The sequence below is a fragment of the Hyaena hyaena genome, unplaced genomic scaffold (assembly GCF_003009895.1).
Source record: "Hyaena hyaena isolate Hyena2069 unplaced genomic scaffold, ASM300989v1 scaffold_426, whole genome shotgun sequence".
NCBI classification, from domain to species: domain Eukaryota; kingdom Metazoa; phylum Chordata; class Mammalia; order Carnivora; family Hyaenidae; genus Hyaena; species Hyaena hyaena.
Genome location: NW_024081061.1, coordinates 459,982 through 604,160, shown reverse-complemented (window position 1 = coordinate 604,160; position 144,179 = coordinate 459,982). Strand labels below are relative to the sequence as shown.

General features: G+C 46.5%; 2 protein-coding genes across 7 annotated transcripts; both read right to left on the bottom strand.

The window, feature by feature from the left end:
• Positions 1 to 8,367: 8,367 nt before the first annotated feature.
• CXXC5 (CXXC finger protein 5) lies at positions 8,368 to 43,061 on the bottom strand. 5 transcript variants are annotated; one of them, XM_039252749.1, is made up of 3 exons: positions 43,008 to 43,061; positions 10,887 to 11,968; positions 8,368 to 9,398 (listed from the first exon to the last, which is right to left on the bottom strand). In XM_039252749.1, the coding sequence occupies exons 2-3, from the start codon at positions 11,802 to 11,804 to the stop codon at positions 9,354 to 9,356; spliced, it is 963 nt and encodes a 320-aa protein (XP_039108680.1). In that variant the 5' UTR covers positions 11,805 to 11,968; positions 43,008 to 43,061; the 3' UTR covers positions 8,368 to 9,353. The 5 variants fall into 5 exon arrangements, with proteins under 5 accessions (XP_039108680.1, XP_039108678.1, XP_039108677.1 ...); XM_039252747.1 differs by lacking the exon at positions 43,008 to 43,061 and adding an exon at positions 42,133 to 42,647; XM_039252746.1 differs by lacking the exon at positions 43,008 to 43,061 and adding an exon at positions 41,970 to 42,070.
• A 19,062-nt stretch (positions 43,062 to 62,123) lies between these two features.
• Positions 62,124 to 119,185, bottom strand: UBE2D2 (ubiquitin conjugating enzyme E2 D2). Of its 2 annotated transcripts, none has more exons than XM_039252739.1 (7): positions 118,707 to 119,185; positions 79,395 to 79,458; positions 71,314 to 71,345; positions 71,158 to 71,235; positions 70,964 to 71,069; positions 66,383 to 66,476; positions 62,124 to 63,808 (listed from the first exon to the last, which is right to left on the bottom strand). In XM_039252739.1, the coding sequence occupies exons 1-7, from the start codon at positions 118,728 to 118,730 to the stop codon at positions 63,763 to 63,765; spliced, it is 444 nt and encodes a 147-aa protein (XP_039108670.1). In that variant the 5' UTR covers positions 118,731 to 119,185; the 3' UTR covers positions 62,124 to 63,762. The 2 variants fall into 2 exon arrangements, with proteins under 2 accessions (XP_039108670.1, XP_039108671.1); XM_039252740.1 differs by lacking the exon at positions 118,707 to 119,185 and adding an exon at positions 72,057 to 72,109.
• Positions 119,186 to 144,179: the final 24,994 nt, after the last annotated feature.

Sequence of the window (144,179 nt, the reverse complement as noted above, 5' to 3'; positions counted from 1 at the left end):
TCATCGGCTTCCACTATCCCCAGGACAAAATATATATGCTCATCCCGGAGCTTAGGCTCGACTTCTTCCAGTACAGTCTCCTCAGTGCCACAGAAGTTCCAGTCTCCCAATCTCCTAGGTAAGCAGCATGGTTCTGTGAGGCTCAACTCCTCTCACACTCTTCCGAGAAGCCTTCATGGTTCTTCCCATCCATGTACATCTTGTGCTCATCAAGGGGTACAAGGCTTGCAAGTTCACAAGTTCCTTGTACACAGGACATCACAGTCCACCCCTCTAGCATCTCTGGGAAGAAATGTTACTTGCTGAAGAGCAAACTAAAGCCTGGAGAAGAGGCTTCTTAGAGAAGGTCATAGAGCCTGTGAGTATCAACTCGGTACCTGGCTTCACACCCTTTTTTCTCTCGGGGTCCTCTCTTGGCAGCCCCCAGCCTGTGGCACTACACTTGAGAACCTCAAGCTCAGACTCCATAGTTTCTTCCTTCAGCTCCTTAGACAGAGAGGGCCAACCCATGTCTTCTGCCTCCAACTCATCCATTTATTCAGCATTACTGAGCACTTAACAGGTGCTGGCAAGGCAAGCCCTTCCTCCCTGGAGCCCACCTTCTAGCTGGGAAGACCAACAAGTGAACAAGACTGTTCACCCGGTATGGTCCCAGCAGGGCTGTGATGGGGGCACGTGGGGCAGGGGGTGCACAGAAGAGGGTTCTCCAGCCAGACTTGCAGAGTCAAGGCAGATTCCAACCACAGCTCTGACTCCCTTAGGTCCCACCTGCCTGGGGAACTTTACTCCCAGGTCTAACCTCAGTCGCACTAGCTGCAGTCCCTAGAAGATATTTAAGTGGGTGATTAGCTGAGAAAGGCCAATACCCAGGTCCCCAGCCCCCATGCTGTATCAACCAGCAATCTTTCTCTGGTATCTGCCCAGGATGCTCTCCCTCCACCATCTCCACGGCTCCCCCAGGACAGCGGGCCCATCAGGCTGGAGCTGGCAGTTCCCCTGCACTCCTCTGTGACCCCCCCAACCCACACCTCGGCTCTCAGAACCCACAGGCCAGGTGGGCCAGCAGAATCAGCAGGAGATAGGCGAGGGTTAAAGCCTCCCCTCCCTCCCCAGGCTGCTGAGCCAAGCTGGGAACAGGAGAGAAAGAGGCCACAGGATTGCTACTCGGTCCTCAGGGTTCCCCAATGGCCACCAGGAAAGTAAGAGAAAATAAGGGAACTCAGTGTCAGCAACCAAAATCCTTCCACCAGTTGGACTGGGGGCTGTGGTGGCTGCAGGAGGCAGGGCAGGCTCCTGACAGAGCCCAGTGCTCCTGTTGGGGTGGGGGGTCAGAGCAGTGGGCACCCTCGTGATGAAGCCGGCTGCAGGGCGATTAATCTCGTGAGGACTGTGCATCAGGCCCCCACTCCTCAGCCTCCCATGGTCAACCCCGCCTGCACTGCCCCAGGAGTTAATCTCCGCTCGGGGGACTTCTCAGCCGCTGTCACGGCTGCATTAATTCTGAGGCAGAAGGAGGCAGGAAGGAGGGGGACACAGATTGGGGGGTGGATAGCCTCCTTGGGAAGGTTTCATGGTCAGCAGCTGGTGAGGAGGGGTCCCAAAGGATGGGGTCTGGGGCTCCTTCAAGGCCCTTCCCTGGATGAGGAGTTGGGTGTGCACCCCTATTATCCCCCTCAGACCATCAGAACCCTTGCACCCCCAGCCTCTATCCCTCGGCCACCAGCTGAGCCCCAAATGCAGTTTGCAGTTTTGACAGCAGATGTCTCTGCTATTATGATTTATCAAAATGCTTAAGGTAAATAATGCACACATATTTATAGGAAAGGGACCTGGCGGAAGAAAGTGGGAGGGATTATTGAATGGGGTCAGGGGACTTTGGGGCAGAGGACTCAGAGTACCCTCACCTCTGTCCTCGGTTCTCCCCACTCAGACCCGATGCTTCATTCCAGCCTGGCCTTGGGGAAAGTGGGCAGGGGTGACATCAAGCATGCCCAGCTGCCGGCCCGAACCTCGTCCTCAGGAGGTCAGGGAGCGGATAGGCCTGTCTTGCTGGGCGCCCGCCAGGCCTGGGAGGCAGCCACCTGAGGGAAGCGCTGAGCCAACCTCACACCTCAGCCACGTTCCCATGGCTTCACTGTGTCCTGGCTCCCATGGGCTCTGTCGCCTTATCAACAGCAGGCACTGCCCTGGCCCTCACCCTCGCAGTCACTCCCCCTGGACCCCAGCAGCTGCCTGTGATCCTCCTGCAGCAGAGCCAAAACTCAGCCACATGCGGTGCCCCTCCCTGGACAGGCCTCAGAGCGGGGTGAGGGGCTGGGGACGTGGTGGGAGGTCACCATGGAAGCAGAGGCCCTCCTAGATTCAGGCTGCACCCCCTTTGGGCCCCCCCAAATACCCAAACCCTGTGATTCCTGGGGAGGGGGCAGTGCTCCTGGGCTACCCTCTCATCCCTCACCCTCCCTCCACAGAGTGCTCTCTTTGTTTCCAAACCTTTCTGGGCTTAAGAACGTTTGGTTAAAGAACTTGTGTTTTCTTTTTTTTTTATATATATTTTTTCATTTATTTCTAGGAGAGAGAGAGAGACAGACAGACAGACAGACACAGCGTGAGCAGGGGAGGGTCAGAGAGAGAGGGAGACACAGAATCTGAAACAGGCTCCAGGCTCTGAGCTAGCTGTCAGCACAGAGCCGGACACGGGGCTCGAACCCACGAACCGCAAGATCACGACCTAAGGGAAAGTCGGACGCTTAACCGACTAAGCCACCCAGGCGCCCCTGTATTGTGTTTTCTGATTTGAAAAGCAATACATATCTACTGCAACAGAAAAGAGTGAAAAAAACACAAGAGTCAGAAAGTGCAGAAAAGTTTAAGGAAGTAATGGTTGACCCTAATTCCACACCTGAGCACAGATCACAGGCAGCATGTGGGGTGGGGGGTTCCTTCCAGCCAACGCCTGAAGCATAGCCAGGTGCTTAAAGGACAGCTTCTGAAACTAGAGGAACCCAGCTGTGTGACCTCGTGTTTTTCCACTTCTACCTCTCTGAACCTCAACTTTCTCATCCATGAAATGGATTGACTGTTAAATGCCCTCCGCTCAAGTTATTGTGAGGATTCAGTGAGCTAGTAAGTGCAATGGACTGGCCCCATGCCTGGCCACAAGCTCTATGCATAGCGAGGAGGTTCGGGGGGGGGGGCTAGGGAAAGGGGGCTCTTTCTAGTAAGTCTCCTTCACCTGTGAACAGCACTCCAATTAGGGATGGAAATGCACAAGAGGAAAAAATGCCCGGAAAGAGGAGATAATGTATGTATTCAGCCCATATTAGTTTTTCTGGTGCCAATGCCACCCTGCCTGAACTGCAGACCACGGCCTGGAAGCCAGATGATGTCACCTACAGTGGTCAGTACAGTGATGGGGGAGGTGCGGGGACACTAAACTTGGCCTGCTGGGGTGAAAAGGGCCCTGGAGGACGTAGCACCTGAAGAGGAAGGCATCCATCAGAAGGGAGAGTGCGACAGGAAACAAACCTGCATCCGACTGATCATCGATCATCAGGAGGCTCAGAGTGGCTGGCCCCCCAGGGTCCCCAGATTCAGCTGCCCCCCTCCCAGCCCGGGCACTTTGCACCCAGGCCTGGAGCCCTGGAGGACCCCACTCTCCTCCCCCGGGGCCCGCCCCATCTTCACGCCCTGCTGCCTGGAATCTGAAGCAGCCCTTGTTCTCTGGCAGGAGGGGAATTTAATGCCGCTGAGGGATGGCAGGTCGACAGGCGAAGAGAGATGAAAGGGTCCGCTTTGGCAGCCGGGTCGGTGGCCTCGGGGGGGACCCTCCTGCAGCCCCTCCATCCTCCCCAGCCATTCTCTGCTCTGTGTGGCAGGAAGAGCCCTCAAGGGGCCCTCAGGGAAGATGTGGACCTCTGGGGATGCGACTTCCTGCAGGGCTGTGTGACCTTGGGGGGCAACTGAGCCTCTCTGTGCCCATTACCTGCAGGCAGGGTGTTTGGGCCAAGGTCTGTATTATTAACATGCTGGTGGCTGCCCATCCTCCCCCACCTTAGTTGTTGTCAGCATTGCCTGTCAGCATAGGGCCACGGGTGGGCAGTGGGGGGCCCAGGCAGGCTGCACAATGACCTCCATCCATCCATCTCTGGCACCTGAGAGGGAGTGGGAGTTGGTGCTGCAATCAGGTCAGGCCTAAGCAGCCTTGACTGCAGCTGAGCCAAGTGGCCATCACTACACCCTTTGTGACTGCAGAGAGCTAAGTTGAACCTGAGAACAGAGGCTACGGCCCCAAGTCAAAATCTATCCCTGGGGCCAACAGCCCCATGAGGTGAACTTGTTGCTTAGCAAAGCACCCTGCCAAGTGCCCTACCACACCCCACAATCCCTGGTTATGTTGCCCTTCTTTCCTAGAAACAAAGAAGCAAGGGTGTTTGGACAAGGTCATGTAGCAAGGGCAACCATGTGCACACGCACACACGCACACACACTGATACGTGGGGACCAAGAAGTGAAGAGGACCCATGTATCCCAGACTCCTAAGTCCCCTTTCCCTTCCATGAAGACAGCTGGTCCTCCCAAAGCATCCTGGTACAAGGGGCTGGAGGCCAGAAGAAACCTGAGTTCTAATAAGACCCTTGCTACCATCGTGCTCTGTGACTTGGACACGTCATGCACTCTCATTGGGCTTCAGTTTCTTATCGGTAAAACACGTAATAATCCTTATCCTGATGATTTTCTGAAGCCAAAGAAGCAAACTAACTCAACAATTTGAAACCAATCCAGACTGAAGACAGCCTCCAACTAGCCTTGGACCAAAGGGCAATAACCGTACAGAGAAGCTAGCTCCTGGCCCACCATCACCTAGTACATTACCAGAGCTCTGCTGCTTCCTTCTTCCTGCACAACATGACCACAGCAAGCTCACAGCAGAGGGCCAAAGGTCCGGTCTGGAGTGCTGACAGGGCATGAGATAGGGGCCTCAGTGAGGGTGGGGGTATAAGGGCACCAAGGGACTAGGTCAGGCCAAACTCTGCTGCCATGGAGGGGAGGGGGCGCCTGGCAGGCGCTGGGCAAGCTGGGGTGAGGAGAGGCCTTTGGCGGCCACAGAGAACAAAGGGGCTGGGGTTGCCAGGATATTTTGTGGAGCTGAAACTGGTGGTAGGGCAGGGAGAGGGGCCGTGGCTGGCATGGGAACTGCGCCTGCTGCCCCCATGCCAGCTCCCCCACTCAGACTGAGCCTCAGGGTCCGGCTGCGGGTAAGAGGGGCTGCCAGGGACACCACTCTGTCCTCAGAGTTGCACGCTATCAAGGCAGAGACCCAGGAAATGCTGTACACAAAGCCACACATGGCATATAGTGTCAGCATCACTGAGAGGATCACAGGTGCACGCTGACACACGTCACCAGCACACCCCCAGGGCTAGGCAAGTGTCACAGGGTCACAGCACGGTCACAAGCCAGAATCATACACTCACATAGAATCCCTGGTGTCAGTCTCGGGGCCACGCCCATGTGACAGACATCATATCACAAACCATATAGATTCACCCAGTGTCCTGTCACAAGGTCATGCATGCCACACAGTATCAGTGTTGCATATGCAATGTCACACACAAAATTGCCCAATGTCACGCATTCAGTTGTACAAACTGATATCACACTTGGGTCTGCTACAGGATTGTATAATGTCACAGGATCACACATGCAATGTCACAGAATACCCCAAAGTGTGGCTGCTGACGTCATACATTAACTCATGGTCATATGAGGTCTCATAGCCTACCACACATTGTCACAGATCTATTTCTGTGTCACATGTATCCACACTGTTGCACAAGGCCTCACATGGTTGTCAGGGCCTTGAAGTCTATTTCTCTCTCTTTCTCTCTCTCTCTCTCTCTCTCACACACACACACACACACACACACACACACGACTACATGGAGACTGGGTTTGTCTCTAGCCTCAGGTGTACCCCCAGTTACCCTTGCCATCCAGGTGAAGGAAATGAGAGCATGGGCTGAAGGCTCCCAGTCACCAGGAAGTCAGGCTCCCAACTGTAGTGGTGGGGGGGCGGAGAGCACCCCTAGGAAGGGGAATTGGACATACAGCTCCACAGGGAGCCTGTCTCTAAGTACTTCTCCGAGAGCGTCAGCAGGAGAGCAGCAGGGGTGAGCTCTCGGCAGAAGACACAGAGGTGCAGGATACAGAGAGAGACACATAGAGATGGGAGAGACACAAGGAGACTCAAGAGATGTGGAAAGATGACAAGACACAGAGACAGAGAAGAGGAGTCAGAGACCAAGAGACACCGTCAAGATGGAGATTCAGAGACAGTGAGCCAGACAGAAACGGGCAGAGATGGACATGCTGGAGCAGGGCTGGGCCAGGGCTGGGGCCCGTGGGCAGGGGCGGCAGCTAGCCCACGGCAGGGAGAAGTGGGAGGCAGGAGGTGAGGCGGCTAGGGCTTTAGGGAGGACCCACACCCTGGGCAGAAGGTGGGGGGCATCTTGGTGAGATTTAGGTGAACAGCTTTAAAATAGCAACACCAGCTACCATTTGGCCGTGTGCTTGTGATGAGCCAGGCCCTTCTCTAGAGTGATCTCATTTCATCCTCAGGCAACTTTATGCAGGAGAGACGATTATTGTCCCCGTTTCCCAGATGAGGTAACTGAGGTCTCATCATGTGTTCAGCCCACAGCCACCCTCACTCCTGCCTGCATCTCCTCTAGACAGAGGGGCTGGCCTACCACTTCTGCAAGCAGAGCACACGGGCCCAAGTTGGAAGAGGTGAGGGGCTTCAAGCTGAGGGCTTCTCTGTGTTGAGGGGTAGGCCCAGGAGCCATGGCTGGGCCTTGGGTTGGCACACTAAAAGGTACAGGCTGGCTGAGTCACAGCACCCCCCTTGGGGCTGGCACTGGAGCCGTCCACCCCACACCTGTAGGCATGCCAATGAGGGCTGGCCGAGGCCATCTGTGGCCTGTGTACTGCCAGCAGCAGGGCGGGGGCAGGCGGGGGCGTCCTGCCTGGGTGCCCCCTGCTGGCCAGGCTTCCCACCCTGACGCCCCCGAGGAGGACCCTCCCGACCTACTCGAGGATCCAGAGGTGCTGCAGTTTGCCTCGTGCAGGGGATGAGGGTGCCCCTGGCTACAACACCTCCCCCTGCTCCCCACTGGACGCCCCCCTTCGGCAGAGCCGCCTGGAGAGATCACAGGCAGCCACATGAAAGGGAATTTTTCCCAGGCAGAGCTGGAGTTGAAAGCTGCCTCCTACCACCCCCGCCTGCCCCCGCTGTGCCAGGCCAGGCTGCTGAGCTCCTGGTGCTCTAAGGGAGCTTGTGACACTGGGAAGGGGTTGGGGGTCAGAGCCCCCCCCCCCAACATGGGCTGCTTTTTCTCCTCCCAGGAACAATGGCAGAGGCAGCTCATCTCACCCAGCTCACGGCCCACTCTGCTTCAGAAGTTGCCCCTTGCCTCATCCTGAAAGCCCTCACCCACCTGAAGTGAGGCCTCAACACTGTCAGGAAGTCCTTCCTCAAGTCTAGCCTCCATCTCAGCCAGGCTCAAAGCAGCTGGGTGGGAAGAAGGCCTCCCTGTCAAGTGGATGATAGGCCTCATCCTGCAGGCCGGCCTCTGTGATATGCAGGGGTGGGGGCCATGCAGCTGTCACTCCTTCCTGTTCAGGCTGCCTAGGCGTAGACCATGTGGCTCTGTGGTGATTTCCCCAGACATCTGGCCTCTGAGGTCGCAGACAACCTTGCGCCAACACATTTTCTGGGGGTGGAGAAAGTCGTACAAGAACCAAAGCCAAGGATACCCCCAAGCCCCAGTCCAGCAGCCCTCGGGCCTGAAGAGGGGTATGTGGGGGTAGGAAGATTTCTGTGTGCATTCTGGGCACAGCCAGGTCCCCACAAACCTGGGCTAAAACTGCTCCCTGGGGTGTCACCGCAGTGGTTGGGGAGCAGTAGACCCCTGAAAGAAAGAAAGTGAACAGGCAGCTTGGGCCCTGCCTCCAGTACTGCAGGGTGCTCCGCGCCGATCAGGCCCCGACGACAACTTTATGTAAAAAGAGAAGGTGGCCCCAGGTGAGTGAAGGTCTCTGGAGGTCCAGGTTCTGGGGTGATGGGTACAACCGGGCAGACGAGACCTTCCAGTACCACTTTAACAACACTTTCACCTCGTCAGCCAGAGGCCAGCTGCTCCTGCTTCACCCCCTTCAGGTACCGCAGGATCTCGGTCCCCAAGAGATCCCCACTCTAAACATCCCTGAGCCATCCTTCTTCCTTCTCAAGGTGGCTCCAGTCAACCCCTGCCCAGCAACAGCCCCTGAGCCAGCCCCCCAAACCCGAGAGCAAGAAGCCAGCGGTGCTTCGTGACACAAACATGCATTCGTTTTATTCACAAAACAGCCTGGTTTCCTAAAACAATACAAACAGCATGTTCATCAGCAGGAAGCTGGCCGTGGGCAAGGGGGCCCCCCAGGCACCCACACCCACCAGCAGGGGGCCACGCAAAGAAGCCCTTTCTTCTGTTGCCATCAGCAAGGCCAGAAAAAAAGGACTTATTTTCTCTAAGGGAAGTAGCCAGGATCAGAAATATCGAGACATGGGCTCCCCAGATCTCAATGGATAAAGGAACAGAACTTTCATTTTTGCAAAATCATCATTGTCGGGGTCGGGGTCGGGGGGGATCCCATTCTGGGTACCACGAGGGCAGCACGGCCGGACTGGGCCCAGGGGTGGGTGGGCCGCTCCCTCCCCCTCTGCGAGCTCCTCGCCGCAGCTCTGCACGCGTGGATGGATAGAGGGGTTTCGACGCGGCGCCATCCACATTCTCTTTATAAACGTGAGTGGATTCTCCAGGCAAACTATGCACTATTTCATGGTCGGAAAGAATCAAAGGAAGTTTAAATGAGGGTGGAGTTAAACTGTGCTAAATTACAGTAGTGCTTATTAGTAACTAGATTTCAAAAGGTTACAGAAAATTTACATTCTCTACACAAAAACTGCATCTCCTGCACAGACAACATCGACATCGACACAGGAAGGAAACTGATTGTCCATTCTTTGCCCAGGAAGTCTCGGTACTTCATAGATTTCGTCTCTACCTCTTTTTTGTTGTTGTTCTTCCGAAAAAGCAGTTAAAATTTTTTTTCTTTTTCTTTTTATACTAGGGACGTGGAGATGTTAAAACGACAACAAAAAATATATATATAAAAACAGGAATGAAATCTGTGAGAGAATATTTTTGGTTCTAAAGACGGGTGCATCCGTTTGTCTTCGCCCGAATCCCTTGCCGGAGACCACACGAGCAGTGACATTGCACGGAGAGGGCAGCTTTGGGTTCCCGCCGCCGTCACTGAAACCACCGGAAGGCGGCTCCCGTCGGAAGCATCACCTTCTGGCGGGGGCGGGAGACAAAAACAAGGAGAAGAGTTCAGTCAGGGTCCGGTGGGGCCTGATGCAAAGACGCTCCCCCGTGGACGGCCTCATGGCGGAGGGACGGGCATGGAGTAAAGGCAGCCACCCCGTGGAGTTCCTGCCATCCTGACCAGGCCAGAGAAGAAGCCTTGACCCGCTGGAGAGCCCGGAGCACCCTGAGGCCCCCCGAGCCACTGTGTCCAGGAACCCTCCTTCCAAACAGGAAGACCCATTCCCCTGGGTCCAGAGGCCACAAGCGCCAAGTGGCTGTGGGGCATCGGGGGCCGTGTGCATGTTTCTGTCGAGGGAGCATGTAAGCATATGTATGTGTGCCTCGAGCCATGCCACGGTGTGTACTGTGTCCGGAGCTGTGGTGGGGAGGAAGGGTGTTTGCTGTACACCTACAGTAAGACTGCGTACTGGGCAGGGGTGTGTACGCGCCTGTGCGCGCATGTGTGTGTCTACGCTAGATGAGAGGGAGTGCCTCTGTGTGCATAGAGGTGTATTCTCTGGGCAGGAGAGCAGATATATGAGGTTTGGGGCTTGGGGGTGGGGAGTAGCCACGGCTGGGATGCCATTATTGTTTTCCAACCATTCTGAACATTTGCGTCCAGCCCACTCATAGAGGGGCGGGGCCGGGGCCGGGACAGCAGGCTGAAAAGATGCTTTTGTACCCAGGCCTGGCACCGCAGCTAGGCTGCCACGGCTGGGGGCACAGGGACAAGCTCTGCCACGAGGGTGGATAGAAAGAAAGCAGCTTGGGAACCCTTCTGCCTGCTCTGAGCTGATCATCCCATAGTGGACAGGCCTTGCCTACATCCCAAGATCATAGCAACCCCCTCACTCCAGGCCCATGGGACCCCTGGCCACTACCTGTGTTGCCAGATTGACCTTGGGGCCCTAAGAAACCCCAAATCTGTCAACTGGGGGTCTAGATGCAGGGTTCTTCCAGGCCTCAGAGCAGGGCAGTGGGCACTGGGGCCGCTCTACCCTTGGGTGGCCTTAGGGGAAAGGCCAGGCTCTGAAGGGGCTAGTGAAGGGCTTACCCCTCAAAGCCACATGGTCCACAGGACAGAAGCCCTCCAGTGGCACAAGAGAGGGCCCCTAGAATCCTAGGTTATGGACTGGAAACTTGAGGATATGTCTGAAAGTCAGCAACTTAGGACTATACGGGAACATCAATAACAGGAAGGGGTTCAGGATCCCCGGGGCTGGCTAGGAAGTGCTAGGCCCCCTCCTGGAAGTCTACGCTGCAAACTACAACCTAATGAGATCTCAGGATGTGGCTCTGACTTTTTTGGGCAGTGAACTGGTGTCTGGGAGGCTGCTCTAGAACCCCAGAGCCCAGGGACTGGCTGAACAGCCCCGACTCGCCCCAGTAGGAAAAGTGGGTTGGGGAGGTAGGGGGTGGGTTTGGACTGCCAGACAGACACAAGAGCCCACACACCTCCCTCTAAGGCGCCGTTACCTCCAGAGCAGCGGAAGGCTTCTTTTTGAGTTCCTCACATTTTCTGAATTTGCAAATCTGATGGCCAGTCTTTCGGTTCCTACAACTGCTGCACTGCTCGCAGTTGATGCGCCGCCGGCAGGGCGCACACATGCCGCAGCGTTTCCGCTTCTTCTTGCCCGAGCTGATGGCCGAGGCCAGCTCTCCCTGCATGGGGTACTCGGCCAGGCCGGCCATGTGCAGCGCACTCTCGGCCAGGAACACGCCCGCTGGGGTCATGATGAAGAGGCCCGGGTTGATGGGGAAGGCGCCCAGGTAGGGGAAGTCGGACTGGCCGTTGAGGGCTTCCGCGCCCGCCACGGCCTCCATGTCGGGCAGGCCAGCACCCGCCTCGCTCATCAGCGGAAGGTGCTCCTGCACCACGCGCTTCAGCATCTCCGTGGACTGCGCGAACTGCTGCAGCGTCAGCTGTCCCTCGGCTGCCAGCTCCGTGGCCCGCTCTGCCTTGCTCAGCAGGCTGGCCACAGCACCACTTTTGTGCTTTGAGGTAGGGTTGCTTTTGTCCACAGCCATGGCCGCCGCCAGGTCATGCCCATTGGCCAACAGGGAGGCGGCAGCCGCGGCAGCAGCAGCCTTTTCAGCAGACTCGCTGCCCATCATGCTGCCACCACCACCGCTGCCACCACTGCCCCCGAAGGAAGAGTAGTGGGAGAGAGGGCGGGAGCGGCGCAGGCTCTTATTGAGGGGTTCGCTGATGATGCCGCTCTTGTTCCGACGTTCGGGGGGGGGTGCATCATCCGCCACCGAGGCTGGTGCGGCAGCGGCCACCGCCGCACTCTTGTCGGCCCCTCCTGCCTTGGGGCCGCTGCTACCGCTGCCATTGCCGTTGCTGCTGCTACTGCCACCGCTGTCCTGGGGGCTACTGCCGAGGCTCGACATGGTGGGGCCGAGGCCCAGAGCCCGCTGCTGGGGGGGGGGGCCTGCCAACTGCGGGGAGTCCACAGACGAGCACCGGGCCCTGCTGCCCACAACAGAGATGCCTGGTGGGCCCTGCTGCTCAGGGCAGGCGCATGGTCAGGTGTCCACGTGGAAGGATCTTCACTCTATTGGGACAAAAGGGTACAGGGTCAGGGCAGCAGTAACCACCTCCTTCCCCAACATCACCACCGCTACCAACAACTGTACCACCATTGTAACAACCACAAGCCCCACTGGACATTTATTTAAGTGCCAGACGCAACATGGTTAGGTAGTTTTAATTTGTACTATTTCAGTTCAGACTCACAGACCCCCTTTGAAGTAGTGGCTAGTAATATTCCACTTTATAGATGAGGAACACAAGGTTTAGAATTGAGCAGGGATCCACAGCGACTGAGTGTCATGGTAGAAGCCCAGCCTGAGTCTGTACAGCCTAGATCTGCAGCCACTTCTTCCCGGGCTGGGGGTAGGAAAGAGCTAGCGATGTTTATTAATCTCAGAGGGTTATAGAGTCACCTTCCGCTTTCTAGTCTTCCTTCCCTGACCCATCCACAAAGAGGGGTTGGAACAGCCTCTGCAAAGCTTGAAAGTATAGATCAGAAGTCTGGGAAGCTGCTCCTAGACCCTCATTTGGCAACTCCTAATATATACTGATTATCTCAAAGCTCTGACAAGTCCTGCAGGGAAAGGAAAGGGACTCTAACAGGGGTTACAAAATAGACCACGGAATCCTTATTTCAAGGAGCATGTATCCCCTTGCTAGAGGTCAGGCAGCACTGTGCCTGAGGATAATCCTTCTCCTGGAAGAGTGGGGGGACACACTGTGTACTATTGACACAGGATTCCTCCTCTCTCAAACCACAGTCATCATTACCTCAGACCCCACTCTTGTCTCTACTCAGGCCTCCCTGCTGTGCTCCAGCCTGGCTCCAAGATGGGTCTGGGATGAGGTCCCAGTGAGAGCCCAGAGCTGGGGTAGGCTGTGGGCAGGAGGGGCCTCTGGCCGGTGCAGGCTGGAATGAGTGGGTGTGACCCTCCAAGGAGCACAGCCTGTGCTTCGGCCACATCCATGTTTCAGAGGTGCCCCTTTCCAGGATAGAGCCGGCTCTGCTCAGGCCCCAGGGCTAAGCCTTACAAGCAGCTAGGCTCCTTGGCTCTGGAAGGAACTGTCCAGAAGGAATGGAGCAGCCGTTTCCTCATCAGCCCTAACTCTCTAGTGTCCCTTCCCTGCCTGCCTGCCTGCCATGGCCCAGCAACCCCTGGGAGAAGGGCGGGAGGAGCAGGCCCAGCCTGAGCAGCTGGCGGCTCAAGGGGGAGGCGCACATCTGGCCGGGCCTGTCCCGCCCTAGGATTGGGGGCGGCACACATACATCTTTGTCCCCAGGCAACCCCACCATCCCCCAGTCACAGGACTCGGCCGGTCCTGGTCCCGGGAGGTCATCCAGTCCAACCCTCTGCACTTACACAGGGGGAAATTGAGGCCCTGAGCAGACAGGGCCCCCTGCTCCAGGACTGCTAACGAGTGGCCACAAGGAGGAGTGAGTGTAGGAAAGGGAAAAAAGCTCCATCTCCTAAATGAGGCAAAAATGGCAGGCATCAGCAGACAACCAGACCGCTCCCTGCCTCTCCCCAGGGGGCACTAGCCCACGAATGCTCCTTCCAAGTGAAGGTAGATGGGTGGTAAGGGAGAACTGGACAAGCTGGCACATTCTACTGGGACAAACCCAGGAGGGCCTGGCAAGGCTTCCCGGCTGGGCTGGGAGTAGCACAGAGATCAGAGTCGTCGTAAGAGGAAGGGGATGATATACACCCAAGGATAGCTGTGCTCTGTCCCACCTCCTGAGGGCTAAGCCCAGGCTGGCTCTTCAGGCCTTCCCTCAGAAATCAGTACCCCTCTGGGCATCAGTGACACCTGGCTAGGTGTTGGGAGACTAGGGCCAGTGAGGTCAAGGCTAGAGACTGTCACCCCAAGTTAATTGCCCCTGCCCATCTGAGCTCAACTATCCTACTCTGGAGCACAGCTCCAGCAGCCCCAGACATGGTGAGGGGAGAAGACAGGAGAAGGTAGGAGCCTCTGGGCTGGAGAGGTGGGGAGGGGAGCAGTCTGCGCCCTAGCCCCCCTGTGTGTCCCCGCCTCTGCGGCCTGCTGGCTGGTGGCAGAAATCGATAGCTGCATTAACGCTGCTCTTGCTCTACTCCCTCCTCCCTCCTCCCAGCTTCAGGATCTGGCTCTGCGTGCAGGGCGGGCAGGTCAATTAGAAGTCAGCTCCCTCCAGCACGGGCCTGCGTTCAGGGCTGGTGCTCTGCCTGAGTCTCTCTGCTTTTGTCTCCATCCCGAGTCTCGTGGTAGGGACAAAACCTCATGTTCTGTTCATCTCTGGCCCTTTCTTTGAATCTCTCTGAGCTTTTATTTTTCTGTCCTTCCTCAGGGATTGTCCTCTCCCGGCCCCCCATGTCCTGGGACATGCTGAGCTGTGGAGCAGAGGACGTGATATGTCATCAAACAGGTGCTGCAGGCAGAGCCCTGATGTGTCAGTCACAGAAACCGAAGGTGGGGCGAATACAATGGGGACTGGCACATGGGTAACACTGTCCCCAAAGCCCAGAGTGGGCAGAAACCAACATCTACTTAGTCCCCAAGGCCTGGCCCCTAAGCTTGTTCCAAATCTGCCCCTATACCTGGCTCATCTTCTCCTTTAGACCCTTGGGAAAGCTGATGCCCTGGTCCCAGTGGACCACTGACCACAGGGCTTGTTTGCCCTACTCATGGAAGGGGAGGACTAAGGATCTCCTCCCAGGCCCTAGCCCTCTACTGCAAGGCACACAGCAACCCACTCCCAGGATACGAAGGGCCTGGCAGTGCCCAGGCAGCAGGGGAGGAGCTGGGGCTGCGTTGAAGCGGAGCGGGAATGAGCGGGAGGGAAAGCTGGCGGGCAGGCGGGCGGCGGCGGGCGCATCCATCATCGGCCCTGCCAGGAACGCATCCAGCCCCCAAAAAGAAATACTGCGCCTGAGGAGGGACAACAAAGGGCTCCGTTTCATCAGCAATGCGGAGCCAGCGCCCCGCCGCCCCGCCAGCCGCGGTCAGCCCACAAAGGACCCCTTTGTCCATGCAGGAGCCGGGCCGGCCGGGAGCTGGGACCAGGGGCTGACGGGTGGGGACAGAGCCCAGAGGGAGGGGGGGCGAGGGTGGTGAGGAGGGAACGAGTCATGGAGAGCTGGGGGGCAGAGGGGGACATGGGGACAGAAGAACAGAGACAGGTGGTGCGGGAGGATCATGAGACAGAGAACTTGAGGGGCGGGTCAGAGAAAGGGGGCCTTGGAGAGAACAGGGCACAGGGTCAAGGTCAGAAAACAGAGCTTCATGGGAAGCAGAAAATGGACAGATTCAGGCTCAGAGAGATTCAAGGCTCTTAGCCCAGCTTTGGAGACTGGAGTGTCTGACAAACATGGAAACAGCCCTGAGGAGAGAATCCTAGACTCTGGGACTTGAGGACCAAGAGAAAGCAGTTGGATATGCCCACAGCTCTGAGAGGGAGGCAAGGGGTGGGTGGGCCCCAGCCACTCCGGCCCAGGGCCCGGGGAAGTGGAGATAGATAGGGAGGAGGGCTGAGGGTCAATGAGTTCTTGGCCTCAGAGCCTGGCCTTGCGGCCCAACTTCCTATGGTCTCTAGCTTACTGGCTAAGCTGGAAAGACAGGAAGTCAAAGCTAGGACCACTCTCCTGACACTGGGACCATCCCCTGCCTCTACTCTCAGGCCCTAGTCAGTCCCAGAAGACAAAGACCCACCCCTCTCCAATCAGCTCCCAGCATCAAGTGATACCCAGGGTCTTTAACTAACTCTATCTGCTAGCATTTATTGAGCACCTACTGTGTCCCAGTTCCTGCTTTCCCTCCTTGACTCCTTCCAGAAGCCAGCAAAATAGAAACCAGTAACTGAGAGATGAAGAAACTGAGGCTCAAAGAGGTATCAGGCCAAGGTCAAGCCGCTGGTGCCCAGGATAGCTAGAATTTGAACCCAGAACCCAAGTGTTAGTCACCTTGTTCTGGGACTACCTTCGCTCTCTACCTGTGCAAGTGACAAAGTAGCCCAGGGCAAGGTGACCCAGCTACCCCAAGGCTGCCCCCACCCTCCAGGGTTGTTACCTTGGCTGTCACCTTTACCTGGTTGTGGGGGTGGGGCGAGTTGTCACAGACCCCAGGGGAATGTCTTCACCTGGGGGGTTGGAGATGCCCAGGCAGGAACCCGGAATCCTGGGCTACTGACCTCATAATGCCAGCCAGCAATGAGGTCACCGGAGGTGATGGTAATGCCCTCACTCCACCCTGAGCCCCAGAGGAGCAGGGATTCATCCCCAGCAGGGCTCTGTCCTGAGCCCTTTGGGCCAGACAGCAATGGGGGAAGGGGCGCTGGGGGAGGGATGGTGCTGTCTGCACAGAGATATTCACACCTCCCGCTACCTTTTACTGAACAGCAGCCCCATGCCCTGTGGTATTGGGGAGACAGTGCAGGATACAGAGCCAGCACTGCCCTGGAGGAGAGCACAGGAGCTTGGCCAGTGGTCACATGAACCAATAGGGAATGAGAGCGACCAAGTGGAGCACTGAGAGCCTTTCTGGAGGAAGAGACTGGTAGCCTGTGAGCTAAAGATGAGGAGAGGTTACCAAAGGGGACATGAGCCTGAAAATGGTTCTCAAGAAAAGGGGACGAGGGGTCCCTGGCTCAGTCGGTAGAGCATGCAGTACAGCATGTGACTCTCAATCTCAGGGTCTTGAGTTTGATCCCCATGGCGGGGGATAGAGTTTACTTCAAAAAAAGAAATGGAGAAGAGGGTGCGAGGTATGGTCGAGGTTGGCAGAGTCCCAACTGGGCAGGGCGCTGAGGACAAAGGTGGGATTTTTTTAAACAGCTTTACCGAAGCATAGTTTCTTTTCTTTTTTTTAAGTTTGCTTATTTATTTTGAGAAGGAGAGACAGAGACAGAGAGAGGGAGAGAATCCCAAGAAGCCTCCTGACTTGGGGCTTGAACCCATGAACTGTGAGATCATGACCAGAGCTGAAATTAAAATTCGGATGTTCAACGGACTGAACCACCCAGGTGTCCCGCAGTTTACAAGTGATAAAATTCACCCATTTATTAGTGTACAACTCAATGATTTTTAATAAATTTACAGAGTTGTGCCGCATCCACCACTGCCAAGGTCAAAGTCTGAGAGCAAAGTGCCAACTCTCTTGTTCCTTTGCTGGCTAGAACAGACTCCCAGCCATCCTACCTGCTGACAGACGGCTTCCTGGAGGAGGCTGCATTCCAGAGGGGCCTTTAGGACCTGGAGGCACCAGCCCAGTAGGGCCCACCATTCCGCCATCGTCTGGGCAGCCAGCTTTGCAGACTTGCACGCTCTGGCTCTTCACATTCTTCCCCACACCTCCATGTGTACTCCTGATGTCCCTGCTATGCCCTCTTCATGCCCCCTCCACTCACTTTGGAGCTGGTCTTCTTAGGGAGGTGAGATGGACCGACAGACTGATGGTGGGCAAGCCAGTGGTGGTGAAGAGAACAGACCACAGGCTATGATGGTTGAACTGAGCTGAGCTGAGCAAGCCAAGGCGGGGGAGGGGAGTGTTAGGGGTTAGGGGTGGCGTCTCTGATTTCCATGATTCAGCCTAGGGAGTTTCCAGAGGGGAAAAAAGCTCCACTCAGGCCCAAGGAGATGCACATGGAGACACTGGTCTTGGAGGCTGGGAGAAATGCAGCCCCCGCCAGAGAGCACAGGGCACACATCCAGCTACATACAGATGAACACACATTCAAGCACATAGTGACCACTGCTAACACCCAGCAGATGGCCTGGGGTAGGACATGCCCTCAGTACTACTAGACTTTCCTCAGGACTAATACCCCAAGACCAACTACCAAAGACAAAGCAGGGGGGAGACAGTCCTGTTTCCCTGGCTCCACACCCTTGACCGTCTTAGGAGGGGTCAGCCCATTTCATGGACAGGAACACTGAGGCCCCAGGCAGGAGGTGTGCCCTGACCTGTAGCTCTAGGGAGTCATCTAGGACACCTCAGATAAAGACAGCGTCTTCCTCACTAGGTACCTCCGTCAGGCCAGGTTCCCTCCCTAGAAGAGTGAAAGAAAGGATCAGGTGAGTCCTTCCTCTCTGTGTGACCTTGGCATTGGCCTCTGAGTGTGTTTCTCTGTCTGTAACATGGAACCAGGAAGATAATAGTTAATATGTTAAGGAGGGATGATTTCCTGTGTGCCAGACACTATATCCCTCGTCTCACTGAATCTTCCTACACAACTTACACCTTCTGAAGGAAGATGATTATTGCCCCATTTAGAGCGGGCAGTTCGAGAAACAGTTGTGATACAGGAAAGCAATGCTCTCTCCATTTGGGACCCTCTGGAGCTAGACTAATGTTTCCCAAAGTGATGTCCACGCTGACACTAGCCTGGGATCAGAGCTCACACACTCACTGACTCAGGATCTCCCTCCCGGTGGTCAAGCCAAGGAATAAGTGGAGGGGGATCTATCCTTCTGGGGCTTGTGTGTGGGAAGCAAGGGTGTTAACAGGACCATGTAGGGGACTGAGTCCTAAACTTAAAGTTTGTGGCTCCATCCTGTCTCTTCCTGTTGACTTGACTGAACCTCTCCCCCATACTGAGCCTCAGTTTCCCATCTGTAAAATGGAGAATGGTTCTTACTCCTCACCCCAAACTGTAAAAGTCATTATCCCTGAGGGGCCCATGAGGAAAAAAGTAGAGAGACACAGAGAAAAGACTCTAGTGACCCCTCCCATCCTCCAAATCCCCGAGGACCTGAATCTGCCTGTGATGTGATTTGCAGATGGGGAAATTGAAGACTGGAGAGAGGGGTTTTGAATAGGTCACAGTGTTGAGACCAAGCCCCACATATAAGGCCTATTTGGGAGAGGAGCATCTAGCTCCTTCCCAATCCTGTCTCCCCAGAAGACATAATAGCAGACCCTCACAACGCACACTCATTCTACCAGGTACTGTTCTAAGCATTTTACACACATTTTCTCACTGAATTCTTTCTGTAACTCTTTAACTAGTATTGTCGCCCATTTACAGGGTGAGACTCAGGGAAGTAAAGTCACCTGCCACAGGTTACAAGGTCAATGAGGCAAAACCAGGTCTGTGTGATTCCAAGGCCTGGCTCTCCAACGCTGGCCAAGGGCTCTGAGGGACATGGAAGGAGGGATTATGGCTGGAGGATGAGGTCCCGTTCAGCCCAGCCGAGGGGAACCCCCTAGGTTTCCCATGGGTTCTGGAGGATGGCTCTCAGGCTCTGGGCGAACATGTGAAGGCACTGTTGCAGAGAACTCTGCAGCTGTACCCTAAGGCCCAGGAAAAGACAGGGGAAGGGGCTGCGGGTGGGCCGGACGGGCCAAGCTAGGCCAGAGAGCTCCGGGCATTCCGGCGGCCTCCGCAGGAAGCAGAATGGGACGGAAACCGGCTCCTGCCTCCTCCCCCAGAATCCTGTGGGCAGCCCAGCCGGGCCGCACAGAGGCCCTCTTTGTGCCTGCCCCAACCCGCCACCCGCGGCTGGCCCAGGGTTTTGAGTTTCCTGGGGGGTGGGGGCCCTGTCACTGCTAAACCTCCAGCTACCTCCCCCTCTCAAGGGTGGTCACAGCAGCCCACAGCTGGCGGAGGAAGTGAGTGGACGGCCAGGACTACCCCAGAGACTCCGGGGGGCCTGGAGTCTCCCCACGTCTCATTCCCCCAACACTTACACACCCTAAATGGGGGGCTGGTGGTGGCCAGGGACCCAGGACAGAACCTGAGAGGCCATCCCACCTGGGCCTGCCTTCTCTGCCAGAAGCCACCAAGTCCACCATATGAACCTGGAACCCCACCCCCATCTCACTCCATCTTGGTGTTCTTAGGCCCAGGTTGGCATACATAGAGAGGCTGACCGGGCTGGTAGGATAGTCCCCTCTGTCAACCCCATTTCCCACTCTCCAGAGGCTCCCTGGACACACAGAGCACATCACAGGGGGAGGCCTCAAGCTCACTTCAGCATTTCAGGGACAAATACCTGGATGGTATAAATGTGCTCAAGGAACACTGAGTCCCAGTGAGTGAGCCCTGGCTGGAGTGCATATCATGAAGAACAGCACTACAGACCAGTATATCTGCATCTGTATCCTCCTAGGAGGTGTATCAGATACTGTGCATGTTGTGTGCATGAGTGTGCGTCTGGGGACTGTGGGTGTGCCTAGGTGTGAGTGCACAGACTCTAGATGTTGCTCTGTGGGTCTGAATACTGATGTAGACAGGAGGCTTATAAACCAGTGCAGATAGAATGTCTGACTGTGTGACCTCCTTGTGTGTACAAGTGGAGTGTGTGTTATCTACATCTGTGGATGTAAGCACATGCCTGAGTGTGCATGTGTGTACAAGATAGTGGTTTACATGGTGGCTAGATGTTTGTGGGTTCTTCCAGCCCATGAATGTCAACACACTGTTGCCATGTGTATACGTGTGTGTGTGTGTGTGTGTGTGTACGTACGTGTGCACACACACTGAGTTGTATCAGGGCCTCTAGGGGTTCTGAGATGTGAATGTGGGGCCTAACTGGGATGGGGATGGTGCAGACAGGAACTGGTGCCAGGTGCTGGGGCCCCTATGGAAACAGGAAGCTACCCACAGGTGTGCTTGGGCTGTGGTGGGGGTTGGGTTCCACCCACGTTCAGTTTGTCCCCCTGAGAAACCAACCCAGGGTTCCACTAGCCAAAAGCCTGTCCCAGTCCCGAGAGAGGCACCTTCCTTGCCTGACATTCAAGTCTTAACAGCTCTGACCAGCATCTTACCCAGCCTGCCTGGCCTGAGCGTGGAAAAAACTGGAAAACAAAAGCCCCCAGACCGCAGGCCCTCCCTGCAGAGGCGTGGGGGAGGCAGGCATGAGGCAGGAGGCTGAGGAGGAAGGAGGGAGGTGTCGCCGCAGCCCCGGAACACAAAAATAATGAGGCGAGAGGGGCCATGGGGCAGAGCCGGCTGGTTCCGGAGTCGCTATCTGACCTTGACAGATGCCACAGCTGGGCGCCTGGAGAGGAGCCGCCGCCACGGTACTGCAGAACGGCCCCCACCCCCTGCTACCTCCCCCAGGCCAGGTCGATGGATGTCCAGGCAGGCCCCAGCCACAACAGGCAGCCACCACACCCGGTGGGAGAAGGGAGGCCTCAGAGTGCAGCCCAGTTAGGAGGTGGGGGTGGGAGGTATGAAGGCAAGGGAGTGGGGGCAGGGCACTGCAGGCCATGGGAGGCAGCACTGTGGTCTCCTGAGGGCACCCCGGCCCTCAGGTGTGGCTATGTGTGTGACAAACAAAGAGCGTGCTATTGTGCTTGTGTAGCTGTGAGTCTGAGTGCAAGGGAAGCAGAGTGTGACTGTGTGTGTGACAGAGACAAAGATCATACTTGTGTGTGTCCTTGGGGTCACACAAGGCTGGAGAGTGGGGCTAATGTCCCTGAAATGGGTGTGGCCAAGTCACTCGGGGTGGGCACTGATCACTCCTCTGCCCCTGTCCAGAGCCACAGCTATCCTGGAGGGTTCAAGCCATGCTGGGGCCAAAGGAGGGAAGGAGGACAAAGAGAGCCACAGGCCCCACCACCACCAAGTTCTGTCACATGCTCATGGAGCAGAGATACCCCTGAGGCCCTTCCTGGCCTACCCTTTCTCCCACTGTGATGGGGGTCTTAAGCATCGGTGATGGACACCCGACTGGGCACCACCACTCTGGGGACACCATGAGGGGATGGGGCGTGAGCTGCAGGAGGGGATGCTGGGCTGGAGGCGGATTAACAATTCCGAGCACTGGCTGCATAATTAAAAAATCATTACAGGCGGGCGGGCAGAGCTGAGTGTGAGCTCACGCTCAGAGCAGGCGGGGACACTGCCATGGCGCTCCCCCTCCCACTGCCTCCCCGAGGAAAAATCCCACCTGCTAATATAATTATGGAAAAACACAAGCACAGAAATTTGGTTTCAGCAAACAACGTGCCTGAGTGCCCAGGGTCTGCCTGGCCCTCAGCACAGCGAGCAGGCTGGTCACTCATGCCCAGAGCTCAGGGCAGTGAGGCAGGCCCTGCTGGGTCCATACTCCAGACCCCAACCTCCACCCTCCCAGAGCTCACAAGAGAGGGAAGGAAGTAGGCGATATAACGCCCAGGCCCTCAAATCTCAAATCAGAAGACTGGTCAGTCCTGATAATTTACAAATAGGGAAATTAAGGCTAAGGAATCTGCATGAGGTCGCCGTGTTCCTGACAAAGCTGAGAGGATGAGGTGGATTCCGCTGCAACACTTCAGGAGCTCCATACTCCCTCCCTACCCCTCGCCCTGCATCTCCCCGCTTCCCTCTCAGCAGCCAACCCCCCCACCAAACAAACACACCCCCCACACCTCCTGCTCCTTCCACTCTCACTGGGCTCCTTCCACTCTCACTGCGCTGAGCAGAGCGCCTCTCTCCCCGAAACTGAATGGGACTGTCCAGCCATGTGCCCTGGCACCCACGGGAGCTTACCCTGGCCTGTACCCCACAAGTGGGGGCGTGGGGAGTCCCAGCCTCCCAGTTCAGGGACAGGGCGTCCTGGGCTTGTCTGGGTTAAGCCAGGCGAGCCGCGCTGGCTCCCGCCCCGAGAAACGCGGCCAGCTCTGGGGCACAGGCCCCAGAACGGCAGGAACAGCCGCCATCACCTCGGGCCTGGAGCGGGCGGTGCGGGGAGGGGAGCCGGGCCTAATTAGTCGGCCTGGGACCCGGGCGGGCGCCGGGGCGGCAGACGCAGCAGCCAGAGCAGCGCAGGCACGTCCGCGACCGGCCGGGAGGCGGCGGGAGGACGCGGCGCCCTGAGACGCTGTGGGACACGCAGCCTGGGAAGGACCGGGCCAAGGAGATTCCGCAACGAGCAGGCCTGCCTCCCCTCATTCCTCGGTGCCACCAGGCGCAGCAATTAGAGGCTTTCAAAGTTTGTCCTTAATTGGTTTCATTTTTGCCTCATAAATGATTCATGGCCCCTGAGGTCTGCGAGGCGGCGGGGGGGGGGGGGGGGGGGGGGGGGGGGGGGGGGGGGGGGGGGGGGGGGGGGAGTGGCAGAGGAAATTTGGGGAGGCTTTTGCCTGGAGCCAGGCCCCCTACCTAAGGCTGGGGAGGGGATGACAGGGGCTGGAGAAGCCTTGGGCAGGTGGGATCCTCCAGCAAAAATAAAAACCCAGGCCCTCTCCTTGGGGCACTAATTAGAAACTGTAACTCCTTCTCTGCAGACCAGAGCTCTGTGATCAGGCCCAGAGCCGTTGCAGCAGCTAGGGCCCTGGGAGCATGAATAATAATGTAACGATAACACAATAATAGCGTCAACAATAATAATAACCATGGCAGAACTCTTAAGGAGTCCTTACTAAGTTCCAGGCATGGAGCTAAGAACACATGCATTATTTCTTGTAACCACTTTCCCATCCCCAAGCTCTACCAGGGAGAAAGTACCATGATCCCCATTTCACAGATGAACAAATTGAGGCTTAGAGAGATTAAGATCTGCCTTCTGACACTCTGATGCCAGAACTCTCACTCCTCACTCTCAGAAGCACAGGGCTTAAGCCTGGATATGGGGAACACTGCCTACCAAGGGGATCAGGAATTGCAGGCCCCAGGCAAGTCAGGGAAGGTGCTGAGACCCACAAAGTCCCCAGGGGGCACCAGCAGCCCCACATCCAGCTGGGCCAGGTTAGCTCTGCCCCTCAAAAGGCTGTGTTCACCTTGGCTGAGCAATGTCCTCACAGAGCCTTAACTTGTTTGCCTATAAAATAGCAAAACAGAAGCCCTATGCCCCTATTTAGAGCTAACTCTGTGCTAGGCATGGGGTACAGAGAGATGCCATGGACCCCACCTTCAAGGAGCTCCCAGTCTAGGGGGCTCTATGTGGCACCTACGGACAGACATACACACAGAAGTTTTTAACATTCTGTGCAGAGAGCCCTGAACACTCAGCCAATGGCCAAAGGCAGTACCACAGAGCTTCGAGGAGGTAAGGTGGGTAAAGGAAGCTTCTCCCTTCTGGCCCTATACCCAGCTTACACAGGATGCTCAGGGAATGAGGATGGCCTGCTTAAACCCAAGCCTACAAGTCAGACCTTGAAGAAATCCAGTACAGACCACATCAGAGTGCCATGGGATGCAAAGTGCCCAGCTCAGCCTGCCCGTGGTGGGAACTTTTATTCTGAGCAACTATTAGATGAGGCCCACACAATTAACTGCAGGGCCCATTTGGGTTGTGGGGAGGTCCTGAGGGAATAAGCTAACAAGTGAATGTGGTTCGGAATGACCCCCCCCCCCCCCAGAGGGCCCCAGGGCTCTGGGCTGCTAGCTTGTTGGCCCCTGGATGCCTCACAAGTATCACCTCTTCTTGTGTCCTCCAGCTCCTCTGTCCAACCACACGCACCAGATTCCCTTCCAAAACCTGCTGACTTTCTCAGGCCCTGGCAGCAGCACAGTCCCATTGGCTCCCTGCTCTCCCACCCAGCCTGGTGCCACGGCCAGACACTTCAAGAGATTGAATCAAGAGATTGAATCAAGAGATTCTACTGCCTTGTGCCTCACCACAGCACTCAGAGTGGCTTATGTGATCATCCCATTTAACAGATGAGGAAAGTATCTCAGAAAAGCTAAGGAACCTGCCCAAGCCACACAACTTGGAAGAACAAGTCCAAACCTCTTGAGAGCCCATGTTCCTCACCTTGCTGGCCTCCTGCGGGTCAGTATCCCTGATCTGTCCTAACAGCCCATTTGGCTCCCATTCTCCTATTCTATAGATGGCTACCTCTTGCCCCAGCCCTGACCTTTCTTCCTGTCTGCACAAAGACTTTGCTCCTCTAGACACTAGAACTTAGTCAGGAGCCCTTGCGGGGAGGTACTAGAAATAGAGTCTCTAGGTACCAAAGGCAGCCTTGGGGCACGAGGCCTCCTGCCTCAACCAGCCGGGTCATCTTGAGGATTAGGTGAGGTGGTGGAAGAAGCCCCTACATGCCCCTACAGGGCAACACACATGTCTGATAGCGGGGTTAGGGAACAGAGTCAACTTTAAGGCCCCTATCACTTGGAAGGGGGCTGCCTGTGGAAGTATTCCTCCCCTGGGAAGAAGCCTAAGCTTTATACACCCCCTACACCATCCTGCTGGAGGATAGAGCTTAAAAGATGGGCAAGTCACAGCCTCTCTGGGCCTCAGTTACTCCATCTGCACAATGGATCTGTAATGTCCCTTGAACCCTTTAGAAAAGGCTTTGGGTACAGCTTTAAAGGTTTTGAGAAAAGGGGTTTATAAGAAGTGGACTAAACATTCAGCTGTCTATGCTGGCTATGGGCACTTGAGACACTGGAATTGGCATACAAAAGCTTGACAATGGCTTGTTGAACATGCTAACAAGTGGCTGAGTTCTCAGGATGCCCAAGTTCACCTACCACGTCCAGTCAACAAACACTTCCCAGGAGCCGACACTGGGTCAGGATACTAGTCTGCCTCTTCCTCCTCACTGTCCCCAACCAGGTCACTGGAGTCCCTCTCCCCAGCCTGCCCAGGAAGCTGCACGTCTCAGGCGGGTCAGCACTGACGTCAGTAGGACTGACTGGGCGTGGAGCCTGCCACCTCCGGAACCACCAATTAATTAACTTTTTCAAATTAATTTCCCAAGCAAAATTCCATAATTACATCTATCTCCATCAGCCCAAACTGGGCAGGCAGGAGGACCCCTCAGTGATACTGAACGTGGGGTGAGGGATGACCATACCAGCCCTAGGACCAGGGCAAGGAGGTGCTGGGGATTGAGTTTCACCCCAGCAAAGCAATTGCCTAATGTTCTTATGGATGCTGTCTGGAAGGGAGGAAGCTGAAAAGCCAGAGCTCCCTAGTCAGGAGGTGGGGGTGCTCAGGTGACTCATGCCTGCCCAGCTCATCCTGCTGCCCCCATCCCCCACCCCGTGCCCCCAAACCACAGTGGGTCTTGGCAGAGCCCAGTAGCAGCACAGGCACTGCGAGGCTGAGGTGGCCACGGCTGCAGCGTTCTAATTTCCCAAAGGGGCTGAGATTAATTAGCTCACACACAGGCGCAGAGAGGGAGAGGAGAGTGGGAGCAGGGGCGGGTAGCATCAGTCGAAGAGCTGGCTGGCGCCCCTCCCTGCCCGCCCGGCAGGCAGGCGGGCGGCCTTGACAGCCTGGGTGCTCTGAAGGTCAGTGGCCAAGCCGGCTGAGCCAGCAGACTGGCACTGTCTCCTTCCCAGAATCCCTGAGACCAAGGTTGGGGGGTGGGGACAGCAACCAGGAGGACAGCTCCAGGTATTCGTGAGGGTTCCACTGTCACCACCATCAACAGAGTCTGTGCCAGGTGCTCTGTCCACATTTTCTTGTTTTATCCTTGCTGTAATAACCCAAAGGTAAGCACCACGGTTCACCCATTTCACAGATGAGGACACTGAGGCTCAGACTTGAGTGGGGCAATAACTATGGATGGTAGAGGTGAGACTAAAATCCAGGCGTGCCTAACTCTAGAGCCTTCCTTGCTCCTCTTGGATCCCGTGGCCAATGTGAGGGCTGCAGGAACACTGGGCCTGGCCAACCTGGGAACACCAGTAGAAGGCATGTGGGTGTGTGTCTGACTTACCTCTCCCCCAGAGAATTTGTTCAGCAGACTGTCATTTCACAGATGCAGAAACTGAGACCAGATAGGGGAAGTGATTGCCACACATCCCAGGACCCTAAACCCAGAGAATCTACCCCTACATATGAAGCAGTACCAACTTCCAGAACAGAAATCTGACTCCATGACCTCTAGTGAGTCCTGACCTAGGGCCATACTGTGCCTGGTGCTCTCTTTGGCTAACTGGCACACTGACTGGAGGGTGGGGGTCACTGTTCTGGCTGCCCCCGTCTACAGAAGATATCTCCACCTCAAGGGCACTTTCTGCGGGGCTTCCTGGAAGGGAAAGGAGCCCCCAGGAAGGTGGGAGGTTGGGGGGTGTGGGAGGTGTGTGACCCTGACCAGGCCCCCAGGCGGCTTCGGCAAGAGCAGCAATTGAGTTTCCCAGAACTTGTCTACAGAGATATCCCTGAAACCATAAGGGGCATCAATCTGCTCCCCGGTGCATCCCCTGGTCCTCTACCCCGGTCCCAGTGAATCACAACCCTTGCAGAAGCCAAAGCCAACAGGGTTCACCCTTCCCAGGCCTAAGGAGTGAGCAGTCCCAAGGCCCTTGTGTCCAAACCTAGGGAGTGCCCTGAGATAGCAGAGGTCCCTAGGACAGTCATGGGGCTGGGTATACGTGGGGAAGAGGCTGGCCCAACCAGGAACATTACTTATCATATGATTATGGGGATGGGTAGGACCCCCCTGCTCTGAAGCACAGTTTCAGACCATGGAAGTGTCCAAATGGGCTTTGGGATCGGAGTTCCTCTCCCAATCTGCAGCCCACATTCTAGGTGGCCTCAGAGAAGCTGCTTGACCTTGCTCATCCCATTCTATGGTCTGTGTGTGAAGTGCAAACGATGACAGCCCCCGCCCCCCCTGAGTCAGGGTCCTAGAGAGGATAGACGTTCTCAGTGCAGGGCCAACATACAGAAGGTGCTCAACAAATGACAGCTGTATTGTTATTTTTACTGCCATCATCAGCCAGCACAAGAGTGTCAAGAACAGCTCGAGCCAGGAGTGCTGGGTAACCTAGGTTGTGGCCCCAGGTCTATCACTGCCTTTGAGTCTGAGCCAATCCCTCGTGCTTCAGTCCTCCAGCCCCATGGAGATCATTCCTCCCCTGCCCTTTTACCTGTGGGGACAAAGAGAGATGAGCATTGGTAGAGGTCTGAAGTCTACTGGAGGTGGGGGGGGGAGGGGGGGGGCAGCACTCAGCTGTCCAGGCCTGCATTGCCCTTTCTGGCCACAGGAAGAACTCACCTATACTTCCTGCCGATCTATCTTCCGCCTTCCCTGGGCCCCCAGCCTGGCCTGCTCTGTGTCAGCGCTTCTTCTGTCTCCAAAGGTCCCCAAAGTGCTTTCACATAGGTGTGTGCCAAGCCCCTCACCACACTGCAAAGAACCTTTTTGCCACCTGTAAGTCCCTGCTGAGTCTAACTTGTGGCATTGCTGTGTACTGGTGGGTTGGGGAACCGAGAATGCCTCAGATCTATTGTTGGCTCTGTTTCCTCCCATATGGTAAAGTCCCCAGGAATGTCCAGACATCCAAGGACCCCACATTCCTCTCCCTGGATCCAACCCATTCCCATGCCTCCCCTGCTCTGTGGCCCCAAGGTCAGCCTCTTCACTTCCACACCTCAGCGTTCCCATCTGAGAACAGCCGTAAAGAAGGCTGAATCCAAGACAGTCTAATTAAGGAGTCCTGTGGTGGGGTACCACTCCCAGGGAAATGCCTGCTTTGGCGGAGCTGTCAATTCGGGAGGAGGTCTGGACTCTCCTGGAGATCCAGGTGAGACATGGTGAGAACCACACCCCACCACCTCCTTCAGGTCTTACAGCTTTCAGACCCAGAGATAAGGCTCATACTCATTTCACAGGTGGCAAAAGTGAGGTCAGAGTGGCCCACGGTTGCAAAGCAGGCCAAGTTTGGAGGTCAGGCCTGTCCAACTCCAGAGTCCATGGCTCAGGGGACATCCAATCCTCCTGAATGACCATTGCTGTTTGTTTACTTCAGAACGCCTGGGCCCCTCTTCCCTCCCTGACCACTGTCTAGGCCTTTATGAGGGGGATCTTTGTGGTCAGGAGGTGGGAGCTAGCTTGGGCCCAAGTCCTTATAGTCACCTGCCCCTTGGCCCATCCTGGGGTCTCTCAATCTTGTAGAGAAAGAATGATCTGCAGTCTGAGTGTTGGGTTGACTGTATCTAAAGTCCTTCATGACCATGAAGTCAGACCCATCAGACTCAATTCTCTCATCTGAAAACTGTTTTTCAGTATATTAATAAAAAGATACGCCCCCCCCCCCTTTCTGCCCAGTCTAGGGAAGGCAAGCCCTAGACCTAGTGCACAGCAGAAGCTTACAGGCTCCCTGAGGCCATCCCTCTAATCCAGCAACCCAGCCGCTCCTTGTATTAAAAGTCAGCTCTGTACCCATTTTGTAGGCCAGTAGACTAAAAACCAGGAAATCTGTCTGGATTCTAAATCTCAGTGTACTAGCTGCAAGGTGGGGGAGATAATGAGACTTGGGAGCCAAAAGAACTGAGGAAAGCGGATGCCAGAGTAAGCAGGCAGGCTCCTGGTGCACAGCCCACTAGATTAAGGGGGTCTCTTCCCCCAATTTCTGGCACCCCCAATCTCTAAGGACCCTGCCCCAAGCGGGAACAGCAGCTGGCCACTTGGCACTTGCAGGAAAAATGATTTTCCACAGCTTTTCTTTTCCTGGACTTTCCTTTTCCTAGCTACCTCTGTATCTCTCCCCCATTTACGCCCAACATGCTCTACCTGGGTCACACCTCCCCATCCTGGAGGGCAGGGTGGGTTTAACACTTCCAAGCCTGATACTTGGGCCTCTTTCCCTAGAGAAAGCCAACCCAATCTGGGGAATGGGGGAAAACACCTCCCTTCTGACACCCACATTACAGAACTCAGGTGACTCTACATGTCCAACTGTGTCATGTGTGTGCGTGTTTGCCTATGTGTGAGCACACATACCAGGCTGTGTTCTGTCAGTGCTCCTGGCCCAATTCTGTGGAACCATGCGGTTTTGGGCTGTGGCCTGAAGGTGGAGCAGACATACAACTACTTTATTGGAGCAGTGTCTGAGGTCCTCCCAGGGGTACAGCACGCCCACGTGTGACTACGTATGTCCATCTGCCTATGTATGTGCCAGCATGTGTACATGCCAGAGGCTGGGGCTGTGACTGTAAGAGCGTCTACAGATTAGCTGACCAGGACCGCACTGTGTGTGTCGCTTGTGTGTGGCTGGGTCGTGAGGAACTACGTGTGCTGAGCGAATATGTCTGTCCCAAGTGTATGCCCCTGGGTGTGCCGTGTGAGGAGTGCGTGAGTGCGCTCTGCCTGCAAGGCCGCAGGGCCTCGTGGGGCTGCTAGGGATGGGGTGACTCACGTCTCCTGAGCTCATCCTGCCGCCTGCCCGCCCAGCTCACCCTGCTCTGCTGGGCTCATGGCCGCCAGCGCAAGAGTGGGGGGGGAGGTAAGGTGGGGGGAGGCGCAGGCAGACACGGCAGGGAGGCTGGCTTGATAAATAACCTGCCGTTTCCCTAGGCCTCAGAGAATGGGAGGCTGCACCATGGGGAGAAAGGGGGAATAGGGGGAGGCAGCCCTGGCCCCCTAGGCTCTGGCTGCCCTGGCCCCCACAGCCCAGGCTGCGGCTCCGGTTCCTGTTTCATCGAAACCTGAGCTGGGAAAAGCCTATCGGGTCATCTTGCCTGTCCCGCCGGCCGCCAGGCCCAGGCAAGCTGCCCCTCAGGGGACAAGCCCGCAGCCTGGCCGCCCAGCCAGTGGGTGGGTGGGTGGGGGGAGGATATTTCTGTCCAGACTAAATGCAGCTCCAGGCCTCTGTCTGCCCCCCCACTGACAGCTGCTCCCAGGGGCCCCCTGGCTCGGCAGGACTGACTAAATATAGTCCCCCCACCCCAGCAAACCCCCAGTGTTCACCTCTTCCCGCTGGCTCCACCCACATGAGGGTAGAGAAAAGCCTGGGGAGCCCACCGTGTGATCTTGGGCCAGTGTATCCCCTTCTCTGGGCTCTCAGACATGAAACATCGAGTATTACTCAGGCTCTAGGCTCTAACATGCTTAACAGGCACTACTGAAGAGCAGACCCCAAAGGTGACTAAATTGGGGTCTCTGTGCAGGGAAATAAGGGCCAAGTTCCCCTTGTCCAAGTGACTCCAACCTGCTTTAGCAAAACAATGGCTAGGGGAGCCCCTCCCCAGCACCCCAAGTACCTGTAGGCTTATAAACATGGCCCCTTCCACCCAGCCTGTTCCTTGCCCAGACTGGGCAATACCAGGCTCCTCCAATCTGCCCCAGCCGGACCCTGGCCAGGAAACAAGTTGTGCCAGGCTTGGGGGGGGAAGGGTGCAGGGGGACGCGGGAGCATGACAGCTGCTATTTCCTGGAGGCCATAGTCGGGCACAACCCGGATTCCTGCCTGGCTCCACACTTCACCAGACAGCTTCTCCCAGGCTCCAACCCTCGACATGGCACCCCCTTCCCCGGTGTCAGCACCATATCAGACTCTAGCAAGGGTCACAGTCTCACTGTCCTGGTAGCGGCAGGAAGACACTGCTTGACATACGTTCTGGTGTGGGGCTGGGGAAAATGGTGGTCTCTGCAGGGTTCAACAGGCGGGGGAGGCACCCCCACCTTCCCTCCTCCTGCCTGCCTGCCCACCCGGCTGCTTCCCCCAACCCCACACGCACCAAATTCCCCACATGCCTGTCTGTCTCTGACAGCTCGCACAAATACTTGGCTGCACGGGCACCCGCTGTTCTGAGCCCGCTGCGCCTCCTCCCCTGCCTTCCCCGGGGGGCTCTGCAGACACAGCCAGGGATGGGAGGGGGCCAGAGCCAAGAAGCTTGGTGGGCAGTGTGTGTGCGTGTGTGTGCGCGCGTGTGCGCGCGCGTGTGTGTGTGTTGGGGGGATGAAGCAAAGGCGGGGGGGGGGGACCAGTCTCAATTCCAAAGCACCACCCCCGGGCCCCAAGCCTGGGGTATGGAGGGACCTGGGAGGCCACTGTGAGCCAGCTCTGGCTGGGCGGCAGCTGCCGACGCCCCCACTGCCCCCCGGAACCTCCCAGGAGGACCTTCCGGAGGCCTCCCACTCGCCTCAGCCGATGAAACAGCATCTGCCACCCCCGCGGCGGCAGCTCAGGACAGGGCGGAGGGCACCACGAGGCCCCTGGGGAAGGCTTTGAAATCTGGACTATGGCCCGGCCCCTCCTGGCAGTCCTGGCCCTCCCACCACAGGCCCAGCCTCAGAGCATGGTGGAGGGTGTGTTCCAGCCCTCCCGCAGAGCAAGGGGCACACCCGCCCAGCTGCCAGGCCAGGGACATCTCCACTAGGACTGGCTGGGGGACTGTTTGCCCCCAGCTACTCGCTTTCCTGTCTTGCCTCTCTCCCAGAGCCCGGTGGAGGAAACGCTTCCTGAGAGTGGCTGGGATTTTCCGCTGGACAGTGCCTTGCTGGCAGGCTCCTTATCTCACTCTACCTCATTCCTTCTTCCAGAGCCACCCCTTCAGCCAAACCATACTCCCACCCCATGTCTGCAGCCAAAGAGACCCCGTCTCTGTCCTAGCACTCTGCTACCTGCCTCAGCATCCCCAGTATGCCCATCATCCAGCACATACCCAGGCAGAGTTGACACTGAATGAGATCTCATGGAATAACAACCTCCATTTTGCAGATGAGTATACTGAGGTCAAAAGAGAACCCAGTGATCTAAGCCTCCCATCCAGTGTTCTTCCTTTTACCACCCACCACACTTTTTGGGAGAATCAATTCGGCACCCCCAGACTACGGGAGACATTAGGGAGACTGACTCCAGGCAGAACTTCTCAATGCTCTGGGTCCAAATGCCCAGCTGGCTATTCCAAGCTAGTCTCCCAACACTCTCTAAGCATCAATGTGCTGTTGAAAAGAGCCCCAAATGTATTGTCTTTGTGACGCTAGACTCTGGGGTAGAGCCTCCTCTCCCCATTGCACAGATGGGGCTGCTGAGGCCCCCAGGGGAGGGGGGAGCTGCAGGCGGCCATGAATCAGAGGGGGAGCTGGGAAGCCGCCCGGCCCTGCCGGCTGTCGCTGGAAGCAACAGCCGGCATTTCCTCCTCACACTGGTGCCTCGGGAAGCGTGGGCAGCAGGCGGGTGGGCAGCGGGTGGGTGGGCACCGCCGTCAGGACCCCTCCTGTGCCTACAGGCTATCCGCACCCCTTTGCTGCCTGACTGGGCCCACACAGCCCACTCCCCATGCCAGCCAGATCTCCAACGAGGGGTAGACCAGAGGCAGACCTGGGTTTCTGTCTCAGGTACATACTCATGTCACTTGAGGGCACCACAGGGAAGCCCCTCCTCTCAGATCCTCACTGTCTCCTAGCGTCAAACAAGATTGAAACATGACCATTCACGCTTCCTTTGCAGTAAAACTCATGGTTCTGTGATTCTAGAATCCCAACACGACAAGAATCCTGAAAAGAATCCCTCCGCTCCAAGCATTCTGATTCTAAATTCCTGTGACTAAAAATTCTAGGCCACCAAGATCTTATACTCGCAAGAAGAAAGGGGGCCAGCCAAGCCCACTCTCAACTGGAGTTAGGGGCCCAGCTAAAAGCTGATTCCTCATCTAGCTTTGGAGAAGGTGGGTCAGGCAGGAGAGGGGATGGGTCTCTTCCATCAGGGTCAACAGGAACTGGAAATGAGATGGGGGAGGTGGGGGTTATGCCAGGAGATAGAGCCACTCTAGTCCTGGAGGACAGGCCACCCTCTCATGGCACACACAGTCACTGATGCTGCAAGATGTCAGGAAGCCCAGCCCTTGTCAGAACAAGAGTGAGGAGCTAGGGGTTTGTGAGCCTGCACCTCCACCCCGCAGCTCAGAGGGAGGACAGGCGTCAGGTCAGGGCTGGTCCCCCTGCTTCTCAGGTTCCAAGCCAAGCTCCACGCTTCATCTTCCTGTCTTCACCATCCACTGCGTCCTCCCTTCCACCAATGTCCCTCACCTCTCAGGCTCCCCAGGCCGGTCCCAGACCAGGCCGACTGAATGCCAGCCAGGACAAAGCCTCCCAAGCCCATTTGACAGATGAAAAAACTGGGATCCTGGCAGAAGACATGACCTACCCCAAGGGCTAGGCCCCAGCAGCCTACTGGTCTCTAGGCACATTTCTCAGCCCTACCCCTCATCTCACTTCCCAGAATCCTCTACAGGGACAGTTGATCTCCACATAGCAGTCCAAACACCAGCACAAGCCCATCTCCCACCCACTGTCCCTTGAGAGCACTAATTCCCACTGAATCATCTGGTCATTCATTCATTCAATTGTCCAACTGGTCAATCAGTCCATCTCCCAACATGTCAGGTCCCCTGCCAAGAGTATGAGGGCCCCAAGAAGGAGAGAGCAAGGCCTCTAGTCAGCAAACATAGGAAGTGCCTGCTGTGTGCCAGGCAGTGTAGACGGTGCAGTAAACATGCAGACCAACTATGGCTGTTCTCCTGGTGTTCACAGCCAGTCAAGGACTGTGTCAGGACCCAATCCCACGTGGCAAGTCCTGGGGCAAGTAACAAACTCTCCAGCCTCGGTTTCCTCATCTGTATACAGGGATGCTAACAGCATCCAACCACTGGGCTACTGTGAGGATTAAAGAAAGCCATTAACACAGTGCCTGCCCCAGTAAGGGTTTAGGATGTTAGCCCTTGCCATTATCGTTGTGGCAACTTATTATTATTATTATTATTATTATTATTACAGTAATAATTGGGGGATAGCAATTGATTATAGCAACAGCTAAAGCTCTTCTAGTACTTAGCTGGTGCCAGACACTGGGGGCATGAGAAGGAATCACTGCCATATCCCATTGCATGGCTGGCAGGGAGCGGGCTCACAAACCCCTGTGCGCATCTGATGAATGAGGGACTCAATGACAGGAGGCATGGCCCTGCCTCCAAGGAAGGTACAATCCAGCATGTGTTCGTATGTGTTGCACACGTATGTCCAAGCACTCAGGTGTGCACACAGATGTCTACCTGAGGACTCCAGGAGGTCCGGCAGAGGGCATGTTGCATGGGAGGGGGAGAGCAGTGCCCAGAACACAGCTGCTCAAAGCTGTCCAGGCCCCCACCCCCTTACCCCTGCCAGCAGAGCTGAGGGGACTGTGGCAAGAGCAGGGACCAGGCCTGCTGGGGAGAGCCCCAGAAAGATACTTTGCATAGTTCTGGCCACCAGATTACAGGCCTAGGCGAGGCCCCTCGGTGGGGGCGGGGGGCTGCCAGGTGCTGCCCCACAGGAATCAGGCCCTGGCGCCCGCAGTTTATGCCTGTGCTGGCATGGCACACGGGTGTTCCTGCTGGCAGGCCAGGCAAGTCCAAGGAGGTCAGGAGAGGTCACAGGCAAGGGAGGGAGCGGTAGGCCCAAGGGCTACGTGGGGTCTGCTGGACGGGGGAGGGGGGGCACAGGGCTCCCCCAAGGCCACCGGGCAGGCCTGGCTCTGCCCTGCTGGGGCCGGCAGCTGGAGGGGAGTAAATATAGCGCGGGGCGTCCCGGCCACATTCCTGGGAGGCCAGCAAGGCCCGCCTGCCCGCCGCTCTAGGCAGAGCGCAGCAGCCAGGGCCCAGAACTGCCACTGCCCTCTTCCCAAACAAACAGAAAAATAAATAAAACCAGCTCTCACGCCCAGCGCAGCCAGGGGGAGGGGGCAGGAAGGGGTGGACAGGGGAGCAGGCAGACGGACCAGTTGCCACGGTTTCTGTTCCGCTGAGGAGGAGGCCAACAAAAGAGGAAAATGGAGGAAAAGGGCAGGGAGATGGTCAACGATGTCAGAGAAGGGGAGAGAATGTGTATGAGGCGGAAGGTGTGACAAGTAGAGGGTGGGGGACACAGGTCAGGAGGAGCACAGAAGGTGTTAGGGCCAGTTGAGAGAAGGCGGGAGGCAGCCCCTTGGAGTAATTCAGTGACAGGGATGCCCCAAGGGGGGCAGCAGACAGACAAAGGGGGCTAGGGCAGGGGGCTGGCTCCACAGGCCATGAAATATTAAAGAACCTAGGCCAGTGAGTGACAGAGGTCATAGAAATAAGACTAGCCAGAGAGATACTGGGACCCTGCAGCAGAGGGCTCCTCACGCCCTATCCTCACCCCATGCCTCTCTACCACCTCCAGCAGAACCAGTCCCCCCAACTCTCCTGCTGTGGCTCCTTTCTGTCTTTCCATCCAAAGGGAACAGGCTGAAGGTGGGAGGGGCGATGGGGATTAGTGATGGCAGGGGACCTTAGCGGTTCCCTCTTCCCTCTGGCTGATGTGTGTGCAGCCGACCTTCCAGAGCTGCCAGCTACCCTAGCAAGCAGGCCAGGAGGCCTGTCAGCACAGCCGCTGCCATGGGTGCCTCCTGGGGAAGGAGAGTGTAGACATCCAGCTTCCCCTTTACAGAAAAAAATCAGCCAAGCCACCACTTTCCACAGAGACCAGCGGGGAGGGAAGTCCATGCCTCACAGCTCAGCTGAGCCAGCGAGTAAACGAGTGAGCAAGCCAGCAGGTCATCCCCTAACCCTCCCACTCCACCCAGGCCCCATTACCAGCCTCATGACCTTGGCCAGTCCCCTTGTCCCTGAGCCCATGCCTTCGCCAGTCCCACACCACCCTAGGCTTGGTGTGATAGAAGAAAAATGAGGGGAACCAATAGGCTGAAAACCTGCTGGGGCGGGCAGCTGGGGCCAAGCATCTGCATGCAGATAACCCTCCCATGTGTTCTAGGCGGTCAGGCCTATTATCAGTCCCATTTTACAGATGGGGAAGAGAAACCCAGAGAGGCAAAGTGATGTGCACACACCAGGTAACGAGTAGAATGGACACGGAAACGTTACGTGTGAGCCACACACTCTTTTCTTCCTTTTCACTGGGAGTATGGTATGAAGTCCTTGTCACCAGAAAAGCCAACTGTTACTGCATATTGTGGATTAGGTGCTGGTGCTGGGCACTGACCAACTATCCTTGGGTCCACCTGAAAATGGTCTTGTGAGGCAGGCACACTTATTATCCCATTTCAGGGATAAGGCAACTGAGGATCACAGAAAACACAACTCACCCAAAGGTCATATATCCAGCTAGACAGTGGCGTGGCCAAGATTTGGAATGAGGTGTGACTCCAGAGCCAGTGCTTAAACACACTTGTCTGGGTGAGGTCAAGGGAGGAAGTCAAGAGGACCTAGTAGAGAAGAGCTCAGTGGTCCTACTGACTTCCAAAACAGACGCCATGGAAAGATCAAAAACAAGGTCACAACTACTGTGCCCGGGGGTGACCAGCAACTGGTCTGGGAACAGAACATGAGCAGAGCCTGTGGGGATCCGGGGTGACAGCAGTGTGTAGGCGCCTGGCCCAGAGTGATCTGCTTGGTCTACCTAGAGCCCCCGTACCAGATAGCACAAGCCCCTCCCCCAGCGACGGGGCTATTGAGGCTAGTCCAAAGAGGGCCAGCAGGGCCCTGCCCTGTCGGCTTCCAGGGTTCCAACCTGCACCCCAGGGCCAGTGTGCCAGCAACTAATCATACCCTCTAAGAGCCCCTAGTGCTGGCAGGAGCCGGGCAGGATCCCCTCCCTCTCTCCCAGGCCCTGTGAGCCCAGAGGGAGGCCAGCATCAGAGGCAGGAAATGAAGAAGAATTTGCGATCTAATTGAGCTGGCGGGGGATTAGGCGGCAGAATGCAATTACAGGGACTGGAGCAGGGCCAGGGGCACTGACACCCCAAGATGTGGCCTGGCCCAGGTGACCGGGCCTAGCCAGTCTCTGGCAAAAGACACCCTACTGTGGAGGGAAGGTCAGGCAGGCAAGGATCAGGCCAGACGGCTCTTAAGGATATAGAGGACTGCAGGGTTCCAGCTCCATGTCATACCCAGAAGCAAAAAGTTTTCCTGGGAATTCTCCCCCAGGGAACAGCCCTGTGGACTCTCACACAGGGAGCAGGCAGCTAGAACACACGTAGAACACATACTTTCACAGGCTCTTCTCATGCATGTACACACATGTGTTCATGCTTCCAGGAAAGCACCACATATCCATGTTCATTTGCATGGGGACAGACTCCCAACCTGCAGACACACAGCTCTGGCCCTTTGCTGCCACCGGCTCCACCAAAGGGGGGAAAAAACAAAACAGAACAAAAAAAAAAAAAAAAAATACACCCATGACCTTAAAATCCTTTTATTCCCATAATCACAGGCTGCCATCGCCGTGGATACGCGCTGTCACCCCGGCCCCAGCCTGTCTCCCTCCACAGCTTCCAAAACTCCCAGCAGGCAGGCAGACGGGGAGGCTGCCCAGTTACTGCCAGGGAGGGCAGAGGAGGGGAAGGACGGGGTGGGAGAGGTTCAATGCCACACACATACACACATACACACACACACACACTCAGGACCTCAACCAGAAAGGAAGGAGGGAGGGAGAGACTCAGAAAGACAGACACAGAAAGGGAAAGGAACACAGCCACCAGCCACCAAAGACAGACACAGACCACTACCCGCACAGCTCAGATATGCCCACTCCCAGATTCACACACCACTTTACCGATTTACATACACTACTTGGGGAGTCAGACACCCTCAGATTTACAAGAATATACAAAACACAGATCTACACAAATTACAAGTATAACTCCAAAATTCTAAGCACACACAACTCAGAATATGCACATTCCCAGATTTACAAGGACAAATTCAACTTTCAGATATATACTCAGATTCACAAACACAGGTACAGATGCAAGGCAGACACACACAACCCCTAGATCCACAGATACATATGCCCTGATGCACAAATATACACATGCTCAAACTCCCACCCCCCAAGGCAGGCAGACGGACACACGTTCAACACAGATTTACAGATACCACATGCCCTGAGTCATAGGCACACACACCACCCAGCTTCCCACATCCCAGACCAACAGACTAGACCCACACAGCTTCATCTAGCAGCTGACACTGCCTTGGGCTTTAGGGGGCAGGTGGAATGGTTGGGAGATTCCTGGGTCTTTGAGGGGGCCAGTCCTTTCTCATTGCCTGTAGCCTGGGAGGTGGGCTCAGAGTTGGGGGGAATGAAGGGGGAAGTAAGAGAAAGAAAAAAAAAACTTGAGTGGGATATTCTTGTTGGGCAGTAGCGCGTGAGTAACTGGGGAGGCTTTTTGTGGTCTGGTGAGTTCCAGCTATGAGTGGTGAGAGTTTAACTATTAATACACTTAATCAAGGGCACTTCACACACACACACACACACACACACACACACACACACACACACACACACACAGGGGCTAGAACAGCACCAGGTGGTAGGAATAAGGGAGGGAGAGTACCGGAAAAAAGGGTGGGAAGCCCCAATTCAGGCCCCAGGGGGTGGGGAAGAGGGAGGTGCTTCTACCCTGGGCCTGCCTCCAAAGCAGGGGCAGAGTTAGAAAGGTGGGGCTTGACACATAGTAGGTGCTCAAAAAATACACGTTGGGGCAATGAATGAATAAGTGATTTGCATATAGAGAATAGACAATAATAGTAACAGTAATAACAGCAAATGAGCCCTGCCTCATCCTTGGCCAATAAGGCCTTGCTCCAGAGCACCATGACTGGGGGATTAGTTTTGCCTTACTGGTCACCCCACCAGACTGGGGGCTCTAGGAAAGCAGGCCTGGGTCTGGCTCATCAGTATACCCCTCATTCCTCCACCCTATCCAGAATCCTAAAAATTTGGCTGACCTCAGCTCAGCCCACACCCCTACCCCCCAGAGAGACCCCCATTTTCATTCCACTCTCCCATAAATAGCTAGGTAGGGCCCTAAAGAAGGTGGGGTATTTAATTCTCTAAGACTTGGTTCTTTATCCAGATACAACCCTGCTTGCCACACTCCTACAAGCCTCAGTTTCATACTTGCCAAATGGGTAGAAGGCAGGCAAAAAGGTAGGAAGAGGCATCAAGAGTTGGGACTCACAGTGGGAGCCCATGGAACAGAAGCCTATGCTGGTCTGGGCCCTGGATGCAGAATTCTCCCCTCCTTCTCCCTTCCCCCACCCGGCCCGGCCCAGCCCAGCCCAGCCGGGTGGACATTCCAGGCCTCACGTGATAAAGACGAGGCCGCTGGCCCACGGATAAGTCAACAGGCTCTGTCGGGGGAGAGATAGGAGGCCCAGGCCAGGGTCACCTGCTGAGCGGGGAAAACAGCCGGACCCAAATACACACATAAATAAGGCGCCAACCGACAGCCAGCCAGCTGATGGTCTGTCTTCTGCAGAGGAACCTCTGCCCCCACCTTGGAAAGGGAGGTGGCTTCAGAGAGGGAGCCACTAGGCTGGCTTACGGGCTTCCCTGGGAGAGCCCCAGCTCATGCCAAGATGAAGTGGGGGTGCTTCTACCAAGCTCCCGAGGGCTGACTGAGAACTCAGAGGCCAACCTTCCTCAGCTGTTCCCACCCCATCGCAGGACAAAAATCACCCCCTCTCCCTCCTCCCCAAGGAGAGAACGATTTCCGTTCTGGGAGGGGGGTGACAGCTGCAGAGCGGGCCACAATCCCCCCACTCCCCCCCCCCTTCCCCCCCCCCCGTCCCAGCTTCTGCTTGAGTCTCATCCAGGGAAACTGCTAAATCAACACTAGGCAGTAGTAGGTAGCACCGACCTCAGTCTCCCCTCATCGCTCTCAAAAAGGGGGTTAGGAGGAGGCCTCAGGTACCAGTTCCTGGGGTTTCTGCGGCAGTTAGGACCCAGGATACGGGATCTTTCAGGAAGGGGGCTCACGTGAAGCTTAGGCCAGGGCGACCAGTAAAAACGTCTAATTGAAATGCTCTCAGTTGCACGGAAGGACACCCCCGCCCCCGCGAGCCAGGGCAGCTGAGGTGGCGCCGGGCGTTCAAATAGCGCTCCAAACAAGTCCGCAGCGACCGCGCACGCAGCCCCCGCCAGGCGGCCCCAGCGGAAAACTTGAAAGGGACTCTGTTTGCCAGCCGCCCGGGGCGGCTCCGGCGGGGGCGAGGGCCGAACGATCACACAAGCCCCCCTCCCCACCGCTTCCTGAGCAAACGCGGGGGGGGGGGGGGGGCTGGGCCCACGACAAAACCGAGGGCTCCGAACAGCGCCCTCCGCTCAGGGAAAGGCGGAGGTCAGGAGGCTGGCTCGCCGGATCCCCGTTCAGCTCTCCCCCCAACATCAAGACGCGACTCGCAGACCACCCAGGATCCAGGGGGCAAAGTAGGGCGCGGCGGCCAACCCTTCAGACCCCTGTCTCAGGAATAAAAGGAAGGTGTGGGTCTTGATGGAGGAGTTCCTACAGAACCCCCCAAATCTTGCAGCCCATGGCACCAGCCCAACTCCGCGCACCCCTTCCGAGCGACGAAAAAAAAAAAAGCTATCTTGCTCCCTTATTGGGCGCTTCAGCTCTTCTGACAGGTCCCAGAAGCAGCCCCCCATTTAAAAACTGGGGTCACTCACTTTCTGTCGATTCTACAAATAAACAAAGCCAGGCGCACCCCGCCGGAAAGCAGCCCATTCCGGGAGAGGACAACTTCCCCCAGTAAGAAAATTAACACATTCTTCTCGGGGCGGTTCAGCCCCTCGCTCTAGGGAAGCAAAGGGGAGGGGGCTTGGGGCCGAACTTCATGGGTAAATTTGGGGCTAAAGCAGCGAGGCAGGCGCCTGGGACACCCCCGCAGCTACAGGAACACCCCCGATCTCCCTCCCTGGCTTTTCACGCTGCTTGGCCACGCGGGGCTCGGGAGACAAGCTGAAAGACTCCCCAAGGCAGGGGAGGACGGGAAAGAGGCCGCGGGGAACTGAGGTGGGGGGGGGGTGATACTTAGACGGAAAAAAAGGGGGGAAAAAAAAAGGTCAAACTTGATCAGCCCGCCAGGCACCCCGCGGGTAGCGGGGGCGAGGAACCGGAGGGGAAATGTAGAAGTGGCCGCCGCCCCCTCCAAGTGGAGGGGTGAGACTCAGCCACGCGTGGTCCAGGGCAGCAGTTACTGTAGCCCCCAAAACACAAGGCTGCGAGGGGTCTGACGGGGGGAGTGAGCGCCGCAGATCTCCAATCAGCCGCCCCCGCAGGCGGAGCGCCCGCCCAACACCAAGAGGTGAGGACCCGGGCTCCCGCCGCCCCAGCGCCCTGAAGCTCGAGTACTTGAAGAGGGGACGGTACCCCGCAGGAAGAGCCCTGGTCCCAACCCACGGCGCCCAAACCGCAGTCCCCGACCCTAAAACCCCTCTTTTTGTCTGTACCCAGTGATCTGCGACCGAGCCGACTGCGGCTTGGGGAGGCTTGGGTACAGCAGCGGCCACCGAGCGATCACCGGCGCTAGGGCTCCAAGGCTACAGGGGTCCGCGGCTCAGGCTGCGGGCGCCCCCCGCCCCTCCCAAACACGGACCCCTCCTTTCCCGTCCCTGGCTCTCCGCACCTGAACTTCGGGGGAGCTCGCGCCGCCAAACTTTCCGCCGACTTGCAGCGAACTCCGGCCCCGGCCGCGCACCGGGCCCCGAGGGAGGAGAGGGAGGTAGGCGGGGAAGGGGAGGGGGCCGGCCTCCGGGGGGGTCGGGGGAGGGCCGTGGCCCGACACCTACCGGCTCTCAGAGTCGTCCAAGCCGCCACGGCCGCCGCAGCCGCGAGGCCGAGGGGGAGGGGTGGGGCGGGGAGCTGCGCTCCGCTCTGGGCACCACCGCCGCGGTGCGCTCCGCTCCAGCCGCGCCGCCCGCCGTGCCCGGGTCCGGAGCCGGAGTCACGCCGCCGCGGCTGGCCCCAGGCGGGGAGGGGGGGGAGCCTGCAGCACCTGCCCCTCCTCCCCCTCCCCGCGGCCCAAATTAAAAAACAACAAAAAGCAACTAATCACCCCCGAGCGAAGCTCGGCGTGGCGGGCGGAGGGCTCAGCGTGAGGCGTCCGGACTCAGCAGGCGGCGCGCATGGCTGGGCGCGGGCTGGGCAGGGCAGGGACGCGGGGCCCGGCTTCGGGGGCAAGGTTCGGCCGCTCTTCTCGCTCGGCTCGGGCGCCTGCTCTTGCCGCCGCCGCCGTCTCTGCTGCCGCCAGTGCCGCCGCCTCTACATCCCCGCTCAGGCTCCGCCGCCTCTGCCGCCGCCGCCGCCGCCGCCGCGCGCCCGCCCGGGCAGGAGCTCTGAACGCTGCCCGGGGGCTGCCGGCAAAACCCGGACCGGACTCGACGCTCCCTCCTCCCCCCCCCCCCCCCCCCCCCCCCCCGCCTCCACCTCAGCTCCCCTCCCTCCTCCCTCCGCCTCCCTCCCAGCGCAGCTCTGGCCACTTGGACGCCGCAGGCTCTGAGGCCGGAGCCGCAGCCACTGCGCCTCGAGCTCCCCGCGCTCTGACGTGGTCGGCCCAGGCTCAGCTCCCCAGTGCGCCCCGTCTTCATCTCTTTTTTCCGCAACTTTACAAAAAATAAGAGGACCTTCCCTATTTTGTGACGGATGCCTGGGCTCGACGACCTACCTTACGGGGAAAACCGCGGTCCCTCTGCCTCCTCTCCTAAGCGGGCCGGAAGCTACCTGGACCTGTAGGGAGGGCTTAGCCGCGCCCCTTAGCTCAGGTACGCGTAGGGCCTGGATCTCCTAGCCTAGGGCACTTGGAACTAGACGCTAGTTCAAAGACCCCACCCTTCCCCAGCGCTTTCCGGGACTCAGTAAGCTCTAGTTCCCAGGAAGACTCGGAGAGGAGATTCCCGTCCCCATTTTACAGATGAAGAAAGCGATCTGAGAAAGGACATTTTCTCTCCTACGCCAGCGCCAGTCCAAGCCTCTGACTCCTGAAGCTAAGGCAACTACGTTGTGGTTCCCTTAGACTGTGGCCTACAAACAGAGCCTGAAACAGTGCCTGGCACAGAGCAGCACTCAGTAGAAACTGGTTGAAAAGAGAACAAAAGCCCAGGGTACAGATTTGCGCCCGAATATCCTTCCCCTCACTCAGTGCCCCCTCCATCTGCCCAGCTTGGGCTAATCCTAAAGCTGCAGATGTCTTCTCTTCAGTTCAAGGACCCACAGAGCAAGCCCCAGGCTCCGATAATCCCAAACTGCAGATAATCCCAAAGTGGGAAGTTTCTCTGATTTTGTGGAATCTGTAGGGTGGGTTTATGTTTCCTCCAGGCCAAAAAAAAAACAAAAAACAAAAAAATACAAAAAAAACCAAAAAAACCCCACCCAGACTGGAGACCCTAATAAGGGAGGGGTAGGGTGGCCAGGAAGTCTGCCTAGGGTTATAGGTATAGCCCCAAATCTATTACGGCCCAGATAAGAGAGAGTTAACAGCCTCTAACCCGGTGCCTCCAACCACAGGCACAGCCTTGGTGGGAGAACTGAAACCAGCTCCCACCTCACTGCTTCCTCTCTGTGTGGCCAGCCTGTCTCCAAGGCTAGAGAGGGCCTTGGGACCTGGGTCTTCTGGGAGCAGCTCCTGGTGCCCGTTGTCCAAGCCTTCTAAATTTGGCCTTGAGACCTTGACCCAGCCAGGCATAGGGGAGTTAGGGAGATGTCAAAGCGCAGAGTTCATCTGAAATGTGTTGCTTCTTAACCCATTTTGACCTTCCAAACCACAGACAGTGACCCCCTCCCCAGACATTGTGGACACTCCGTCCTTTCCACAAATGCTGAGAAGTGTCCTCCCTTGACTAAGTGCCAAGAATGGCTCCTAAGGGAGGTGGTTAGCCCCTCCTCTTTTCTCTCCTTTCTTCTCTCCAGTACCCTTCCTCAAAGCCACGTCAAACAAATGAACCATGTGAGTAAAAGCAAGGTACCTACTATGGGAACACAGTTTTAAGACAATTGAACACCTCCAGATTATCACCCCTAATTGCTTAAAGAGAGACATTCCAGGCCCCACCCTGAGTGTCAGGTACTGTATTGGGCACTAACCATATAAAGAAAAAGGAGGCAGAGTCCCAGGTCTAGATGCTCCAGAATCTCCAAGTACTTAGACCACCTCTACTTACCTTTCTGGGGATGCTGAGCACTGACTGTGAGGGGGAACCCATTCCCCAGGAGTTAGCAGCAGGCCTCAGAAAACTAGGAGCAAAGAAATGAAACTCAATCCTGAAGGGCTCCTACAGTCTAGGGTCAGTGCAGAATCAGGTTCTGCACACCTCAAAAAAGCTTCATGGAGAGTGGGTAGTAGCTCCCCCTAAGGGAATTACTGCTAGTTATCCACTTTGTGTGTGTGTGAGACCTCTGCCCACCCCACCGCTCCTACTCCGCCCCACGAAGTCAGGAGGGCAAAGGCCAAGGGGCCGCAGACTGCAATGGAGATGAGCCAGGTGATCCCAATGATGCCTTTCGCAGGCAAGGGGTATTGGGACGTGCCTGGCCCAGTTTAGAGGCTAGATCTTGGAGCCTTGCCCTTCCTTCTCCTGGAAATTAAGAACCGGAGAGAGACTCAGACCCTCACCTGTTCAACCAAGGTGGGGACCAAAGAGGAGAGAGGCAGAAGTGTCCTTAGGAAGAATATATGAACAGGAAACATCACGTGCAAGCCGTCCACGGAGAACTCTGCCTATAACACATGAGACAAGTGGGGGCACCCAGGAAGGACTGCTGGGAGGTCTCTGGCCTTGGGGGAAACCATCCCCACCCAGACTCCTTCCACAAGGAGTCTCCTTCCACCCTGGTTCACTGTTCTCGCCTCATTCCTTGCCTCTAAAAAGGAATATTTGGGTTTCACATTGTTATGCAACCAATCAGCTTATTCAGCTATCAAATTTCTGAAGTCTCCAGTACCTTGCAGAGAAAGAGGAGCCCTGCACCCACATTCACTATATTCTGGGTAGGAGTGTGACAGTCCAGGACCCTGTCCTGGTTATGATATCTACACTTGGCATTTAGGAAGCCTTTACCCTGAGTAGGGCATCGGGCTAAACAGCTAAGGTCCATAAGCTCATTTAATCCTTTATTCAGCCTCAGCAGTTGTATCGTCCCCATTTGTCAGATGGGGAAACTCAAGTGAGACTGGCACCAAAGTTATTCTCCTAACTCCTGAGGTGATTTGCTGTCCTAGTCAGTCTTCTCACAGATGGATCTGCCCTGGGGTTCACCTCCATCACTTCCTGTAGTGATTCCTCAGAACCCATAAGGCTCCGTCTAGCCAAGCCCCTTCCCCAGCTCAGCCTGGCTTCCCTAATCAGCCCTATGCCTGCCTGCAATCCCTGGGCCCTGCTGACCAACACTACCCAACACTTGTGCTTCCCTCAGACACCCCAAAACCCCCGATCAAGTTTCCATGGCTGCAGGTACTGTTCTCTCTGGCCGGGAGGGCCTTCATCAAGCTTGTCTCGTGAACTCCTCACTGAAGACCAACAGCATGTGGCACCCCCCACTACTCTGACTTCCATTCCCAGCCTCAGTTTGGCCCGAACCTGTTACAGGGCTACGGCTAGCCTTTGTACAAAGTAGAAAAAGTACTCTCTTTTGGCAGATGTAGGTCCAGCCTTTTGTTGTTGTTGTTGTTGTTTAAGTTTATTTATTTTCGTAATCTTTACACCCACCATGGGGCTCAAATTCATAACCTGCCAATCAAGAGTCCTATGCTCTTCCGTCTGAGCCAGCCATGCACCCTATACAGGTACACTCATTTTTTAAAAATATTTATTTATAATAAGTTTAAAAAATTTTTAAATGTTTATTTTTGAGAGAGAGAGAGAGAGGACAGAGCACGAGCAAAAGGGCAGAGAGAGAGGGAGACACAGAATCCAAAGCAGGCTACAAGCTCTGAGCTGTAAGCACAGAGCCTGACGTGGGGCTTGAACCCACATACTGTGTGTGAGATCGTGACCTGAGCCAAAGTTGGATGTTCAACCGACTGAGCCACCTAGGTGCCACAATGTTTATTTACTTTTGAGAGAGAGAGAGAGAGAGAGCTCAGGAGAAACAGTGAGAGGGGGTAACAGAGGAGGATCCCAAGCAGGCTCTGTGCTGAAATCATAGAGCCCAGGGCGGAGCTTGAACTCACAAACTGTGAGATCATGACTTGAGACAAAGTCAAAAACTTAACCAACTAAGCCACCCAGGTGCCCCACACTCTCGATAGCAGATCATGACTGTCTTTCAGTGTCCCTAGCTCTCTTACCAGGTCCCTTTTTGCAGTGCACAGGCAGAAAAACTGTACTCTGTTGCCTGGCTTTGGGGCCCCTCACCTGTCCCCTCATATGGTCACAGTGACCACACTGCACAGAAATACTTTTTATTTGCTCATTTGTCTCTCTGTCCCCTCACTACTGCTGCCAATGAAGTGAAAGAGAGCATCTCCTGTCTGCCCTGTGCCTGAAGACTGGCACTAAGTAGGTACCACTACTAACAATTGTAACCTACATCTTTCTGTGCACTTCCTATGTGTCTGGCACCACACTTAACTCCTTTCTGGGCATATGCTTATTTAATCCTCAGGCTCAGACACCTGCTTAAGGTTACAAAGTAGCAAAACTCAGATTTAAATCCATGCCTTGTCTGAGGGATCTGCCTTTTCCAGGACTGTCATTTATCAACTAATGTTGGTCATTGATTAAACATCCCATGACTGGGAAGTGGCTGCACGGGGAGGGGTGGAGGAGTTAGGTCTTCAGTGAGATGGGCAAACCGGAGCCTGGTCTAGTGTCTATCCCTCTTTGGGCCCTGCTTCCCTCACTTGTGTCAAAGAAGATGGAAACAGGGGATTTGGAGCCCTATCTCAGGGCAGCGTACAGGATAATCTTCAGTGGGGTCACACTGGACTATGACCTCAACCAAAATCCCAACGCAGGACTAGGGGTGCAAACATGGGCAGGGGAAGAGAGGAGCTTAACTGCCCAGACATAGGCCTGGGCCTTTGGGTTTTCAGCCCTCATATACTGATTATTAGCCCTTAGGTCTCGCCATGCCTGTCACCATGACCTTTGAAAAAAAAAATTTTTTTTTAATGTTTATTTATTTTTGAGACAAAGAAAGACCGAGTACAAGCTGGGGAGGGGCAGAGAGAGAGGGAGACACAGAATCTGAAACAGGCTCCAGGCTCTGAGCTGCCAGCACAGAGCCCGATGCGGGGCTCAAACCCACGGACCACGAGATCATGACCTGAGCCAAAGACAGAGGCTTAACTGACTGAGCCACCCAGGCGCCTCAATGACCTTTGAAAGAACAAGGTGTGAAACTAGAAAAGAATTTCAGAAAAGCCAGGTCTATCTCTTAGGATGCCAAGGCCCACTCATCTCTGAGAAATCAGTTTGGTGGCCCCAACAGAGACCTGAGCTGTGTAAACTCGAGAAGGGAGGAGGGCAAGGGGGGTGAGGTGGGGGGGTACTCCAGTCACAGAACAAAATGACTCTGGGGTGAGGTTGGGAGGGAGCAGAGACCAGGCCAATACAGACACTCACACTCTGTATTTCCCCTTGCCACAGACATGCAGACATGCTACGCACATGCCAGACAACCATACACAAGCCCATCCTCTGCCAGGCACAGGGAACTCAGCCTGTGTACGGAGGGAAGAACGGGAGTGGGGACAGTTTGGGAACAGCATGTCCCTGTCTGTAGCTCTTAACTTCTTTAGGCACCTTCATGGTTCAATTGTCTCTGCTACGGAGTGGTACTGTGACCTCCCACAGGCCAAAGCTGTGGCCCCATGCAGCCTCTCCTCTCCCTGTCCCCTGTTGCGGGGACTGAATTGGGGTAACTGAATTGGGGCCCATGGAGGAGGGGTAGGGCACAGAGTCCCAAACCTGGAGGCCCCTGACACAGCCCAAAGGAAGGGGTGCCCTGGGCATCAAGAAGCCAGCCAGGCCTGAAAAAGTTCTACCTAAGACCGACAGGCTAGGGCGGGGTGGTATGGGAAAGTCCTGCTGGAGGTGGAGTGGGGCTCACAGACCTGGCCCTAAAAGAAGAGGGGGATCATCCATGCTCCTTACACTGGGACTTTTGTGTGTTTTTATTTTGGTTTTACACTGGGACTTTTGAAAACAGGACCTAGCCTCAGATGAGAGGACCCCACACACCATCTTCTATTCTGCCTTCTCCTTCAGACTCCAGAGAATTGGGTGCTCAGGCAGTGCCTGGGGGTGGGCCTGGGGTGAACTCCTCTTTGAACTGGAGGGACTGGTTCTGTGTCTAGCCGCCTGGGCAGTCACGGGTTGCCTGCCGCCTGGGCGGAGGGAGGCCTCAGGAAGGGGCCCCTTGTAAATCGTTAACTCCCAGAGCCACAGCCACTGCTGTTGGGTCCCCTCAGCCCCACACCCAGTCCTGACTCTGGCTCTCAGAGCGTCTACCCCAGGACAGAAGTCAGAGGTTAGAGGTCCGAGCCAGAGGCACCAGCACCTGGAGAAGTCCCTCCCCCAAAGAACAGCAGGGAGGTGTGGGGGATGTCAAGGAGGGTGTCTATGGGGAGGCCCCTCTCTCAAAGTTCAGAGCTTCTCACCATTGTTTGCCCTCCAGCCTTCCTGCTGCAGCCATGACCTTTGCCTCTCAGGGAAAAGAGAGTCAGGGGCTCTGGGTGGGCCTCCTGGGGCAGCCCCTGGGCAAGTCCCAACCCCACCAGACCCTTATCCTCCTCAGGGAGGTAATTATGCTAGTCCCACCCACTCTACCTCAAGGAGTGTCACCAGGACTAGATAATGAATGGGCTGAGAAAAAGAACTAGATATTGTTCAGGACGGATAGGACCCTCAGCATTGTTCCCACCCTGCTTCCTGGTGCTGTGGTCCCCCAAGGGAAATAATAAAGGCTGCCTTTCTGGAGGCATTGTGCTTGGTTATCTATTTAGTAATCACATTACCATTTAGCAAATAAGGAAACTGAGGCTCTGAGAGGTGACTTCCCCAAGCTGTGGCAGCTGTACAGGAAACCAGACCAGGATTTGACTGAACTAGTAGCTCTGGGCTCTCAAGCTGAACCCTTGAAGGGTTCTCTGTCTCCTCAAATTCCTAAACTACAGGTGAAGAGACAACCTTAAGGCAGAATGGGCAGGACAGTCTTCCCTAGTGAAACAATGGGTGTGTGTGTCTGTGTGCTGAGTCAGGCAGGTACAGGAGTGTATGTGGGCAAGAGATTGGCATTGTCCCCCACCACCTTTCTGTAAGCCCCTCCTCCAGCTGCTCCTCAGGCCACACCCCACATGCTACCGCAGGGGAGACTCGGTTGTTGTGCACACCCCCTCCCCCCCTTTAAGAATTCTCCTGCCTCAGACAGGCTAATGAAGGAGGATGGATGGCGCTACCACCCTTTTCACTAGGGAGGCATCTCAGAAGCCTAGGAGATGGAGACCAAAAAAAATCAACTTTTAATCGAGATTGCAGATTCAGAAAAGATTCATAAGTGAAATGATTCCCCCAGGAAATATAAAAAGTTACTTACGGCATGGCTAAATTGAGCATACTTCAATCAGGGGATGTTGAGAAATCATTAAGGTATACATACAAGACTTTTTTAGACATATGTGAGGTCCATCAGGAGGGCTGGCCATTGCTCCAGTTAGAAGCAATCATGCCCTGAGTTTACTTGGCCTCCTCCTGTGTCCCTTGTCACTTCCTCTCACTCAGACCCATGGCTGGAGAAGGAAGGGAAAGAAGGGAGAAACCCCTAGCTGCCAGGCCCCAGGGGCCACTGCACCCAGTGACCCAGAGACTCTAGCAGAGGTTAGATAGAACTTTTCATCATTTGCGGTAGCTTTTCCCCTTTCCAATAGCATTATGTGGTGCGGCAGGGCAAGAACTACTCACTTCTTTTGAAACACTGAAAAGGGGACTCCCCCTTCCTATCTCCTGACCCCTTTCGGATTCCTTGGGTGGGCCTGAGGAAGTAGGCACTCACCTTGGACACAGAAGGACCGGAATGCCCTCTCAGACTTGTGTCTGAGAGCTTTGCCTTGAGGGAGGGGGCAAGTCATTCTGTTTGGTCCCTTCTCCAGGGAACACTGAGGGAGTGATCCACCCTGGGAGTTTTCAAGGATAATCGTTAGCTTTTGAGAGGACATTTTCCCCTCTTCATTGTAACCACCTCCATTTCTCCCATGGAAGGCTTATCTGAAGTCTGACCTTTCTTACAGCCTGTGGGGGTCTTTCTACCCCTTGCTTTCCTTGTCCTAGGACTTCCAAGGTGAGGCTGGGACATCAGGGAAATGTGGAGGGTCTCTGCTGAATACCGATCACTCTCCCCCTCTTCTGTGCATTTCTGAGGGCCAGGACTCCTGGGGCCTGGGACAGGATCAGGCTTTACTTATCTCCATGCTCTGTCAAGGGCCTGGTCCCCAGTTGGTGTTAAATGTTTATTGAAGAGGAGGGAGGTCATCAGAAGACAGCTGGGATGATCTGTCCCATGGGGTTGGGTGTGGAGGAGAAAGGAGACAGGCCACAGATTGGTCAGGGGACTGTAGTGGCAGGCCCATATACCTGTGTAGTCCTGTTCTCCATCAAGTCATTAAGAAAGGCAAGAAACCCGAGCTGGATGGTGGTGGCCACGCTGCCTTGTGGGTGACCCGAACCCGATCCCGGCCAGGCCGAGGCGCTATTTTAAACCCCAGCCCCAAGCTGCCACCTCAGCCAGCCTGGCTCATCTCTGGTTACAAAGGCACTGCCCACCTCCCAGTCACTTTCTCCTCCCCACTCTAGGACCCCCTAAGCTGGTGTTGGGTTCATTGTGCCTTGGGGAAACCCTGCTCTCTGGGGGCTGTGGTTTGTCAATTGGCACCAATGCCTCTCTCCATCCCCTCTGCCCTGCCCACTAGGCACCATCATCTACCCACACAAGGACCCACTGACCTGCATTCTGACTGAAATTCCCCCTACAGATAAGGGTTATCTTCCCCCAGATAGGACAGATGCTATGGGAGGAAAGGAAGGAGGTTAGACGTAAGTAGGACTTCCCCAGCAGTGAGATTGGGCACCAGAGAACCTTCCGTCACCTCAGTGCTTGCCTGCCTGCCTGCCTGCTTGGGCAGGCAGGAGATGACTCCGGAGGGAACCCCCTCCCCAGTTGTCTGGCTCAAGGGCTTGTGGGCCCGGAGACTTAGGCACCATTTAGCCAGCCCACAGAACCTTCCTCCCTCCCCTTCCCGGAGGGGCCGGCTCAGCACTCAGGTGGACCAGCTGTCAGCTGGCTGGGCCCGCTGGACTTGTGTCCACAACCCTTCTCCTACTCCAGGCAGTAGTCCCCACTGGCTGAGGCCTGCCAGCCCCTTACCCAGCCCAACACCAGCCTAGGAGACACTGCTGGGGCACCAAGGGAAGGGAGGGGACTGATCATCCTTAACTGGCTCCCCCCATCTCACACTGGCTGGGCAGAAGGCTGCCCAGGCAGCCTGAGTACCCCCATGACCGCACCCGCTCCCCCACCCCCATGCTGTGTAGTCTCAGCAGTGAGGTGTTGGCATGAAGCCTGGTGCAGCTGAGCAGTGACGCCAACAGCCCTGCCATCTCAGGCAAGCATGCATCCCTCCAACCTGGCAGTTAGGGCCATGGAAGGGGGGGCGGGGAGTGTCTCCCACCCTCCTGGGCCTGCGACAGCTGGGGACAAAGCTGTTTGGGAAACCTTCCCCTCCACTATTGCAGAGGACCTCGGGCATCCCTGTGGGTCTTGGCCACAGCTCCCAAGCCGGGAGGCCGATCCTGAGGTTAGACCAGTGGTTCTCAACTAGGGCTGCTGTCTCCCAGAGGACAATGGACAATGTCTGGAGACATTTTTGGTTGTCACAATCTTTGCTACTCATCTCCCACCCTCACAGTGAGAGAAGGTACTTCTGCTGTTCAGCTTTAAATGCTGTTTGTGGCCTGAGAAATTGTGATAGGCCTCCTGCCTATCCACCTATCTACTAAGCAGCCTCTGGGGTTGTTAGAAGTGCCTGATAGGTGGCCTGGAAAAACTTTTCACCTGCCCACGACGGGGGACTAGATATATCCCACCTACCAGGTAAGCTCTACAGAGCTCTCTCCCCACAAGGGTTCTGGGTCTAGGACAAAGCACAGGGGCTGCCCTGCCCCTCCACTCCCAGAGGGTTGGCCCAGTCTGGATCTGGTTGGAGGCCCTGGTCTCCTCCTCCTCATCTCCCCGCTTCCTCCTATTTCTGTTTAGGAGGCAGCCATGGTGGCTCAGCTCCTATCTCTGGTTTCCTAGGGAGCTCTGCTGAAGCAGCCCAGCCTCCGTGGGTCCATCTGTCAGGGAGGCTGTTCCGCCCCATCGATTGCTGTTCCCAGGGGGCTGTGCTGCTCGAGGGACCCAATGTGGCGGCCAGATAGGAGGGAAACACACCAACAAGAGGGAGTGGGGGCAGCCTGGCAGCAGGCAGAGCTGAGGGGGGCTGACACTTCAGTAAGAAGGAACAAAGCTAGACAAGCATGAGAAATGCAGAGGGCCAGGGGCAAGGCAGGAGGCTGGCTGGAATGACCTCTGAAGCCAGCTGGTACCCTCAGGACTCAGTTTTGCCTTTGGACACAATGAATTCCCATTTGCAAAGACAACAACAATAGTAATAGCTGAATTTTATTGAGCAGGAACAGTGTGCCCAGGACTGGATTGGAAAGCTTTGCACACCTTTGCTTTCATAGGAGGCTCACACTCATCCAAAGCAGGTGCTGTTATGCTCTGACAGGAGAGGAAGAGGCCCAGAGAGGTTGCGGCACTTGTCAACAGCCACACAGAGGACCTGGAGCTAGACTTGGAGGCAGGTCAGGCTGGCCTGTGGCTGTGCCCCAGCCCCAGACAGACAGCTAGACCTAGGGGGAGGAGGCGTGTCTGGCCAGGCTGGAGGCCCTGCCTACCCTCCCCCCTCCCTGCCCTCCCCATGGAGCCGCCTCCTCCCTTGGGCTCTGTGACATCTGCCCCGCTTCCCGGCCCCAGACAGCTGCCCAGAGCCACGTCAGCACTTCCACTGGGGAGCCTGGAAACTGGCTCAGCCTCTGAACCGTGAGGGACTGTGGAGTCCCCAACAGGATGGCTCTAAGAGGGGTAACACACTCAGCCGAGCAGTGGCTAGGTCCTAGGTCCCTGTGACCCTGGGCAGGGTTTCTCTGAGCCTCAGTTTACTGTTTTGAAAAGGGGCTTTGGGAAAATGTTCAGAAGTGGATGTAGTAACATGCTGGGTGGACAGAGCAAACACTACCCACAACCAGAGTTCTGGGGGCTCCTCAGGGAGCCTGCCACCTCCAGTGTCCACTTGGGGCTGACTGGTTATTGGCGGGTCTCAGTGGGGGTGAGAGAGAGGGTGAGGAGGTGTCAGTGCTCAGGCAGCGGTGGCTAGCTGGGGCCAGAGATAACCGGCGTCTCCCGGAAAATCATTAGCATCTGTTTGGGCCCCAGCAAAGTTGGCCCGCCGGCGCCACGCCTCAGGAAACAGCCCGTGCGTGCCCCCACCGGAGAGCGGGAGAGCGCTGACTGCCCCCCCCTTCTCCTTCTTCTCCTCGGCCTCAAACTCTGTGGGAACAACATCCACCCACACGGAAAAGGGGGGCCTGGGTGCAGGGCCACAGGCCCGCCATGCAGGAGTCGGGCCGCCCCGTCGGGCGGTGGGGGGTGGGGTGTCCTGGCAAGGTGTGGGCGGTCCGGTCCGCACTCTAGGCGATCCAGGCCGGCTCTTGGCGGCGCCCGAGTTGGCGGCAGCCCAGGGAGTGTGTGGAAATGACACCGCCAGGGCGGCGGAGATCCCCCCTCCTGACATTGGCTGGAAAGTGGAGCAGCTCGTCAGGGACAATCAATGGCGATCGATCGCCAAGCGGCGCTGGCGGATGGCGTGGGGGAGGGGCGGCGGGGCCAGCGGAGGTGGGGGCATCCGCACCGAGGTCAAACAACACACAGACCTGCAATGGGAGACAGGAGCACAGAGGGGGGTCACACGGACACACAATACGTACAGGGAAACATCACTAAGGGCCACTGCCACCACAAAGGAGGTACACTAACTACACAGGAGTTACACCACACAACAGTTTGTGCCGCAAGTCTTGACACAACGGTCAAATGGTTCACATGGACACGCACAACGGTGTCAGAGACACATTATCATACAACCAGTTCACCTTGCCACACACAACAGGACCTCGTGCCACCATAACCTATGACCCTATGCCAGACACCCACAGCATCCCCAGGACACAAAATGAGTAACACATTCCACTTGCTGGTCTCAAACCAGACAACAGTAGGTAGTTACATACTTTGGCTGCACAACAAAGTCATAAAACAAAGCAAAAAAGTCACAGCCAAATTACAGATCTTCACCACTACCTCAAAGAACATTGTCAAATTGGGTGTCACACTATGCAACAATGCAGTTGTGCTGCATATTGGCAACATAACGGGATCAAGAGCCCAAGTACATAACAGCACCACAAGTGGCACCTAGCAAATAAGACACACATGCGGCTGTATGGCATCCCCAGAGGAGGATATAACGTGGCACAATAAACAAATATTGGGGCACAGGCGACACAGCATTAACTCACAGGGTTCTGACATAACTAAATGAGCTACTGCCAGGTGGGCACTTAGCACAGGGCCAGGCACATGGTGAGCACTCAAAACACAGAGGGTCTCAGGATCATTATTAATAGTTATTAGTTAAGTCCTATCAATATAATAACTGTAACAACTTAATAGCCTCACTCCCTCCGTATAGGTTCATTCCCCTCCAGGAAGCTGATTCACCCCAGCAGCGAAACTAGTTCTGCCACCATCACACACACCTGGGAAACACTACTCAAGGGCCACAAACACAACTAATGCTGCTACACTGAGCCACAACAGTGGCCACACGTTATCACTTCCCCTACTGCGGAGCTATGCCTAGCACACACTCTGGGGCTCTAGTGGGGAAGCCACCCCCATTCTCTCACCAGGTGCAACTCAACTAGTGCACAGCTACTGGCCCCATTTCCTGTCACTCTCATAAAGTGGTAAAACACAAAGCACCTCCCACCCAGTAGCAATCCACTCTGTGTTACACAGGGCCCCAGACCTCTACCGTAGTCTCCTTAAGGACCCTTCCTAATTAATCCCTTTCTCCATTCCTCCATTTCCCCATACAGAAACCGAGACATCAGTTTCAGGGCCCTTGGAAAAGTCCTTTCTATTCCAAATTCAAAGCAGGAAACAGGGTTGGCCACTGATCTCAGCAATTTCAACCCCCATTCCCAGCAGTGCATGTGTGTGGGAGCAGGGCCAAGATCTGTCATTCCTTCAACACACCCTTATAGGCCACTCCCGTGGTTCCAGTATAGGGCCAGCTGGGCTGTAGCCCTCACTTCCTCCAGTGAAAGCCTGGGCCATCCCAGGGGCTTCCAAGAATCCCTTGCAGCCAGGGAGCTCCCCCTAAAGGTACTACCCAGAGAGACTCAACATTCCCTAGTTTTGCCCAGCTGTGTGACCTTGGGTAATTCCCCAACATCTCTGTGCTAGTATCCTAAGTTCTGTCATCAGAATCCAAGGACTCCTGACTCCCAACTCCCATATGTACACAAGCACACATATATGCATACAATGCATGCACACACTCTTTAGGGAGAGAGTCATAGGACTGACTACTAGTTAGCCTCTAACCTACGATGGGGGAAAGCAGGGATCCTGGACTGAGTGCAATTCTACAGTCAATCACCCTTGGCTCATCACTTAGCTTCATACTTTAGGTAGGGCTGGGAAACTGCTGGCAGAACTCTGGCCTCCTTCCACAGGACCTCTCATTCCCAGGTGGCTGGAGGCAACTCCTCCGATCCCCTCTCTAGGCTTTTATTCACCAGAAGGGGTAGGTGGACTCCCCTTCTGTCCCCCAAGAGAAGTAGATGGACAAACCCTGGGCAGGGACACACAGGCTGGTTAGGCATATCCATCCAAATGTCTGCCCCTTCTGTTTACTGGCACACTCTTGCAGGCCTTGCCAAGTAGGTATGTGAGCTATCCCAAGCGCCTGGGTATTTCAGAAGCTGATCCTGCCTCAAAGAGGGGAAATCCTCTGGCTTGACAAGAATTCAGGAAAGATGTCCTACTGTTCATGCATACCTCCTTGAGAACCCATAAGCACCCAAAAGCCACAGCCTTCAACTTGATAAGGCCATTTTCCACCAAGCATTGCCTAAGGGCCAGGTGCCCTTTTCTAGATGAGAAAAGCAAGCAAAGGAGAAAAAAATTAGTTACCTAATATACAATTGAAAAGTCATGGCCTGTGATTCAAATCCAGATTTGACTCCTGTTCCTCAAAGACTACACAGCTTATGCTCACACCCATGTACATAAACACTAAGGAATGTCCATGCTCACAATTCTCTCACAAGTTCACACACACACACACACACACACACACACACACACACACGGGCAGGCCCCTCCAGCACATGTTCACACACACAAGCAGCCCTACACTCTCCCACGCCTGGGGCCTGTCAGCCACATTCTCCAAGGCTCCCTCCCTCTAACAAGGACAGGGGCAGGCAGGGAGTCCACATTCCCAGGTTTCCGCCCTGACCCTGACCACCCCCCTTCCCCACTCAGAGCACACATTCCTCCTGCTGCAGCCAGATAACCAGCCCCAGGGGGAGGCCTGGGGGAGAGCAAGGCATTCTGGGGGCCAGGCTGCTGGCCCTACTCTGGGCTAGTAAGTCCAGCTCTATCGCCTGGCTCTGCAAGGTAGGAAATCAGGAGCTTTCCCTGCAGAGAGCCGCCACCCCTTGGAACAGGCTAGACCCAAGGATTCATTATGGGGACTTTCTTGGGCCCAGAGGCTCAGCTCTCCAGAAAGGACCTCCAGGAGCCTCTCAACTCATCCTTTGAATGCAGAATCCCCTTATATAGTTAAGAACTAGAGCAGGACCTGGGGAGCCCTCAAGACTCCTCTCCCCCCAACTCTTACAGTCTGTCTCTCAGTTGTTGAAAACCTGGGTTCCAGGCACCAACAGACCCTAGGCAGTTTTCCCCATCTGGGGATAGTGGTGGTGAATTCTCACAAATCTGCCTAGGGTGTAGCCACTTGGAGGGTTCAGCAAATCTGGAAACATTTGCATATCCAGATGGCCAAGACTGGAATTTCAAAGAATTCCCCAAGAAGAGGCAGCTGGCTTCTGGGTAGTGGCCCTGGAGGCTCACAGCTGTTGGGCTGAAGACTGGGGAGCCTGGAGCCCCCAAACACAAGACAAATGAAAACAAACAAGGGAAGGCCAGAGCCTTATCAACCAGCCCCCAGCTCTGTTCCTTCTATACCTTGGCTTTCATGCCTCCAGGTATGAAAAACCATGTCCTTGTTGTCCAGAGTAGGTGGGCAGGCAGAGGAGACTGGGCTGGATGGCTGGGGTGACAGGGACTGCTTGCCTCTGGGGAAAGTGAACAGTGGGCACCAGGCAGAGAGCTGCCAGAAAAAGGAGATCTCATTATTTATACAAAGTGATGGACAGGGCCTTTGCCCCCATGCAACCTGTAGGCAGGCAGGCAAAGGCCATGCTCTGGACCCTATTAACCTGTCCACAACCTAGGGATATGGCTACTCTACCAAGAGAAAGGAAAGGGGAGCTGGTAGTTTGACACTTTTGGCAGCCCTTGGGTCCTGTCCCTCGCTGTGATTAAGGCGATGACAGGGCCTGACTGAGCTAGGTATTGGTCCATCCAGTTCTGGATAAACTGTGACAGAGCTAAGCCCAAATAGGCCTCCTCACCCCAACAAAAGACCCTCTCAGGTTCTGTCCAAGCAGATTTACTGACCACCCACCTCACGGTATTAACAGCCGTGGGTCACCACTGCCCTCTGCTGGCCACTCAGGCACTAGCATCCCCTCAGATACCAGCTCACTCCTCTACTCAAGCAAAATGCACTTTAGTTACCTACTCCATCTGTGGGCACAGAAACTGAAACTCATCCAACTGTTACCTAAAGTTAGAAGGTAGCAGGGGGCAGGATAAGCAGGGACAAACAGACACAGAGACAGTGTATCAGAGTAGAAATCACAAAGGAATCCTGCCCCTTCCCCAAAGTTTACATCTTAAACTTCAAAAGGAAATGCCCTTTCTATACAGCTTAGAGGTTGAACACACCCTCATGGAAACAACCTGTTAAAATGCATCAGAATCGTCCTTTATCCATTCTTATGCCTCCAAAGGAGGACCAGGATGACATGGCCTGGGGCAATACTTCTAAAAAGCTCAATTTCTCTGGCAGGTCTCAGAAAGCCTTGGTTCCCTGTTTCAGTGCAGCAGATGATGGAAAATCCTGGATGCTCTCTGAAACAAGGCCAGCTGCCCTCAATTCTTAGTGCAACACCCTGCAAGGAACCACACCTTTCAAAAGATGGCAGCAATGCTATCTGAAGGTGGGGAAACTACCCAAAAGGACCCAACCAGTATTGCTCCCTCATTAGCTGGGGAAAGCTACAGAGAACCTTGCAGTCAAGTAGGAAGCCTACCTTTTGCCAACTATCTCAAGCATGACAAATCTCTTGCACCTGTGAGACAATGCTGATTCTAAAGCCCAACTGTCAGATTGTATTTGTGAGCTGTTTCTAGAAACTTCCAAGTCAGGGGGCCCAAGAAGGAGCTTTGGAGCATCTAAAGCTACCCTCACCCTCTATGGAAAACTTAAAAGCTGAGGAAGCTGACAAACTGGGGGAGTAGTTGATCTTGAGGTCAGGAAAACTAAACCCTCTCTATTCACTCTCATTTTCTACGGGCACTACAGTTTAGGTTACAGGAATATCATGTAAGAGTCCTTTTTTCTTTCTTTTCAAAAAGTACTGAGGAAGACACTCCAATAGGAGAACAAGTAGCTCAAAGCAAGGAGAGAGGTGCCTGAGAAAATGGTAGCGCTCCTTCCCCTAATATCCTCAGAAGTTTGAAAGGAGCACAGAATATTCACCAAGGCTGGAGCTGCTCTTCCCTGGCCAGTAGTCACCGGCAGGTTAGCCTGGGCACTCAGGAACCCCAGCCCTAGAAAAGGCCGTTCTACCAATAACAACTTACACAGGAGGTTAAAAACAAAAAAATCCCACTCAATCAAAAACTAAGTGGCTACTTTGGTGCTAAGATATTCATACAGTTCTACATCTGTTAAGAGGGAGATTATACACTCAGCCTCTGATCAGGTACAGTTCCGTAAGGAATTCAAAGATGAAAAGTGACCACTTGTCACAAAAATGTCTGATTCAACCAGCCCAGGAGCAGTCAATGAGAAAGGCCAAAATTGGTTGGTGATCATGTTATACATTCAGCCACTAAGGGCTAAGATCTTAAAGGCTTTTAGACAGTCCCAATTTTTGAGCTTTCCCACTCTTATCAACTAAGGTAAAATACGACAACAATGGAAGAATGTAGTTGTTCCATGAATATTAAATATGACAAAGTGATCCCATGGCCAGACCCAGGGATTGGCCCATGCAGGAACTGACTTGGAAATATTCAGAGGAGCCTGAATACCAACCACTTAGTAACTGGGGCTTTTAAAAGGCAGTTTTGAGGGGAACAGAGAACTCACAGCTACTTTTCATCTAAGTGCATGCAAAAAGGAAAAATTAAATAGAAAAGAGGCTCCAGGAGCATCCCAAAGGAAATTTATTTTCCTTTTTGGATGTATATGAATGTATGTATATTTGGAAAGTTTGCAACCTTCAGTTATTTTCATGTTAAAAATCTGCATTTCCTGGGGCGCCTGGGTTGCTCAGTTGGTTAAGCGTCCAACTCTTGGTTTCGGCTCAGATCATGATCTCGCAGCTTCCCGGGTTAGAGCTCCACATCGAAATTCTCTCTGCCCTTCCCCCCTTACATTTGCTCATTCTCTCAAAACAAACAAACAAAAAACCAAAACCAAACAAACGTTAACAATACTGTTTTTGGAAAAAAAAAAAACTGCATTCCCTTGTGTAACCTTACATCCACCAAAATAACCCATCACTTGAAATAAAGTGTTTCACAAACGGAATCAAAAGGAGATGGGTCCCTAATACTAGTTGACAATTTTCTGTGGGGTAATAAAGATGCTTATTTCTGAGTAGGAAGGAAGCAAAGATATGTTCACAATTCAGGAGACCCAGGAACTAAAGTTTTTCTTACAATTTTTTTTTAACATTTTTATTGAGAGACAGAGAGACTGTGAGCGGAGGAGGGGCAGAGAGAGAGAGAGAGACACAGAATCCGAAGCAGGCTCCAGGCTCCAAGCTGTCAGCACAGAGCCTGAAGCAGGGCTCAAACTCACAAACTGTCAGATCAGGACCTGAGCTGAAGTAGGATGCTTAACAGACTGAGCTATCCAGGCGCCCCTACTTAAGTTTTTCTATTAAAGCCACTGGGTATATGGTATAGCAGAATGAGATAAAAGCCAGTTTCACTTTAATTACAGACAAAGGACAATTTATAGGCATTCTGATTGTAATTTAGAAATAATTCATTTCTCCTGATAATATATCTAGGGCTCAAATAACCTGATGAGGCAAACAGAAATGGGGGGGAGAAGGGGGAATAATGTAGCCTCTATTGCTAGGTCAATGCAGAGAACACAGTCCCTCCCTCTGACCACTACCATATCCTTCTCTCTACAGACTTCCCTGCCATTCCCTAACCCAAGAGCTCTCCTTCCAAGTCTCTGTACTATCCAAAGTGTAGAAACCAGCAGGACAATGCTACCTTTCATCACTGCCAATTATACAGCATGAAAGTATCTGAAATCATGTGGTTTTATCAAGAGGGACTGCTCCAACTCTAACTTGTCCAAGCACTCTATGTTAAGAATTAAGAAGCAGGGAGCCTGGGTGACTTGGTCAGTTAAGAGTCTGACTCTTGGTTTCATCTCAGGTTATGATCTTGCAGTTTCTGGGTTTAAGCTCCGCATCAGGCTCTGTGCTTAGTGTGGAGCCTATCCAGGATTCGCTCTCTCTGCATCTCAAAAATAAACAAATAAGCAGCAAAGCAAAGGGAATGCCTACACTTATCAATTTTGATATACCAGGGAACCACTGCTTCACCAAGATCATCAGGGTTACTGAAAATAAGCTTTAACATGTGCTAATGCCAGGGACATTCCTGTAAAAAGCAATCTGATCCCAGATGAGAAGCACCCTGACTTAACAATTTTTTATGACTGGGGAAGGTGGCCTCCCTCACTGAGACTTTGTTCTGGCCAAGGCACATATATGCAGACTGCACCAAATATGCTCCATATTCAAATAAGCAAGACCAAACTGCATTCAAGGACCTAAGTGTTTATGACCATTCAAACTCTTTCATTTGGCATCTATATGCCAGATGATGACTTTTATTTAGCACTTAGAAATACTTAAGAGCACTTCTGTAAAAAGTGTCTATGTTATGACATAATGGTAATGAGCTGGCTGCTCTTGAAGATGACAAAGAATGGGGCTTTCAGGATCTGTGCAAGTGACCCACAGTCACCAGACTAGTTAATAGCAAATCCAAAACTGCTGAATTCCCACCTGCCAATGATACTGAGAAAATAGGGTAATCTTAGGTTTGAGCTCAATTCTAACTCCTTTCCCCATACCTGTTAACAGCCAAACCTTCTCTGCAAGGTCAAGAATGCTAGAAATGCTAGTAAGCAAGGTAAGCAGCAGTTCAAGAGGTTTCAGGTTATAGCACACTTTAGTTCTGAGATGGGGATAGTGACACTGAGAGATAAGACAAGTTAAACAAGTTTAAAACCAAAAGCAGTGGACATTTATTCCTCAATTTTTGTGCAAGAGTGTAAAGATGCATTTGAAAAGAACCTGATGGCTAGAGAGCATCAGCCATGGCCTTCAGGCTGGCCTGGTTTACAATTAGATTAGGAGAAGGAGGGGGGGTAAAAAAAAAGGTAACTTGCCTAGTCACACGAACGATGTTTCTGGCAAACACAGTTGTTTACAAGTTTCAAACTACAATTTACTAGATTCAAGGGAAGACTTCAAAAAGCCACATACAGTACAATTTAAAATTGGATGAACATCCTGCAATGTCAGTGCAAAGTAATTATGTAGACTCTCCAATACAAGATTGTGCTCATGTTTCCGAGGCTTGGTCAATGTTTCTCTTTTACAATCACAATCACAGAAGCTTAAACTTACCAAATAGCAATGCCTTTGTTTTATGTCCTATGTACCAAGGGAATGTCACAAGGTTTTGGTGAAATGCAGCTTAATTTCATTAATAAAGCAAATTTCTTATTTAGTTTAACAGTCATGTTCCTGGAATACTGCACATGTTAAGTTTCATGGAAATGCTTTTAAGCTTATGCCCTTATCTTGTTCAGTAAAATTACTTTCAAGATATCTTTTGACTATGTAAACTGGAATTGTTTCATGATTTTGAAATGCGACCAGTATAAATGACAACATTTTAGGGGTGGGGGGAAAACCCACCACTAATCTCTGCTAGACAAAGTTCTTAAAATCAAAAGGCCTATTCACACAAAATTATATGTAATGACTGTAGTAATCAGTTTATTACACAGATTAATCATTCTTGAACGTACAAGCTCCAGGGGAGCAATTGGGTCTTTAAATATACACAAGTATTTCCATCAAATGAATTTTCACCCTTACATCCATATAGACCTAAGCAGTTAAAAACATAAGAAAAATAAGAGCTATTAGCTATGTATTAACTGAGAAACCACATACAAACCAAAGAATGTGGGAGAGAGAAAGGGGCTGAAAGGACAAAGGTTGAAGGGTGGGGAGATGCAAAAGATGTGGGAACAAAGCCCATCACACTTTATGTACTAATAGCTCCATTCCATTTAAATGTTGACCAGTTAAACTTAGACCTTAAAATACAGGATGTGGGTAGAGTTTAATCTGGTTGGTCAGAACCTTTACCTAAGACGGAGGTCCTTCGGAATAAATGAATACAGAAACAGCTTCGTGTTCTTCGCCTTGCTTTTCATAACTGTTTTGAGTTTAAAAGGATTCCACTTAAAAACAACCTCCTACAGGTCAGTGGAGCTTTTCTTCCCCATCCAAGCACACACCATACCCACCACCCCTCACCTTGCCGTTATCCAAATTTAAGTCAATAAGGAAAACTTTTAGTCTCACACCTAGGTTACGCTTGGAGAACTGGCTTGTCACACACACACTTCTGTGCTAGGAGGCAATGTTGGTACAGAAGTACAGTATTTCTAGTTTGTTGTTCCAAGTATGTACAACACGCAGCACTGCTGTATCAGGTAAACATGTGCACAGGGGAAGATGAGGCGTGGGCTCATAGAAAGCAGTCAAATGGAAATCAAAAGGACTTTCTCTTTCAGAGTTCCCCTAGCTTTATTTGTAGAGGTTATCCAATAATTTCTTTAATTACATCGCATACTTCTGAGTCCATTCCCGAGCTATTCTGTTGTACCTGTACACACAAAGAGAAGCTTGGCTTAACACAGGTGAGGAGTCAGTCAGAAAGCAACAGATTTCATTCATTATCCCACCTAGTAACTTGAAGGGAATAACTAGTAGTAATGTAGCAAAGACTTCTAAATTCTAATACATTCTAATAAGCATTTATTCAGAGTGGTGGGAAAAGGCTGTACAACCCAAAACAATGTTCTAGAAATGCTACTAATAGAGGATTCTGATTACATCTTAGCATTAGCTGGTACACCTTTATTCTATATTTGACTGACCCACTTTTTTTTTTTAAAGTTTTATTTTATTATTTATTTTGAGAAGAGAGACAAAGCGAGCAGGGGAGGGGGCAGTGGGGGAGAAAGAATCTCAAGCACAGAGATAGCACAGAGCGCAATGTGGGGCTTGAACCCATGAACCGTGAGAGCATGACCTGAGCCAAAACCAGGAGTCAGATACTGACTGAGCCACTGAGGTGCCCCAAGACTGACCTATTTCTAAGAAAGATCTTCAGTCACTGATTATTTGGAGCTCTTATTTTAAAAAAAAAAAAAATATATATATATATATATATATATATTTTAAGTTTTATTTATTTCTGAGAGAGAGAGAGAGAGAGAGAGAGAGGAAGCATGAGCAGGGGAGGGTCAGAGAGGGAGACACAGAATCGGAAGCAGGCTCCAGGCTCTGAGCTAGCTGTCAGCACAGAGCCCGATATGGGGCTCGAACCCAGGAACTGCGAGATCCTGACCTGAGCCGAAGTCGGATGCTTAGCCAACTGAGCCACCCAGGCGCTCCTATTTGGAGTTCTTAAAACTACATAATTCTCCATTAAATATGGTTCTTAAAATCATATACCAATAGTGATTAAATTCATGTAATACTTTCCTAACAACGTGGTTGCCAAAATGAATGGGTTTATTGCTCCAGAACATTCTAGTACTAAAATAAGCAGGGCAAAAGATTCTTTGTTTAAAAAGAGATGTAGGAAAAGTTCAGTGAAAAATGCCACTACAATCACTTGGGAAATGCCTTCTGGCAGGCATTCATGCCCATCTAGATACTGGACAAAATGGTTCTCTCATCAAAAAGTTTCTATGTGAAGGGGCTCCTGGATGGCTCAGTTGGTTGACAGTCTGACTTAGGTTCAGTTCACCATCTCAAAGAGTGTGAGTCTGACCCCTGTGTTGGGCTTGCTGCTGTCAGCACAGAGCTTGCTTCAGATCCTCTGTCCACCCCCTCTATCTGCACCTTCCATGCTCTCACTCTCAAAAATAAACAAATATTATTAGGGTGCCTGGGGGCTGAGATCATGATCTTGTGCTTCCTGAGTTCAAGCCCTGTATCAGGCTCTGTGCTCAGAGCCTCCCTCTCTCTCTGCCACTCTCCCACTCCTGCTCTGTCTCTCTCCCCCTCCTCTCAAAAATAAATAAACATTTTTTTAAAAAGCCTATATAAGAAGTTAAATTGTGCAGGGCACCTGACTGGCTCAGTTGGTAGAGCATACAACTCGTCATTATCTCAGGGTTGAGTTCATATTACTTAAAAATGTTTGTAAGTCTTAAAAAAATTTTATTTGTGGATGTATTCACAAATTAAAAAAGCATGATCTAATTTTATTCTGAATGCAGCCAGAAATACATGACTATAGATACCATTCAAACCTAAACACAGACAAACTAAACTAAGAACCAGTTGCACTTATAATCCCTCACTGCTGGTGTAGTTCCATTTAAAAATATACTATCTATAAAACTCTCTAATCCAAAAGAATTCAAATAATTCTTAATCCTTTTTTAAAAAATTTAAAAATGTTTCATTTCTTTTTGAGAGAGAGCAAGTAAGGAAGGGGCAGAGAGAAGGCAGAGAAAAGAGGATGTCAAGTGGGCTCTGTGCCTGAACTCGTGAACCTCAAGATCATCACCTGAGTGGAAGTTGGACGTCCAACCGAATGAGCCACCCAGAAGCCCCAATTCTTAATCTTTCTGACTTTAGAAAATGATTCACAATTTCCCACCTATGTCCTCCTACAGTCTTATATGAATAATACACAAAATAAAAATATTAGAACTTTCAGTTACTATCTTTTTTGGTATCCTACCACACTTCAGTAACATAGTACAATTCTAAAATATGTAAATTCTTTTTTAAAAACATGTAAACTCAATGTTAAGATTTGTTTTTAAAGGAAATTTGGGGCTTTCATGTCTTGTTGTATTTAGTCACTTTCTTTCTAGATTATGCCAAATGGTAGAAAATCAATTCCCTTTTCCCATTTATTTACAAATACCTACCAAAGACAGATAGGCTTTTGTAAATCAAAAGCCAACCAGAAGACATAAGGCTGTTAGAAAATACACTACAGAGAAGTTTTTCTAGACAGTGGGAGTCATTTGAAAAAAATGAGAGATAAGATTAGTATCCTCCACTTACAGACACTTGATGCACTCTCCTTTCTGTCCCCAGGTCAGTATATGAGAACTTCATTTTAAATATCTGACCCATACTCAGCCCGGAGTTAAGATCCGAGACACAAACATCTCTACCCCACCACAGGTACTTTTCTGGCCATACTTACTTTTCTCTATCTGTTTTGTAGATCCGAGCAATCTCAGGCACTAAAGGATCATCTGGATTGGGATCACACAACAGAGAACAGATGGACAAGAGTACTGTAATGGGGGAAAAAAGGTATAAATTAGTAGAGGATAAAAACAAAGGGTTGAAAAGATGCCAACACATGAGAAAATTCTAAGAACCTATTCATATTGTAGCGCCTAGCAGCTTTTTGAGTTGTACCTAAGTTTATAGTAACAATAATCAACAAAACCTCATGTAGGATTTCTCTATGTTTGAACCCCTAAGGACACCGGCCCAGGCTGATGAAGTGACTTGCCCACTGTCCCTGATCGGTGAGTTATTACAGCAGAATTATAATTCAGGTCTTCCAAATCCTAGGCCAACACTTTTCATAGGACATAAAACTCAATAGTTAGAAACCCAACTTTAGAGATAAATGGTTCTCAAAATGCCAAAGACAACCACACTACTGAATGCTCTCAGAACTGCCAACCATGAAATCCAACAATCACTGCTTTCTCAATGACAGGTATTACATTCAGATACAATGGATTTATTTCATTTTTAGTTGAAAACAATTTAGTCTAAGAACATAAAGGGCAGTATTTGCCCCCAAATGGGGCTGGCCACACTTATTATACAGGATACAACATATTAAGTTCTCAAATTCTTTCCAGTGACAATTTAGAATCTCATCTAAGCCATTTTCTCAGTGACAACCTGGAACACAGCAGTCAAATCTCAACAGTACAATTGCCTCTGTTCAAATTTTGTTGTAAACTTATGTATTCCTTGTTGAATGCAAAGAAGGAGGCCAAGGCCACTAATTATATTAAACAGAGGGGCATCTGACATACTAAAATAAATTCCAATTCTTCTATTCTGATGCAACAGAACTCACCTATCTCATTTCTCTCTTAATATTCTGTAGCAGGAGACAATGATTCTAAGCCCATTGTACTCCCAAAACATCAAATTCACCAGGAAAATAATTCATTTTCCTACCTAGAGAGATCAAGGGCTTCTGAGAGGTGAGAAAAAGTTCACATGCCCTTTATCATTCAGTTTGTTAACAAAAAAGCTATTTCCTTGCCTTAAGAGTATATGGAAAATAAAAAACATCAGGAAAGATGTTTTCTGACTCTTCATTCCTGTTGCCCACAATTCTGGTAGATGGCATTCCCAAAACATCTTCTCTTCCCATTGTCAGGTGTATCACCTGATGCCCTCTTCAAGCACAGAACATTCTAACAGCAATAAGGAAAGATTTCATGTATTTCCTGGAAATGACAACAGGAAGTTACAGATTTTTGAATGTTCATGAAATTATTCACTATTATTGAAAGAAGAAACTTGTCCAGCCCATCAAATTGGCAAGACTTCAGAAGAATCTTCACCTAAAATTAGACATGCTACCAAATTAGTATTTGCACAAATTCCCTTACCAAATTCCTCTTACAATTATTACAATAAGGTAACCTTAAAAAAATTTTTTTAAAGAAATAACTTTTCTAACTTTCTTCCAAGAAGGAAAGGAACGTGGGGTGGTGGGTACCTGGACTTGGTAAAAAGATTCTTACTGTACTACTCAGGGTCCTTTTAGTTCATAGAAAACTGCTTTTTTCTTATAATATATCTTCTTTCTCTATAGAGAGAGACTCCTATTTATATAACCTATAGAGACACTTCACTGAAGTGACTATATTTTTATCTACATATACATTTTTCATCAGTATATACTCATTTTCATCAGGGTCATAACCCACAGTCACTTCTAAATCTAAAAACATACAATCAAGTGGCTTGATGTCATATTTAATTGCTTCTTTTAAGCTTTCTGTGTATTTAGATCCCTAACATATAAACTCAAAATAGAAACAATTCCAGGTCAAAGTTACTGCCCTCGAAAAAGGAATAATATCACATATAGGATTCAGGCCTTTCACAAAATTACTTGCCCAACATTCAATTTACAAAAGGGAGTCATTAAAACATTAAACTTAGGTATACTGATATAATCAAATTCAACAAAACAGAACTGCAATTATTTTAAAAGACAGCTATCCAGATAGAACATAGGTCAAACTAATGGCCCTTATATAGAGCAACGGAAAAATCAACACTAGGTACAGAAGGGGGAAGGAAAAAAAAAAGCTACAGTTTTCACTATTAAACCTTCCCCCTCTTCACCTCAACACACACACACCTCTCTTGGTCCCATTACTAGATTTCTATCTTTACTGCTACTTGGTGAAGGAACAACAACCAGGCCAGGAAATCACAAGAACAATACTTTCACAAGCAGCCCCTCAATTACAGAGGGGCTTACAAAAAGAAAAGGGCCCACTTATCTGGAAATCGATTTCAGCCACATTTTTTTTTAAAGATTTTATTTTTAGGTAATCTCTATAGCCAATGTGGGCTCAAACTTACAACCCAGAAACCAAGAGCTGAATGCTTTAGTTACTCAGCCAGCCAAGTGAAACTCAATTTTTAAAAATTTGTTCCCCCCAGTTTTTTTGTTTATATTTCTGCCTGGGATGCTATAAATTTTAATTTAATGCCCCAGATTTTTGTTTAGAGAGAGCAAGCATGCACACATGCAACCAGAGGAGGGGCAGAAGGAGAGAGAGAGACTCTTGAGCAGGCTCCACGCTCAAAGCAGAGCCCAATGTGGGGCTCAATCTAACCACCAAGAGAGCATGACCTGAGCCGACATCAAGAGTAGGACACTTAACCGACTGAGCCACTCAGGCACCCCTAAATACCCCAGAATTATTTTTCCTTTAAAAAATTAATTTGTCAGAGGCACATGGCTGGCTCAGTCCATAGAGCATACAACTCTTGATCTCAGGGTTATGAGTTCATGCCCCATACTGGGCATAGTGCCTACTTAAGAAAAAAAGTTGTCAGAGTATACAAGTCATATTTATAACACCAAAGTTATAATGGCAAATATCCAACATTTCTTAGAACAGTGACTTTATCCTAGTTATCTGAGTCTTATAAGAAACCAATTAACTGTGCCTTTTTGCTTTTTTTAAATCTTTATAATAATAATTAAAGTTAGAATTATTATCCCTATTTTACAGATGAAAAACTGAGGAATACAGAAGCTAATCTGTCTCAAGTTTCATCTGATTAAGAGGTAGAGCTGAGATGTGAATATAAACAGTTGGATTCAGAATCTATGTTCTTTACCATGGAACTATGTTGCCTATTGTCTACAGGTACACATTAAAGAAAGGATAAAATATAACAAAAATAGTAAAGAAAAATTATTTTCATACACCGAATCTCATCGCCCAAATGCCCACATTATTTCTTTCTAGCTGGTCAACATCCGTGTTTTTTTTTTTTTTTTTAAATCAATCTGCACCCAACATGGGGTTTAAACTCACAACTTCTAGATCAAGAGTTGTAAGCTCTACTGAATGAGCCAGGAAGGACCACAAACATATTTTTTTTCTTTATAACTCAACCTACAATATATAAAAATTTTATCTCTTTTCTGCTTTTTTCAAACATAGTATTTTCTCATTTTTCACAATATTGGTAAGGATCAATACTCTTTTTTACTCATTTCAATGTACTTTACCAGCATTTGGTTTTCTTTTTAAAAGGTATTTGTTAATTAAAAAGGTGAAAAATAGGAACTTAATTTTCATTTCTTTGATTGTTCTGCTCCTTTCTGACCATTAACCTATTGGGATCTTTTTCTTATTTTTATATATGTTCTTCCTATTTTAAACATATTAGCTTATTATCTCATTTGCAGCCTATTTCTTGTATTTGTATTTTGACAGCTTTTAATCTACTTGTGATTTCACTTGGGTATGATGTTGAGGGGCTGTACAATTTCAAATCAACAATATAAGAAAATGTCTGTTAACAGTATACTCAGTTCAGAGATATAAAAAGTTACCAATCTACTCATATAATTAGGTTTTATTTAGAACTACTGAGTATTTCATGACAAAATTAGTAACAAATTTTTAATATATATTCAAACACACATAGGACTATATACCAAAAAAAAATCAAGATGATCAAATAAAAAATTTTTTTATTAAACTGGTCATCTTAGAGGATTAATCTGTTTTTGACAGAAACCTCAAGACCAGAGGTGATAAAACCTTAAAGACTCTGAATATGAATTCATTTATTCTTGTTCTTCATGACCCTGTAGTCCATATTTATATCACAAGCATTCCTCTAAAAGGGCTGTTGTTTCCTTTTCTGAGTACCTAAGAGTATCTATCCTTTCCATTCATGGATTTCAAGGTTGGAAGAGACATTAATTATCTAATTATCTTCTACTTAACCTTTCCTCTAAAAAATATACCAAGAGGCCATTTTCCAACCTAAGCTTGAATGGCATTTTGGGCAGAGTAGTCATGACACCAAAGAATACCTATGCGTGAAAATCCAACTCCCTCCAGTGGTCTCAAGGCCTACTAAAAAATAAGGGGACTGCTACCTCCTCTTAAAAGGAATAAGAGTAATCATTTTAAAGTAACCCTTAAAAGACAAAAAAATACTGCTGCTTTTTCTTGATATCAAACACCTATTCCATTACCTTTTGAAATAGTTAGTGCTGGAGACCACTGTGACCGTAGAATGTCAAGACAAATGCTGCCATTACTGTTAATATTTGGATGATAAATTCTTGTTGTAAATGCAACCTATAGAAAAAAGAAAAACTTCTGTAAACTGGTTTAGTGGTATCAGAGAAAGCAGATAAAAAACAACTGCCATACATATCCCAATTACCTTAGGTGGCTTGAAAGGATAATCTGTTGGAAAATGAATTGTCAAGAAAAATACTCCACCCTGATAGGGACTGTCATTCTGTTGGTAATAAGAAAAGTGAGATTAAAATGAGTGAATTATATGAACATTTATTCTGAAATCAATCTGAATACTTACTGGCCCCATTATTGTAGCTTGCCAATGGAACACTGAAAAAGAACAAAAAACCACCATGAAGCAATTATCTCTATTATATGTACACTATAATAACATATCATTCCCTGTATAATCCCAGTTCATTTATAAGCAATATAGTAAGCCCTAGGCAGGATGATGAGTCTAAATCAAGTTTGAGTCTGAAGAGAGAAAAGAAAATGACTAGTGCAGTCTAGAACACTGATAAGGTGCTCAATGAAAAAGTATTTAGGCTAAAAGATCTTGAAAATTCTTATTAGGGAGACAAAAATTCTTGATAAGGTCCAAGGTTCCACTTATAAATAGGCATTTCTTACTTGAGAGGGTAAAAAAGAACCAAAAGTTTCAACTATTCAATGTGTTATATCATTTCCCCAACACATTATTATATAATATACTCCTTTTATAATGCTGGTATAGAGCAGGACTGTAATGTCAAAATAGATAATATTCAAATTTGGAAAACTGGCTTTTATAGCAAGAAAAAACTGACAGCACTCAAGTGTAGGTCTTTAGAATTATTAGTCCCTTACTAACAGATAAAAGATCAATACTTATGTCTCTTTTTAAAATGACCTAGAATCTACAACATCAATAAGACAGAGAAAGACAAACTAAACGAAAAACACATTAAGATGGAATTTAATTAACAAAAGCATTTGAAGACCTACCATTTAAATCTTAATGGAGTATTCTGTTACACTAGTTAATATAAGAATACCTACTGGAATCACTGACTCAAGTCTCCCTCTGGAACTCTTCTCGACTCCTAGCTCTCCTTGTGGAAGTATAAAAAAGGAGGTAAGAAGGTAGTGGGAGGATATCTAACATGGACTCAAATTACAATGGTTGGTAAATAGTTCAACAATTACTACAGATTCCATAAAAAGTAAGGGAGGGGTGTGGTGCCTGGCTGGCTCAGTTGGTAGAGCATGTCTCTTGATCTCTAGATTGTGATTTTGAGCCCCATGTGTGGTGTGGAGTTTACTTATAAATAAATAAATAAAATAAAAACTTAAAAAAAAAGAATCACTATAGTTTGCAAGTAAAAGAACTCTGTATTTTATATGAATGTCTAGATTTCAAAAACCTTTTATTTCAGGATTAATCTTAGCAGCTGTTAAAAATAAAAATTCATGGGGAGCCTGGGTGGCTCAGTTGGTTAAGTATCTGACTTAGGTTCAGGTCATGATCTCTGGTTTGTGAGTTCGAGTCCCACGTGGGGTTGTCTGCTGTCAGCACAGAGCCCACTTGAGATCCTCTGTCCCCATCTCTCTCTGCCCCTCCCATGCATGCTTGCATGCATGCTCTCCCTCTCTCTCAAAAATGAACATTAAAAGAAAAACTCATGGTAATGAATTAAAAAGCTTCAATAAGCTAAAACAAGCAAAAAAAAAAAAAACCCTCCCACTACCATCCTGGTTTGATGCTGAAAACCAAATTACACAAACTAAAAGTTACAACTCTTTCATGACACTTTAAATGTGAAGTTCATGGGGTGCCTGGGTGGCTCAGTCGGTTAAGTGTCCGACTTTGATTCAGGTCATGATCTCAAGGTTCGTGGGTTCGAGCCCTGCATCAGGCTGTGCTGAGAGCTAGCTCAGAGCCTGAAGCCTGTTTTGGATTCTGTGTCTCCTTCTCTCTCTGAACCTCCCCTGCTCAAGCTCTCTCTCTCAGAAATAAATAAAACATTAAAAAAAAATTTTTTAATGTGAAGTTCACATCTCATTGATTATTCTTTAGTGTACTCAAAAATGAATCTTTAAGGCCAAAAGAGATAACCAAGAATATTTGTTACAGTTTGAGAATGCATCTCAAGAGACCTACATTTGAATTTAAGTACAGATCTCTAGAGAGTAACATTCACCAAGAGGTCAAAACAAAAAGGGCACCTGGGTGGTGCAGTGGGTTAAGGTTCTGACTCTTGATCTTGGCTCAGATAATAATGTCACATTTCGTGGGTTCGAGCCTCACATCAGGCTCTGCGCTGATGATGCAGAGCCTGCTTGGGATTCTGACTCTCTTTCTCTCTGTCCCTCCCCTGCTTGTGCTCTCTCTCTCAAAATAAATAAAACTTGAAATAAATAAATAAAATCTTTTTTTTAAAGAGAAGTTCAAAACAGAAGTATAGGAAACAGATTATATTACCAATAAATCGTAGGCTTATTTTTTCTTTCAGGAAGTATACTTCTTTCTGCTTAGCAGATCTTCGCACAAAAATGGGAAAATGTAATGGTACATTAAATATGGATATTAAAAAAATAAAGCACTGTATTATTAAGTTCATTATTAAATTTATCTTATTTCTTTTTTTCATGTTTTTATTTATTGATTTTGAGAGAGAGAGAGAGAGAAAGAGAGGAGAGAGACCGTGCGCATACATGCGTGCAGGAACAGCGGAAGGGCAGACAGACAGAGAGAGAGAGAATCCCAAGCAGGCTCTGCACAGTCAGCACAGGGTCTGATGCAAGGCTTAAACCCATGAACTGTGAGATTATGACCTGAGCCAAAATCAAGAATCAGATGCTTAATCAACTAAGCCAGTTAGATGTTCCTATTTCTTTTTTCAAAAGTTTATTCATTTTGAGAGAGAATACAAATACTTGTGTGCACGTAAGGGAGAGAGGAGAATCCCAAGCAGGCTTCGCGCAGAGCCCAGTGTGAGGCCTGATGCCATGAATCATGAGATCATGACCTAAGCCGAAATGAAGAGTTAGACACTTAACCTATAGTGCCACCCAGGCACCTTCTTTATTTTTAAAGTAATCTCTATGCCCAATGTGGGGCTTGAACTCACAACCCCAAGGTCAAGAGTCACATGTTCTAGGAGTGCCTCAGTCGGGTAAGCTTCCAACTTTGGCTCAGGTCATGATTTCACAGCTTGTGAGTTCGAGTCCTACATCAGGCTCCGGCTAACAGCTCAGAGCCTGGAGCCTGCTTCAGATTTTGTGTTTCCCTCTCTCTCTGCTCCTTCCTCACTCACCCTCTGTCTCTTTCTCTCAAAAATAAACAAACATTAAAAAAAAAAAAAAAAAGTCAAACACTTCTATCACCTGAGCCAGCCAGGCATCCTTATATTATTTTAAATATAAAATAAAGACTTTGTTCTTACAGTAAATATCAATAATGTGGTGCTGAGGGATCTGACTGCTAGAATAGTTACAAGGAGCTCAGAAAGTTTTGTTGTGACCAATAGTTTCTGTCTTCCTAAGATTAAATCCTGCCTCCTTCTAATATTTAGCTACACAATTACACTTTATTTTATCCTTATGCAGTTCATCAGGAAGACTTGAACAGGACTTTTTGACATTTATATGTCAATTATTCTCAAATACTCCTTAAAGTTTTTTTTTAATGTTTTTTATTTATTTCTGAGAGAGAGAGAGAGAGAGAGAGAGAGCGTGAGCAGGGGAGGGTCAGAGAGAGAGGGAGATACAGAATCTGAAACAGGCTCCAGGCTCCGAGCTGGCTGTCAGCATGGAGCCCAATGCAGGGCTCGAACCCATGAACCGTGAGATCATGACCTGAGCTGAAGTTGGACGCTTAACCAACTAAGCCACCCAGGCGCCCGTTAATGTTTTTTATTTATTTCTGAGAGAGAGAGAGAGAGAGAGAGACAGCGTGAGCAGGGGAGGGTCAGCGAGAGAGGGAGACACAGAATCTGAAACAGGCTCCAGGCTCCGAGCTGGCTGTTAGCAAGGAGCCCAACGTAGCTTGAACCCATGAACCGTGAGATCATGACCTGAAGTCAGACGCTTAACCAACTGAGCCACCGAGGCGCCCCACAGTTTTTTAAGTATAATATCAGCAAAGACTATCTAGATGACCAAGTGTAAGGAAGTTATTCTGTCTCGAATGAGATTTTCCTTACTCTTTTAGAATGTAGGCACTGTTAACAGTTTAGAAGCAGGTGACCCAAGTCACTTGAAGAGGATGGTTAGGAGTTAAAGGAGAGGTTATTATCATGCTTTATACAGCTATAGAGAGATAATTCATATAATTCTTTCACTGAAGGTATACAATTTAATGTTGTTCAGGACTTTCAGAGAATTGTGTAAGCATCAACACGATCAATTTTAGAACATTTTCATCACCCCCAAAAGACACCCATATCCATAGGCGATCACTCCACATTTCCCCTCAAATTTCTAGTTCTATGCAACTGTTAACTATTTTCTGTCTCTATGGATCTATATTTTGTAAAAATGAAACCATACATTATGTGGTCTTTTATATCTGGTTTCTCTCACTGTTTTATTTTTTAATTAAAAAATATTTTTAGTGTTTACTTATCTATTTTAAGAAAGCACACACACATACATGTAAGCAGGTGAGGGGGAGAGAGGGGGAGAGAGGGGGAGAGGGGGGGGGGAGAGAGGGGGAGAGAGGGGGAGAGAGAGAGAGGGAAAGGAGGGAGAGAATCCCAAGCACGTTTCATGCTGTCAGGGCAGAGCCCAACATAGGGCTCAATCCCACAAACTGTGAGGTCATGTCCTGAGCCGGTATCAAGAGTTGGATGCCCAACCAACTGAGCCACTCAAGTGCCTCTCAGCATGATGTTTTTAAGGTTCATCTATATTGGTAGTACACATCAGTACTCCCTTTTTAATGACATACAATATTCAATTGTATGGACATGCACTCTATCCCTTAATCAGCTGGAGGGCATTTGGAATGTTACCACTTTTTGGTTATTACAGCTACTGCTTCTATGAACATTCATGTACAAGTTTTTCTGTGGACATGTTTTCATTTCCCTTGGATATAAACCAAGGATTGTATATAGGTTCCAATTTCTCCACAAACTCAACACTTATTATTTGACTTTCTGATTTTCCCCATCCTAGAAGGTGTAAAGTGTTAGTTCATTACAGATGTGATGTCCATCTCCCTGTTGACTAATGAATGATACTGAGCATCTTTACCATGTGCTTATTGGCCACCTGTACATTCTCTTTAGAGAAAAGTCTATGCAGATCCTTTAGTCATTAAAAACAGAAATGGGTTATTTATCTTTTAATACTGTTGAGTTATAAAATTTTTTATATATTTAGAATAAATTTCCTTATGAGAGATGACTTGCACAAATTTTCTCTTATTCTCTTTCTTTTTTTAAATTATCTTTTTCTTTTTTTTTTAAATTTTTTTTTAATGTTTTATTTATATCTAGGAGAGAGAGAGAGACAGCGTGAGCAGGGGAGGGTCAGAGAGAGAGGGAGTCACAGACTGAAACAGGCTCCAGGCTCTGAGCTGGCAGTCAGCACAGAGGCCGACGCGGGGCTCGAACCCACGAACCGCGAGATCATGACCTAAGCGAAAGTCGGATGCTTAACCGACTAAGCCACCCAGGCGCCCCTAAATTATCTTTTTCTTAATGGTATGATTTGCAGCACCTAAATTAGACTTCATTAAAATGTAAAATCACCTAGTTTTTTCTTATATTTTGATTTTTATATTGACTGCTTTTTAAAAAAATTATTAAGCTTTATTTTTGAGAGTGAGACAGAGAGAGACAGCATGCGAGCAGGGGAAAGGCAGATACAGAATCTGAAACAGGCTCCAGGCTCTGAGCTGTCAGCACAGAGCCCGATGTGGGTATTAACCCACAAACCGTGAGATCATGACCTGAGCCGAAGTTAGACGCTTAACCGAGTGAGCCACCCAGGTGCCCCTTACCTAGTTTTTCTTTTATTGCTTATCCTTTGAGGGAGTTTTATTTAACTCTCTAAGATAATTTTTCTGAGAAAGGAATGTGATAATACTATGCAGAGCAAAGGCAAATTATTACTTCAGCACACTGAAGACAACTTCAAAAATGAATTCTAGGCCTCAGACTTTAAGCACTTTTAATGAAAAGATCAGCCACTCTCAACTCTGAGGTATTTTGCTGAAATAAAATCACTTTTTCAATTGAAAGACCACACTGATGCAGGTGCACTGTATGATACCATGAATGACAAAACTAATGTCAAAAAACTTGAGAATGAGTTCACTCTGGAAACCACCGTGAGTCTTTCACTAGATTCTTCTCTAAAGTAGTTTGCAATTTCTACTCCACTCACCCAAAATAACTATTATGAGGCTTAACTGAGATATAAGTACTTGGCCTATCCTGTTTGGTATCAAACACTATAGTTACTCATACGGGACCAATCTGAACACAAAAATGGGATTTTTCATCACAAGTACTCCTTTTATCATTTATACTACCTATCTGGCTTTTTAAAAAGTATGTATGTAGGTATGTATGTATGTATTTATTTTTATTTTTTAGTATTTTATTTTTGAGAGAGAGCACTTACACTAGAGCAGGGAAGAGGCAGAGAGAGGGAAACAAAGGATATGAAGCAGGCTCTGTGCTGATAGCAGAGGGTCTGATGCCAGGCTCAATATCACAAATCTCAAGATCATGACGTGAGCCCAAGTCAGACACCTAACTGACTGAGCCATCCAGGCACCCCTCATCTGTTTTATATGCAAGACAATCTCTGGAAAAGAGCTTTGCTTTAATTTTTAAAAAAAAATTTTTTTCATTTTTGAGAGAGAGTGAGACAGAGTACAAGCAGGAAAGGGGCAGAGAGAGATGGAGACAGAGAAACTGAAGCAGGCTCCAGGCTCTGAGCTATTAGCACAGAGCCCGATATGGGGCTTGAACCCACGAACCAGAACATCATGACCTGAGATGAAGTCAGACACTTAACCAACTAAGCCACTGAGGAGGCTGAGGCCTTGCTTTCATTCTTAAGTTTAGCAAGCCAAAATCAACATTCTTTTTTTTTTTTTTTAATGGTTATTTATTTTGAGAGAGAGGGAGAGAGAGAAAGAGAGTGAGAGCGTGCATATGCAGGGGAGGGGCACAGAGAGAGGTGAAGAGAGAATCACTAGCAAGTTCTGTGCTGTCACTGCAGAGCCTAACATAGGGCTTGATTCCACAAATCATAAGATGACCTGAGCCGAAATCAAGAGTTGGATGGTTAACCAACCAAATCACTCACGCATCCTAAAACCAAAATTCTTAAGCAAAATCAGGAAATTTAAACAAAATCAGAAATTTTAAACATAAGCTAATATAACTTCATTTATTTTTTGTCTTAATGTATATACTTGTCTTACAAAATTGTTTTCAAGTATGCTCTTTTCGCCTATTTGTTAAATATTACACTCTTGTCAATTAGTTTTATGTCATAAAGTACAGTTTGGTTCAAATATCCTTTTAGGGACACCTGGTTGGTTCAGTTGGTTGAGTGCCTGACTTTGGCTCAGGTCATGATCTCACTGTGAATTTGAGCCCCATATCAGGCTTGCTGCTGTCAATGTGGAGCCTGCTTTGGATGCTTTGTCCTCTCTCTCTGTCCCCCTCCTCAATATATCCTCTTTTTAAACAAATCTAGAACAAAAGGAAAATTATTATACAACATGTATGACAAGGCCTAATAAATTATTTTAGACAGGATTAAACAGATAAATTGGACATAAGAAATAAACAAATTGTAACTGTCTTCTCAAGTATGAGCCAGGGGAAACACAAAGACAGACGGACAGACAGACAGACACACACACACACACACACCACTATCCCCCCCTCATCTTTAGGATTATCTTAAAGAGTAACAGCTATTTGTAAGTAAAAGCTCAAATATTTTACCCCAGGAAAATACCAAGAAGGGTTGAAGAATAGGTAGGAAGGAGCCAGAACAACTACACAGACAGTATTTGGCAGAAAAGGTTCAAAAATTTCAAAATGAATACTATAAAAATTGATGAGATACACATAGAACTGCATCTTTCATGGAGAAGTAAGTGTAAACACTGCCTCTTCCCTACAGCATAATTATCTCTTCACACAAAATAACCTTGAGCGAGATCTATTCATTGGTCCCAGATTTCCCCAGAGGCAGGCAGATGGTTATGCAGTTACACTTCATCATTCCTTTTATTTTTATTTTTTAAGTAATCTGTACACTCAACATAAGGCTGGAACTCACAGCCCTGAGATCAAGAGTTTCATGCTCTACTAAGTTAACCAGCCAGGAGCCACTTTATCATTCCTTTTAAATACTTACTATCATCTCCAACAGGACCTGCTGAACACTGTGCTGGGGGGTCCCGTGCCAGGTCATTCAATTCCTTAAAAAAATAGAAAGAAAGGAAATACATTCAATATAAACATAACATTTACCAATTAATAAAAATTTCACTCATACCAATATTCTCTATTCCACTAGTGAAGCTGTTTTGGGAACAATCCTTCAAAGTCAGAGGACAGATTTGTGAATCTTTAGGTTAAGTTATTTTGGATTCTTGAATACAAATGTATGTTTAAAAAGTGAATCATTTTTGCTTTGTTCAGAGTTTAGTAAGTAAATATAAGGAAAATAAACATGTATTATATACTAAAGAGATACAAAAACTTTTAAAGTAAAAACTTAATTTACTAGTTTTCAAAAAAGAAGTTTCAATACCAGTTTTTGTACCTCAAAACTATTAGGTTACACTTGGACAAGCTCTGGAAGTCATAAATATTTCAAATGATATGGGATCATCTGAGAAGGTGACAGGTTTTCAGCTGATAATGGACTACCAGGGTTTCAAAGTCAGTTGAAAAAATTTAAAAAGGGATATAATGAAAAGGTTGGATATATTAGAAAGGCTAACATAAGAAAGCTTGTCATAAAATTTTGTAATCAGAGACAGATCTACCTGTAGTAATGCTCTACAACCAGATGCCAGCTTCTTAGCTATTTTCACATTAAGAGCCCCACAAACTTGAGGGGCACCCGGGTGGTTCAGTAGGTTGAGCGTCCGACTTTGGCTCAGGTCATGATCTCACGGTTCGTGGGTTTGAGCCCTGCGTCAGGCTCTGTGCTGACAGCTAGCTCAGGGCCTGGAGCCTGCTTCACATTCTGTATCTCCCTCTCTCTCAGACCCTCCCCTGCTCACGCTCCTTCTCTCTCTCTCTCTCTCTCTCTCTCTATCTCAGAAGTAAAACATTAAAAAAAAAAAAAAAAAAGAGCCTACAAACTTGAGATTTGTTAGTAGGTGGGGACTCCTAAAAAACCACAAGGCAGGAAATCATACTCTATTCCTTTTCCTCTTGGCTTGGCATTTGAGATTAAAAACAAGGGCTAATTTTAGATTATGCTTTTAATTAAAAAAAATTTTTTTAAGTTATCTCTACACCCAGTGTGGGGCTTAAACGAACAACCCTGATACCAAGTTGTTTCACCATCTGAGCCAGCCAGGCTCCCCAGATTATATTTTTAAACAACAAGAGTAAAAATAAAACCTAGTATTTTAAAAGTACAAAAGGGGCGCCTGCGTGGCTCAGTTGGTTAAACGTCTGACTCTTGGTTTCAGCTCAGGTTAGGATCTCCCAGTTTGTGAGTTTGAGTCCCACGTTGGGCTCTATGCTGACCGCACAGAGCCTGGTTGGGATTTTTCTCTCCTTCTCTTTCTGCCCTTCCCTGGGTTGCTCTCTCTCTCGCTCAAAAAATAAACATTTTTCTTAAAAAAAGCACAATAAAAACTATTCAGAGCCAAGAAATAAACTCATGTGGTCAATTCATCTACAACAAAGGAGGCAAGAATATACAATGAGGAAAAGACAGTCTCTTCAATAAATGGAAAACTTGTCAGCTACATGCAAAACAATGAAAAGTGGACCACTTTCTTACGCCATACACAAAAATAAACTTAAAATGGATTAAAGACTCAAAAATGAAAGACCTGAAACCACAAAACTCCTAAAAAAAAAAAAACGGCAGTAAACTCTTGGACATCTGTCTTAGCAACATATTTTTGGACCTGTATATTCAGACAAGCACAACAAAAGCAACTATATCAAACTAAAAAGCTTTTGTACAGCAAAGGAAACTATCAACAACAAAAAAAGGCAACCTACTGAATATGAGAAGATATGATTGATATGATAAGGGAATAACATCTAAGATATATATTAAAAACAACTCCTACAACTCGACACCAAAAAACCCCAAACAATCTTATTTAAAAATGGGCAGAGGACTTGAATAGACATTTTTCCAAAGAAGATATATAAATGGCCAAAACGCACATGAAAAGATGCTCAATATCACTAATCATCAGGGAAATGCAAATCAAAACCACAATGAGCTGTCAGAAAGGCTGGTATCAAAAAAACAAGGCATAACAAATGCTAGTAGATGCAGAGAAAAGGATGCACTGCTGGTGGGAATGTAACTTGGTGCAGCCACTAAGAAAAACAGTATGGAACTTCCTCAAAAAATTAAAAATAGGGGCGCCCGGGTGCCTTAGTCGGTTAAGCGTCCGACTTTCACTTAGGTCATGATCTCACGGTTCGTGGGATCGAGCCCCGCGTCGGGCTCTGTGCTGGCTGCCAGCTCAGAGCCTGGAGCCTGTTTCAGAGTCTGTATCTCCCTCTCTCTCTGACCCTCCCCTGCTCATGCTGTCTAAGAAATATAAAAATATTTTAAAAAAATTAAAAATAGAAATATCATATGGTTCAGGAATTTCATTTCTGGGTATTTACTCAAAGAAAATGAGAACCCTTAATTGGAATTGATACATGCTCCCCTAATGTTTACTCCAACATTATTCACAACAGTCAAGATATAGAAACGACCAAAGTATCCATCAACAGATGAATGCATAAAGACAATATGGCGCGCACACACACACACACACACACACACGCACACTGGAGTATTACTCAGCCACAAAAAGTAATGACATCTTGTCATTTGAAAAAACACAGGTGGAGGGGTGCCCGGGTGGCTTAGTCGGTTAAGCGTCCGACTTTCGCTCAGGTCATGACCTCGCGGTTCCTGGGTTCGAGCCCCGCGTCGGGCTCTGTGCTGACTGCCAGCTCGGAGCCTGGAGCCTATTTCAGAGTCTGTGTCTCCCTCTCTCTCTGACCCTCCCCTGCTCACGCTGTCTCTCTCTCTCTCCTAGAAATAAATAAAACATTAAAAAAATAAATAAATAAAATAAAAAAAAAAAGAAAAAACACAGGTGGACCTAGAGGGTATTATGCTAAATGAAGTAAGTCAGACAGGGAAAGACAAATACCAAATGATTTCACTTAAATGTAGAATCTAAAAAACAAAACAGATAAAGAAACAAAACAACACAGAAACAGACTCATAAATACAGAGAATAAACTGGTAGCTCCAAGAGAAGGGGTGTGGGGGAGATGGATGAAATAGGTGAAGGGGATTAAAAGGTACAAACTTCAAGTTATAAAATAAATTAAGTCACAGGGATATGAAGTACAACATAGGGAATACTGCCAATAACACTGTAATAACTTTGTATGGTGACAAATGGTAACTACACTTATTGTAGTGAGCATTTCATTATGCATATAAATGTCAAATCACTGTGTTCTACCCCTGAAACTAATGTAATACTGTATGTCAACTATATTTCAATTTAAAAAAATACTTAGAATCTTACTGAGTTCTATGAAGATATGAGTTAATATTCCAAATATTATACAGTTTTTAATTTATAGCACATGGTTATTTCTGTAAGTCCCTTTCTGTGAGTTAACTTATTCAACCAGTCATTTTGGTACATCAATTATTCTGTAGTATCCTACCTGGAAGTTTGGAGGACAAAGCGGAGTACAGAAACAAAGTTATATATTTTTTAAAAAAATTTTGGTGATCTCTACACCCAACGTGGGGCTTGTACCCAAGACCCCAAGATCAAGAGTCGCATGCTCTTCTGACTGAGCCAGTCAGGACCCCCTGTTTTGTTTTGAAAGAGAGACAATCCCACGAGGGACAGAGAAAGAGAGGGAGAGAGGCAGGACTCATCCAAAGAGGGGTTCGTGTTCACCCAATGCAGGGTTCATGCTTACCCAGAAGCAGGGCACAGATTCACTGGAAGTGGGGCTGGAACTCATAAACTGTGAGATCACAACTGAGCCAAAGTCAGATGCTTAACTGAGCTCCCAAGGCGCCCCCCCTACTCTATTTTTTTAATTAAAAACAATTTTTTAATTTTTTTTATTTATTTCTGAGAGAGAGAGTGGGAGAGACAGAGAGAGTGTCAGCAGGTGAGGGTCAGAGAGGGGGTCACACAGAATCTGAAGTAGGCTCCAGGCTTTGAGCTAGCTGTCAGCGCAGAGCCTGATATGGGGCTTGAACCCACAAACCGTGAGATCAAGACCTGAGCTGAAGTTGGACCCTTAACCAACTGAGTCACCCAGGTGTCCCATCCCCACTGTATTTTAAAGCGGTGGGATTAAGACAGAGATTTAACAGTATTTACTTTTTTTTTTTTTAACATTTTATTTTTGAGAAAAAGAGACACACAGAGTGTATTCGGGGAAGGGGCAAAGAGAGAGGGGGACACAAAATCCAAAGCAGGCTCCGGGCTCTGAGCTATTAGCATAGAGCCCAACATGAGGCTCGAACCTACGAACCAGGAGATCATGACCTGAGCCAAAGTTGAATGCTTAACCGACTGTGCCACCCAGGCGCCCCAAGAAGATTTACTTTGTTAACTATCTCAATTTTTGGCTTTTGTATTCCTCTGCAATAGAAATTCCCTATCTCAAGAAAAAAAAAAAACATAACTGGGGCACCTGGCTGGCTCAGTCAATACACTATGCAACTCTTGATTTCTGGGTCATGAGTTTGAGCCCTATGCTGGGGGAAGATATTACTTGAAAAAAGAAACTATGGTACAGTTCCCATTCCCAAATGTTGTTTCTAATACAGGTCAGTATAACTAAGAACACTTGCTTAATTTAAAACTTAAGAGGTATCTATTTTTTTAACTAAAATAGCAATAAACTGCTATTAAAATATAATTTAAACCAGTTATTCTGAACTCCTACCATGTTCATTAAATGGAATTTTATTTGTGCCGTATCCTTAAAACTTTGCTTTCAAGTTATCTTTTTCCATCGTGAAGGAGGTCAAGGTTTAACATCAAGTGCTAAGATTTACCTAAGTTGAATGTAAGATCCATCAGCCTGTTTCATGAGCCAATAGAGCCAGTAGGATAGAATTAATTTTAAAAACCTCACTCTAACTTAAGCTAATAGACATTTAAAACACCCATTCAACACTTCCTTGGTTCAAGGTACTGATATGGATAAACCTGAAAAGTATAATGCTAAGTGAAAGAAGTCAGATATAAAAAGACCACATTCTTTATTATTCTACTGAAATGACGTTCTAGAAAAGGCAAATTACATTAACAGAACAATAGTTTCAAAGGCTGGAGGGAGGTGGAGTGGACTTAGTACAAAAGAACATGAGGATACTGTGAGGGGTGATGGAAATGTTCTAGACGATAAATTTGATAGAGACTGAAAAACTGTATACATTTATCGAAACTCACACTATATGCTTAAAATTGAATTTTACTGTATGTTATATTTCAACATTTTTTTGGAGGAAGCATATATCCACCCATTCATCTTTCTTTCTGAGAGAGAGACAAACACAGACAGACAGTGTGAACATGCAGGTCAGGGGCAGAGAATGAAGGAGAGAGAGAATCTTAAGTAGGCTCTGCGCCATCAGTTTGGAACCCAATGGGGGGCTTCATCTCACAAACCGCAAATCAAATCAAGAACCTAAGCCTAAATTAAGAATCTGATGCTCAAATGAAAGAGCCACCTAGGCACCCCCTTTACTTTAAAAAATTTTTTTAATGTTTTATTCATTTTTGAGAGAGAGACACACACACACACACACACAATGTGAGCAGGGGAAGATCAGAGGGAGAGAGAGGGAGATACAGAATCCAAAGACAGGCTCCAGACTCTGAGCTAGCTGTCAAGTACAGAGCCTGACGTGGGGCTCTAACCCACGAGCCATGAAATCATGACCTAAGCTGAAGTCGGACACTCAACTGACTGAGTCACCCAGGAGCCCTCCTTTTTTTTTAATTATTTTTTTAAATCCCTCTTTACTTGTTTTTAAAAGACTTTATTTTTAAAGTAATCTTTACACCCAACATGGTGCTTCCGACTAAGCCAGATGGGCACCTCCACCCACCTTTCTATATGCATAAAATGTCTCCAAAGAACACACAAGAAACTAGTTAACAGTACAGCTGACCCTTGAACTTGAGAGTTAGGAGCACCAACCCCCTGCATAGTTGAAAATTTGCATATAATTTCTGAATACCCCCCAAACTTAATTATGAACTTGCCTTCAGGAAGGAAAGCTCGCTTTAAGGGTGAGAATGGGAACTCTATATATTTCCTTAATACCTTTTAAATTGTAGGAGTGCCTGGGTGGCTCAGGTTAAGTGTCCGACTTCAGCTCAGGTCATGATCTTACAGTTCATGGGTTTGAGTTCCGCGTCAGGCTCTTTGTTGGCAGCTAGCTCAGAACCTGGAGCTTGTCTTAGGATTATGTGTCTCCCTCTCTCTCTCTGACCCTCCCCTGCTCACACTGTCTCTATCCCTCTCTTAAAAATAAATAAAACATTAAAAATTTTTAAAAATTGTATAACAAGTCTATTTATTGCCTATTTGAAATAGAAATTACCAGTTTTGACTATAAATTTGCATTAAAATAAAACAGGTATTAAAAATAACCATCTAGAGGGTAACTGAAATAGTGAAAATCCAGTTAGACTGAATAAACATAGAAACTATGCAATCTGATGTCTCTGCATCAAGAGGAAATTGAAACTGAATCTTCAAATTTAATAAAGACACTGATCTAGACAGATCACTTACTTTGGCAGAAAAAAATACCTTAATATAACATGTTGTTTTTTGTTTAACAGTTGGCTTTGTGTCTATGCATTAATTTCTTGACTTTTTATTTTAAAAGAAACAGTATTCAGATTCATCTTGTATTATCATACAGTAAGTTATATATTACTGGGAATGAAAATAGGGCTAGGACAAAACCCAAAATCAAGGAATCTTTGTGTTTACTGATAAACTTCTTTTCTGTAGAAAGATCAAGAGAGAAGCAAACCATATATTTAAAAATTTAGGAAAAAGAGTAAACAAGAAACTTTGACAGTTAAGGTAGAGTTCTTTCTTTTTTTAAGTAGGCTTCATGACCAACATGGGGCTTGAACTCATGACCCTGAAGTTGAGAGTCACATGCTCCACTGAATGAGCCAGCCAGGCACCATGAGAATACTCAATTTCTAAAAACATTTTATATTCTAACTTTTGTTGAAATCTAAAAAATATTAAAATAAAGATCTTATGGGAGCAAACTATGGATTTTACTCAACAGTTCTCAATTTAAAAAGTTTATTTGAGGCGCGCCTGGGTGGCTTAGTCGGTTGAGCGTCCGACTTTCGCTTAGGTCATGATCTCGCGGTATGTGGGTTCGAGCCCCGCGTCGGGCTCTGTGCTGGCTGCCAGCTCAGAGCCTGGAGCCTGTTTCAGTCTGTGACTCCCTCTCTCTCTGACCCTCCCCTGTTCATGCTGTCTCGCTCTCTCTCTCTCCTAGAAATAAATAAAACATAAAAAAAAAAAGTTTATTTGATATTGTATACTTCCCTTGTTTATAGGTATATAACAAAACTACAGACAAAAGGTTATAAACAATTTTGACTCCCTGAAAGTTTCCTAAGTGTTTCCCTCCTAGCTCAAACAGCTCCAAAACCTTATACCAATTAATTTATTTTAAGCAAGGTTCAATTCTCTATGGATTTTTAAATACATTTCCTCATCCTATCTAAACACTTGGGTGCCTGGGTAGCTCAGTGGGTTAAGCGGTTAAGATTTCATTTAAAAAAAAAAAATTTTTTTTTATGTCTTTATTTTGAGAGACCGAGACAGAGAGCGAGCAGGGGAGGGGCAGAGAGAGACACACACACAGAATCTGAAGCAGGCTCCAGGCTCTGAGCTAGCTGTCAGCACAGAGCCTGAAACGAGGCTTGAACCCACAAACTGTGAGATCATGAACTGAGACGAAGTTGGACACTTAATAGACTGAGCCACCCAAAAGCCCCCACACTTCATCAATTTAACTAGAAAAAGTACCCCCTACACACTTTTAGCCGTTCAACAGTGTCTTTTATAATGTATGGTTATTTATTTGTTTGAGAGAGAGGGCACAAGTGAGTTAAGGACAGGAAGAGGGAGGAAAGGAGAGGGAGAGGGAAGAAGGGCAGAAGGGGGGAGGAGGGGAGAGAGGAAGGGAGGGAGAGACAGGGAGGGAGGGAGAGAGGGGGAGAGAGAGAGAGAGAGAGAGAGAGAGAGAGAGAGAGAGAGGATCCCACAGAGGGGAGGGGATAGAGGGAAGTGGGGCTCACCCAAAGTGGAGTGTGAGCTCACCTGATACAGGACTCAAACTCATGAATCTTAAGGTCATGACTTGGGCTGAAGTCAGATGCTTAAGTGACTGAGCCACACAGGTACCCATATAATGTGAGGGTGTTTTAAATTACTCTTCAATCCATACACACTGCAAAAATAAGGGTACTGTACTGTTCAACACATGAGAACTTACAAACCTGATCAATATCCAGAGAAAGGAAAATTATTCTTAAAACATGCTTAATTAGGACACCAATTTATCTGCTGACCTCTAAGAACATGGAGATGAACATGACAGACCCCGTCCCCATTTGAACCTTCATTCACTACCATTTGATAACTTTTTTAGGTCTAGATTAGAAGTACATTTTTTGCCAACAATCATTACAAGTGCTAGAAGACTTTCATTATCACCTTCTACTATAGAAATGTGGGATATATGTTTCTTGAGTATCCCCAGAAAATGTGCTGGTGCTTGAGGGGAGCCTCTTTTTAATTATGAAGATCTCATCAACTCTACAGTTAATGTTTCATACTTACTTGGTATTTAAGCTGAAATATCCCAACGACTAAAGTAGAATTTTCTTCGAATTGTCTATCTACATGGATGCCTATTTCTAAGTTCATAAAAATTCTAGATGTCCTTCACTTCAATAATGGGTCTACCAAAAAATTGCAGAGATTTTTATGATGATAACCATATCATGTGTAAACATAATAATGACGATAAGTTTCCATAAGAATTCTAACAGTTACTCCATAACCTGTTTAATGTTCTGGTGGTATCAGTAGGGGGCAAAATGCAGTATTTAGGTTTTCTAAGTTTTGTGAGTTTTTTTTCCTTAAATTTATTTTGAGAGAGAGAATGTGTGGTGGAGGGGGAGGGACCGAAAGAGAATCCCAAGCAGGCTGTACTAGTGCAAAACCATGTAGGGTTCGACTCCATGAACCATAAGACCATGACCTGAGCTGAAATTAAGAGCCTGACATTCAATCAAGAGAGCTACCCAGGCGTCTCTTAGATTTTCTAAGTTTTTTTTTTTTTAATTTAAAAAGTTTATGTATTTATTTTAAGAGAAAGAGTGAGAATCCCAAGCAGGCTCTAACACTATCAGCGCAGAGCCTGACATGGGGCTTGAACTCACAAACTGTGAGATCATACCTGAGCCAAAATCAAGAGTCAGATGCTTAACTGACTGGGTCACCCAGGTGCCCCCTCAGGTTTTCTAAGTTTTAATATTCTTTGATGTTTTATTTTATTTTATTTTTAAAAAATTTTTTTTAAATGTTTTATTTATTCTAGGAGAGAGAGAGAGAGGGACAGCATGAGCAGGGGATGGTCAGAGAGAGAGGGAGACACAGACTCCAAAACAGGCTCCAGGCTCTGAGCTGTCAGTCAGCACAAAGCCCGACGCGGGGCTCGAACCCACGAACCGCGAGATCATGACCTAGGCGAAAGTCGGATGCTTAACCGACTAAGCCACCCAGGCGCCCCTATTCTTTGATGTTTTAAACAAGTCTTTCAACTTCTCCAGACCAGAGTTTTACAACTATAAAACAAGGAAGTTAAACCATAACAGAGTGGCAAATGGGTGGCTCAGTCCATGAAGATCTGACTCTTGATTTTGGTTCAAATTGTGATCCCAGGATCATGCGATCAAGCCCCATGTTGTGCTCCCTGCTGATAGTGGAGCCTGCTTAGGATTCTCATTCTCTCTCCCACTGCCCCTCATCCCCACTCACACACACTTGTTCTCTCTTTAAAATAAAATAATAATAAAATAAAAATTAGTTTTAAAAGGCTAGACCTCAGTTTACTTTAACCTAAGTTAAAAAGAAGCAGTTATGGTTTTAAAATACATCAACAGGGGCTCATGGGTGGCTTAGTCGATTAAGTGTCTGACTTCAGCTCAGGTCATGATCTCATGGTTCATGAGTTCAAGTCCCACATTGGGCTCTCTGCTGTCAGTGCAGAGTCTGCTCCAGATCCTCTGTCTTTCTCGCTCTCTGCCCCTGCCCCACTCGATCTCTCAAAAATAAAATATTAATTTTTTAAAATTTATTTCTGAGACAGAGAGAGAGAGAGACAGCGTGAGAAGGGGAGTGTCAGAGAGAGGGAGATACAGTATCTCAAACAGGCTCCAGGCTCTGAGCTAGCTGTCAGCAACAGAGCCCGACACGGGGCCTGAACCCACGAACCATGAGATCATGACCTGAGCCAAAGTCGGACACTTAACCAACTGAGCCACTCAGGTGCCCCTCAAAAATAAAATATTAAGAAATACCCACATCAACACTAAACACCCAACTGAAAAGATTAGTGTTGGGGCACCTGGGTGGCTCAGTCAGTTAAGTGTCCGACTTTGGTTCAGGTCACAATCTCGTGGTCCGTGGGTTCAAGCCCCGCATCAGGCTCTGTGCTGACAGCCCAGAGCCTGGAGCCTGTTTCGGATTCTGTGTGTCTCCCTCTCTCTCTGCTCCTTCCCTGCTCATGCTCTGTCTCTGTCTCTCTAAAATAAATAAACGTTAGGGGTTCCTGGGTAGCTCAGTCAGTTAAAACATCCGACTTTGGCTCAGGTCATGATCTCAGGGTTTGTGGGTACAAGCCCTGCTTTGGGCTCTGTGCTGACAACTAGCTCAGAGCCTGGAGCCTGTTTACATTCTGTGTCTCCCTCTCTCTCTGACCCTTCCCTGCTCACACTGTGTCTCTCTCTCTCTCTTTCTCTGATATAAATAAAAAACAATAAATAAATAAGCGTTAAAAAAAAAAAGAAAAAGATTAGTGTTCACATACTGGCTCCTTTTAATAAAAAAATATTTTTTATTCCCCAGGGACATCCTTTTTTCTCCAAGCTGCTATGTTACTCATTAACTGTACTATACAAATGTAGTATCAAATATTATACTGTACAGTAATATTTTATATTCAATATTTTTATCTGTAACTACTAAAAGTTAACTTCCAAATACCTTCACCTATACCCCTTGAATGTTTAATTATAAATTCCTTAAGTGAAAGACAAGATATATCATATTCTTTACTCTGTTTCCCAGAGCCTGGAATGTAAGAGGCACTCGAATGCATGAATGAATGGATGAACGCCTAGTACAGTACCAAGCAGAGTTAGTACTTGAACACTTGCAAATGTGAGGATACACAAAAGCACATCAACTTCCCAGAGGAAGCCTAGTCCATTTGGCTTAGTCACCAAGAGTGTCAGGAAACAGACCATATAGTGATATAGGAAATATATTGATTTAGTTACTGAATTTGAATGGAACAGGTATTTTGGGGTGAGTCTGAATGACACCAAAAAACAAGGAGTTTGAGTACTTCAGCAGTAATCACATAGATGGAAATGTTCTATTACAATTAAAGACAACATTCTTTTTTCATACTGAAGATCAAGAACTTTTCCTATATAAACTACTATTTACTACACCTCTGCTTCATGCACCTTCAGGCTTCACTTAAATGTTGTCCTTGGAGAAGTGCTTCTAGTAAGCTCCCCGTTTCCATTCAATTTCTTATTAAATACTATGATGGAGAAATGCAAGTTGCTTTAATAACACAGCGTACTTCATATTTATCTGTATGATTATTTAATGTCTCTAAACATTAAATGAAAGATAGGGACCTGACCTCCAGATTTTCTGCACAATGCCTGGTCCAAGCACCCAGTAAGTAAGTGTCTGTTGAGGAACAGTTATAATTACTCTGTGTAACTGTACTCTTGGAGAAAGGGAATACCAAATTTCTTTGATTATAAGATACTTTAAATATACATATATAATATGTATATAAATATATATATAATCTGAAATCAAGCTGCATATCACAATCAACAGCATGTCAGCTTAATTGGCAGTATGTTTTCTTTCTTAGTAGGACATACAATAATGATACATCTTTCAATTGATGGCATCTTAGATTCAACAAAGTACTTGGAAAGGCGGTAATATCTTCTGATAGTACACCTATACCTAACAAAGTTTAGAATTTTGGCAATCAAGCCAAAGTAGAAGATGACATAATAAATGAAAGAGTTAGGACAGGGAAAGCACAACTCTTCTAGAAGGCAGATTACGTATGTATTAAGTAGGGAGACCTGTATTAGGGAGGTACACATAATATCAAAAGCAAAAGAGTTAAACAGCTATTATTAGCTAACAACTCCTGGAGCTGAGGAACAGTAGTAGCAAGGTTGTCAGGGCAGATTAGATTTAACCAGGGAATCTATCAGTGTTTGAAATTCCCTCTCCTTTCAGTTTCTGAAGCAGGGCTCAATGCTCTTCAATACTCCATACTGAAAATGAGGGTGGCCCATAGCCAGGTAGATAAGAACAGTCCATGAACTAATAGACAGTTGGAGAACGTTTGCCAAAATATTCCACCACTCGCTAAGCTCCAAAGAAAATACTGAAATGTCAGGAAAAGCTCCTTTCTTAGTATTCAGGCAACCAGAACCTTGGAGGCCTCAGCAGCTGATTCTACCTCTCCTGACAACTACATAACAAATTAGAAACATAAAGAATTTATTTTGTCAAAGGTCACTGCCACACTCTTCCATAATAATAATAATGTACCACAGTCCCAAGCTAGAGAAAATAGGGAAATGAATTAATATTAATTATCATGGTACACTTCTTAAAAAAAATTTTTTTTTTTAATTTTTTTTTAATGTTTTTTTTTTATTTATTTCTAGGAGAGAGAGAGAGAGAGAGAGACAGCTTCAGCAGGGGAGGGTCAGAGAGAGAGGGAGTCACAGACTGAAACAGGCTCCAGGCTCTGAGCTGGCAGTCAGCACAGAGCCCGACGCGGGGCTCGAACCCACGAACCGCGAGATCATGACCTAAGCGAAAGTCGGACGCTTAACCGACTAAGCCACCCAGGCGCCCCTTAAAAAAATTTTTTTAATCTTTATTTTTGAGAGACAGAGAGAGAGAAAGAGAGACAAAGTATAAGCGGGGGAAGAACAGAGAGAGAAGGAGACACAGAATCCAAAGCAGCCCCCAGGCTCAGAGCTGTCGGCACAAAGCCCGATGCAGGGCTCGAACTCATGAACAGCGAGTTCATGACCTGAGTTGAAGGCGGATGCTTAACTGACTAAACCACCCAGACTTGGTATATTTCTGTGGTACTTCAAACGGTAGGACAACGGCGACCTTGAAGAGGTAAAAATGACATCCTATTTCCCATTATACCCTGTAAAACGATGCTCCATCCCCTAAAAAACCCACAGGTACTATTTTTAGTAAGTAGCATATGGTTAAGTTTTGGTTCTCTGATGTTCTGAAATATATAAAACTGTTACTTAGAACTGTAAATCCTTGAAATTTAAGAATAATACTTCTCAAAGACTTTACTCTTCAATCCTAAAGTATAGTCAGTTTCTGTTTCAGAAGTTCTCCAACACTAACCCAGGGAGTTCAAAATGAATAATTTGTCCAGTTAAATCAGTCTTTCAACTAAGCTATTAAGTTTTATTATGCTAGAAGACTGGCTATGTATTTGCAATCTCTCTCATGTGACGATCACGGCACAAAAAAATACAATTCAGATTAAAACAACAATAACAACAACAACAAAACCCAAACCAAGCCTCAAGTTTGGGATTCTATTTTAGAACAGTTATTGAAAATACTGACAGAATAAGATTTTTGTGTCTCCCTGGAACACTCCAACCTTCAAAACTAGACACCAGACAATATTAACAAAAATGTGAATAGGTACATCTAAAGAAATGTCTTTTCAAAATTATACTTCATGTAAGCTGAGAGACAGGACCTCTTTGTCCACTTTGAAATCGCTGGAGATGCCATCCAATCAAGTATCTTTTACACAGTAATAGAAGCATGTACTAGTGTCTTGGGGAAGATTTTACAGAACCATGACAAGAAAAATGAACAGTTTCTGTTTTCCTATGATGAAATTCACACTTTAGAAGAATTTCCACTTTATCAAGAACAAGGGTTGGGAAAGGACCAGACAAAATTCAGATCTATAGTGGCACCTGGGTGGCTCCATTGGTTAAGCCTCCAACTTCAGTTAAGGTCATGATCTCACTGTTCGTGAGTTTGAGCCCCATGTCGAGCTTTCTGCTATCAGCTCAAAAGCCCACTTCAGATCTTCTATCTCTGTCTCTGCCCTGCTCCCACCCCGCACGTGTGCAGATGCACTCTTGCTCTCAAAAATAAAATAAACATTTTTTAAAAAAATCAAATCTATAGGTAAGCTCGGGAAAGGTTTAGGAACAATGAATATTACCTGTTTTAAAAACATGTTATACTTATTAAGAACAAAGTGTAACTCTCATAGCCAGTTATTTTTTTATTTTTTAATGTTTGTTTATTTTTGAGAGACAGAGAGACAGAGACAGAGAGACAGAGCACAAACAGGAGGGGCAAAGAGGCAGGCTTCAGGCTCTGAACTGTCAGTGCAGAGCCCAGCATGGGGCTGGAACCCACAAACCACAAGATCAGGACCTGAACTGAAGTCAGACACTTAACCAACTGAACCACCCAGGCGTCCCTCATAGCCACAGTTTTTAATATGGCAGATCTGACCTATTAACCCTCAGGGAATGTTTAACCCATATAATCATTACAGTGGGGCTATTTGAAGATTCTAAGAGCTTTTCTGAGATTAGAGGATTGGGCAAGCAGAGAAGCATTTCTTTGGTATAGTAATAGGAAAAGGATGAAAATATTATAAATCAAACAAAAAAAAGCCTCAGATTCAAGTTTTTACTTAAATTCCAGTTAGTTAACAGTGTAATAATAGCTTCAGGTGTGGCCTCAAGTTTCTTAATACATGTGTGCTATCAAGATCATGAGTTAAGTGGGAGTCTTGGTAGGAACAAGTCTGGTAGTATGAAATTCTTTCTTCCTATAATTCAATTTTTTTTAAAAAAATTTAAATGTTTATTCATTTTAGAGAGAAAGACAGGCAGAGAGCAAGAGGGAGAGGGACAGAGAGAGAGGAAGACACAGAATCCGAAACAGGCTTCTGGCTCTGAGCTGCCAGCACAGAGCCTGACGCAGGGTTTAAACTCAAGGACTGTGAGATCATGACCTGAGAGGAAGTCAGACACTGAACCAACTGAGCCACCCAGGTGCACTCCTGTAACTCACATTTTATCCAACAATTTCCAAAACAGACAGGCAACCAAGAAGAGTGCCACGTCTTTGATCTTTAGGTTTTTAAAGTCTTACAGGAAAAATTTAAAGACTATAAGGAGAAACGCACAAAAGATCCCAGTAATTACATTTTATTTATTTTTTTTAAATTTTTTTAAAATGTTTTTATTTATTTTTAGGAGAGAGAGAGAGACAGACAGCGTGAGCAGGGGAGGGTCAGAGAGACAGGGAGTCACAGGCTGAAACAGGCTCCAGGCTCTGAGCTGGCAGTCAGCACAGAGCCCGACGCGGGGCTCGAACCCACGAACTGCGAGATCATGACCCAAGCGAAAGTCGGACGCTTAACCGACTAAGCCACCCAGGCGCCCCCCGGTAATTACATTTTAATACTACAAAAAAAAGAAATAATTTAATTTCACTATATACAAGGCTTTTTAGAAATTATATGCTAGTACTAGTGGGCCCCTGGGTGGCTCAGTTGGTTAATCACCTGAATCTTGGTTTCAGCTCAGGTCATGATCTCACAGATGGTGAGTTAGAGCCCCAGGCTGAACTCTGAGCTGACAGTGCAGAGCCTGCATGGGATTTTCTCTCTCTCTCAAAATGAGTAAATAAAACTTTAAGAAAAAAAGGAAATTATATACTAGTATCTTTTATCTTTTTAATTCATTCCCCTTAGTCTCCCAGCACTAGGTTGCAGAGCAACTTGGAGAAGTGGGAGGATGGAGGAAATGAGGAGATGCTGGTTAGAGTACTTCCAGTTATAAGATGGACAAGGTCTGGGGATCTAATGTACAGTAAGGTGATTATATCTGTAATACTGTATTATATACTTGAAACTTCCTAAGACAGTATATCTTAAATGTACTCACCACAAAAAAGAAATGGTAGTTATGTAGCATGTGGAGATGGTTAGCCAAAACTATGGGAGTAATCATTCTGCAACATGTTACTATCAGATCAACACTGTATACCTGAAACTTACACAATGTTATAGGGTGTCTGGGGGTGCTCAGCTAGATAAGCCTCTGACTCTTGACTTTGGCTCAGGTCAAGATCTCATGGTTCGTAGGCTCAAACCACACTTCAGGCTCTGTGCTGCCAGCACAGAGCCTGCTTAGGATTCTCAACCCCCTTCTGTGCCTCTCCCCTGCTTGCTGGCTCTCTTTGTCTCTCAAAAAACAAAACAAAACTTAAAAACAATATTAAATGTCCATTACATCTCAATAAAACAATTTAGGAAGTTTTTCTGAGAGGAAAAAACCAGGCCCCAAATAAATGACTATCTTTCTCCTCAAAACAATCACATTTTTAGGTTTCACTCCAACAAACCTTTCCCTTCCCGTCTACTCTTCTCTTCTTTCTTCCTAGTGATTGGTGAAACAAATCTTGAGAGAAAAACTTTTTTAAATTAACATTTGGAAAAATGTTAATTTAATATCACTCAAGCGTAAGAATTGTTTTTAATGAATCCAAAAATGCAAAATTCTACTAAATTAAATTCATAACACACTGCCTTATCCAAGAAATAAGCACATTATTAAAACAACATTTACTGTAATTTCCCCTGCAGTAAATAATCTCCAAAGATGGTTATCAACAATTTCTCCCTCCCTATAAGAACATACTACTCCTCTCATAAAGTAATCATCTATTTCTCTTCCCCTAGAAGGCTGGCTAGCTATGCATTCTGGTTAACTAAAAAAGTAGACCAATCATGAAACTGTGTCAGTTTTAAGTCCAGTATTTAAGAGGCCAGACAGCTTTCCTTCTTTTGCTCTGAACCACCACATAGGAAGTCCAGGCCATCTTGCTGGAAAGACCTGTTGAAGGGTAGGTATGTACATTTCAGCCAACAGCGAGCACCAAGTCCCCAGACATGTAGGGGAAGTCTTGAACCTTCTAACTCTGCTGACGGCAGACTATGACCACCAAAATGATCCAAGCTGACAAAACATGAAGCAAAAAAAGCTTGTTCAATCCAGAGAATCCCAAGAAATAATAAGTCATTGTTTTAAGGAATTAAGCTTTGGAGTCTTTTTTTTTTTTCCAAATTTCTGAGAGAGAGACAGCATGGGCAGGGAAGGGTAAGGGAGAGAAGAAGGAGTTACAGAATCAGCACAGAGCCCGATGCGGGGACGAACCCACGAACCGTGAGATCATGACCTGAGCTGAAGTCAGATGCTCAACCTGCTCAACCGACTGAGCCACCCAGGCACCCAGAGTCATTTTTTACACAACAAAGCCAACTGATAAATACCCCTATATAGTCTCTAAAGAGAATAGGACTCTGAAAAATAAATCCTTGCAACAATTATTTCTCAGCAAGAACAATCACAAATTTCTAATTCTGCTAAATACTAAAAAACAAAACAAAAAACAAACAAGAACTTCAACAACCCACAGCTGCTCTGCTACTGAAAGCTACATGGTTAAGAGAAATATTTTTAATATTTTAACATATTGTTAAGGGTGGGAAGATAAAAGTACTTTATTTCAAGTGATCTACTTTTCTCCAGATTTGACATCCTAATATATTATCCAGGGTCCTTTACAACACCAAACAGTAATTGATCCTGGGAGGTATATAAATACTCATCTAAAACCTTCAATGAGGTAAATAATAAGCTAGCCATTTTAGCTTAATATAGAAGATAGCTGTTTTTAAATGTTATATATCGATCTAGAAGAAAATCATTAACTATTTTTAGAATACTGTAAATGTCCAATACTTTTATCTGCTATATAAAAATAATTAGATCTACAGGGGTTCTGTACTCTTTGACTTTTGAAGTACCTGTTCCTTTAGAGTTACAACTCCTAGATATATGAATTTTGGTCTAATAATTATAGCATGTGTTTAGAAAGATATATAGGAAGAACAACTCAAAGTATCTCAAACTTCCAGGCAAAGTGACAGATTCAACATAAAACTTTTACTCTCTGCAAAATCCTTTTATTAAAATGAGTCAACAGATTTTTAAAATTTTAATTCCAGTGTAGTTAACATACAGTGTTATATTTGTTTCAGGTGTAAAATACAGTGATTCTACAGTTCCATACATTACTCAGTGCTCATTCATGGAAGTGTATTCTTAATACTCTTCACCTATTTCACTTACCTACCCATCCACTTCCCCTATGGTAACTTACCATCTGTTTGTTCTCTATAGTTAAGGAATCAACAGATTTTTTTTTTCTTAAGGCTTAAACCTAGGAGAATGGTGGACGAAACAACAGCAACAAAATTTGGGGAAGATAAAAGAAAAGAACAAGGAGTGTTATTGACTTAGCAGTCCCAAGAAGGTAAATCCTAACTTACAGGAAAAAGTCAAGGAATCAAATTTACAAAGGCTCAGAAGTTGACAGTACAAGCAACTCCTGGAAGCAGGACTAAAAACAGGACTGTTTTCAAGTCTGTTTAGGGAAAGGAAGGTACAATCAGCAGTATCTAGAGAGTATGGGACAGTATACAGGAAGGGATATGTTTTATTCAACAAATAAGTGTTAAGAAAAAAGAAAAAAGGGAAGTTAACTATATATTAACAAAGACTTAAAAGACATCAACCAAAGGCAATTAGTTGAATTTGTTTTTGTATTAATTCAAACAAATCAAATGTAAAAAATACTTAAAACCTCATTTGAAAGAGAAAAATTTTAAACTGGACATCTGATATCACAATATTGTTCATATTTTAATGTAACAACTGTAGGGGCACCTGGCTGGCTCAGTGAGTGGAGCATGCCACTCTTGATACCGGCACTGTGAATCTGCACCCTATGATTACTTAAATTTTTTTGTTGTTGTTGAATTTTTTAAAATATTTACTTACTTTTGAGAGAGAGACAGAGACAAAGACAGATGGACAGACAGAGCATGAGTGGAAGAGAGGCAGAGAGAGAGAGGGAGACACATAATCTGAAGCAGGCTCCAGGCTCTGAGCTACCAGCACAGGGTCTGAGGTAGGGCTCAAAGTCACGAACTATGAGATCATGACCTGAGTCAAAGTCTGACACTTTTTTTTTTTCCCCAAAGTCTGACACTTAACCGGCTCAGCCACCCAGGCGCCCCACATAATGAAAATTTTAAAAGAAAAAGTTAATTAGAAACTTTTGTATCTTTTTGGTTGGGTATCAAAAGAGCTGAAAAACAATGTGGCAATATCTTACAACAATGGAAAGGCTCAGAATCTATGACCAAACAACTCTACTAACTGTGAAGAGAAACCCTCACCTATGTGTACCAAGAAACATGCATGCTGGGGCGCCTGGGTGGCTCAGTCAGTTAAGCGGCCAACTTGGGCTCAGGTCATGGCCTCATGGTTTATGAGTTCTAGCTCTGCGTCACGCTCTGTGATGACAGCTCAGAGCCTGGAGCCTGCTTAGGATTCTGTGTCTCCGTCTCTGTGCCTCCCCTGCTCACATATTCTCTCTCTCTCAAAAATAAACAAACATTAAAAAAAAAAAAAGAAAGAAAGAAACACACACGGGAATGTTGATGCTTCAGTGTCTCTAGCAACAAAAACTTGGAAACAATGTCTATTATGGAGTAAATTTTTAAAAATACACTGTTGGTATATATATATTTAGAGAAAATGCATCTCCTTTAAAATGTATACTTTTCCACAGCTTCTCAGCCTTGTGACTAAGATCAAGTGTAAAATGTATACTTTTACCTGGGTGACTCAGTAGGTTAAACAGGTAGCTCAGTCAAGTAAGCATCCACCTCTTGATATCAGCTCAAGTCATGATTCATATGGTTTATGACACTGAGCTCCATGTCAGGCTCTGCACTGACAGTGCGAATCCTGCTTGCAATGCTCTCTCTCTCTCTGACCCTCTCCCCACTGCTTGCACTCTCTCACTCACTCTCAAAATAAATAAACTTATAAAAACTTTAAAACTTAAAGCTAATAGGGGCGCCTGGGTGGTTCAGTCGGTTAAGCATCGGACTTCAGCTCAGGTCATGATCTCACAGTTCGTGGGTTCAAGCCCCGCGTCAGGCTCTGTGCTGACAGCTAGCTCAGAGCCTGGAGGCTGTTTCAGATTCTGTGTCTCCCTCTCTCTCTCTGACCCTCCCCTGTTCACGCTGTCTCCCTCCCTCTCTCTCTCAGAAATAAATAAAACATTAAAAAATTTTTAAAAAGTGATATCTAGATCACTTTTTTTTGACTTTGGACTCCTTCAGAGAATGCTTCCCCACTCAAGCCACAAGCTAGAGGTTTATTTTCTGGAAAGGATAGAACAGAAGGTCTTAAGACTGACACTGTCAAGGGCACGGATGATGTACAGAAACGGGAGGATTAAGTGAACATTTACATAAAAACTTTGTTCCCAATGATTCTGAGAAAACTGGAAGCCAGGCCTGTACTACACAGACAGGAGATTACAAGATCCTCAGAAAAACGTGACTAGTACAAAACAAGGAACTTTACAATTCACTGACATTAATGGTTCATCTGGAGAAATAGTCTAGCCAGCAAACTGTAAACTCAATTCCACAGTTGCCAAACTTCATCCCTATATGCTTAGACCTTTTCACCAGTTTTTTAGTACCCCACTCTTAATAAATATAAATAACTGACAATAAAGAAATCAGCCACCTGATGGTTAATCTTCAACATGAAAGATAAAGACCAAGGGGCACCTGGGTGGTTCAGTCAGTTGAGCGTCTGACTTCAGCTCAGGTCATGATCTCAGAGTTCATGGGTTAGAGCCCATCATCAGGTTCTGCGCTGGCAACACAGAGCCTACTTGGGATTCATATTCTCTCTCCCCCCCCCCCCCAACTCATGCTATCTTTCTCAAAACAAAGTTAAAAAAAAAAAAAAAAAAAAGGACCAGAGACCACAATATCATACCTATCAGGAAGGCTATTATTACTATTTTTTAAATATTTATTTTTGAGAGAGACAGCATGAGCGGGGGAGGTGAAGGAGGGGAGGAGGACAGAGGATCTGAGGGCAGCTCTGTGCTGACAGTGAGAGACCAAGAGCCCAATGGAAGTCTCAAACTCACAAACCATGGGATCATGACCTAAGTCAAAGTCAGGCACTCAACTGACTGAGCCACCCAGAAGCCCCTTAGAAAGGCTATTATCAGAAAAAAGAACCTAAACAACAACAAAAACAAAAACAAAAGGAACAACTTTTGGTCAAGATAAGCTAGAACCCTCGTGTGGGTGGGAGTGTAAAATGGTACAGTCACTGTGGAAAACAGTATGGCAGTTCCTCCACCAGTTAAAAATAGAATTATCATATGATCTAGCAACTCCAATTCTAGGAGTTTATACCAATTCTAGGTATAAACCTAAAAACTAAATAACTAAACTAAATAACTAAGAGCAGAGTCTTGAAGAGTCATCTGTATACCCATGTTCATAGCAGCATTATTCAGAATAGCTAAAACAACCCATGTGTCTGTCACCAGATGATGGGTAGGCAAAATGTGGTGTATACACACACACACACACACACACACACACACACACACGAAATAAGGAAGGATATTCCAACAACATGGATGAAATTTAAGAACATTAAGCTAAAGTAAAAGAAGTCACACAAAGATAAATACTGTAGGATTCCAATTATATGAGAAACCTAGTAAAAAAAAATCAGAGAGATAAAACATAGAATGATAGTTGCCAGGGGCTGGGGAGACAGAGGATGGGGAGTTATGTTTAATGGCAACAGTTTTGAAAGTGAAAAGACTTACAGAGATGGATGGTGGTAATGGTTGTACAATAACATGAATGTATTTAATACAATTGAAATGTCTATTTTAAAATGGCTTAGATGGAAGGGTTTTTTTTTTTTTAATTTTTTTGTTTATTTATTTTTGAGACAGAGAGAGACAGAGCATGAGTGGGGGAGGGGCAGAGAGAGAGGGAGACACAGAATCTGAAGCAGGCTCCAGGCTCTGAGCTGTCAGCACAGAACCCGATGCAGGGCTCGAACCCACAAACCGTGTGATCATTACCTGAGCCAAAGTCGGATGCTTAACCAACTGAGCCACCCAGGCTCCCCATGGAAGGTTTTATATATATATGTATTTTATAAGAGAAACATTTTTTAATTGATCAAAGATCTAAATATAAGAGCTAAAACTATAAAGCCCTTAGAAGAAAACATAAATGTACATCTTTGTATCCTTGGATTAAGTAACTTAGATATGACACCAAAAGCACAAGCAACAAATTAGGTAAAATGGACTTCCATCAAAATTGAGAACTTCTGTACATTCATAGGTGAAAAGGCAACTCCCCAAATGGGAAACAAACTCTGCAAATTACTTATCTAATAATGGTTTAGTATATAGAATATACAAAGAATTCTTACAGCTCAGCAATAAAGAACTCAACTTTAAAATGGGCACCTGGGGGGGCGCCTGGGTGGCTTAGTCGGTTAAGCGTCCGACTTTCGCTTAGGTCATGACTGCCTGTGCTGACTGCCAGCTCAGAGCCTGGAGCCTATTTCAGAGTCTGTATCTCCCTCTCTCTCTGACCCTCCCCTGCTCACGCTGTCTCTCTCTCTCTCTCCTAGAAATAAATAAAATATTAAAAAAAAAATAAAAAATAAAATGGGCACCTGGGTTGCTTAGTCAATTAAGCGTCTAACTTCAGCTCAGGTCATGATCTTGCAGTTCATGAGTCTGAGACCCACAGTAGGCTCTGTGCTGACAGCTCGGAGCCTGGAGTTTGTTTTGGATTCTATGTCTCCCTCTCCCTCTGCCCCTCTCCTGCTTTCTCTTTCTCTTTCTCTCTCTCAAAAATAAATAAACATTAAAAAAAATAGGCAAAGGAAAAATCAAACTTCCTTTAAAAACAACAACAACAAACGGGTGCCTGGGTGGCTTAGTCAGTTACACATCTGACCTCAGCTCAGGTCATGATCTCTAGGTTGTTGGTTCGAGCCCCGAGTCAGGCTCTGTACTGACAGCTCGGATTCTCTCTCTCTCTCTCTCTCTCTCTCCTGGAGCCTGCTTCGGATTCTCTCTCTCTCTCTCTCTCTCTCTCTCTGTCTCTCTCTCTGTCCCTCCCCCATTTGTGCTCTGTCACTCTCAAAAATAAACATTTAAAAAATAAATAAATAAAAATGGGCAAAGGATACATCTTTCTCCAGAGGGTGCATACACACACACACACACACACACACACACACACATCTCCAATGAACACATGATGAGATATTCAGTATCATTCAGTAATTAAAAGAAATGCAAATTATAAACACATTCATACATCATTTGACACCCACTAAGAAGGCAATCATCAATATAATAAAGTAACAAGTGTTAATGATACGTAGAAACTAGAACCTGCATACATTGCTGGTGTGAATGTAAAATAAAACAGCCTTTTTAAGAAACAGTCTGGTGGGGCCCCTGGGTGGCTCACTCAGTTAAGCATCTGACTTTGACTCAGGTCATGATCTCATGGTTCATGGGTTCGAGCCCCGCGTCAGGCTCTGTGCTGACAGCTAGCTCAGAGCCTGGAGCCTGCTTCAGATTCTGTGACTCCCTCTCTCTCTGACCCTCCCCTGCTCACACTGTCTCTTTCTCTCAGAAATAAATAAAACATTAAAAAAAAATTTAATTCAAAATAAATAAAAAGAAACTTTAAAAATTAAAAAAAAAAGTCTGGTGATTCCTCGAAAAGTTAAACATCCAATTACCACATGACCCAGCAGTTCCACTCCTAGGTGTATATCCAAGAGGAATGAAAATTAATGTTCACAGAAAAATTGGACAGTATTTGAAAAATACTGTTCATAGCAACATTATTCTTAATAGTTAAAAAAATGGGAACAATCCAAACACCTGATAAATGTTAAAAGAAAATATCAGATACCCATACAATAGAATATTAAAGGAATTAAGTACTGATATAAACTGTAACTTGGACATAGCTTGTAAACACCATTAAACAACAGAAGCCAGCCACAAAAGGCCACATATTGTATGATTCCATTTATATAAAATGTCCAGAATAGGCAAATCCATTTGGTAAAAGGAGTGTGGAGGGAGCAGGCAGAGAGCAGTCCAGGAAGTCAAACATACAGTAATAATTTAAGACAAAAGGAAGAAGAGAGAAAAATGAAGTTAATGAATCCATGAACAAAGTGATTCAATAAAATTTTTCTTTTTTAATATTTTTATTTATTTCTAGGAGCGAGAGAGACAGCGTGAGTAGGGGAGGGCCAGAGAGAGAGGGAGACACAGACTCTGAAATAGGCTCCAGGCTCTGAGCTGGCAGTCAGCACAGAGCCCGACGCGGGCTCGAACCCACGAACCGCGAGATCATGACCTAAGCGAAAGTCGGACGCTCAACCGACTAAGCCACCCAGGCGCCCCAAAATTTTTCTTTTTTAAAAACTTTTTTTATAGTTTATTTATTTTTGAGACAGAGAGAGACAGAGCACAAGTCGGGGATGGTCAGAGAGAGAGGGAGACAGAATCCGAAACAGACTCTAGGCTCTGAGCTAGCTGTCAGCACAGAACTTGATGCGGGGCTCGAACCCACGAGCCATAAGATCATGACCTGAGCCGAAGTCAGACACTTAACCGACTGAGCCACCCAGGCGCCCCTCAATAAAAGTTTTCAAAACTTCAGGACATGTAGATAAAGGAGATAGGGATAAGAAGATGGAATATTACTCAGCCTACAAAAAGAATGAAATCTTACCATTTGCAATGATATGGACAGAGATAGAGTATACTTTGCTAAGTGAAATGAGTCAGTCAGAGAAAGAAAAATACCATACAATTTCATTCATACATGGAATTTAAGAAACAAAACATGAAAATATGGGAGGGGGTAAAAAAACAAAAAGAAGGAAACAAGCCATAAGAGACTCTTAAGGAAAGAGAACAAACTGAGGGGTGATGGAGGGAGGTGGATGGGGGATGGATATTAAGGAAGACACTTGTGTTAAGGTACCTTGGTGGTTCAGAGGGTTAAGGGTCTGACCTCGGCTCAGGTCTTGATCTCCCAGTATGGGAGGTCAGGCCAATCATGGGGCCCTCTGTTGTAAAGTGTAGAGCCCGCTTCAGATCCTCTGTTTCCCTCCCTCTCTCTGCTACTCCTCCCCCACACTTCCTCTCTCAAAAATAAACAAACATTAAAAAAAAAAAAAAGAAAAGGAGGGCACTCGTTATGATGAGGACTGGGTGTTGTAAGTAAGTGATGAATTAGTGAATTCTACTCCTGAAACTTATATTGCATTGTATGGTAACTGGAGCTTAAATAAAAACTGGAAAAGAAAACAAAACAAAATAAAACAAACCTAAGGACGTGAATTTCTAGCTGAAAAAGACCAACTGAATGTTGAGCAAAATAAATGAAAATTGGCCTACACCACCACTTGTCACAAAATACATTATGTGGGACACAGAAAACCTGTACGCGTCCAGAAAGAAAACTGGTCACATATATGGGATGAGAAATCACAGTAGTTTTGGACTTAACAGCAATCCTGGAAGCTAAAAGACAATGAATGTACTACTACATAAGTAAAAAGAGCCACAGTAGTGGCCCTACTTCAGGCTCTAAAAGTACAGATAAAGTCATGTTCACCATCCACACTAAGAAACAAATAGCTCTTTTCCAAATGCCAATAAACACTGTTAGCTTCAGGTTGTTCCTCAAAATTGGAACAATTTTTTTAACCTTGTATTAAGTTGCATGTGACCTCATTCAACTGAATTTCCACATCAAGTTACAGATTCAACAAAGAGGAACTAAAATATATATATACTGAAAAAAAATGACTGCAGAAGCATGTTTTGGGATTGCCACTGTAAGTTAAACAGACTTTCTTCATTCAAGATTTGTCCTGTAGTAGTGAAAATAAAGGGTATAAATATTTCTCTTTTTCAAAAGAATTCAAATTTGAGGTGCACCTTGGGTCGCTCAGGCAGTTAGGTATTCAACTCAGGTCACGATCTCCTAGTTCATGGGCTTGAGCCCTGTGTCAGGCTCTGTGCTGACAGCTCAGAGCCTGAAGCCTGCTTGGGATTCTGTGTCTCTGCCCAGCTCTCTCTGCCCAGCTCTCTCTGCCCCTTCCCTGCTCATGCTCATACACACGCACGCAATCTCCCTCTCAAAGATAAATTAACATTTAGGTGCACCTGGGTGGCTCAGTCAGTTAAGCGACCGACTTTGGCTCAGGCCATGATCTCACGTTTGTGGGTTTGAGCCTTGCGTCGGGCTCTGTGCTGGCAGCTAGCTCAAAGCCTGGAGACTGTTTCAGGTTCTGTGACTGACTCCCTCTCTCTCTGACCCTCCCCTGCTCATGTTGTCTCTCTCTCTCTCTCTCAAAAATAAATAAAAAAACATTTAAAAAAAGATAAATTAACATTTAAAAAAATTTCCAAATTTTTGTTTTAAACCAATTTAATCAGTATTTTAAACACTTGGGAAATGGTGTCAAATCAATCTTGTAAAAGATGTAGTAAATATCATGGTAACTCACATTTTATTTTATTTTTTATTTTTTTAATATTTATTTTTGAGAGAAAGAGAGACAGACAGAGCATCAGTGGGGGAGGGGCAGAGAGAGAGGGAGACACAGAATCTGAAGAAGGCTCCAGGCTTTGAGCTGTCAGCACAGAGCTCGACATGGGGCTTGAACTCACAAACTTTAAGATCATGACCTGAGCTGAACTCAGACACTTTAACAATTGAGCCACGCAGGAGCCCGTAACTCAGATTTTAAAAAGAGCTCACAAATATGTATGACAGACACAGTGCCAGTATGTGCAATAATTTCAAAGTGGATTTTACTATTTCTAGTCAACAAAAGTGAATCTCAATGCTTAGAGATACAAATAATCTGGTCTACTATTAAACTGGCCTGCTACTAAACTCAGTGATGATATACTGCTTTAATGCAATTAAGTAGGGGAGGTTTCACAAGCAATTCCCCATCATGTACAACATCACACCTTTATCAAAACACGAATAATATCTCTAAATATCCAAAGATGTCAAGCTCATAAATTAAAAAGACAAACTATTGGGGTGCCTGGCTGGCTCAGTCAATGGAGCATGCTACTCCTGATCTTGGAGTCATGAGTTCAAGCCCCAACTTGGGCAGAGAGTTTATTTAATAAAAAAACTACATTAAAAAAAAAGATAAGCTACTGCTAGCAAAACTTTAACACTAAAGCTAAATAAATTAGGTAGTTCTGAATGTTAAGGTGCATATAAGTACACAGGTGTTGGTCATTTCAGAGTCTAAAACCTTTTGTATTCATAAAGTATTTCATAATAAAAGCTGCTTCAGAACTTTAATTACAGTTGTTTCCAACGATTTCTTTCTTTCTTTCTTTCTTTCTTTTTTTATTTCTGAGAGAGAGAAGGAGAGACAGCGTGAGCAGGAGAGGGTCAGAGAGAGAGGGTGATACAGAATCTGAAGCAGGCTCCAGGCTCTGAGCTAGTTGTCAGCACAGCACTAGAGTTATCAAAATTACCTCAGAATAATAACCCTAAATTAAAATCATGGTCTTCATTTAATCCAAGAATGGCTGTAAGAAAGGCCATATTCCCCACAATACATCATGCTCTTCCCTTTCAAAACAGGACCTGGCAGAATGGCCACCACAAAGAAGGGTGTTAAAAATAAGGGCTGTTCTGCCACCAATGAGGCAGTGAACAGAGAATATACATCAACATTGAAAAGTGCACCCATGGAGAAAGTTTCAAAAAAGCATTTCAAGAAGTTTCAAGAGCCAGTACATTCACACCTGGCTCAAGAAAGCTGTCTGGGCCAAAGGAATAAGAAACGTTCCACACCTTATATGCGTGGAGTTACCAAGAAAAAGAAGGATGAAGATTCACCAAATAAGCTCTATACACTGGTTACCTATGTATCTGTCACCATTTTCAAAATCCTATAGATAGTTAATGTGGATGAGAACTAAGTGCTGATTATCAAATAAAGGTTTAAAACTGAAGACAAAAGGGGGCACCTGGGTGGCTTAGTCGGTTAAGCATCCGACTTTCGCTTAGGTCATGATCTCGCGGTTCGTGGGTTCGAGCCCCGCGTCTGGCTCTGTGCTGACTGCCAGCTCAGAGCCTGGAGCCTGTTTCAGTCTGTGACTCCTTCTCTCTCTGACCCTCCCCTGCTCACACTGTCTCTCTCTCTCTCTCCTAGAAATAAATAAAACTTTAAAAAAAAAAAAAAAACTGAAGACAAAAGGAAGGGAGGGAGGAAAAGAGCAAGCCATATTCCATAAGTGGAAAAAGTGCTATGTGGTCACAATTACAGGCTGAACTTCCTGTATCTGCTTTAAGTAATGTTCTATATGACTAACACTATTACTTTAAACAGTTTTTATCTAAATATTTACGTCAAATAAGAAGTCCTTTATTTTCTTTTGTTTTTTAAAAATTCTGAGAAAATCTATAAGGGGATGTGCCAGTGCAAGATGTACAAGTCAGGAAAATTAAGGGCATCACCAGGGGAGGGAGAGTAATAATGGTATCTATGCTGGTGCACCGCAGCTATGGGAGGTTGATTACATACTGGGAAATTGATCAAATGAGTAAATATATTGATAATAACAGGTTTCTCACTGTCAGAAAATAGGGAATATTGAAAGGAAGAAATATAGGGTGAACCCTGTGGTATTCAACTGGAATTAAAGGTACCTATGTGAACTCATGTTTTGTTTTGTTTTTTTATATAGACAGACAAAAGTAAATATCCATGGAAACGTGTATACTATGTGTGTACATGTGTCTTTCTATACATATACATATTCTCTAGCTACATCTACTGATTGTACTGAGAAAGCTTGGAAGCAGTAAGATTTCAAGAGCAATGAGCACACCTAGCATCCAGATCTTGATTTCTAAATACCATTTTCCAGTAAACAGAACTAGGAAGCCTTGGAAAAATAGATGATTACACAGCTAGAGCAGGGTAAAAAAGAAAAAGGCAGAGATATTTTATGCTGCCAAAACAAACTAAATGCCAAAGAATGATGAGGAAAAAACAAAACAAATGAGCATTAAAATAAATGATAATAAATTACTATAATCCACTTGAATAGGAAATCATTCAGTCCATACAAATAGAAGTTTAAAAATGAGTTAAAACTTTTACATGACAGTGTGGTACCCATACTCCAAAATAGCTCCCAATGATCCTTGACTCCTTGTATTTATACTCTTTAGTTCTCTCCCCTATACTATACCAGGTATGGTCTGTGAAACCAGAAGAATATAGCAAAGTGATTGCATGTCACTTGTGAGATTAGGTTATAAAAGATACTGTGGCTGATCACTCGAGCTCTCTTTGGGGACACTCTAAGGAAAGCCATGTCTTAAGCATACTCAAGCAACCCTATGGAGAGATCTACACAGGAAGGAAATGAATCCCTTAGTTCAACAACCCACAAGGAACTGAGATCTGCCAACAATCATGGGAACGAGCTCAGAAGGGGATTCTCCAGCCTTCAAGGAACTGCAGCCCCAGGCAATACCTTGGCTGCAAGCTCAAAAAAAAAAAAAGAAAAAAAAAGAAAGAAAGAAAAAAAAAAAACCAACCCTGAGCCAGAATCACCTAGCTATATGGCATTCACAGATTTCTGATCTTCAGAAACTATGGGATACTAAGTGTTTAAGTAGCTACGATTTGGGGTACTTTCTTCTGTGGCAACAGATAAATAACACAAATAGGATAAGTACATATTCTCAAAATGTCTCCTAAAATATCACTTATTCATTATAAATGGAAAAAGAGCTCTATAGTTGGGAACTATGGTAGATAAACTTCTCAGTAATGGGTCAAAGTGAAACGCATACGACCTGACAGGATACGATGAAAGGAATCCAACCAAAATCACATACCAACTGATAGGGTACAAATAGAGTGACACAGCATTGCTTTTGTGACATTCCTACCAAAGACCCATGACCTAAATCTAAAAGTTGGTTTGTGGGATGTGTATGTGTCCGTGTGTGTTTTAAGTAGGCTCAATGCCAAATGTGGGACTTGAACTCACAACCCTGAGATCAAGAGCCACATGCTCTGCCAACTGAGTCAGAGACGCACTCCATCCATGACCTAAATCTGATCATATGGGAATAAACCCAAATTGAGGAACACTCTGCAAAGTAACTGGACTCTAAATGTTTTAAAAGTGTCACGGTCATGAAGCCAAGAAGAGACTAAGGAATTAAAGAAGAGTATACATAGATAATAAAATGCAGAGTAACTCTGGACTAGATCCTTTTTCTAAAACACATTATTGGAACAATTGGCAAAACCTGAATGAGGTCTGAGGTTTATGTGGCAGTTAAGATCTCAATGGAAATTTCCTAATTTTGAAGGCTGTATCAATACGATTATGTGGCAGAATGTCTTGTTTATAAGAAATACACAAAGTATTTGAGGGTGATGAGACATCATGTTGACAACTTATTCTTAAATGGTTAAAGAAAAAAAAGTTCTAGGTATTGTATTTACAACTTTATAACTGAGCCAGTTAAGTCATAATGATTATATTAAAGCCTACCTTTTTTTTAATGTACTCCGTTTTTCCTTCTTACTCATCCCCCAGAGGTCTGCAGGGTCCTCATTCTATAGACAAGGAAGCTGAGGCTAAAGAAAATCAGTGAAGTAAACTTGGCTAAGGCCACAGAGCTAGCACAGGATTCAACAGGCATGTTACTCCAATATCCTGCTATTTTTCTCACCCTTATCACTTGCTGTCACTATTTGCTCCATATTGTTGACCAAAACAGAATGCCTACCATCCATCAGATACTGGGAATATAATGAGTAAGACAAGGACTTTGCCCAGGAAAGCTCAGTCCAGAGGAGGAGAACAATCAATCATGTCTACATACTAAGAAATAGTTCTATAGTGGAACCCTACTGCCTGCATGCCTGGGGCATGCTACATAGAAAAGCCATTTCTATTGGGTCTCCAAGGATGAATAAAGAATTCAGGAGGAGGGAGGTGGGGGTGAGAAGACATTCTCTGTACAAGGAAAAACACAAAGACTAAAGGAAAAGGTTTCTGAAAAGGATCAATTAGAACTGCTTAAATTACAGTAGTATTTCCCATGAAACACTAGTTTATATTCTACGAATGAAAGATAAAGGTAGCAGTATTTTTTATCCTAAATTTTATCTTTTAATACATGTTTTTAAGAAATACTACATATTTCTGCAGATTTAAAGCCATAATTTGCCTCAAGAAACTAGAACACAAAGCAAATGATGTCCATCTGTGTTGAGATGCACAAACAGCACTTATTCATGGGTATCATGGTCTACTTGACTCCAGTGATCTTTCTAGTTTCTTGTCATAATTCAATATATATTTGAGATTTAATCAAAGCATAATGTTTATTAAGTATTTCTAAAATACTAAGCCATTCCCCATAGAGTTACAACTAGAATATGGAAGTTTAAATGAAAAACAAAGTCGTCTGATTCTTAAACCCCAAAAGTCAAATTATTTTGAAATAAACGTGAACAAAGCATAAATGTCTTTTTTTTTAATTAGGTGACCTGTCTTTATCTACCCACGAGACAATTAACAATATTGATAGTAGCCTAACTGCAAGAATACTGCCAAATACACAGTTTCCAATCTTTTCCTAGAGTGTACCTATATGAAATAAATGTTTATATTATACTACAAATGAAAACATACAGTAACACATTTAATGCAGCCCTTGATGAAGATCTCTTTTATTATGTAAGAAAAATATCATTTAGGGCGCCTGGATGGCTCAGCCGGTTTAAACATCCAAGTCTTGGTTTCAGCTCAAGTCATGATATCACAGTTCTTGAGAGCCAAGCCCTCCTGCATTGTGTTCTGCACTAGCAGCAGAGCGCCTGGTTGAGATTCTCCCTTTCCCTCTTTCTCTCACAAAATAAACAAAATTTAAAAAATAAAAATGTTTATAGTTGGTTACTTTATGTATTTTTTTAAATTATTTTTTAAACATTTTATTTATTAAAAAAATGTTATTAAACATTTATTTACCCACGAGCAACGAGATCACGAAGTAAGCAGAAGTCAGAAGCTCAACCCACTGGGCCACCCAGGTGCCCCATGGTTTGTTACTTTATAACAAACTGACAATGAATAATGTTTCCTCTAAATATATTTTGTTTTTAAATAATTTATCTAATTGTGATATGCATATTTCTAATTAATTTACCCAGGGCCATTTGTGAGGTCAATCTTTTTTTTTTTTTTTTTAATGTTTTATTTATTTCTAGGAAAAAGAGACAGCGTGAACAGGGGAGGGTCAGAGAGAGAGGGAGTGACAGACTCTGAAACAGGCTCCAGGCTCTGGGCTGGCAGTCAGCACAGAGCCCGATGCGGGGCTCGAACCCACAGACCGCGAGATCATGACCTAAGCGAAAGTCGGACGCTTAACCGACTAAGCCACTCAGGCGCCCCTGTGAGGTCAATCTTAACCCAAGTGTGCACTGGTTCATGAACTCTTATTTGTATCCAACAATAATATTAGTTTGAAAAGCATTCCAATAAAGTTGGGAGACACTAGATATGAGGAAGGAGGAGACAGCACAGCAGTTCATCAGAAGCTAAGGGAAATGAGTGATAACAATGTTAACTGTTACAAAAATTAAATAAAAACTGAGGAGGTGGCAACTGAATTTGGCAATTAAGTAATAACCAATGACTTTACTAAGCAGTCCCAGAATAGTGAATCGACTATTCTTCTAAGAATTTTGGCACTGAAATGCTAGAGATGAGAGGGATAACAAAGAGGAGGGAATTAGCTGTAGTGAGGGAGGGGAGTTAAAATAAGTTTTTTGTTGTTGTTTATTTATTTTTTAAAGGAAGCTTGGATGCTGAGGGGACTCAGAAGAGAAGAGAAAAGAAGGGATCTAGGAGAGCAGAGAAAATTACTAGAGAGTAAGGACCTGGCAGAAAGAATAGGAAAGCAAAAGTTAGATTGGCAAAGGGAAAAGTATAGCTTCTCCAGAGACAAGAAGGCAGAAGAGCAATGACTAAGGTCAATTTGGAGCAATGGCTGGCTAGAGTCAAGATTACAAGAATCTAAATCCTAGCTCTTCTTACCATAACCACAGAAGCAGGGGCAAGTTTCTTTACTTCTCCAAGTGTCTGTTTTCCCATCTAATCTGGAGAGAACAGAATTCTCAGAGGGGTGTGCTCAGAAGATTCAGTAATTATGAAACTGAGTAAGTACTCTAAAGATGTTTGGTACTCTAAAGTACTCTACAGGGCTTTGTTTTTGTTTTTAAAAGCCTCAACGGAAATCTAAAAGAATTCACATATTTCTATTTTCTCTGTGGAATAGGTAACTGGGTCACCAAATGACATTAAAAGAGTGTTTAAGGACAGGAGACAGTGATTCTTAATCTTTTAGGGAGACTGATGAAAGGTATATGGAAGAGAGAATATCCAAACTTTGTGTAGTTTTAAGGGAGTTCATATATATCTCTTCAACAATAAAAAGAGATGCTAAGGAAAAGATTTGGTTCAAAGGCACAGTTTGAATACCCAATTGTTTGAACAAAAGAAAAAGACTTCATTCTTTAGATTTACATACCTAACAGCTCCGTAAGGGTACATAGTCTGCCAGAAAAGACACTGGACATAGTCAAGAAACCCAGGTTCTTGATCCAGCCCTAGAAAGTCACATGGCCTTTTCAGAGAGTAGCTCTGAGATGTGCTGCAGTTCTAACATTTTATGATTTTATTACTTGAAACCTCACTTGACTGCAGACAGAAGAACAAATGGTACTTTATTTTCCTGTCATAGTTAAATATGATTTTGAAAGTTATCCTGGGAACCTAACCACCAAAACTTTATTTCTACAGAAAAAACAAGTGTGCTCCTGCATTTCTGGGATGAGGCTGCAGAGGTTCCTGGCAGCATCAGGCATGAGTCAGGTATTCCTATCCTAGCAACTGCCTAGGATATTTTAGCAGCCCTCTCTCTGGTCTAAAATATCCAGAACTGGACTCTGTCAGAACTTCCTCTTTGTCAGTCAGCAGTACAGTAATACACACTGAGAGAGTTTAAAGCAACCAAGATTAAGTTATCCTTTAATGAGGGCTGTTTAAATTACATTTAAATAGCAACCTGGAAGAGTCAAAGAAAATTTCTCAATCCAATGAACCTTTGTAAAGCAAAGAATCATTTCCTAATGAAAAACTAAAAAAACTAACTAAATAAATAATCTTTGCAGAGATTTCAAGAACCTTATCTTTTGGAGTAATAAGGTATATCTGCTTTCTAAGATTGATCTAATTCAAACAGCCATCTTTTGTAAACCATTTATTAAACTTCCTAGTACTCCACAGAACAATTTGATAATTTTTCCCACTGTTTTGTCAGGAACTCACTTTATCCTTACCTCTGATACTATTGTGGTATCACGATTAAAATACAGTATTTTAAAATCATTATTTTTAATTTAATACTATTACAGTGTTACAAAGGTAAGAATCAACACTTTTTAAAAATTTTTTTTACATTTATTTATTTTTGAGAGACAGTGTGTGAGCGGGGGAGGGGCAGAGAGAGAAGGAGAATGAGAATCTGAAGTAGGCTCCAGGCTCTGAGCAAGCATTCAGCAGACAGCCTGATGCAGGACTTGAACCCACAAAGCATGAGATCATGACCTGAGCTGAAGTCGGACTCTTAACTGACTGAGCCACTCAGGTGCCCCAAGAATCAATCCATTTGTAACCTCCCAGTCGCAAAACATTTTCAAGTATGCAGAATGCAGAAAAATGATTCACAGCATAAAACAGAGCAGAGTGAGGTTAAGAGTAAAATACAAACTTCTACTGTGGGATCAATGCATGTACTAAATTGGCTTTCCCTATGACCTCACACACAACCATATGAAAACCTCAGCAAAGAAGTTAATTAACTCACAAAAAAACTACTTAATCTTGCCCATCTACATAAAGCAATAAATGTTTGAAACTTTAAAAAAGATAGCAACTACGGTTTAAATGATTCTATCCTTACATTCCTGACTGCTTTTTGAACCTCAGTCTTTTAATGTTAATTCATAAACTGGAGCCTACCAACCTGTCAGAAGTATGTTTTGTTTTTAATTTGAACTGGTTGCCAAAAATCTGGATTTGTGGCTTCCCTTTTAAAAGGGAGGAAAAGGAAGATCTGGCAACAATGGGCCCACAGATCGTGGTTAAGAGCAACATTTGGAGAGAGAGGGGTAGCAGCTGTCCTCTTCTGATAGCATATGTAATTTCTAGTTCCCCTCAATTTTTTGCTCACTTTGGTTACCTGCTTGGCCTAGAACTATCAAGAGTTTGAAATCTTTATTTTACTGAGGTCCCCACCCCCGCCTCCAGGGGTGTTGTCTCTTAAGGGGTTTTAGAAGAACTAGCTCTAAAAATCTTTATCACAGGAACAGAATAAATCAAGTAATAATCCTGGCATTAAAGCCATATATACCAAATGTTAGCTGTAAATATCAGGATAACAGTAAAATGTACAAGACACTATTACTGTTAAGAAAATAGCTTTTAGTATCCTAACTTTGGTCTGTCTTCAACTCCTCAAAGAATCAAGACGCTGTCTTTTATCTTTCCCCAGAATAAAGAAATTAGCCCTGTATTTCAACATTATGGCACCCTAAGAGCACCCAAAAGCCTCCTGCATCTGTGTAACAAAAGAAGAAAAACAGGAAGTAAAAAAGGTCTGTGATCAGCCAAAGAGACCACACACTTCACAGAACACATGAAGCCCTCGTCACTCAGAGCCTACTGGATCTTATTTTAGACATAATTTTAATAAGCTCCGTGATCTGGTTTCCCAGCCCACAACAGATGAGATGCAGCCAACTGGAAAAGGGCTGGGGGTGGTGCTGCTAGAAGCAGACACTCAAAGCATCAAAATCAAAGCTAAACACCTATAAAGTCAGCAGAAAACCTCAAAACACAGCAGGCTAGGGCCATTTGGTGTAGACACAAACAAGCCTGAGGGTCCCAATCCCTGCAAAAGAACTATACTGATGTTCATCATGACCCTTTTTGGTATACTCTATTAAAGCATAGGTCAGGAGACCTTAAAGCGTGTATCAAAATAAAGTCTATGAAGTCTATCAAAACCTTTTGCCATAAACACACAGCATTTAAAGGACTGTCAAACTCACAGAATACTATTTCCCTCTGTCAGAGAAACGAGATACTGAATTCCTAAAGATGCCACATGTCACATGTATGTTTTTAGCAAAGTTTTATTAGAACCTAGATGAAGTTCATGATATCTAAAGTCAAGAGAGTATTAAAGTAGAACTATTTTTTTTTCTTTCAGAAAATGATAACTGGAAAGGTGTAAGACCAAGATCAGTTATATAGGCCAACTAAGTTTTTTCTGGATTCCACGGTAGATACATTACTAGGGTCAAGAAGAAGATATGAAGACTGGTCTTATCCATACCTAAGTTAAGTCTGCACTCAACTTAAAATTGGCATTTCACAGGGACACTTGGGTGGCTCAGTCAGTTAAGCTGCTGGCTTCAGCTCAGATCATGATCTCACAGTTTGGGGGTTCAAGCCTAGCATCCGGGCTGTCGGCGTGGAGCCTGCCTGGGATTCTTTCTCTCCCTCCTCTGCTCTCTCTCTCGAAATAAACTTTAAAAATTTGGTATTAGCAAAAAAAAAAAAAAAAATTGAAAAAGAAAATTTCCATTTTGTTTTCACAATTTTATTGACTACTATACCAAAAATAAATTTTGTATTTCAAATCCTGGTCAGTCTCAGAAGTTGAGCCATACTTTGGGAAGGGCTCTAGGTTATAAACCAGGGGGTAAAAAGCTAATTGTGAGTTTTAAAAGTTCAAAGCATCATTGTCTAAGCCTGATTTTCCTTATTAAAAATTTTATAAGAAGATATTTTAGGGGTGCCTGGGTGGCCCAATCAGCTAAGCGTCTGATTTCGGCTCAGGTCATCATCTCACAGTTTGTGGGCTTGAGCCCTGTGTCAGTCTCTGTGCTGACAGCTAACTCAGAGGCTGGAGCCTGCTTCAAATTCTGTATCTCCCTCTCTCTGTCCCTCCTCTGCTCACGCTGTCTCTCTCTCTCAGAAATAAATTTAAAAAAAAATTAAAAAAAAAAGATATTTTAAAGAAAGTCTGAAGAATACGTAGTAACTCAAAAGAAACCATATTACCAGGGCAAGTATGTTAAAAGATTATGTTTTGAGTGTTACTTTTTTCCTCTGAAAAAACTTAACACACAACAATAAACACAGACATTAAAGGATGTATTTTTTGATCTGTAAGTTATCACACATACTTCTCTTCAGGTTTTAAAATAAAGGCACAGGACTGGGGCTGGGAAGGGGTGATGATTAAAAAAAATAAGAGCATAATCTTCTATGGTTACAATCTCAAATTGAGAACTTCCCAATAAGACTCTAGAAGAACTCAGTAACTCTTAAATACATTAAAATACATACATATTTTTATTTGGATGACCATCCCTCAATGTGCTCCTGCCCCTTAAATAGTAAAGAAATTTTCCCTTAAGTTTCAAGCTCTTTTTAACAAATAAACTGCTTCATTTCAACACAAGGTTTACTCTGTCTAAAGTCTGCCCTTTTTCATTTGTTAGAAATCAAGGAAGTCCAAACAAGTTGGTAAAGCTCTAACCTAATTTACAGTAAGCATTGGGAATTTCACACTGGAGGCCTATGAAATTAAGACCAATTGCAAACTGAGGTATTTTAATTGTCCACAGTCTGCGTTTCACTAAGTTTAGGGTAAGGTGAATATTGCTTTTCTTCCTCTTGCATCTCCATCCCATTCCTCTCGATGGATAATCAATCTACTTATAAGTGGCTAGAGGCTTAATAGAGCCTCTTCAAGTACCCAAGTGATACACCAAACAAAAATTAGAAGTACAGTCGTACTTCACTTGTAAGAAAAAAACATGATAGAGGCACCCAGAGATTACAATATTGGGGGGACCCTAAATTTTAAGCCAAGCCCATACCCTAGAAACAGTATAAGAAAAACCTCCATACAAATAACTAAATAACCTTTCATCGTAAAGGGTAAAGACATCCTTTCGAATGGAAAAATCTAGCAAACTTCCTTCTACAGTAAAAGAGTCTCCTTGAACATATTACCTAATTTAAGGGTTAAAATCCAATTTATGAAGAGACTGTATAAGGAAACGTTAATTTCTCCAGCAGTTTTCAATGTTCAGGTTTCTAGCTCTACCCTTACAAATTTAACAGCTTTTCTATTGGATCCATTCCTGTAAAACTGAAGCGTAGTTTCTTACTACGTTTGGCAACCTCAAAGAACAAAACGCTTCTCTACTTCCCTCCTCCACCAAGAGTCCTGTTTTTGTTTTGTTTTTCCTTCTGAACTTCCTACTCTAAGTTTCTGGACAAGCAGAGTGGACCGAAGTGTACGGCCGCCAAAGGTAAGTGAACTCAGAAAATACTTGTGGATCGACAAAAAGGCTTCCTCTGCCTGGGACATGAGCTCCAAGCTCAGGCGGTACGGTGGAGGAAGCCAGGGCAGGTGGGCGGGTGTGAGCGGGAGGTGGGGGAACACAGGCAGTGATGGGACGAGGAGCCCTTTCGACCTCTGTCAATGGGGCACCTCAACGCCCCAGCCCCAGCTCCCCCTCCCGGCATGGCCGGACAATGGCCCTCTAGCGCAGCAGTCCCAAGCCGGGCAGAGGCCCTGGGACTCCTTACCACGCGGGGCCTAGAAAGGAGGCCAGGAAGGAACGCCGAGCCGACCAGCGCACCTCCGGCCTAAGCGCGGACTGCGCGCCGGGGCCTCTACGGGCGCCATCACTGGAAACAGGGTGTGAAGGGCGCCCGGCAGGACCATCTCCCGCAGCCGGGTCCGAAGAGGCCGCGAGCCAGGCGGAGGCGACGGCGGGAAGTGCAGGCCGCAGCCTGCTCAGCTGGCCGCCCAGCGGCCGGAACCCTCAGCCGACCTCCGGCCGCTTACCTTGTGGATTCTCTTCAGAGCCATCGTGGGAGGCGGGTGGCGGTGGCCCCCGGGGCGGGGACGGGGACAGGGGAGGGACGGGGAAGGGGCGAGGGGGCGCGAGGCCGCCTCGGTGATCGCGGCTCGGCTAGAGAAGATGGGGAGTTCGAGAGCGCGGGTTCGGCAGGATGGACTGAGGGCCGCGGCCCACTCGCCTCCTGAGCCTGCCGCAGCGGTCACCGCATCACCCGGCGGCGGCCCCTTTATGCGCTGCCGCCCGAGCCGCCGCCGCCGATACCTCCGCCGCCGCCGCCGTAGCTGCCTCTTCCACCTAATCTCGGCGCCGCCTTCTCAGCTGCCGCGGATCCCTCCGCCGGGGAGCAAGAGCCCAGGCCTCGGGCTCGGCCGGTGCCGCTCGATCGGACAACCAGAGGGGCTGCCTACTGCAGGTGGACCAAGGGACGCGCGGGCGGACGGGCGGGCGGCGCCGCCGGGGTGGGGCTGCCGGAGCGCGGGGTGGGCCCAGGCCGAGGGGCAGGTCGGGAGGCGCGGGGATTGGCGGGCTATGGAAGGGAGGGCAGGACCGCGCCGGCGGCGGAGGGATACGGGCCGCCCCTGTGAGTATCTTACGCGCCGTCGCCTTCGCCTCCACGGCCGCGGAGAGGATGACGTCGCGAAGCGCAGGGAGGAAATCTCGCGAGATTAGTGGAGCGGGTGGTACCTCCTTGCGCGCCGCGACCCTTGAGTCCCTTTCATCTGGTACCTCATTCTTGTGGCATCGAAGATCTATAACCATTTAAAGGCGAATGTTTTCCAGATCCTTGATCAGCGCCATAGCATAGACTGACCCGAGAGGAGGCACTTAGGCCCATTGCAACATTCTCGAAAGAAGGGACTCGTCCAAGGACACACAGTTTTACAGAGGCAAAGCTGTGAATTCCCTGAAGTGGAGGGCCTTGTCAGAACGCTTTCTGGAAGCCAGGGCCTCTGCTGTTAATATGTTTCTTTGAGCGTGCCTCGGGCAGCTGTGAGATGGCCTTTCTGACCAGGTCCCCAGGAGGATGACAACTTGAATTTCTATTAGCCACACACGTGTTGCTTGTAGGAGAGGTACCCACACCTTGTTCTGCGTGGTGAATTGTTACAAACAAGCACTGCACCAGTTACCTCGTGAAAAACAAACAAAAAGACAAAAAGAACCAAAAAACGTGCAAGGTGTGCTCCCGTAGTTAAAACCAACCTTGCGGTTCAGATCACCAGCAGCAAGCCTAGACAATCTATTCTGGAGTTGCTTTTTAGGAGGTAGAGGCAAAAGCTAATTCACAGAGCAACTACTCTTGTGTTGAGTCCTATGCCATGACCAGTGAGATGCAAGACCAGGCCTAGGCTTGGAGGTACTTCCTATCTGGCGGGGGGGGTGGACACCAGAGAATATTAAGGATTATTTTCCTAGGGAGTGATGCCAACATTCTCACATCCATCCTGAGGTTTTCTGATTTCTAAAACTGTTCTTTCCTCTTTCTGGAAGGGGCCTTGGAGATCATTGATTCTAACCTGAATTTAGAGAGGAGAAACTGGAGCTTCTAAGAGAAAGATCATGCAAAACGTTACCCAATAGCTCAGTGGCAAAATTTATACTGCCTCACCTAAGAGTTGGACCAATGAGACCTCCATGGACCCAGCAAGTCAAGGAGGGGAAAACTGCATCCAGTCCTCCAGAGTGGGTGTATTTGAGGTTGGAGGTGAAGAGAAACATTCTACAGTTCAAAATCTTTTTTTTAAATTTTTTAAAATTAAAAACCTTTGGGGGGCACCTGGGTGGCTCGGTCAGTTAAGTGCCCGACTTCACCTCAGGTCATGATCTCCCACTCTGTGAGTTTGAGCCCCATGTCGGCTCTGTGCTGACAGCTCAGAGCCTGGAGCCCCTTTCAGATTCTGTGTCTGCCCCCCTCTCTGCCATGTTCATGCTCTGTCTCTCAATAATAAATAAAAAGATTAAAAAAATAAATTAAAAATTTTTTATTTTAGAGACAGAGTGTGAGAAGAGGACAAGTTCAAAGAGAGAGAGAGAGAGGGGGAATCTTAAGCAATCTCCCTGCTCAGTGACGAGCCTGATTTGGAGCTCAGTTCCACAACCCTGGGATCATGACCTGAGCTGTAATCAAGAGTTTGACACTCAAATGACTGAGCCACCCAAGTGCCCCCACCGAAATCTTTTCTTCCTAAGAACTGTGAGGGAAGAGGTACAAAAATGCTCATTGTTCAAATTAAATTTTTTTTCTTCAACCATTAAGTTTTTTGTATTAGAAAAACAATATATAAATGGGCTGCAAGATATGCAGATAAGCAAAAAGAAGAAAATAAAAGTCAGCCACACTTGGGGCACCTAGGTGGTTCAGTCGGTTAAGTTTCCCGCTCTTGGTTTCCTGCTTATGGCTCAGGTCATGATCTCCTGATTTGTGGGATCAAGCCCCATGTCTCACTCCTCAGTGACAACACAAAATCTGCTTGGGATATTCTCTCTCCTCTTTCTGTTCCCCCCTCACTTGAGCACACTCTCTCCCTCTCTCTCTAAACAAATGAATGGACTTTAAAAAAGAAGCAGCAGCAGCAGTAGCAGCAGCTGCAGCAGCAGCAGCAGCAGCAGCACTGATCCCGGTGGGGAATCCTCAATCTCAGGGATCAGTACACCATCAATCTGGTGTGTGTGTAGGGGGGGCAGGGAGTCAACCATACTCTAATCATTTAACAAATGCCATTTGGTTTATGCCTTCCAGTCTTTTTTCCTTACATATAAACATATATTTTTGTTTGAAAAAAGTAGAATCATGCCATGATACTTTGTGGTAATCTACTTTTGGTAAAAAAAAAAAAAAATTAAAACTGTATATTAAGGTCTACAACATGATGGTTTGAAATACATAAAGTGAAATAATTATTACAGTCGAGATAATGAACATATTCAGGGCCACCTGGGTGGCTCAGTCATTCAGCGTCCATCTTCAGCTTAGGTCATGATCTCGCAGTCCACGAGTTTGAGCCCCATGTCAGGCTCTCTGCTGACAACTCAGAACCTGGAGCCTGCTTCAGATTCTGTGTCTCCCTCTCTCTCTCTCTCTGCCCCTCCCCTGTTCTTTGTCTCTCTCTCTCAAAAATAAATAAGACATTAAAAAAATTTTTTTAAATTAATGAACATATCCATTGCCTTGCTTTTTTTAATGGTGAGAACACCTGAAATCTTTGATAATTTACTTCTATTTTTTTTCAAACTAAATGAATACACTTTAAAAATTTATTTAAAAATAGACAATATATAGTGAATTGTCCTCTGTCAATACACATTTCTACCATGTTTTAATGGCTATATATTCTATCATATAAATGGACCATATTTATTTAACTGATCATATTTGGGGAAACATTGTTTCCAGAGTTATTTCCAACTCTTGCTATTAAAAATAGTCTGATAGTGGATGTCCTGCAGTTAATCTTTGTACAATTCTAAGAGTGTGTCTTTAGGATAAACTTCTAGAAATGAAATTGCTGCATCAAAGAGTTAAAAGATATTTGCATATATGTTCATGAAGAACATCAGTTTATAACTTTCTTTTTTGTAGTATCTTTATCAGGTTTTCATATCAAGGTTATTCTGGCCTCATAAAATAAATTGGGAAGTGTTCCCTGTTCTTTGTTTTGAAAGACTTTGTGTAGGATTGTTATTTTTTCTTCCTTAAATAAATAATTGGTAGAATTCACCACTGAAGCCATCTGGCCCTACAGTTTTCTTCACAGAAAGAGTTTGATAATAAATTCAATTTCTTTAATAAGTATGGGGCTATTTAGATTTTTCTTTTTTCTTATGTCATTGTGATAATTGTGTTTTTCAGGGAACTTGTCCATTTCATTTAAGTTGTCCAATTTATTATAATAAAGTTACTCTTTTTTTTTTTAATGTTTTATTTATTTCTAGGAGAGAGAGAGAGAGACAGCGTGAGCAGGGGAAGGTCAGAGAGAGAGGGAGTCACAGACTGAAACAGGCTCCAGGCTCTGAGCTGGCAGTCAGCACAGAGCCTGACGCAGGGCTCGAATCCACAAACCTCGAGATCATGATCTAAGCGAAGTCGGATGCTTAACCGACTAAGCCACCCAGGTGCCCCATAATAAAGTTACTCTTAATACTTTATTGTTCCTCTTACTATCCGTGGCATCTATAAATATGTCCTTTTTTGTATGCCTGTTGTTGGTTATTTATGTTTTCCCTTTATTTGATAAATAAATCAAATAAATCTGGCTAAGATTAAAATTTATCAAATTTTATTAATCCTTCCAAAAAACCAACTTTTGACCTTATATTTCCTCTCCCCATTTTCTGTGTTATTGATTTCTGCTTTTATTTTTATTTCTTCTACTTACTATGAATATAATTTGTTCTTTTTCTAGCTTCTTAAAGTAGGAGCTTAAATTACTGATTTTATACTTTTCCTTTTTTTAAATATAAGCACTTTCTAATAAAGCATTAAAAGCACACTACTTTTTTTTGCATCCCACACTTCTGTAATCTTTTGTTTTCATTGTAATTGAGTGCAAAATAGTTTCTAATTTCCACTTAAAAAAATTTTTTTTAATGTTTGTTTACTTACTTGAGAAAGAGAAGCAGAGCTAGAGCAGGGTAGGGGCAGAGAAAGAGGGGGAGACACAGAATCTGAAGCAGACTCCAGGCCTCGAGCTGACAGCACAGATCCCGATAGGAGGCTCAAACTCATGAGCCATGAGGTCATGACCTGAGCCAAAGTCTAACATTTAACCGACTGAGCCACCCAGGCATCTAATTTCCCCTTTGACCAAGGGTTATTTTCAAAAACCTTGAAATTTATCAATCAGGTAAATGCAAATTAAAATCATAATGAGTAGATACCATTTCACACCCACTGGAATAGCTAAATTCAGGAACAGTGATTATAATAGGTTGTGGCATAGAAGTACGGCAATTGGAACTCTCTTACATTGCAGGTGAAAGTGTAAAATGATACAACCAGGTTTTTTTTGTTTGTATGTTTGGTTTTTTTACAAATAGTTTATTGTCAAGTTGGTTTCCATATAACACCCAGTGCTCATCCCCACAAGTGCCCCCCTCCATGCCCATCTCCCCCTCCCCCCCACATCCATCAGTCCTCAGTTTGTTTCTCAGCATTCATGAGTCTCTCATGGTTTGCCTCTCTCCCTCTCCCCCACCATTTCCCCCCTTCTTCTCCCTCTTGGTCCTCCGTTAAGTTCCTCCTAATCCTCCTATATGATACAACCAGTTTTGAGAACTGTTTGATAATTTCTTATAAAATTTAACATACATACATCATATGACCCAGCAATTCTACTCTTAGGTATATACCCAAGAGAAATGAAAACAAATATATGTCCACAAAAAGACTTGTGCAAAAAATGTTCATAATAGTCTTATTCATATACATCCCAAAAATGGAGACAGCCCAAATGTCCATCAACAGGAGAATGGGATAACAAATTATGACATTCATACAATGGAATTCTACAACAACGCAAAAAGGACGAACTACTGACCCACTCAACAACACGAATGCATCTCAAAATTATGTGAAGCAAAAGAAGAAAGATACCAAAGAGTGTGAACTGTACAATTTTATTCATAGAAGTCCAGAAACAGACTAAACTAATTTTAGGTGTTTGAAGTAAAAAAAAGTGGTTGCTATTATTGGGGAGGTAATTTATCAAGAAAAGGATCAAAGAAATTTTCTGGGATAATAGAAATGTTCTACATATTGTTTTAAGTGGAGGTTATGCACACATGTGCACACATATACATATATAATTATCAAAACCTATGGAACTGAACATTAAAGATCTGTGCATTTTATTATTTGTAAACTGTGTATGTATGTATCCATCTATATATATACACACATGTTATATATATTATAAAACAAAACTGAATTTTTTATTTTATTTTTTTTTTTAACGTTTTTTATTTATTTCTAGGAGAGAGACAGCGTGAGCAGGGGAGGGTCAGAGAGAGAGGGAGTCACAGACTCTGAAACAGGCTCCAGGCTCTGAGCTGGCAGTCAGCACAGAGCCTGATGCGGGGCTCAAACCCACGAACTGCGAGATCACGACCTAAGCGAAAGTCGGACGCTTAACCGACTGAGCCACCCAGGCGCCCCAAAAACTGAATTTTTTAAAGAGCATGCAGAATTTCTAGATTTCTTTAGATGTTTTATTTATTTATTTATTTTAAAAAATGTTTTACTTATTTTTGAGAGAGAGATAGAGACAGCGTGAGCAGGGGAGGGTCAGAGAGAGAGGGAGTCAGAGAATCTGAAGGCAGGCTCCAGGCTCTGAGCTAGCTGTCAGCACAGAGCCTGACGCGGGGCTCGAACCCATGAACCGTGAGATCATGACCTGAGCCAAAGTCGGATGCTTAACCAACTAAGCCACCCAGGCACCCCTGTTTTATTTATTTTTGAGAGATAGAGAGAGAGAGACACAGCGTGAGCAGGGACAGGTCAGAGAGAGAGGGAGATACAGAATCCAAAGACAGGCTCCAGGCTCTGAGCTGTCAGCACAGAGCCTGATGCGGAGCTTGAATCCACAAACCATGAGATCATGACCTGAGCTGAAGTCAGACGTTTAACTGACCGAGCCACCCAAGTGCCCCTAGATCTTTTTTTTTTTTAAGTTTATTTATTTATTAAAAAAAATTTTTTTTTAATGTTTTTTATTTCTGAGAGAGAGAGAGAGAGACAGCGTGAGCAGGGGAGGGTCAGAGAGAGAGGGAGACACAGAATCTGAAGGCATGCTCCAGACTCTGAGCCAGCTGTCAGCACAGAGCCTGACACGGGGCTTGAACCCACGAACTGTGAGATCATGACCTGAGCTGAAGTCGGACGCTTAACCGACTGAGCCACCCAGGTGCCTCTAAGTTCATTTATTAATTTGAGAGAGAGAGAGAGACAGAGAGAGACAGAGAGAGAGACTGAGAGCTAGCAGAGAAGGGGCAGAGAATGAGGGAAAGAGAGAATCCCAAGCAGGCTCCACACTGTGAACGCAGATCCTGACACAGGGCTCCATCTCACAAACCAGGAGATCATGACCTGAGCCAAGATCAAGAGTAAGAGTCTCAACTGACTGAGCCACCCAGGCACTCCTAGATCTTCTTATAGAATACATTTCTCCTTGGGGTGATTTTTCCTCCCATTCACCCAACATGGATCTTAGAACCCTCAGTTTATCTTCTATTATCCTATTGAAATTGTGAGCTCACTGCATTTGATCTCCTCTCTTGGCTGTTAACCCAATAGTGCAAGCATTATAGTATTTAAAGCTTTCCCTTAGCAAAAGATTCCCAGAGATGATAGCTGTCCTCTGAGTAAAGAGTACAGCCCAACCATTTGGGAACTCGCTATTTTTAAATATCAGCCTCTATAGGTGAGTTCATTGTGTCTTATTAGAATGACCAAGGAAGGAGTACTAGGTAAACAGGAGTTGATTTTATAGCTGCATCAGTATGATCTCTTTTGGTGATATTTTCTAAGGTGTGCTTTTAAAACATAAGGATGTCTCCCACACATTCCAAACTCTGAGATAGCACACCATTTGAGGCTATAAGTGATTATCTGGTAGATACGAATCTACTTCCTTGGAAAGCTAGGCTTTGTGCATTTGAAGTAGCTCATTTTTTGAAGGTCAAAAATCAGAATAGTGGTATACCAAAGGAATTGTACTATATTTTACATTCTTTTTGTACAGCCACTCTCTCTTGTTACATATGTTTTGGGCTATGTTCTGCTACCAGCATTTATTCTATTGTTGAGGTCTGGTCCCATATCCATGGCGTACTTCATGGGAACCGCTAACTAAAGAAATGACACTAGCTTTGCCACCTGCCTCCTCTAACGCTTTCTTATGTTTGTTGGCAGCCTAGTTTTGGCCGGAAAGTCATCTTTCAGGAAGCTTTCCTGACCAGTCACTCCAGACTAGGCTAGGTGCCCTTAGATTAGAGTTCTACCATCAAAGATTGATCACACTTTATTGTAATTGTTGGACAACTGTCTCATTCAATAGACTGTCAGTTTCTGGAGAGCAGAGATATTGTCTCTTTTGTTCCTCTTTTAATCCCCAGTGCCTGGCATATCAAAGACACTTGTTGAATGAATTCATGAATGACTGGCTGAATAATGAGCAGCTCAAGAAAACATCCTTTATACTCACATGTCGTTGGGCAAGACAGCCACTTCTTTAACCAAACAAGCAAACAAACAAAAACATTCCGTGGTATTTCAAGACTTTATGTCACAGAACTACAGCCTAATTCAGGGGTAGAGGGGCTCAAAATCTCTAGTAGGAAAGAGAAATACTATTCCTATTCTGTCCTTGGAGAAGATATCATTATGCAACCGTGGACTTCCTCTGGGTGAAATAGTCTGAAAAAAGGACTTATACACACTTGTGCTTCTTCCTTTGACTGAGGTCAGTGGTGCTGAAAGGTAGTGATACAGTGGTAGTGGTACAGTGACATGGTGATTTAGAACCAGGGCTTTTCCATCGGTAGTTTCGAGGCCTAATCTGTTATTTATTCATAGTGTGCAGTTTGTATGAATTACTTGACCTCTTGAAACTTGGCTTTTCTCATCAGTAAAATGGGGGTAATATTAACATCTTCATGGGGTTATGACATTAAATAATCAAATGTATATATAAAGATCCTGGCCTGAAGGAAGTAGCCTGTGATGATGATATAATTTTCCTGAGAAGAGCAGTATCATAAAAGATTGGTCTCTGCCCACCTTTTCCCTTGAGGAAAGTCTATAAGCTCGTCCCTGTGAAACTGGGATTGGTGGCCTTCTTTGGATTCCCAGAGCCCTCAACCACTGCTCCTTCCCGTGGACCAATAACAAAGGGATGAGGGTGCATCCATAAAGAGTGGATCCCTTCCTGCACACTCACCCCATACTCTAATCGCGGGCATTCTTGGGGGCTTTTCAGCCTGGAAAACGAACAGCCTGGCCATTCAATCTAAAGACAGTCTCTCAAGCTCCCTCTGTGTCCTGGAGAGGAGATGGGAAGATAAGGAACACTTGAATGGAAGGCTGTGCATATATGAGTTGTCCACTGAATCTCTTAGTATTGGTTGACAACGTGTATATTCCATTAGCATTATTGGCATTATTCAAAGGGAAAGATTAAACAATTTTAAAATGTGACTCTGTTAGTTTTTAAGCCTACTTCGTAAATAAAGGATTTGAGTATCTGTAAAAGTGGCCTACATAGCAAAGGATGTGGAAAGGTTATATATTTACCATGTGTGTGTGTTGGGGGCTGAAGGGGTGATTTGTAGAGATAAGAACAGAAATGGACTCAGAGTTCCAGAGGAGTATGGAACCCTTGGGGAGAAGGGGGGGGCGCGGGCACTGTCCTGGAGGGGGAATGGGAGGGTCTAAAAACAATGAAGTAGAAAAGGTGGCAATTAAAGTCCCAATTTCTGAGGACCTGGTTCTGAGTCTATAGCTTCAAAGGGTCCAGCATCTTCCCTGCTGGGAAGCAGACAAGGACCCAGAATTCAAAATCCAATGGCTTTAGCAGCAAAAAAAAAAAAAAAAAAAAAAGAGGAAAAAAAGAAGAAAAGTAAAATATATCCCTATTTATGTTTTCAATAGTGTACAGAGATGATATAATATAAACGATATATGTGGTATATGCAGAAAATAACACCCGTATTTGGTAGTTATCTGAGAGGGGATTATGAAAGACTTTTGCTTTCTTTTTTTTTTTAATTTTTTAAAATCTTTATTCATTTTTGAGAGAGGGAGAGACAGAGTGTGAGTGGGAGAGGAACAGAGAAAGGAGACACAGAATTCAAAGCAGTCTTCAGGCTCCAAGCTGTCAGCAGAGCCTGAAGTGAGGCTCAAACTCACAAACCACAAGATCAAGACCTGAGCCGAGTTCAGATGCTTAACCAACTGAGCCACCCAGGCGCCCTAAGGACTTTTGCTTTCTAAGCCATACATTTCTGAAATGCCAGTGTTTTATTGAGCTTGTATTATTCTTACATGAAGTAAAAAAGTTAGAATTTTAAAATCTAATAGCTTGTAAAAGCAAAAACCTGGATACAACCTGACTAGTCATCAATTGGGAGAGGACTGTTTAGAGATTCGTACTATGGAGATTCGTACTATGGAATACTATACCACCATGAAAAGCATGAATTAGATCCTATGTCCCACTATGGAAGAAATGTCATAATATTGTTGAGTTAAAAAAAAAAAAAACTGCAGTGAAATGTGCAATGATACATACATATATAAAAGTCATGGAACTGTATACTTGCAATTTGCACAACTAGTTTTAAAGTTTATATTTATTCAGAGACAGAGAGAGAGAGAGCATGAACTGGGGAAGGGCAGAGAAAGAGGGAGAGAGGGGATCCCAAGCAGGTTCAGCACAAAGCCTGACCAACATGGGGCCTAAACTCATGAACTGTAAGATCATGACCTGAGCCAGAATCAAGAATCGGAAGCTCAACCAACTGAGCCTCCTAGGTGCCCCAAGATTTGCACAGTTTGTTATACCTCAATTAAAGTTTTTTTTTTTAATGTTCATGAAATTCTGATTGTGTGTGTCTGTGTTTGTGTCTATGTATATATATGTTAGAATATGCATAGAAGAAGAGCTAGACAGGAGTGACTTTTACAGTCCAAAGAGCACATGACTCTTGACCTAGGGGTCATGAGTTTAGAGCCCCACATTGGGTGTAGAGATTACTTCATAAATAAACTTAAAAAAGAAAAAGATGTAGACAGATGAAGACCAAATTTTTAAAAGTGATTACTGGGGTGCCTGGGTGGCTCAGTTGGTTAAGCGTCCAACTTCAGCTCAGGTCACGATCTGATGGTTTGTGGGTTTGAGCCCCACGTCGGGTTCTGTGCTGACAGCTAGCTCAGAGCCTGGAGGCTGTTTCGGATTCTGTGCCTCCCTCTCTCTCTAGCCCTCCCCTGCTCATGCTGTCTCTCTCTCTCTCAAAACATTAAAAAAAAATTTAACAGTGATTACTTAGTTATTCCTGGGAAATTGCATGGGGAAAGTGAGGAAAAGATTCTTTTACTTTTTGCTTTACATTATTTACATTTAAAATAATAAGCATGATTTGTTTTTGTTATTAAAAGCAACAACAAAAAAAGTGGGGCGCCTGAGTGGTTCAGGCACCTCACTTTGGCTCAGGTCATGGTCTCAGGGTTCATGAGTTCGAGTTCCATGTCAAGCTCTCCTCTGGGATTCTCTCTCTCCCTTCCTCTCTCTCCCTCCTCCACTTTCCGTCTCTTTCTCTCTCTCTCAAAAGCAATAAACTGAAAAAAATTTTTTAATTAAAAAGTAACAACAACAAAGGAAATAGAAAAAAAATATTTGTCTTCTTTGGGATTTCCTAAATAACTCCATTGATTTCAAGGGCATTCTGCAGCCTTCCTTTCCTCTCTGCTGGTAAAGAACATGAAATGAGAACATAGGAAAGGTTTCAGGCCAATTATCCCCACTCTAGATGATGGTGGTGCTGATTTCCCTCCAATACACATTAAGGAAATTGAACTTTTCGGTTGAAATCCATCTGTTTAAACAAGAAAGCAGACAAAACTTGAAGGCTACGGTCTCGCGACCTTGTAACATTAGCACTCCTCCGGGGAAAGAATTGGGATTTGGCGGTGAAGCTCCCCATGAACGTTATCGCTTTTTAAATGTCTATTTTTACTGATGCCCTAGAAGCATTCCTTTGGAAAGATTCTTGTTCCAATAAAAGTAAGCCATTGGACATGAGGCACGGGGGACCTGATAGGCGAGAATAGTTTTGAGAACCGTCAGTCGCAAGGGAGAAAGCACCCCCTCGAGCCAGGCTCCTCCCTGCAGCCTTTGGCTCTGTCTTGTCCTGGGGGTCGCCGCACTGGCAGCCTCACCCCTCGGGAGGGGTGGGGCGGGCGACCAAACCAAACAGCATCCTTTCCCTACAGCCAGTCCCACGTGCAATCCAAGAGCCACACGTATTTAGAGGGATGCTTGGGCCCAAAGGAAGCTTAAAAGCTTAAAAGCCAAAGGGTTGAGCAGAAAACAGGGCAGAGAAAGGGGCTCCACCCTGCCAAGTTTTATCTTTCTGAATAATGGTAGTGACTATTGGATAACCAACGTCCATCATTAGGGCATGAAAAAGGGAGTACCTCTTATAAAATAACTCTTATGTTTTTTATTATAAAAGTAACATATGTTTGCTGTAAATGAGTCAAACAATACAGAAACCTATAAGCTGAAAATTAAACCCCCTTCCCCAATTCTACCCTTCCAGGAATAACCACTACAACAAATGGTATGTGTCTGTCCCAGCTTTTTAATGTAAATATTGTATGGCTAAACATACACACGGTGTGACATAATGCTTAAGAATACAGGCTGACTTTGACAATCAACCCTTAACTGGACATCAGTTTTCTCAAATATAAGATGAGGATAATAAATAATAACTGCCACTTAAAATGTTTTTACATAAGTGAACTCATACACATAAGATTCTATAAATTTACTGTTTTAAACTTTATTTTTGAAATATTTATAGATTCACAGGAAGTAGCAAAAATGGTACAGAAAGTTCCAGCATGGCCCTTCATCCAATTTCTCCCTATGGTTACATCTTACCTAATTAAAGTACAATATCAAAACCAGGAAATTGGTGTTGCTACAATGTGTAAAGTTTGATGTTATTTTATCCCATGTGAAGATTTCTGTAACCATCAATGCAATCAAGATACAAGGCTGTTCCATTACAGCAGAGGTTTTCTTCACGGCACCTCTTCATAGTCACAAGCACCACCCTTTCACCTCAACATCTCTAACCCCTGGGAATTACTAATCTATTTCCCAACTCTATAATTTTGCCACTTTAAGAATGTTATATAATGGAATCACACAGTATCTGACCTTTGAGACTGGCTTTTCTCACTCAGCATAATGTCCTTGAGATCCATCCAACTTGTATAGATCAATATTTGTTCCTTTTTATTTCTGTGTAGTATTCCATTCTGTAATGCACTTAAAATTTTTCTTTCTTTAGAATATCAACATTTTGAAATCTCTAATGAGTTAATTGATTGAGGTATGGAGCGTAAATGGATGCTCATATTTTGGAAAGAGACAACCAACAATATGTGCCTTCTGATAGAAGTATACCACACCAACTATGAAGTAGTCTTTTTTATAAGATTTTATTTTTAAGTAATCTTTACACCCACTGTGGGGCTCGAACCCACAAGAAAAGAAAACATACTCAAAGAGAGAAGCCTGTCACAAAGAACCACCTATTGTATGATTCTATTTGTATGAAATATCAGAATAGGCAATTCCATAGAGACATAAAGTAGATATGGGGAGATGGGAGAATTGGGGAGTGATGGCCAAGGGGAAGGCTTTATTTTCGGGGGGATGAAAGTGTAAAATTTATTGTCCTGATGGATATACAGTTCTACAAATATATTATAAATATATATATTATAATATTTATATATATTATAATCTGTACTCCTGAAATGGGCAGATTGTATGGCATGTTAATAAAACTTTAAAATATTTTTAAATTTTTTTTAAAGTTTATTTATTTTGAGAGAGAGAGAGAAGAAGAAAGAGGGGGAGAGAGAAATCCCAAGCAGGCGTGCTGTCTGGCACAGAGCCAGACATGGGGCTCAAACTCACAAACCCTGAGATCATGATCTGAGCCAAAACCAAGAGTGGGACACTTAACTAACAGAGCCACCCAGGCACCCCAAAACTTAAAAATATTTAAGAAATGTTGAGGGGCGCCTGGGTGGCTCCGTCAGTTGAATGTCTGATTTTGGCTCAGGGCATGATCTCATGGTCAGTGAGTTCGAGCCCCACGTCGGGCTCTGTGCTGACAGCTCAGAGCCTGGAGCCTGCTTTGGATTCTGTCTCCCTATCTCTCTGTCCCTTCCCGGCTCATGCTCTATTCTGTCTCTCGAAAATGGATAAATGTTAAAGAAAATTAAAAAAAAAATGTTGAGAAGCACATCAGTCAATCATAATGTGTGGGACCAATTTATATTTTGATTCAAATGAACTATTAAAAAAGATATCTAAGGGCACCTGGGTGGCCCAGTTGGTTAAGCATCTGACTCTTGATTTTGGCTCAGGCCCCTAGATTTATTACTACTTTTTGAAGTTTGATAATATTGTGGTGATGTTTGTTTAAGATTTTTTTAAATGTTTTTAATGTTTATTTATTATTGAGACGGAGAGAAACAGAGCCTGAATAGGGAAGGGGCAGAGAGAGAGGGAGACACAGAATCCGAAGCAGGCTCTAGGCTCCAAGCTGTCAGCACAGAGCCTGACATGGGGTTCAAACCCACAAACCGTGAGATCAAGACCTGAGCCGAAGTCAGATGCTCAACTGACTGAGCCACCCAGGCGTCCCCGTTTAAGATTTTATTTTTTTTATTTTTTATTTTTTTTAATATTTTATTTATTTCTGAGAGAGAGAGAGAGAGAGAGAGCGCGTGAGCAGGGGAGGGTCAGAGACAGAGGGAGACACAGAATCCGAAGACAGGCTCCAGGCTCTGAGCTGTCAGCACAGAGCCTGACGCGGGGCTCGAACCCACAAACCATGAGATCATGACCTGAGCCAAAGCCGGACGCCTAACCGACTGAGCCACCCAGGCGCCCCTAAGATTTTATTTTTAAGTAATCTCTACATCCAACGTGGGGCTTGAACTCATAACCCCAAGATCAAGAGTCATATGCTCCACCACTGAGCCAGCCAAGTGCTCCTGTGGTGATTTTTTTACGAGAGCCTTTTTTTTTTGCAGAGATACATACTGAAATACTTATAGATGAAATGATATCTGGGATTTGCTTCAAAACAAAACAAGAAATAAGCAAGTGGGGTTACAAATGAAACAAGACTTCACAGTAACTGTGGAAGCTGAGGGATGGCCGCATGAGGGCTCCTTATAATCTATTTTCTACCTTTGCCTATGTTGAAAATTTTCCATAATAATAAAAATGCACATCAATAAACATATTTCCATGTCAGTATATGAAGACCTACTTCAGGCTCTTTGAGAGCTGCGTAACCTTCCATATTTATTTGATCAATTACCTGATAGAGGACATTTGGGTCATCTCCAAATATTCAATATACTAAACAATACTGCAGGAAATATCCTCACACAATTGTCTCTGCCCAAGTCACTGCCCATTTCCTTAGAATAAATTCTTAGAAGTGAAAGTGCTAGGTCAAAGAATGTGCATGTTTTAAATTTTTGTATATATATGGAGAGATTGTTCTCTAGAAAAGCCTTGAGGTTACCTATTTCCCAACATTTCCAATAATATGTTGGTTGTTAGCAATCCTTTTCTTCTTTTTTTTTGTTTATTTATTTATTTTGACAGAGCGTGAGTAGGGGAGGGGCAGAGAGAGAGAGAGAATCCCAAACAGGGTCTGTGCTAACAGATGTGGGGCTCAAACTCACAAAACTGATCTGAACCAAAATTAAGAGTTGGAGGCTTAACTTACTGAGCCACCTAGGTGCCCCTCCTCTTTTTTTTTTAAGTGTTTTTTTTTGCCATATAACTTATACATCATCAAATTTATTCATTTAAAGTGCATAAATCAATGGTTTTTAGTATATTTTAGAATTATGCAAATATCACCACAAACTGATTTTAGAGTATTTATATCATTCCATTTCCAGTCACTCCTTAATCTAACTCCCAGCCCTAGGTAACCATGAATCTACTTCCTGTCTCTATAGATTTGCCTTTTCTGGATGTTTCATATAGATAGAATCACAACATGTGTTCTTTCGTGTCTGGTTTCTTTCACTGAACACATTTTTGAAGTTCATCTATGTTATAGCATGTACAGTATTTTGATCCTTTTTATTGGTAAGCAGGATTCCATCATGTGGCTATACCACATTTTGTTTTATTCATTCATCAGTTAGTTACTAAACAACACAAATGCTGTTTCTACTTTTTGGCTATTGTGAATAACATTGCTGTGAACATTGGCATGCCAAGACTGTATGGACTTACACTTTCATTTCTCCTGGGTAGATTGCTAGAAGTAGAATTGCTGTGTCCTATGAAAATTCTATGTTTAACATTTTGAGAAACTGACCAACTGTTTTCCAAAGCAGTTGTACCATTTTACATTCCTACTCACAGTAAATGAGGATTCGAGTTTCTCCATATTGAAGCCAATACTTATTATCTGTATTTTTTAAATTAGTATTATTATTATAGGGATGCCTGACTGGCTTAGTCAGTAGAGCATGCTCCTTTTTTTATTTTTAAATTTGTTTATTTATTTATTTTGAGAGAGAGAGAGCATGAGCATGTAAGTGAGGGAGGGGCAGAGACGGAGGGTGAAAGAGAGAGGGAGAGAGAGAGAATCTCAAGCAAGTTCTGAGCTGAATGTAGAGCCAGACACGGGCTTGATCCTGCCAAACATGAGATCATGACCTGAGCTGAGATCAAGAGTTGGATTCTTTTTTTTTTTTATTTTTTAAAAATTTTTTTAATGTTTTATTTATTTCTAGGAGAGAGAGAGAGACAGCATGAGCAGGGGAGGGTCAGAGAGAGAGGGAGTCACAGACTGAAACAGGCTCCAGGCTCTGAGCTGGCAGTCAGCACAGAGCCCACGCAGGGCTCGAACCCACGAACCGCGAGATCATGACCTAAGCGAAAGTCGGACCCTTAACCGACTAAGCCACCCAGGCGCCCCAAGAGTTGGATTCTTAACTGACTGAGCCACAAGCACCCTGAGCATGCTACTCTTTTAAAAAAAAAATTTTTTTTTTAATGTTTATTTATTTTTGAGAGAGAGAAACATGAACAGGGAAGGGGCAGTGAGAGAGGGAGACATAGAATCCTAAGCAGGCTCCAGGATCTGAGCTGTCAGCACAGAGCCTGACTCAGAGCTTGAACTCACAAACCATGAGATAATGGCCTGAGCCGAAGTCAGACACTCAACCAGGTGAGCCACCCACGTGCCCCCTGAGCATGCTACTCTTAATCTCAGGGTCATGAGGGGTGCCTGGGTGGCTCAGTTGATTAAGCGTCCAGCTTCAGCTCAGGTCACGATCTCATGGTTTGTGGGTTCGAGCCCTGTGTCGGGCTCTGTGCTGACAGCTAGCTCAGAGCCTGGAGCCTGTCTTCAGATTCTGTGTCTCCCTCTCTCTCTGACCCTTCCCTGCTCATACTGTCTCTACTTCTGTCTCAAAAATAAAATAAAACATTTAAAAAATTTAAAAAAAAAATCTCAGGGTCATGAGCTCAAGCTCCACATTGGGTGTGGAGCCTACTTAAAAAAAAAAAAAAAATATATATATATATATATAATTATTATAGTCATCCTAGTAGGCGGTATCTCATGTGGTTTTGATTTACATTTCCCTGATGGTTAATAATGTTGAACATCTTTTCATGTGCTTATTGGCTATTTGTATATCTTCTTTGGAGAAATATCTATTCAAGTCCTTCACTCATTTTTAAAATTGTATATTTGACTTTAATCTTTCTACTTTTTGCTAGTCTGTGAGGTGAAAATTGTTTTCATTTACAGTTATTTAATTACAATTAAATAAATGGTAATTTGTTTTCACGTATTTTTTTTAAGTAGGCTTCATGCCCAGCACAGAGCACAATGCAGGGCTTGAATTGACAACCCTGGGCTTGAGACCTGAGCTGAGATCGACTCAGATGCTTAACCAACTGAACCACCCAAGTGCCCCAACTTTTCACATATTTATTGGCCAACTGTATTTTTTTATTTGTGAAACTTCAATGCTTAGAAGAGCCCCTTTTACATGAAAATGTATTAATTCTTTTTTTACATGTTAAAAATATTTCCCCAATTTTTCATTTGACCACAGCAACTATGCATACCATTGTCATACTCCTAACAGTATTTGGTCCTAAGGCTTAGCTGGTCTCCCCATGACCTTCACCATCCTCTATCCTCTGGCCATGTGGAAGCAACCCATTGAAGCAACTCTCCCTTGACTATAGCATTCAATCCCACTCCTGAATAATCCCCTGAAAAAAGACAGAAAGATAGTAAAGCTTTTACTCCCAACTCATCCTCCTCTTCTAACAATGAGAATCTGGATAATTTCATTTATTGAACACTCACCAAGTATGCCAGACACTTTGCTTCAGCACCTTATGCAGACCGCTATCTGTACTGTTATGTTCCTCATGTTACAAATGAGGAAATGACACCAGGGGAGTCTTAGTAACATGCCCAAGGTCACAGAGCTAGGGAGTTGTGTGGCTGGGATAAGATCTGGGTCTATCTGACTCCAGAGACTGTGCTTTTGCCCACTGACCTACATTTCTGCATTTTTTTTTTGTAATCAGTGATTTCTGTTGGCTTCAGGTTTGCTTGAGAAGGAAGGCCAAAAGCACAAAGGCTAGGAAAATCCTCCCAGTAAATACTTAACATTAGGAAATGGAGTGGATTCTATTCTGAATCCTGCTATCCCACTGAAATTGAAGATGATCTTTTCAAGAGTGTCTCAGTTTTCTGTCATCCTTTCAACAAATAGTTCCTGAGCATTTAGCAACCCCTGAACTATGCCTGGCACATATCAGGTCATGGATCAATAAATATTTGTTCCATGAGTGAATAAATAATTGAGGGAGTAAATGGGTGTCTACCGTGTTCCGAGCCTCCTGCCTGAGTCTTGGGATACAATGAATACGACTGACCTAAAGATGCTCATGGTAAGTGAGACCATGATACATAAGAAATTATAATCCTGGGGGTGCCTGAGTGGCTTAGTCAGTTGGGCATCTGACTGCCTCAGGTTGTGAATTCAAGCCCCTCATTAGGCTCTGTGTTGACAGCTCAGAACCTGGAGCCTGTTTTTTCTCTCTCTGCCCCTCTCCCACTCAGACTCTCTCTCTCTCCCTCTCTCTCTCTCTCTCAAAAATAAATAAACATTAAAAAAAATTATAACCCTGGGGAGCCTCGGTGGCTCAGTAGGTGAAGCGTCTCACCCATAATTTCAGCTCACGTCAAAATTTTAGTTTTTGAGATTGAGACCTGCATGGGGCTCTGCTCTGACTGTGCAAGCTTGCTTGGGATTTTCTGTCTCCCTTTCTCTCTGCCCCTCCCTCTCTCTTTCTGTCTCTTTCAAAATAAGTAAATAAACACAAAAAAGAATTAATAACTCTGTAGGATAAACTCTAGAGCAACAAGAAAAATAACAATCATTTTTGCTGAACCCTGACTCTAAGCTTTACCTCATTTAAATCCTCCCAACTATCCTACAAGGTGAATATTATTTTTATTTTACAGGTGAATAGTCAGTTTGCAGATGAAGAAACTAAGGCTTTAGTAGGGATAGGCACAGGGAGCTCTGTAGCACAATGGAGGAGTCCTAATCTAGCTTGTGGGTTTCAGAGGACTCTTGGAAAGGAAGATGTCTCATCTAAAACCTAAATTAGAGGGAGTAGGTAACCTGGCCTGGGTGAAGTGAGGCTGCCCTTGCAGGCAGAGGAAAAGCATACACAAAGGCCTATGAGTCAGGGGGAAACAGCTATGGCCTCTCCTTCTGCCGCACTAGCTTTCATGATTCAAAAGTCCCAGAGCCAGCATGTGTTCTGTGCCAGTTCTTCCTGTCTTCCCCTAAAGACATCTTCGTCATCTTGTACACCACAGCCCGCAACCAAATTGCCCTTTGGGATACCAGGTCCGTCCAAATACTGTGAGGCTCCTGGGAATGGGTGGCTGAATGGGAGCCTGTCACACTCACAGGATGGCCAAAGCAAGATCAGTGTGGTCAGCTGCTGACACTAAAGCCAGACAGGAAGTCAAACATGTGTGTATGTGCATGGGGTCCCCTTGGTGAGTCACAGCCTCCTCCAACAGAATCACTGAACATTGCTGTTAGGAGAGAAACAAACTCTCTTGGAGTCTAATCTCAACCCTTTCTATAACCAGTTCAGCTCATTCACTTGAGTTCTGTAGTGAGGAGAGGTCATTTTTGAGGCCCTGCATAGCTTTTGCTTTTTCTTCCTGGTCACTGGCACAGTCTGTCAAACTCTGTGGGGGAGAGAAGGAGGCATAGGGGGTGAGTGTAGGGGGGCCACTCCTTCTTGGCAGTACCTGTCTCTGGAGACGCAGGTGCCATCTAGCATCAGGAGGTAGGGGGTTGGAAGGGGCATTCTCACCTGGCCCAGCTTCTGAGTGGGCCTATTTCCACCCAGATCTTTATAACTTCTCCTGTGAAGTCCCCAGGAGGACTATTGACCCCTTCCAGAGAAGGGACCAGTAGGGTGATTGGCTAAATTTGGGACTGGGCCTCTGTTTAGGGTTTAATAATCATCATAAAGGTCTTCCTCGCTAGGGTACAGGAGCCTTAGAGCCTCCTAAGGGGATTTCACATTCAGGACCCTCAGGCCTCCTTTGATCCCCCCTCCCCCAATTCCTAGGGAGTGTCTGGCCTGGCCCTTCAGAGGTGGCCAAGTAATGCATAACAATGGCTTCTTACCACACAGAGTACCAGATCTTTAACACTTCGTAATAAAAATAGTTTAGCATTTACTGAGTGCTTTTTAGACACCAAACCCCTCACAACTATCTTGGGCAGAAGAGACTGTTACAGACAAAGTAAAGAAGGCTTAGGGTCCCCAACTGCTAAAAGTGACAAGGCACCAAAAAGGCTGGGCTGGCATTGAAAGACCAAGCTTGGACTCTGAAACCAGTGCTCTCTGCGTCCAAGCAGGCTGCCCTTCCAAACCTGTCTTTCCCCTCCTGCCGGTAGTTCAGCTTCCCCTGACCTCCTTGTATCAGCAGTTTTTCCCAGGCCCCTCTCTCACCTCTCGTCCACCCACTGGGATTTTCAATACCTCCCATCATCAATCATTGTCTCACCAATTATTCAAGACCCTCTTAGGGTCACAAAGGGATTAATTTCCCAATCCCTCCCAATCCAGCTACTACTCCTCCATCCTTTCTAGAGCTAGCCAATCCACCTAAAGGTCAAAGGTCAACAGTGCCAGATGGGGTTCTGTGTAAGTCTCCCTTGTCCCAGGGTCAGCTCTTGCAGAAGGTTGGGAGGTAGCCTAGGCCGAAGCTTCAGGCCCTCTTCTGCCAAGTTCCTCCTTCCCAGAGTGACCAAGTCTGGATCCATTCCAGGCAGCCCACAGAGCAGAGCTGAGGGTGGGAGACATGTATTATTTTCAGAGCTCTTGCTCTGCCACCTGCTGGCTCTATGGCCTTAGCCAAATCACTTAGCTCCCTTGTGCCTCATTGTCCTAATCTATAAATTGGGAATAAAGATAATAATACTTCCTCAGGCTTTGGTGAGAATTAAATCACATAATGCCTGTAAATCATTTGCACAATGACTAAAATTAAATGCTGAGGGAAAGCAGAATGGTTTAGGTCATCAGTTTAGCATCACTGGCCCGAATCCCCCATTCCTCAGGGTCCTATCCCTCTCCTCCTAAAGATCCCTTCGGAGGCCCTAGTTGGTGGGGAACTGGGACACCATACAGGGAAGACAGAGTAGAAGAGCTAACTGATTCCATGATTATTTTCTAGTTTCACAACCCAGGGCTCCTTAGGAATAGCTGCAAACCCCGGCTGGGTTCCTCTCCTCCTGCCCATCCCTCTCCACCTCCCAGAAGTTTTATCTCTAAACTTGACTGCTAAAATCTGGCACTAAGTAGGCCCATCTGTATTTTGGCAATATAGTGAAAAATGGGCTCCCTTTGATCCAGCAAGTCTATACCTACAAATGAATCTTGAAATAACTAAGGAGGCTAGCAAAGATTTTGTGATAAGGATGGTCTTCTCAGTGTTATTTATGAGCAGAAACTCAGGGCGTCTGGGTGGCTCAGTCAGTTAAGTGTCCAACTTGGGTTTCGGCTCAGGTCATGATCCCATGGTTTGTGGCTTTGAGCCTTGCATCGGGCTCTGTGCTGACAGCATGGAGCCTGTTTAGGATTCTCTCTCTCCCTCTCTCTCTGCCACTCTCCCACCCATTCTGTATCTTTCTCTCTCAAAAAACAAGTATTTTTTAAAAAAGAGAGCGAGAGAAGCAGAAACAAGTTCTGTTCTAATGCTAGGTGATTGGCAACACACGCGCGCACACACACACACAGACACACACACACGTCTCTCCAACACAACAGTCCAGCTATTACAAGCTGTGCAGCAGAAGAAGGTTTTAGAGATAGGAGCAAATGTCCAGAATGTATTTTGTTAAACTTTTCATATTTTTGAGGAAAATGATAAAATTTTTTTGAAATATTTCTTTTTATGCCAGTTTTTTTTAATATGTTTTGTGTGTGTGTGTGTGTGTGTGTGTGTGTGTGTGTGTGTGTTTTTCCCTGAGAGAGAGAGACAGCGTGAGCAGGGGAGAGTCAGAGAGAGAAGGAGACACAGAGTCTGAAGCAGGCTCCAGGCTCTGAGCTAGCTGTCAGCCCAGAACTCGAGGTGGGGCTCGAACCCACGAACCGTGAGATCATGACCTGAGCTGAAATTGGACGCTTAACCAGCTGAGCCACCCAGGCGCCTCTGAAATATTTCTTTTTGTTGTTTATCTGTGGTTTCTAATTTATTTGCATACGAGCATATATCTATGCTGTAATGAGAAGAGGAAGCCCACATTCAGCAAAACTTGGTTAGAGATGGGAGTTGATGGACTGGCTTTATGCCTAGCTCCTGGGTGAGTTCCTATCTCCTTGTGGCCCAATGAATTCCAGAATAAGAAACCCCAACAGATCTAAAAGTTTGGGTCAAAAGAAAAGCGGTAGCAAGAAAGAAGACTCAAACACTTCTGTGACCCCTAAGTTGATACTCTTTGGTATCAGCAGTTGTGTGTTTGATGATCTGGAGAGTTGGGGACACAACCTGACAATGCTAAGGAGGGCTTGTGGCCTCTTTTCATTCTTTGATTTGGATAACTGATGCTTTCTCATTCTCATGCAAACAGGCCCCCAAGACAGGTACCCAAGGAGCCCTCTTCCACCCGCTGGGCCCTTTGGTGTTCTTTGGCACCCCAAAGGTCTGAGCTACTTCCTGTAGAGGTACAGCCCCTCCAGGGTCTTTCTCCCATTGTTCACCCTTTCCATTGTCCTCTGTTCAGGTGATACACCCAGGCTTCTGAGAGGGGGAGGGGAGGATGCTAATCTCTACTCTGGGGTACTATGAATGATAACTAGAAAGATTTAATGAGGGTACATTCCATTTGTTGGGGAGCTTGCAGAAGGCTTAGAGGATAAGCTGAACACTAGACTTCTGCATCTTCAACAGCCTCTTAGGTAAACATTTTTTTTAAGATTTTATTTTTTAAGTAATCTCTACACCCAGCATGGGGCTCAAACTCACAACCCCACTATCAACAGTCATGTCATGTTTAGCACTCAGCACTCTCACAATAGCATCTGCTGCCTGTCTAGCCCTTTAAGCATTGCACCACACTGCCTGTCCCCAGTTCACATAATCCTGTGGTTTCTCCCCCAGCATTTGTCACATCTTGTCCTCATGGCTTACACATCTCTGCCATTAGACTATGAGTGCCAAAAGGGCAAAAATGACATTATTCTATTTGTCCCATCTATTAAGTATTGCCCAGACTGAGATTTGGAACACATATTACTAAGTCCTGGTGAAAGACTCAGGTGATTGAGAAGGAGTTTAACACTCTGTGTCCCTCACTTCTGTGAGATTGGCCCCATTCAGGGGAGGCTTTAGGTGACCTGGGTGAGATGGGGGAGTGCTGAAGGACATTGGGCATAAGCATCAGCTTATCAGGTTATTTACAGGGGTCTGCTGGGGTTCAGATTACCCACAGAGATGGTGGGTTCAGACCTCCCATCAGTTTGCATTGTCTCAGATCTGGCTGATCTCATCACATGTGCTTGCCTCTGGTTTTCAGGGCACTAGATGCCAATGGGCAGGTGACTCAGGGCCATCTATTCCCACATCTGGAAAAGCCACTCAAATAGGTGTGTAGCAATAGCCTCCAAGAACCTATAAACTTGTTCTGTCTAGAGACTTGATCTGGTTCATCAGGAGGTGGCCTCCTCAGGGCCTGGGCAGCTGTTGGGCTAAAGGGTGGGGGAAACGCCTTTTCTTTGTTCCTTCTTCAACCTCTTTTAATATTCCAGCTCAGTCATTTCCTCAGCTATGTCTGTCCCTATAACTAAGCACAGAGCGCTCAAACAGATTTATAATTGTGACATATTGTTCCTTAGTCTTTCCATTTTGTTTCTGATAATGCCAGTTCTGGGCATTTTAAAACTTTGGGATCATTGGGAAGTATTTGACAGGAAGGCTTTTGACATGGGTTTCAAAAGTGAGGAGGGACAATGGGAAAAGTGTATTCAGGTCAAGGCACAGAGAATTCTATGATAAAACCAACAAAGGATGTGGGGGAGGAAGAGATGGGAAATGACAGGAAATGAGACTGAAGGGTCCTTGTAGGCCAAGCTAAAAGTTTGGACTGGATCCTGAGGCCAGTCAGAAGCCATTGAAAAGTTTGCTCAGTGAGTATATTCCAGCAACGCAAAGAGAAGTACTCAAATATCTGATATGTATTGACCATTTGGTTTATAATGAAAAAGATGATTCTTTGGTGCTCCCAACAATCTTATGAGGTACTATTACTATTTCCATCTAATCATAAGAGAATCTGGAGCAAAGGAAGATTGTTTCCTCAAGTCAGAGCTAGGAGTTGCTTCTGGAGTCTGTTTCTTTACTAATACTGGCAGATCTGAGAGAGGGCAGGGTTCAGGGAAGGGTTCTGGAGAAGGCAGAAAGGCCAACCACATTCCAAGACTGCCTGGATGTGGGTGTGAGGATGGTAGCGTTCTCAAGAATGGAGCCCTGGTTTCGGACCCGCGCACCCTGAGAAGCGTGCAAAAACGGTCTCTGGGCAAAAGCTCGGGGGGGCGGGGGTGAGAGTCAGCCAGCCAGTGGCCCTGGCTCCGAGGCTGCACGCTCCGGCAGGACAGGGCCGGACCTGTCGCCCAAGCTGTGCAGGAGCGGGAACCGGAGCCGGAATCGGAGCCTGGCGGGTCCTCCCGGTCCCCCCAGAGAACCAAGCGGGGCAGGCGGGCCGAGGACTGACGGGAGCAGTGCCACCTAGCGGAGGCCGGGGCCTTGGCACCCGTGCCCCATGAGGTCACCGCCCCGAGGCATGACGGGAAAGGTAGAGGCCGGCGCCGGGGACCAAAGGGAAAGAGGAAGGGAATAGACCTAGCTGCAGTCTGCGCCCCTCTGACCTCTATCCACCAGGGGACTCCGCGCGCATTCGAGTGTGGGAGTGTGGGGCCTTACAACTCTGGGGTCCTTGATGTGCCGTACCTTCCCCACCCCCTATTCTGTACGTCCTCAGGCCGCGAGCATGCCTACCGTGGCCTAGCCCTCTCATACCCCTCAGATTCCACATTGGATCCCTT

Excerpts from the sequence above, each read along its gene's own strand:
- UBE2D2 (XM_039252739.1), bottom strand. The coding sequence starts at position 118,730 with ATGGCTCTGAAGAGAATCCACAAG. Across the intron at positions 79,459-118,706 it reads CTCTGAAGAGAATCCACAAG|GAATTGAATGACCTGGCACG; the intron begins GTAAGCGGCCGG and ends TATTTTTTTAAG. Across the intron at positions 71,236-71,313 it reads AAGCTACAATAATGGGGCCA|AATGACAGTCCCTATCAGGG; the intron begins GTAAGTATTCAG and ends TATTACCAACAG.
- CXXC5 (XM_039252749.1), bottom strand. The coding sequence starts at position 11,804 with ATGTCGAGCCTCGGCAGTAGCCCCCAGGACAGCGGTGGCAGTAGCAGC. Across the intron at positions 9,399-10,886 it reads AGCCTTCCGCTGCTCTGGAG|AAGGTGATGCTTCCGACGGG; the intron begins GTAACGGCGCCT and ends CGCCCCCGCCAG.